Below are 143,272 nucleotides of genomic sequence, written 5' to 3'. Positions count from 1 at the left end.
TGTACTTTTCAGAAGGGCATCACAAATATATACATAGATATGTTTTGTGCTTTTTTATGGGACGGGATTAAATAGAAGCAGATCAAATAAAGAGTGGTCATAAAATCATCCCATCTCTAACGAATAGAATCAATTTAATTCGCATTACAAAAAGAGGAAAATGATATTTTGGTTCATTAGCTTATCAATTTTTTGGTTTTTATCCATTAACTTTTCGAAGTTTGTTATTGGTACAATAACTTTTAATTTTCGGTTATTTTGATTCAACTGCTTACGTGACAGTTTGACATGTCATCGTTTTCTGGTGTCACGTCAACATTTTCCGATATCACGTCAGTATTTTCCAGTGTCACGTCAGCAGTTGGACCAAAATAGCCGAAAACTAAAAATTAGTTTACCAAACTTTGAAAAGTTAATTGACCAAAATCAAGAAATTGACAAGTTAATGGATTAAAAATACTAATTTCCTTAAAAAAAATTTAAATATAACTTAATTCAACCACACGAGTCTTCTATCGATACACCATTCAAACTCAGCCGATCGCTCAAATTTCAGTAATGTAGTGCCAAGACAGAAGGTATTTGAATCGCGATTGATTTTCAAAGCTTAGGGCGTCGACGAACTGTAGGAGAGGATGAATCATGCCACATGCAAGCAAGGGCGGAGGCACCTTATGTACCACCCGGTCTTTAGCCCGGCCCGGGTGGCCAAATTTTTAAATTTTTTTTGTTACATATTTTTTTAAAAATAATTTTTTGTGTTATTTTAGGACCAATATTTTATTAGCTCGAGTAGTCCAATTAAAAAAATTAAATAGCCACATGTAGCCCAATTAAAAAAATTAAGTAGCCCAAATGTTTCAAAATGGGCTTTTTCGTCCTTTTCTTCCTACTAGAATTGATTCAATTTAACTTTCATCTCTATCAATCTCTGTCTTTTAAATAATATTTTCATTTCTATAAGGTAAATTTTTTCTTGTCGTTTATTAATTTCTTCAGCTTTGTGATATTGCTTATTTTAAAAGTGATTACATTGCAATGAGAGGATTTTTTTTAGAATTGCAATTTTTGATTTCATAAAAAAAATTTAATTATTTGTCCGTTCAAGTTTTTATTTATATTAGAATTAGATTATGCGTCGCGTTGATCGTATGTTGCTGAGATGATGTCATATTGAAAACAAATGTGGATTGTGATATATATTAGTAAAATATTTTTAAATCTTACGAGTTCCATAAAAATTATTGAAGATCTTATTAATGAAAAGTTTTTTTAAAAATACAATGAATAAGTATCTTATTCATCGTTTTAATTCTTATGCATTATTTTTTGTTTCTCGTTAAAAGATTCTAATCTTGGTGGATTTCGGATCCTGGCTTTGCCATTGCCTGTAATTTGGACATCTTGGTGAAATATATGTGTGTCATGTATGTATGGATCCAGTACTAGGTGAAACGACCCTAACTCTATAAAAATAAACAAATATGCTGAATTTTTTTTTTTTTTTTACACTTACTAAGTAAAAATATGTACATGCATGCCCATACATATATGCACAGAATAAATAGATTTAAAAATAAATAACTTAAATAAAATGCAACCTTTAATAAATTAAATATCTGAGTCAAACATTTAATAAAATACTAACATAAGCAAAATAAATAAAATGTATGACATGATAAAAATATTTAAAACATGACGTAGACTCAGACAACGGTCACGGGGTTACTGCATGTCCGCTCATAGGTCCTCGCCGTCGGTGGGTACTACGTCCTCCTCTACGTACTCACCTGCACCGTATCAGTGTAGTGAGCCTAGAGGCCCAACATGCTAACATAACAAGGGTTTAAAATAATTTAAATCACTTTAATACTAATACATAACATATACATGAATGAGCATGCTTAAAAATATCATGAACATAACATAAACTTAAATTAAACTTGAATATCATAATAATACATAAACATTGTTGAGCAAAATATTTTCTAACATCGAAAGGTCGTATCCATAGTGTAACCATACATACATTAAATACTGATCAGCGTGGTAAACCAACGTACGTGTCGGTGACGAATCACCTCTTAAATTGGCAGTAAACTGCCCTTCAATAGTTCACATATGGGGACGAATCCCCCTTAAATTGTCACACTACTTCAACTTCCAACATAAAACTATTTTCATTTGCTCAACCTTAAACATTAAATCATGCATAAAAATTATTTCATGAATGCATGTACTTAAATAAAATGTGTGTCCTTCATATATATTTAATTTAATTTCATACTAACATATAAATATTAAAAATAACTTCCATGCATAAAAATAATTAAATATATATTCAGGACACATGCAATTTCTCATGGGTTGTACTAAACTGCTGGCCCATTAACATACTTATGCCCAATAATAATTATTCTAAGCCCAAATAATTAATTAAAGTCCATTAAAACAATCCTGGCCCAATAACACTCTATTCCGGCTCAATGGGCCCAAAAGCCCAAAAACTGGCCCAATAATTTCCATGAGCTCTATAGCCCATAAAAATTAGTGGACAACTTAAATTAATTATTTAAGCCCACTAAGAAAATTAAATATAGCCTATTAATTTAATTAAACTAATTAGCCCAATTAAACACTTAAACTTATTAATTAACTTAAAAATAAAAATACCCGAGCCCAACTAACTTAACCCGGACCCGGACCCGGATCCAACTAACATAACCCATGACCCACTGACTTGACCCGGACCACCAACCCGACCCGGAACTCCACCTGGAACCCTAACCCGATCGCCCCCCTATTCTCGTTTCTGCTGCGGCCGTGAGCAGCAGCCACTCCTTGGCTGCTTCCGGCCGCCCCTGGCCGGAGCGCCGCCGCCCAGACGTAGCCCACGTCTGGGCGGTCTGAACCAGCCCCTAGCCCTGACCCCATGCTAACCCACACGCAGCAGCCGAGCCCCCTTCCATCAAACCCTAGACCTGCGCCCCCAAGCCCGATCCTGCACCAGCACCTACCTGGGCTCGTTTGGCTCGAACCACTCGAGCCACTCAAGTCCAGACCACTCTCACACGACTTAGGGACCCTTGACCAGCAGCTGGACGCACCATGGATGAAGAAAACGTGAGCATGATCAAGCAAAACAACCAAAACCGTGCGTCTTCAACAAAAGAAACGAACCCTTTTCTGAAAACTTTAAAAAAATTCGATGCATACACAATACACACTCTATAATATCTGATAGGTACGAAAATTTGAAAGAAAAACATGTCTTTCACCGATGTTTGAAGAGAAAAAGGCGAAGGTGACGATTCCGGGACGACGGGACGACGAACAACTCGAAGCTTCGAAGAAATCTCGGCTATGGAACCCTTGGAGATTGCTATCTGATGAGGAAGGCTGAAGAACAAGGAGGTGGCGGCTGAGTGCTTTGGGTCGTGGGGTTTGGGGGTAGAATTAGGGTGTTTTTAATTAAAATAAAGTTTTGGAATAATTAAAAATATTAATAAGAAATTTTAAATATGAAATATATAACTTAAAAGCTCTAAATAATAATTGAAATCTGATAACTTTAATAAAATCCCGAAATAATTATTTTAGGGAATTTTAAAGATAAAGTCATTATTTTGGCTTATTTTGAATAAAAACGGACTCCTAAAAATATATAAAATTAAATACTGATAATTTTGAGGAAATAAAACTCAAAATAATATTTTTGGGCTCTTAAAAGGCTCATGAAATAAATTGGATAGAAAGTTGTCATCTCGTCCGTCCACGGTCCCCTCTACGCGGTAAAATAATTAAATTTCCATAAATCATGAAAATCACTAATTATGGGTTAAATGCTTAAAAATAACTTAAAACATGCACAAATAATTTCACATAAATATTTAACCCATAATCTAAAATTTCAAATAAATAAATTTCCTAATTATGCATGCGAATTTACGTATTAAAATATCGGGTGTTACACTAGGTGTACGTAAAATAAAATTTATTTTGGTCCAACTGCTGACGTGATTGTTAATTTGACACATGTCAACATTTTTCGATGTCAAGCTATCATTTTTCAATGTGATCACGCCAGCATTTTTCGATGTTACATCGACACTTGGACCAAAATTGCCAAAATTAAAAGTTAATTAGTATATCAAAGCCAAACTCTTAAAAGTTGATGTATCAAAACCAAAGGCTAAACAAGTTAATTGACTAAAAAAACTATTTTTCCTATATTTTTTCTGAAGATCATATTCATGTCATATAAATACGGAAATTACAAACTCGAATGATAAGAATCTACAAAAATTTGTTGTGGCTTTTAGCAATCATATTTTCAGTAGAAAGGGGGCGCTAACTAGCTAGTGTTCAAACTAGTGCACAATTAGGATGCTGAGAATCATTTCTAAAACGACCTTCAATTTTTTTTTTTTATTTCCTACGACCACTAGAAAAGCATGTGTAATTTTGTCTAAAGGGGGATAGATTAATTCGTACGTACCGTGGCACCAACGATGAAAGCCAAATATCCCATATATCTACAAAAATGGGTGCATGGGTCGACATGCATATATGCATGATAATTAATGTTGCTCTTGACAATTCTTGCTCTAGTAATTGCACAACTTGCGAATAACAAGGATGGAATATATGACATTGTACCAAAGTTAATTTATAATCTGCGGAGGAAATATTTGAATGCATAGTCGCCAATTGTGTCACATCCTGATCCAAGTATGCGAATAAACAAGTCAACAAGTGAGGCATAATAAATATTACTCCATGACGATTGTTCTCACTACATCAACACAAGTTTTCTAAGCGTGTTTATCCCTTCAGTCGCACATATTCTAAGAAATTTTTATGGAGATTACTCATCACGAAACCAGAGGCGGATTCAAGATATAAGGTTTGGGAGGAGCCACATATTAAGTGATGATAATGTGCGGCAGTGTCAGAGCTATCAATTTCCAGCAATGACTGTTAGTTTCGTTTTTTTGACAATGTAGTCTATGTCGTTATTTTCCTAAAACTTTCTGTTTTAGTGTGAGATATATATATAAAAAATAATAATTGAGAAATTTTTGTTTGAGGGCCACAAAGATATGTCATTATTATCGAAATCAAATTTTAACTTAATAAAAATTCTAATTTTTTGTGTCATTTTATATTTTATTTTTAAAATTTAATCAAAATTATATTTTTTAACTAATTTTTTAGACCTTTTTTTAAGTACTAAAAAAGTTAGTTAAAATAAAATTTTAATTAAAGGTAAATTTTAGTTTTATAGAAAATACCACGGTTAACGTCAATACATAAAAACAAAAAAAATAATTCAATTTAATAAAGACATAATAATAGACACTATACTTCAATCATTAAAACTGACTCAATTAAAAAAAAATTGAATATGTGTCAATTAATCCATGAGTCCAAAACAAACATAAAAAATGTATAAAAAATTTGAGGTTTTTACAAGGAGATTCGAGCCTTGTCTCTCATGCTTTGGAGATAGGCCTATGCCATCCCAAACTTGATATATAATACTAATTATTTTTAAAATCTCATGTAGATCCGAAAGATATGGGAGGTTTTTAAACTAATTTTGGAGTTTATAAGTTTGGGAGCTCTCGAAAGATATGCTCTTTATTATTACAGTGTGTAATTGTCACATATCGATTAAATAAAATTCCTGAAAATGCATATACAGACTTATACAATCTTTCTCATTTGAGCTAGCTTTTGGAATGAATTAATTCCAAATTCACAATCTTAACATAGTATCAGAGCTCAGGTGCACCATTATGCATGCGTTGAATTGCTCATAGTTTGCCACCAGTTAATATCTTCATGTACACTTCAGATGTTCATTAGTGCGCGTGAGTGAGTTTGTTAAGATGTCTCACATCGACTGAATAGACATTGCTTCTCGAGATAGCTTTTGATGTTGAGTTAACTTTAAGCCCATCGTCTTGACATTGTATCAGAGCATTTGTCCCATGGTAGGCTGCCAAGTACTTGACGCTTTTATTATATACAGGTTTCACCGTTATGTGTTGGGTCGTCCATATTTGGGCCCTCCGTTAATATTTTCATGCTCCAAATGTTCATTACTTGAGGTAGGATTTTGTCAATGCCCCACATCAATTAGATAAATTTTTTGAAAATTACATTTAAGAACTTAGACAATCCTTCCCTTTAAACTAGCTTGATTAAGGTACAAGTACACGATCTTAATAGGTTATATACAATTGAACATATTAACAGGACGAATTTTATAAATTATATTCTTTCCAGTTAATTTAAATTAGAAGGGCGCCTATGGGATTGACACCTGGCATACGCAAACATATATCTAAATACAAATTGAGGCGTCATTCTTGTCAAGTGTTATCCATCTGAATGAAACATGAGGTAGTTGAAGATTTTCCAGTGGCATTATGCATGCATTTTTTCACTTTATCAAATACACAAACTCACAGAAAGTTGACGCGTACATATATTATATGATGATGGATGAGTGACACTTGATTAAATCAAATCACTCATGAGGTTATTTTGAAGTCATCCAAGTTGAAATTTGGTTTGCTAACGCATTTTTGACAATTGATTGGCCACCTAAAGTTCGGCCTAATTAACTAATAGTTAGCTCTTTTGCTAAATAAATATTAGACCAAGCCCCATTCATGCCTTCTTCAAACTAGCTATTTATATTTTCAACCGATGGTTTATAATTAATCGAATAATAAGATCTCAAGTTTAGATCATGAGATATCAAGTTCAAGATTTTAATTGTAATAAACTCATTTCTCAACTCAAAAAATATATATGATCCACTCCCTTCATTTTTAATTTTAGGGTGACGAGCATTTGTCATAATATACAATTTCAAAATTTTTAATTTTGTGACTTGTTTGATTTATTATATTGATTTTCTAAAATATGTGACAAAACTAAGTTTTCCGATATGTGATGTATAAAATATTATTAACAAAAATTAACTCGTATTTAGAATTACAATTTAGTTAATGATTGATCTAATTTGTTGGACAATCCCGGTGATTTCGATTAGGAATATTCTTTTCATAGATAAACTACCCGTATTATGGTACTTCTATGCAATTTGCCTTTTTAAAATTGACATTAGCCACCTTGGTGATTTAACTACTGTATTTTTTAAAATATTCATAAATTAATTATATTAATGCGATTTTGATTTCTTTTAGTACACTACATAATTGTTTAAATTTAAAAGTCCTTTTCTCTATGGAGTACTAGTCATAGCTAAGTTCATTGATTGTAATTAATATAACAAAATAAAGTCAGTCACTAGCTAGCTAGCTAGACTGGAACAACAAGCGAAAATAAAATAATATAATTGTTATATGTGATAACTATACATTGTGGTAATAATTTCTATATATCAAATTGACTTAATTCAATATGTTCATCTTTAAATTTAGTTCACAGATTGAGTTAATAATATGAGTGTTACCATTAATACCGAACAATTAATTGATGTGATTTATTTTATTTTATTTTATTTTATGTATAAACAAACAAACAAATCCAATCAAATAAAAACGTGACTTTATTCATTATCGTTAAATATTACTGTAAACAAAATAACACCACACTTGTTCCGATCCGGACAGCGTGATTCTTAGCTTCTTGTTCCTTTCCCAATGTTGTCACTCATTGCATCACCCCCATTCACGATAACGTTGTTTAAACAGTCAAAATTTCACAGTATAGTTTTCGCTCATCCATTAAAATGATGATCAATATAATCGTTACATTATAATTTATATAATAGTATGGTATAGATACAAGTGATATTTTAACGAGGACCATATAATATATATACAAAACGTAGAAAATAATAAAATTATATCTTACACTATATTATTATAGATGAAAACTTTTAATTAACTAACTTTCAATTAATTGATGAAATTTGAGATGATATCCTAACTCAATTCCTTAAAAAAATAAAATTATTAGAAAAATTAATCATTTTATATGGTCTCCTTTTTTTAGCCATTAGATGTTATCTTATTTATCAAAATGACATTCGCTATCTTTGTTTATATTTTAAATTTTTTAGATTAGCTAGATAGTTCTCACTTCTTACTCTTAAACTTTTGAAATCTAATTCATCATTTGAGTTCTAAAAATAACATAAAAATTAATTATTAAAATAAAAATATATGTATATGCATGCATCGAGTGTAAGAGACGCTAATATATTATAATAGAACTATTGAAGTACTAGAAATTAGATATTATCATAACGATTCGTATGTAATTTAATGTCTTTCGGATAATGTCATTAAAAAAATAGATAAATCATAACGAGAGAGGCATGGCGAGGGTTGACTCCTCAATTATCCTCCCATAACCAGGGATTAAGAGCTATTTTTTTTTCCCTCTTGAAATAATTGACAATGAGGTTGATATTAAAATTTTTTACAGTACTCCCAATTTTTTTAGCCTTCACAATTGGTCAAACACTGTACCTATAACCTATTTCAGCATATAAATATATAATCAATAGTAACTATCACATGGGGCCCCAGATTATATTTTTAAAAATAATAATTATTATTATTATTGTCTTCTCTCTCTCAACTGGGATTAAAAGTTCTTACAACTCACTTGATATACTAATATAATAAAATTAAATTTTATATTTACATTAAGATAATTATTATCTTAGAAGAAAATATTATATCATCATTAATAAAAATAAGACTATTTAATTTCATATATCAGAAGAACCACAACGAGGAAATAAACTGATCATCATATATAATTATATTATTTTATGCATACATAACAAAGAATGCGGAATAATCAGGAAAAATAAATTAAAATAATTATCTTAAAAAATTTTATGTTTCATTGCTAAACCTTTATTAATGTTTAAACAATTTTAATAATAATTTAATTAGTGAATAATTATTTAAAATTTTGATTGGGTTACTTGCAATATTTTCATAACCGGACAGGTGATCGAACCGGTTTATCTAAAAAAATGGTCCAACCGGTCGAACCGTTTTAACCGGACGGTCGGACCGAAAAACCATTCATATTATAATATAATTAATAATATAGTTTAAATTTTAAAACTTAAAAGATGTATATAAATAGACAAAAAAAAAATATTTATCCTTGTTTGAAAAATAAATAACGATATAAATATATTTAAAATATTAATCATAGTTATATATATTTTTAAAAGTAAATAAATTAATTAAAAAAACTTTAATAATACTAAAATAATATTTTTAGCGATGTAAAAATTACAAATAATAATCTATTATATATATAATGAAATATTAAATTAAAGTTTTAAATTAAAAAAAAAAGCGAAAATCGGTTGAACCGATTCTTTGCCGATTCTTGACCGATTATGAGCGGTTCAACCGTTAAAACGTATTTGCAAAAATTAAACTTAACTTGAATTCATGTTTTAAGTTTTATCACGAATTTTATATTTACATAAAATATTGAATTGCCTAACCTAATCCAATTAAATAATTTAATGAATTCAATTTAATTTTTTAAATATGTATTTTGTAGAATAAAACAAAGTAACATGTACAACTGTATTATTTTGATGTTACCCTTAAATTTACGTCAAAATAAATTAAGGGAGTGTTTGCAATCACTAAAAAAAAAATTGTTAGCTTTTTGCTTAAAAAAATCATTTTTGTGTGTTTCTTAAACCTAGATTGTGTGTTAGCTTATGATTAACTTAATTAAAATCCAAAATCTAGTCATGTGGTGATTTTTATTCTCCAAAAGTGATTCTAATAAGAAGGTCATTGTTAAAATCACTATAATTACTTATTTATCAAACACTACCCAACTTTGATTTTTAGATTTTCAAATATGTTTTCAAACACTACCAACTTTTGATTTTTTTTAAATTTTTATAATTTATGAATTAATCACTTCTAAAAAAAGCACAATCTATTGCAAACACTCCCTAAATGGATGAGATCGTACGTCTTATTAATCATCCTTGGATTATATCAATATAAGGTGGTCTTGGTCAATAAAGTAAAGTAAATTTCTTAATTAATTTATTAAAGTTTTGAACAGCAATTGGTAATGTATAGTAAAACTCTAAGAATCCCGTCAAAAATCCTTATTTAAAAAAAAATTATAAAAAAATTAATTAATTCCCTTTACTCCAGAAAATGAGTAAATGAACTAAACAAACAGAAAGGGGAGAACGTTTTTGAACAGGCGGTATTATATTCCCATGAGCTATAAATAAACGCCATGCCACTAAAACAAATAAATTAAAAATATTTCGGGAAAAACAAAATATAGAAAATTAAAATTGTTATATCAGAGAATGGCAAGCTTGCAACAAGAAGATCAGCTGCAAAGTGGCGGGAGGAACATCAACGGCCGGGTGGTTTCGGTGGCGGAGACGCCGCCCGCCGGCGGCGTGAGCTCCGACCGCAAAGGTTTCGATGGTGAAGAAGAATATCATGCGCATCCGGTACCTTTCTCCTCAGTCCTCTCTCTCTTTCTCTCCACATTTAAGTTTAATATATATATATATAAAGAGCAATTTTCAGTTGCACAACTATTCTTGTCCACCTCATCCCTGACCACTTAAATCCGGTATTGGGTTTTAGTTTTTTTTTTATTTTTCGCATCACTAAAACACGGTAACGAGTTTTAGTTATCGAAAACGAGTTGAAATCATTGGTTGGACATCTGAAAATTTCTATATATATCTTCTTCTCAATTTTAATTTCTACTTTTGCTTTGCTATTTCGTCAAAGAAATTCCAGGAATAATTTTCAGTGCAATCTTAGGGCATCCACAACAATACTAACATTTCTACCAAATATTTGTGGGTCTATCTTGCCACATCATCTATCAAATATCTCACATTTCAAATATCTCACATTCCACAATCAAATATCCTACAAACCAAACATTTGTAGACCTCACTGATATTTTATTACTCTTAATTTATTTTTCATTCAAAAAATAATTACCAACATTATTTTATAACGGCTACACCGTGATGACAATTACAATTAATTTAAAAAGCTAAATTTATTTCCTACTCAGCACAAATGTCCTACCTACAAGGATGGACATTTGTGTTTGGAGGTCTTCTCCAAATGTCCTCCACGGTATATGCCCCTACGCCTTGAAAGAATAACTTACGTGGAGGCCGAATCCAAAATTTATTGGCAATTTTGAGGAGAAATTTGAATAAACAATTGTATCATGAATTAAAAGTGATGGTTTAATTTGTGGGAAAAGGGAAAAAAATAATAATAGTAAATATACATATGAATCTTGAATTGTTTCGGAATCTACGATGCAGAAACCAGGATGGAGAAACTTTTTGTCATATGTCGGCCCAGGTTTTTTGGTTTCTTTAGCTTACCTGGATCCCGGAAACTGTAAGAGTCTCGCCACCTAGCTACAAATGAATTGATCACTCTTTTATTTAATTATAATAATTATTATTTTACTTGTTAACTAAAATAATTTTATACTGTATGTCGTGACAGTGGAAACTGATTTACAAGCTGGAGCAAACCATAGATATGAAGTAATGAGTCAACTGGATCTGTACTCTGGATATATATATATTTTGTACTATTATTGGTATTCAAATAAATACACACATGCACATATATATTCTAAATATATAAAATAAAATAAATACATCGACACATCTTAATTAATGTTTGTATATTATTTATGAATTTGCAGTTACTATGGGTGGTCCTTGTCGGATTGATCTTTGCTCTCATAATTCAATCTCTTGCTGCAAATCTTGGAGTTAGCACAGGTGATCAAATTTCAGGAATTAATTATATATGTATATATCATGACTTGATATTTAATTTAACATTATATATATATATATATATATATATATATATACACATGATTTCGTAAAAAAACAAACAAACAAATAAACGAATAAACAGATTTCCCTTTTTTGAGTTAATAGGATTCAGTCCCCATTCCATAAGTTTTTTTAAGATTCAGTCCCTGTCAAATTTTTTTTTTCTGCACTCCTTAATTCAAAAAAAGTTTCATTTGTTCCAATGTTATACTCAAAATCATAATTTTTGTACCAAATCTAAAACAGTTAGTACTAAAATATCATATCTTAGTACCACATATTTAATATTTTATACCAAATTTTATACATAAAAAAATGTGGGACCAATGAGACAATTGAATCTTAAGTGATTATTGAATGTAGGGACTGAATCCCAAGTTCCCCAATTTTTTTTTTTGAGTTTTAGATTTTATTTTAATCTGTAGGGCAACACCTGTCTGAGTTATGCAAATCGGAGTATCCGCCGCTGGTGAAATATTGTCTATGGTTATTGGCCGAGGTTGCCGTCATAGCCGCAGACATTCCGGAAGGTACTTTTGCATAAGTACTTGTAATGATTAAATTTACATAACTTCTTTCATATATATATATCTTTAATTTTATAAGTTTTATAATAATTGAAAATGTTGAGTGTATGCCCTCCAAAAAAGAAAGTGTTGAGTGTATGTGCATGGTTTTTGGCCTCTTTCCCCGTTTTTAAGTTGTGACATGAAATGGAAATATTTCCAGAGGAAAGTAAGCTATTTACAGAAAAGAAATGAATCCTTGTGACAAATGATATTTGATTTTGGACATGCAGTGATTGGGACGGCTTTTGCTCTCAACATATTGTTTCATATTCCAGTTTGGGCTGGGGTGCTGTGCACCGGCTGCAGCACGCTGCTCTTGATCGGACTCCAAAGATTTGGGGTAAGTTTAGAATTAATCAGAAATTTAGGACAAAGTGAAAATGACAACTAATTATATATATATATAGTACTTGTATTTAATTCATGGTAGGAAGAACATTTCAATATTGAAGTCTAATAAAATAGGGAATTATATTATTGAAAGTCGTGCTCCAAAATTAATTTAACTCGTTTATCTTATATATATATGTACTTATTATTATACATATATAAAAGGGGAAGTGCTATGAGTGCCGGGCCCCATGAATAGGAGCCCGGGCCCCATATAATTATGTGGGGTCCAAGCTGTTTGGACGGTAAATATTGCATCGGATGAAATTCACCCGGTGTCCTGAGCAAATATGTACGTCCTATCATCTGAATGTTTAATTACTGCTAGTTGGCCGGTTAATTTAATTAATTAATCTTTTTTTAAGTTTGGCATTATCTATTGAATTGAATTGATTATCTTATCCAAGGTAGAAGAATTCTTATAATAACTTGAATTTATTAGAAATTAACATTGGAAATTCTAACTATATATATATATATCGAGACTGACAATATATAATTAATTAATATATCATTATGTTATTGAATAAGTTACTTTTACGTTTACATAAGTTTTTTGAACACAAAATTTTCAGTCTCTCTGACTATGTTTATGTATAATTTAATATGAACTTACAAGATATTGTATTTATGTAAGTTTGTTTGTTTTTTTTTTTTTACATATTAAATGCCCACAGTATCAAATATCAGAATGCATGCAATTGAACGGGCTTCATCTCAAAAACCGATGTATGCTGCAAGTGAAATTAAATACTCCCTGCGTTTCAATTATATAGTCCACGTTTCCTTTTTTGCTTGTTTCAAATACATAGTCATATATCATATTTAGTAATTTTTTTGTACACTCATTTATTAATATACCCCTATTAACTACACATTGAAAATTGTGCAATCATTTTTTAATACATTAAATAGGAATAAAATAGGAAGTTTGTATAAAATTTACTTTCCCAATAATTTATTCTTAATCTGTGTGAAATAAAAAGTAAGACTATGTATTTGAGACGGAGGGAGTATAACGATAAGAATAATACGAACCACTTTCGGTATATAAAATAAATATAATGGACGCTTGAGTTGAGTCTGTCTTGTTTTTGTACACCACTTGCAACAAACATATGTAAACAATTTAGATGGCATTAACCGTGCCTTCAAATAACAAGAACATGTTGCAGGAAAACGTCAATTAAAGCTAAGAACAAATAAATAAAAATTCTAAGTTTAAAACAACTTTCTTAAAGGAAAAAAAAAATTATAAATCCTCACAGTCTTAATCAATCCGTCTTAATATAACAATATTTCGTCGTTTTTAACCTTGTTACAGTTAATTGCAATAAATTTCAAACCCACGAGATATCATGAATCGTGTATTCGCTCATCTCTACAAAGGGTTTAGTCAGAAGAATTCAAATCTCGTCGTATAAAATGGATGAATTTGAATGTTGAAACAGGTGAGGAAGCTGGAACTTTTGATAGCGATTTTAGTATTCGTGATGGCTGCGTGCTTTTTCGGGGAGTTGAGCTATGTTAAGCCTCCGGCAGCTGATGTGATGAAAGGAATGTTTGTGCCTAAGCTTAAAGGCCAAGGTGCTACTGCCGATGCTATTGCGCTGCTTGGGGCTCTAGTCATGCCGTACGTACTATATATATATATATATATATATATATATGATGTTTTTTTTTACTAATTAAATTAATCCTTCTTTTCTTTAAAAAATAAATATTAGTCACTTTAATATTGATTTTATTTATTGATACATACGCAGGCATAATCTTTTCCTTCATTCTGCACTTGTCCTCTCCAGAAAGATACCCAATTCAGTCCGGGGCATCAATGTAAGGCCAATTTATATATAGATTATTATATTCTCTCAATAGAAAATAGTTTGATCCTGGAGACAAACTATATATATTCCAATTGTTCAATTCCGTACGTTACTCATACTTGAATATTTAATCGTTTAGGTTGCATTTAGGTCGAAAGATTTGATTTCAATTAATACACGTCTCAAATTTATTGTAATAATTTTGATTCAAAATTAAAATGAAGAATTTTAAATCATTTGTGGTAATTGAGCATATTTTTTCACTTCGATTTCAAATCTACTCTCCTAGCTAGTCATAGATTTCAAATAACTTCTTCCACAAATCCAAATCCTTTTAATATTACCAACATATCATTAAAATATGTGAGGAAAATTGTTTTTTTGATCATGTGTGTTTGTCACTTTGCGATTTCAGTTCTTTATATTTTCAGATTTCACTTTTAGTCCGCTATATTTATTTTTAGACAATTTTAGTCCTTTTTTCGACGTGGCACTAATTCAGTGCTGATGTGAAGCTGACGTGTACAGTGCCACGTAAGCATTTTCGAATAAAAAGGACCAAAATTGCCAAAAATCGAAACATACAGGATTAAAACTGAAATATGAAAATATAGATGACCAAAATCGCAAAGTGACAAACATGCATGACCAAATTTACAGTTTTCCCAAATATGTGACAGAGGTATAAATTTTTATTTTATAGTTTACTCGATCGAGTAATTTTTTTTATTCATCACAACATTTCTTAAATTAGTCAATATATCTGAAAACTTTATTGTTATTTCATTAATTAATAACTAATAAGTCATTACGAACCTAACCTATCGTCCCTATCACATTCATGTTGTGAATAAGGGGAGGTCAGCTTGGAAATTCTTTTCCAAAAAAACAAAAAAAACAAAGAAAATAAAAAACTATACATTTTATTGCATATAATAATTTCTTCAACTAATTGGTAATTTGGTATCATGATGTGATGAAATTAAATCTAATCATCAACTTTTTCTAATGGGGCATATAATTATTATTTTTTGGCTGACGATCAACTAAAACATTACGTGAGTAAAAGTTTCCTTCTATTCTTTTATTTTGAGATAAACTCATCCTAGTTTGACATACATTACCCCAATGATATATTTAAAAATAGAAATTTATCAATATTTGTAGGAATCACCCCAATGATATATTTAAAAATAAAAATTTATCAATATTTATAGGAATCACTGAAAAAATAATAGGACATATATGTATTGATAAACTACAACTCTTTGTGTTAATAACAAAAAAATCAAAAGTCGTTTTTTTAAAAAAAAGTCAACTTTATTCTTTGTGAATCAAATGAAGACACGTGACAATTATATAAAAAAAAAACATTTATTTCTTATGAAGCGCTTCATCAATTGAATGGTTATATAGAAGGAGAATATGTTCCTACTTAAATTGTGTATATACGTATGCATATGAACATATCACCAGGATTAGTGTTGCTTTAAAATAAACATGCATTTTCGTATTTAACAATGGATATATTTCAATGACAGGATGCATGTCGATACTTTTTGATCGAGAGTGGATTTGCGCTCTTTGTAGCGTTTTTGATCAACGTCGCAGTCATTTCTGTATCAGGCGCGGTTTGCTCGGCCGATAATCTATCTGATGATAATACAGATATTTGCCAGGATTTAACACTCAATTCTGCTTCATTCTTGCTCAAGGTCCAGTTTTTTCATTCAAAATTGTTTTTTTTTAAGTAAATGGAAATAAATAATACGGCTTCTTTTTGTGGTAATAACAGAATGTTTTGGGCAAATCAAGTTCAACTGTGTATGCCATTGCATTGCTGGCCTCGGGCCAAAGTTCAACCATTACCGGCACTTATGCGGGACAATTCATCATGCAGGTACGTACATACAAGTAAATCTATTTATTTTTTCCCAAAAAAAAGAAGAATAAATTAAAATTAAGACTGCACCACATGCAAGAATATACTACTATAATTTTCTTCACGTTTTTAGGAAAAAATATAATTCAACTATTTTAATTAGTGGTGTATATGTCTCTCCCTCAATGCTCACGACAAGAAATTCGTAGATTGGTTAGCAATGCGTATAATATACTTACGACTATTGTAAGAATTAAAGATACTTAATATCTCACTTTGATTAATTGATCCATTCAGGGTTTCTTGGATATGAAGATGAAAACATGGCTTAGAAATTTGGTAACGAGGTGCATTGCTATAACTCCCAGTCTAGTTGTTTCAATCGTCGGAGGATCTCACGCATCTGGCCGATTAATCGTCATTGCATCGGTTAATACCCATAATTTAATATTGCACAATTATAAAAGTGTCTTAAATTATATAATCTTCTAATTAAAATTATATTAATATATTTCATGAAAAATATTTCTTATGCAGATGATACTATCTTTCGAACTTCCCTTCGCTCTTATTCCGCTCCTTAAATTCAGTAGCACATCCACCAAGATGGGACCTCACAAGAATTCCATCTACGTAAGTTTATCATACTAGCTACTAGCTGGTATAATTACATGCATGCATGTGTTTCTATTATTTTTTGTGAGATGATTTTCTACAATTTTAATCAACCGAATCATTAATTTCATATAATTAAAATGACAGATTATCGTGATATCATGGATATTGGGGCTGGGAATCATAGGCATCAACATCTACTATCTGATCACAGCATTTGTGGGTTGGATTACCCACAATAGTTTGCCTAGAGTGGGGAATGTGTTCGTTGGAATCTTAGTATTTCCACTCATGGCGATCTACATAATATCGGTGATCTATCTGATGTTCCGAAAAGACAAGGTCGTCACGTTCATCGAGCCGACGAAGTTCGACCCGGTGACCCAAACCCAAATGGAGGGTGGACACTTGAGCGCTAGTGGACGAGTTGAAATGCAGCAAGTTCCATTTAGAGAGGATCTTGCGGATATCCCACTCCCCCAATAAAATTGTCTTTCCGAAGTAATTAATTTACGAGAAGTCCGTGCTTGTGTTTGTAAGAATTTAAAGTTGTAGTGGCCCCATGGACTACCATGTGATTTTGTGTAAGTTCCGAGTCCTTTTGTATTGTGTGCATCAGTCGACATATAAAATAAAACGAAGTTTTAAACTAAGAAACACTTTACGTATCAACTTCTATGACATCGATCCCGCATTTTTATGGTTGTAAACAAATAATAATAATAAAATCAAAATGACACTCGTTATCTTTATTAGTATTTTTAAATTTTTATATTAGATAGTAATCATTTTTAAACTTTTGAAATCTAATGCATCATAATGTGAGTTCTAAAAATAACATGAAAATTAATTAACATAAAATATAAATATATATATATGTATATATATATATATATATATATGCACGCATCACATACAAGCGCCGACATATTATAATAGAATTACTATAAATTTAGATAGTCTCGTAACGATTGGTACGCAATTTAATGCCTTTCTGATATTGTCATTAAAAAAACAGTAGATAACGAGAGAGGCATGGCAAGGATTTAGAACATTTTTTTTTTCCAAAAAATGACAATAAGATGATATTAAAATTTTTAACAATACTCCCAAGTTTTTTAGCCTTCCCAATTGGTCAAACACTAGTTTACCTAGATATAACCTATTTCTTTTCTTTTTTCAAGTACCTATAACCTATTTCAACATATAATCAACGGTAAATTAGCTATCAGTCCCTAAACCCAATCATAAATTAATTCTCAATCTCTTGTCAGAAAAAATATTGTTTAAACTTCCTGGACTCACATAATTTTTTCGGATGAAATTCGGTACAAAACTTTGAAAATATGATACTAATACATGATATTCGAGTATCAACTGTTTCAAATATTGTACAAACGTATGATTTTTGAATACTTAAATATGTAAATAAATATTGATATTAATGAACCATTGCCTTCTTTGGAAGAAAACGGTACAAAATATCAGAAATACAATATTAATATATGGTATTTTAGTATCAAATGTATTAGATCTGGTACAAATATATGATTTTTGAGTAATTAAAAATATTGATATTCATAAATATGGTAAGGTTTTATGCTCAAAATCTTATTTTTTTTTTATACTCGGTCTTGAATAATTAGTCCTTAAATATCATGTATTCGTACCATATTTTCAATGTTTTGTTTCGACTTTCTATGATTTTTGAGTATTCAAACATATATGTTGCAAGTTCATATTAATAAAGGTGTTCAAGTTAATTTTATACTCAAAATCTTATTTTATATACCCGAACTTGAACAATTAGTGCTTGAATATCATGTATTCGTACCACAGTTTCAATGTTTTGTACCGATTTTCATTCGAGAAAAAGATGTGGGCCTAGAGAGTTTAATCAAATTTTTTCTGACAAGAGACTGAACATGTATATATGTTTGTGTTCAGGGACTGAATGCTAATTTACCCTATAATCAATAGTAACTATCACATGGGCCCCATATTATATTTTTAAAAATAATAATTATTATTATTATATTTTCTCTCTCAATCGTGATTAAAAATTCTCACAACTCACGAGATATACTATTTGATATGTACGTACGGTTATTATTAGTTCATATATAACACATTTGTTGAGAATAAAACCAATAGCAATAATAAACAAATCACAATCAAGAACACAATAATTTTACTTGGTTCGGGTTTTGAATTATCCTACATCCAAGGTTCTTGGAATACTCCAATGAAATCTATTATCACCAAGATGTTTACAATCGTCTCAATCCTTTTCGAGACTTCAATCAATACACATACGCTCATATATTACAGAAATTAAGTAAAAGAAGTAACAAGAAAGACCAGCTTTCTTCAATGACTTCTTGAGCTTATATACACCGAGATTTTCAAAATCCGAGAATCTCCAAGTTATCCCGATTTCAGAGTATTCGATTTTCTGGATTTGTCGATGAGAAGAATGCTCTCGAGCAGCTGGATTAATCCCTTTTACTAACTCACCTAACTTCCATTACTTAATATATAACAAAGAATGACTGTGAGCCGTTGGATGAGTTCTAAACTCCAGATATATTCTTAGCCATCCGATTAAGTCAACATATATGAGTCAATCAAATTATTAATCATTTATATTGCATCAATCAAATCATTGAATTTAAATTACTATATTACACTTATAAATAATATTATTCATATTTTATTTATTTTTTAAAAAATAAAATAGTAATTTATCATTTTTATATAAAATTTAATCAATCAAATCAAATAAATTATAATATATCAATCAAATCAAATATTACATTAACTATCATTTTTATTTATTTTATATTATTTTATATTACTTATCTATATATTATTTATCATATCACTTGAACCAAACGGTAGCTAAGATAATTATTATCTTAGAAAGAAAATGTTATATCATTACTAAAAAGAAGACTATTTAATTTAATATAGCAGAAGAACCACAGCGAGGAAATAAACTAATTACGATATATAATTATATTATTGTACGCATACATAACAATAATGCGGAATAATCAGGAAAAATAAATTAAAATAATTATCTTGACACTTTTATGTGCGCCCCCATTGCTAAAACTTTATTGATGTTTTAAAATTTTTAATAATAATTGTATTAGTAAATAATTATTTTATAAATATTCATAAATTTTGATTGGGTTAATTTTTTATAGATAATTAAAATAACTATTTTAACACTGAAAGGTATAATTGTGATTTATCTTAAATTCGTGTAAATATCGTATTGTCTATAGTGTCAATAGTATCAGAGACAATATGCAGCGGAATTAATAAAACACGAATAATTAACAAAAAAATAAATAAAATCAGAGATAATTTTGCACGAGTAAAGTATAATCATGCGACCCGCCTTAGGGCTAAATATCACTGAAAAAGTGTAGATCAATATTAATACTAGTGATTTTGTGAAAAAAAAATTAAATCTTAAATTTCTTAACAAATTAAGAAATCAAAATTACGTCCTAAATAATCATAGTATATAACAAATCAGATGCAACTCCCGTAAGCCTAAATTGAAGAACAACAAAAATCGTTGAACAACACTGTGTACTAAGTATTGTCAACGATGTCTTCAATACCAACGACAACAATTGGACAGTAGCAACGACGGCTACAATCAAGATAGTACTCTAGAGAGAGTTGTTTTCAACTTGTTCCGTGTAATCCAATCAACATATAACTTCTCATAAATTTTTTGTACACACTCTAGAGTTATATCATTACCGACAGCTTCCTGATCACCAAAATTATCAAGAGTAGATGTATTAAAGCGAACTGATTTTTCACTGATGTTGCGGCTTGGTGTTGCAACACCAGAGGCAACACCCAGTGGGTTGACTTGAAAACACCTTTTTGTTTTCAACAATGCAGTCAGGGAGGTATGATCTTCTTCATCATTCTGTTCTTGATCTCTATCAATGTCATCATCACTCGAAGAAACAGTCATACCTTTGTTCACGTGTTGTCGTTGCATGGTGTCCATATCCATTGCATTCTCTGCATTGTACATAATCAAAAATTTTAGTATTAGATTGATTATTAACAATATACCTTGTTCGAGACAGTCCTCGAGTAGGTGACACCGTTAACAGATTTTCAGGAGCAGGAAAATTAGGGTGCTTAATTGTTGTTCAACTTTCTTTTTGTCTTTTTTCTTCTTTAAATAATTTTCAAACTTTTGGATGATCAAGAAAATTGAATCTTCACATAAATCTGACTTATTGAAATCCGACGGTCAGAATGTGGTGTCAGCAACCGGCACATCCATGATAAACCTGCAAAATAAAAATAAACAGAATCTTTCTTAGTAAGAGTCAAGAGTTGGCTCATGATGCCACTTCAAAGGTATAATTGCAGTTTATCTTAAATTTGTGTAGATATCATGTTGTCTACGGTGTTACAACACCAGAGACAATATACTGCAGAATTAATAAAACACGAATAATTAACAAAAATAAATAAGAACAGAGATTATTATGCACGAGTAAAGAATATTCGTGATGATGTCTAAGGACTAAATATCACTAGAAACGTGTAGATCAGTCTTGCAAAGTAATATTAGTGATTTTATGAACAATATGAAATCCTAAATTTCTCAACAAGTTGAAAAATCAAACTTTGCATCCTAAATAATCAGAGTATAAAATAAATCAGATGCAACTCTCCTAAACCTAAATTGAATAACAACAAAAATCATCGAACAACACTATGCATTAAGTACTGTCTCCGATGTCTTCAACACTAACAACAACACGGGGACAACAACAACGACGACTACAAAATTTCTTCAAAATCTTCGAATTTTTCAATGTGATTTTCTTTGAACGCTTTATGAATTCTCCTCTGAAGTTCGCGTCTCGTTTGTGCGGAGAAACTCTTTCTTATAGATGAGAGTCCAAGCATGGAAAGAATTTTCTTGTATAATCCTAAACAAATTAATTAGAAAACAACCATGACTCTTTTAAATATATCTTTATAATATTTAATCATCATAATACACATAAATTCCTTATCAAGATAATATTTAGGCCCCGTTTGGTTTCAAAAGTCAGGCCAAAAAAGCACTTTTTTAAGTACTTTTCATTTAATAAAGTGTTTGGCTGACCAGAAAAGTGATTAAATAAGCACTTTTTTAAGTCAAAATTAGAGCTTTTTTAAAAGCCAAAAATTATAGCTTAAAAAAGTGCTTTTTTTTAAAAAATGTCTACCAAATCCAAACGGGGCCTTAATCTAGGAAAATATCTATCTCAATATTTTTGATAATAACACGTAAATATTTAACAAATATTTAACTTATCATATCAACTCTTTTGTCTAGTAAGTAAAATTCAATATTATAATAAACACGCTTAAGACAATAATTATCAATGAATTAATATTCCTTTCGAACATTTTTATTATTTTGGATTAAAGTACGTTTTTAAAAAATTAAACTTAACTTGAAGTCCTTTCTTAAGTTTTATCATGAATTTTATATTTACATAAAATATTGAGTTAATCCTAACCTAATTCAATTAAATAATTTAATGAATTCAATCAATTTTTTTTAAATATGTATTTTGTAGAATAAAACAAAGTAACACGTACAACCGTATTATTTTGATGTTAAATTTACATCAAAATAAAATAAATGGATGAGTCTTATTAATCATCCTTGGATTATATATATCAATAAGGTACTGGGCTTGGTCAAGAAAGTAAAGTAAACTTTCTTAATTAATTACCTTAGAAAAGTACCTTTTTTATTAAAGTTTTGAACCGTAATTTGTAATGTATAGTAAAACTCTAAAAATCCCGTCAAAAATCCTTTTTTGTAAAAAAAATTCAGAAAATGAACTAAACAAACAAAAAGGGGAGAACGTTTTTGAACAGGCGGTATTATATTCCCATGAGCTATAAATAAACGCCATGCCACTGACACAAATTAAATAAAAAAAAGCTCCAAAGGAAATCGATTAAAAATATTTCGGGGAAAAATATAGAGTATTAAAATTGTGATATCAGAGAATGGCAAGCTTGCAACAAGAAGAGCTGCAAAGTGGCGGGAGGAACATCAACGGCCGGGTGGTTTCTGTGGCGGAGACGCCGCCCGCCGGCGGCGTGAGCTCCGGCAGCAAACATTTTGATGGTGAAAAAGAATACCATGCGCATCCGGTGACTTTCTCCTCTCTCTCTCTCCACATTTAAGATTAATAAATATATATATATCTTCTGCTCAATTTTTCTACGTTTGCTTTGCTCATTTCGTCAAAGAAATTCCAAGAATAATTTTTAGTGCAATCTTACGCTTTCAAAGAATAACTTATGTGGAGGCCGAATCCAAAATTTATTGGAAATCTTGAGTAGAAATCTGAATAAACAATTGAATCATGAATTAAAAGTGATGGTTCGTGGGGAAAAAAATAATGATAGTAAATTTACATATGAATCTTGAATAATATTTATGTTTCGAAAACTATGATGCAGAAACCAGGATGGAGAAACTTTTTGTCATATGTTGGCCCAGGTTTTTTGGTTTCTCTAGCTTACCTCGATCCCGGAAACTGTAAGATCAGTCTCGCCACCTAGCTACAGTACCTACAAATTAATGAATTCACTCTCTTATTTAATTATATTATTTACTTGCTAATTTTTTACTGCATGTCCCGACAGTGGAAACTGATTTACAAGCCGGAGCAAACCATAGATACGAAGTAAGGAGTCAACTGGATCTGTACTCTGAAATATATATATTTTGTACTATTATTGGTATTCAAATAAACGTACACACGCACATATTCTAAATATATAAAATAAATAGATACATGGACACATCTTAATAATTGTTTATATATTATTTATGAATTTGCAGTTACTATGGGTGGTCCTTATTGGATTGATCTTTGCTCTCATAATTCAATCTCTTGCTGCAAATCTTGGAGTTACCACAGGTGATCAAATTTTAGGAATTAATTCTATATATCATAATTACTTGATATTTAATTTAACATTATATATATATATATATATATATATATATATTATACATGATTTCTGACTGTGTAAAAAAAGAAAAATAGTTTCGTGGTTTGATTTTATTTTAATGCGTGCGTAGGGCAACACCTGTCGGAGCTATGCAAATCGGAGTACCCGCCGCTGGTGAGATATTGTCTATGGCTATTGGCTGAGGTTGCCGTCATAGCTGCAGACATTCCCGAAGGTATATACTTACAAATTTGCATAAGTTGTAATGATTAAATTAGTTAAATTATTTCATGCACCTTCAATTTTAGTCTTATAATAATTGAAAATTATGTGCATGGTTTTTGGTCTCTTTCCCCGTTTAAAAGTTGTGACATGAAATGGAATTATATTACAGAAGAAAGTAATCTTTTTACAGAAAAGATGCATGAATTTAGAAATGAATCCTTGTGACGAATGATATTTGATTTTGGACAGTGATTGGGACGGCCTTTGCTCTCAACATATTGTTTCACATCCCACTTTGGGTTGGGGTGCTGTTCACCGGCTGCAGCACGCTCCTCTTGATCGGACTCCAAAGATTTGGGGTAAGTTTAGAATTAATCAGAAATTTAGGACAAAGTGAAAAATGGTATTTAAATGACAACTAATTATATATATATATATATATAAGATAAACGAGTTAAATTAATTTTGGAGCACGACTTTCAATAATATAATTTCCTATTTTATTATAGTGGACTTCAATATTGAAATGTTCTTCCTACCTAGAATTCAATACAAGTACTATATCAAGTACACGAAAAAAAAAAAGAAAAAAAGAAGAATACATATAGGCACACATTCACACACACGTTATTCTTGTATATATATATATATATATATATATAAAGGCATGATCCTGAGCAAATATATATGTGCGTACAAACTATCACTTCGTCATCAGCTAATTTAAATAGTACTTTGTAAGTTGACATTATCTTTTGAATTGATTCTAATACAAGGTAAAAGAGTACTGCTTATAATAAATTGAATCGATTAGATCATATATTAACATTGGAAATTCTAACCGTACATAAAAGATTGACAATATATAATTAATTAACATATCATTATATTAGTGAATATTTTACGGATGAGGATTAACTAGGATATATATATTCATGCATAGAAGATTATTCTGAGTCTCTGACTATATATATGTCTAATTTATTATGAACTGACATGATATTTATATTTATGTAGATAAGTTATTTTACATATTAAATGCCCGTACAGTATCAATATCAGAATGCAATTAAGTGAATGGGCTTCATCGTAGAAACTAGAAACGACGACGTATCCTGCAAATGAAATTAAATATAACAATAAGAATATTATAATAATACGAACCACTTTCGGCATATAAAATAAATACAAACAGATGCAAACAATTTAGATAGCATTGACTGTTCATTCAAATAACAAAAACATGTTGCAGGAGAAAGTCAATTAAAAGCTAAGAACACGGATGGTGTTTAAAAAAGATCCCATTTCTTTCAATAGTGATTTGATCCCCCACTGTCTTAATTAATCAATTCCTAGCCGCTAACTTTTTCTCGTAGTTGATTATGATGAATTTCAAATCCACTGGATATGAATTATATACTTCGCATGCATGTTAGTCAAATTCAAATCTCGTTGTATAAAATGGATGAATTTGAATGTCGAAACAGGTGAGAAAACTGGAACTTTTAATAGCAATTTTAGTATTCGTGATGGCTGCATGTTTTTTCGGGGAGTTGAGCTATGTTAAGCCTCCGGCAGCTGATGTGTTGAAAGGAATGTTTATACCTAAGCTTAAAGGCCAAGGTGCTACTGGCGATGCTATTGCGCTGCTTGGGGCTCTAGTCATGCCGTACGATTAATTTTCTTTACTAAATTAATTCCTTTTTTTCTTAAAAAGTTTTAAAGAAATAATATTTATTTATTTATTATTTATATGTATGCAGGCATAATCTTTTCCTTCATTCTGCCCTCGTCCTCTCCAGAAAGATACCCAATTCAGTCCGGGGCATCAATGTAAGTCCAACTTATAGATTATTATATTCTCTCATGATCAATTGATAATAGTTTGATCCTGGAGACAACTATATATTCCAAAGAGAACAATTCCGATCCGCAACTTAGAGTTTAATTAATCTTTTAGGTTGCATTTGGATAGAAGGATTTGATATTTTTTTAGGTTGAATTTGGATACATAGATTTGATTTAAAATACGTACGTCTCAAATTTATTAATTAATGTATTATTTTGGCTCAAAATTAGAATTGAGAATTTGAAATTGTACTTGTTAATCTACTCTCCAAGCTAGTCATAAATTTTAAATCACTTTTTCCACAAATCCAAATCCTTTTAATTAATACAAACACGGCCTTAAAATATGTGACAGAGGTATAAATTTTTATTTTATAGTTGATCACTCTATCGAGTAATTTTTGTATTCATCATAAAATTTCTTAAATTGGTCTCATCATGTAAATATATTTCTGAAAACTTTATTGTTATTTCATTAATAAATAATGAGTAATTGCGAACCTAACCTATTGTTCTTATCATATTTTGTCAACATACCTATGAAAATAGATAATAGTAGGTGAATAACGGGAGGCCTAGCTAGCTTGGAAATTCTTCTCCAAAAAAAAAAAAACAAAGAAGAAAAAACTGTACATTTTTTTTCGCATATAATAATTTCTTCAACTTGGTATCATGATGTGATGAAATTAAATCTAATCGTCAACTTTTTTTCTAATGGGGCTTATTGTTATTATTTTCTGGCTGACGGTCAATTAAAATATTATGCGAGTAAAAAGTCAAAGTTTCAAGTTCTCTCTCTTACAATCGTTGACTTCTCAACATAACTACTCATTCATTACTTGAGTTGTCTTCTCTTCTTCTTTTGTTTTTACCAATGCCCCTCTCTCTTCTTTTAGTACCGAAGTAACAAAATAGTCAAAATTCAAACTTTATTCTTTGTGAATCAAATGGAGACACGTGACAATGATTTTAAAAAAAAAACACACACACATATATGCACATATAGAAAAATGTTAGATGTACATGAGTGCATGTAATGCTACACTAGTGTGAGCATATACCGAATGTACTTTATATATGCATCCACCATTTATTTCGCATGAAGTGTTACGTACATCAAATGAATGGTTATGAACTTATGATGCAGAAGGAGAATGTTTTTGTAGACAGTGTTGCTATAACTCTTTCCACTTAAATGTTTTATATACACATGTGCACATATATCACCAGGAGTAGTGTTGATTTTAAATAAACATTTTCTTATTTCATGACAATGGATATATTTGAATGTCAGGATGCATGTCGATACTTTTTGATCGAGAGTGGATTTGCGCTCTTTGTAGCGTTTTTGATCAACGTCGCGATCATTTCCGTATCGGGCGCGGTTTGCTCGGCCGATAATCTCTCTGATGATAATACAAATATTTGCCAGGATTTAACGCTCAATTCTGCTTCATTCCTGCTCAAGGTCCAGTTTATTTTCATTTAAATTAAATTGTGGTTTTCAAGTAATTGGAAACAAATAATATGACTTTTTTGTGGTAACAGAATGTTTTGGGCAAATCAAGTTCAACTGTGTATGCAATTGCACTGCTAGCCTCGGGCCAAAGTTCTACCATTACCGGCACTTATGCGGGACAATTCATCATGCAGGTTTTGGGAAAAATATAATATTTCATCTATTAAATTAGTCGAGTATATGTCTCAAAGTCAATGCTAGCACTACAAGAAATTCGTTGATTGGTTAAAATTGCGTATATATATACATACGACTATTGTAAGAATTAAAGATACTTATTTTATTGGATTGATCCATTCAGGGTTTCTTGGATCTGAAGATGAGAAAATGGCTTAGAAATTTGGTGACCAGGTGCATTGCTATAACACCAAGTCTAGTTGTTTCAATCGTCGGAGGATCTCATGCAGCTGGCCGATTAATCATCATTGCATCGGTTAGTACAAATAAATATTTATTGCACAAATTATAAAATTATTTCATTAATTTTATGCAATCTTCTAATAACTCAAATAATATGTCATGGAAAATATGTCTTGTGCAGATGATACTATCTTTCGAACTTCCCTTCGCTCTTATTCCGCTCCTTAAATTCAGTAGCACATCCACCAAGATGGGACCTCACAAGAATTCCATCTACGTAAGTTTATCATACTAGCTGGTATAACATGGATGTCTTTCTAATTTTTTTTTTTTTTTTTGTGAGATCCATACGTTTTTGGTTTCTACGATTTCAATAAATTGAATTATTTTATATAATTAAAATTACAGATTATCGTGATATCATGGATATTGGGACTCGGGATCATAGGCATCAATATCTACTATCTGATCACAGCATTTGTGGGTTGGATTGCCCACAATAGTTTGCCCAAAGTAGGGAATGTGTTCATCGGAATCTTAGTATTTCCACTCATGGCGATCTATATAATATCGGTGATCTATCTGATGTTCCGGAAAGACAAAGTCGTCACGTTCATCGAGCCGGCGAAATTCGACACCGTGACCCAAACCCAAATGGAGGGTGGACACTTGAGCGCAAGTGGAAGAATTGAAATGCAGCAAGTTCCATTTAGAGAGGACCTTGCGGATATCCCACTGCCCCAATAAAATTGTGTTTGCGAAGTAATTTACGAGAAAGTTGATATGTGCTTGTTTTTTGTGAGAATTCAAAGTTGTAGTAGCCCAATATGGACTATTGTGATTTGGTGTAAGTTATTGAGTACTCCTTTTGTAAGTTGTGCATTTACTTTTGATAAAATAAAATAAAGGGAAAAACTCCAAATTTAGTTATGTATATTTGTCATTTTGCGATTTTGGTCCTTTATATATGTTTTCATATTTCAGTTTTAATCTTGCATGTTCCGATTTTTGATAATTTCGGTCCTTTTTTACTCGAAAATGCTTACGTGTCACTGTACACGTCAGCTCCACATCAGCACTGAATTGGTGCCAACGTCTGTGCTACGTCGGAAAAAGGACTAAAATTGCCAAAAAAATAAAGATAGAGGACTAAAACTGAAATTTAAAAATATAAAAGACTGAAATCGCAAAGTGACAAATATACAGGACCAAAAAAATAATTTTCTCTAAAATAAAGTTTTAAATTTAGAAACACTTTTAAAAAATAATACAAACTTTACGGAAAACTCGGTCCTATTACCCCATAGGTGGTGTGGACTTTTGTGATTCACATACTTCCACCTACCCCATGGGACCATGGGATAGGATCGAACCTTCCCAAATTTTACATATCAACTGGTATGGCATCCACTTTTTCTATGTAACAATTATATTACAAATTTACTCGAGATCTCAGTCCAAATTTAGAATAACACATCAACCATGAATTAGCTAACATCGGATTCTTAATAGTCAAATCAATAAATTTCAATGAACTTTGCGTATCTTTCCCTCGCTTTTACTGCTTTCATTTTTCCCCTAAACTAATAAGTTTATGGATCCCCAAGCCATCGACGCTATAATTAAGCCGTCCATTTATTCCTTTTTATTTTTTCTGTTTCTTTTGGACGTGAGATGTGTTTGTTACGACACCTTCTACATGTCCGTTATTTTTATATGGGTGATGCTATGTGTAAATAGAGGATTACACGTTGGATTACACGTTGCACTTGAAATGACATAAATATCTTTAATGTATTTTGGAAAGATTTTTTTCAAATCAAGTAGAGAGATAATTTTGTAATTTCATGTGTAGTGTATAACCCAGTGTGTAAATCAATGTGTACATGTAGCATTTTCCTTTTTATATATATTGGTAAAATTGATATACACAGTAAGTAGCTGGTGCATAGTGTGCAAATTATATTAATCAGGTAAATCATATTTGACAAACTCTATGCCTCACCCGAAAAAATTTTAGTAAGAGAAATCGAACCTTGATGCTCACTTAATTACTCCATCGATCAAAGAAGCCAAAAACGCTGACATCTGACGAGGCTTTTCATGGGTATAACTTATGGTTTAATTGAAATTATGAATTAATAAATGTTAATTTTATTTGACAATTCTTTGGTTGATGGATACATACTGTCTTCTATTCAAAAAGGGAAAAAATCGATGCTGCAGTGAGGGTGCAGCGTGGTACCCCATGGGTGGCATCGACACTTCCTAAAAAGGATATATCAATCGAATGCGATGACATATATATATGAGAAATTTTCATTCGAGATCACGGAAAGTAACATGTTACAGGATAATTATAAAGACACGAGATCCGAAAAATAACTTATATATATTTTGCATGTTGTACATTGCTAAATGGCTGTGAAATCTGTACCATGTTGACCCTTTCAACTATACATGCAAATTTTCTCATCGCCTAAAGCACCTGAGAATGAAAAACCAAACAAAATTTATATGATGTTCACAATTTATACATAGTAAATATTAATAAACCTTTTATTATAAATACCTTCTCCCCCAACGTCGCTTCCGATGATGCTTGCCATTATCTTCACTAGCTATCGATACTGTCTCTACTATAACTCCAAGTGGATTACCAGTTTCTTCTTCAAACAGCACTAGCTGGTTATCTGTAGGTTTGAGGAAGGATCTTGGTATATGATACCTGAAATCATATATATACATGTGCGTATAATCATGAATCAGCAAAAAGAACATGTTGTGGTACTTGAAACATATTTTCCCAACTTGTGACTAATACATGATATTGGCGTACCGTATCTGTGAAGGCGAGCCGTCGGGAGTGCGAAAGGATATCCAGTACCTGCCTATACTTTGGCCGTTCACCCATGTTTCACCTTTCCCCATCGAGCCAAGATTTACCACCACCGGATCCGTGCCAGCGGGTGCGTCGAATTTTGACTTAAAAACCAAGAAACCATGCATCTTGTTTAGTTCAATGAAGTTGCAAATTAAATTAAAGAATTTACACGATCGACTAAATCTTACCTTATACCATGTAAGTGGCTGAGGCGTGGGACAGAAATCGACCCATTTCGCGCTGCTTGCATCTTCCCCCAAGTAAAACTGTAACCTTTCTCCGACTAATCCAATCTAGTCAATATTATTGCATGAAACTGATTTTCAGCATTTTTTTATATGGCAAAATCTTCTGCATATTATGCAATAAAATAATTTTTACCTGATATCCCCACGAATAGTTGGTTATATTTTGCACTTCTTCATTTATTTGAATGCTCACATTTTGCAAGCCAGCTGCTCTACGCTCCATATACGCCCCCGAATCCTATCGTTATACAAGTTAATAAATATATCAAATACACCCTAAAGAATTAATATGCTTCATAATATTATCAGAGATATTGTAAGAGTACGTAGCATAGTACCGGTAGCCCAACCATAACGCTGAGCAATGAAATGTTGTTCTCTCCACAGGTTAAAGGGACACTGACCCCTAATGTAAAACCTGGATTTCTAAAAAATCCATGTGCAGAACCTGGAAAAATATATATTTTTTACATATATAATATTTCAATTTTTCTAAACATATGAACTATTATATATATCAGCATGACTATAAGTACTTGAACAGTATACCAACAAATTCTCCATTGACGAATGCTCGTAGAACATGTCCACGGGACGTAACACTGAGCATGGATGTTGTGTTTGTCGATACCGAATAACTGATCATGCAGCAAAGATGTTACAAAAACAATCAACAATATATTTGCTCAGATGTATTCCGCCATATCGCGATTTCATGGCTGGGAAAAGCACGCAACTTTACCTGGCTGTGTACCACAGATAATCCGATGCATCTCGTGTCGTCTCTGTTTGCTCCAACAATGTATTCGAAAATAACTTGATTCCATCATATACGGGAATGACTTCTTTGGATTGTTGCCATTGCTCTGATGAGTCCAACTTCACTGCTAGCCGCGCCAATCTTGTGCTAGGCTTGGTGCTTACCTGTGACATATAAAAAACTATAGGTTCACGCGAGCCAAGTCAAGTTCGAGTGACAAAAATTGAAAAACAGAGCCCAATTCGAGTTGCTCGCGAGCTATATATAATCATCAATAGATATATAGAAGATTAGATATGGAGTAAATAAGTACATATATACCTTTGCTGTATTAAATGCTACGGTCTTGCAATCTGGTAAGATGCTGATTGATTTAGGAGGCAAATTGTATGATACATTTAGGAACTGGACCTCTGCTTCTTTTGAAGCATCTTTATTTACAAGAAATGCTGCACATTCTCCAGAATCTTGATGGTATACATAAGCCTGTTTTCAAATGAAACAAACAAATAAATTATATTTATAATTCTTTTTTTAAAAAAAAATTTACCATCTAAGATTTAACAAATTTATCCTTACTTCTTGTAGCTCACCACCTAAAGTGAAATTAGATTGTGATCCATAAAGCAATGTGTGTGAGCACAACTTCACTGCAGCATGTAACTCTTTCAGATGACCCCATTTTGGCTGCCTAATGAGACCTAAAAATGATTTTTACACATAGAGTTCAACATTTTCTTGTCATTAATTGTTTCAATACATGGTGAAGTAAAATTTTAACAAATATTCGCATAACATACCATACTCGTCCAATGGAGCTTGATCATAATAACTGGTTATAATGAATCCAGCCGCCGTCCTCCCAAAATTCGTTCCGCCATGATACTGAAAAATGTACACAAAAACATCCATCAGCGAAGCATAAAAAGTATTCAATGCTTAAATTTAAATTACATATATATACCATATAATAGTTTATGAAGCTCCCATTCTTTTTTATGATGAACAGAGCGGTATGATACGCGATGTCCTCTGCTGATCTTATTTTCGTTATGTTCCCGTATACGTCGTAGCTTTCCGCATGCAAAAAAGAAGAATAAATTTCAAACACGAGCGGCAGCGACCTTAAAAAAGGTCGATGGACGGGTTATATCTTACAAATGTGTCCAGTTTTCTGTCCAAAGAGCCGGTTTGCTTGGTGAATTAGGTCCTACAAACGTTTCCCCACATCTCATCCCATTGCATGCATTAATCTGCAATTTTTGTTATAATATATAAAATGTATATGTTAATGTTAGTGGCCAATACGTAATATTGGGCCAACTGGCCCAATAATCAGTTAAAGCGCATTAGTCTTTTACCACTGGGTCAGGAGCATCATCCTGTTTGCACATAACCCATGGCACACCAGTATTGAGGCCCACAGCCATTTCTGCGGCCCATCGAACATATGGAGGCCCATTTTCACGAAAAGCTCTCTCAACATTTTGGTACTCATTCTCGATCTGTTTTATAATAATCTTTTGAATTAATTCTACAAATTTTTATTTAAAAAATAGACATCCAATATATTAAATTAAAAAATCTCCACTAAAATTAATTAAAAGTAAATAAATTAATGATGGTGAAGAAAAAAAGTTGCACCTGAGATAATATGATTGGACCACCCTGTGAAGCAAATAAATTTTCGGACTTTAATAAGGTCACTATTTTTGTTGTAAAGCTTTCCATGTGACGCTGCGAGATTGGATCATTGGACGAGAATTACGAAGCATAAGAATTTATTTGATATATATATATAACTCGATATTTTCTTGAATTCGCCTAAGAAATGTACAATGAAATAAATAATTAAAAATACCTCGAAGGCTTCGTTATGGGATCTATACACAATTTGAGGTACCTCATCATGTAGCCAAAATGGTAGGCCTCTGCAAAAAGAAAACTGTTCTTAGACAAGCACTTGTGTTACGTTTCATTTTTTTTTTTTACTCTTGAGATATTTCAATAATTTACAAATCACACTGGCTAGATCAACTTCGTGCGATATAATCATCCGAAAAAATGTTGCTAGAGGAAATCTCATGATCATTGATAAAACGTTCTTCTACAAAACCAATTCAGACCTGATTGTATACTTGAATTTAATCAAGTTGTATAATACAATTTGGTTCTATAATCCTAATTAGGGACTGTTAAGAATATAGTTACCCATAAGACCATTCGCTCTCGATGAAAGGTCCAATCCGAAGGCAAACATAGAGACCTTGAGCTTGTACTTCCTTTATAAATCTCACTATATCGCGTCTTCCACTGAAATCATACTGAAAACCCAACATAAAAAGTGATTTATGAAAATATAATTTTTTATTTTCATATTATTTATTAATTAATTAGCATATATGTGTAATGTAGTTGGTATGGTATACCTCTCGTTGTCGGGGCTCGTGGAGGTTCCAAAAAACGTAAGTATCAATTGCATCGAGTCCTCCTTCTTTGGCCTTCGAAATTAGAGCTGGCCACATCTATACGTACATTTGAAATATTAGTAAATGACTGTTCGATTGAGGAAAAATCTATGGGGAAAATATTCTACGTTTTTGGACTCACGGTACGGTTAGCGGCAAAAATTTGTATTTTTTATATATATAAAGAAATTATTATGTACAAAATATATAAAATTTTATTTTATGTGCAATTTTGAGGAATGTGTACTTTATACCTAAAAATTTAAACAATACACTAATTGTGCGCATTGAAATTACTCCACAAAGTAAATCATTGTCTTTGTCGAAATTTTTGAAGCCAAACTCCATAAACGAATAAATGTATTTAATTTGATCGAATATACAATTTAATAAAACGTGACAACTAATGTGTACACGCTCGTAATACATCTATAATCTTCTGTAACATAGAATTCAACGATGTTCTCGATTAGAATTTCGAGTTATCCTTCTCTGATGCATTTCTCTAGCTTGGTAAGAGTTAAGATTATATTCTTAATTTTTCACTTGGAAAAACACAATATCACATAGTATATTATATTCGAGTATTTATTAGCTCCGATCCTATTAATGATGATTTTAAAATCTAATAGTTGCCTCATGATATTTTTTATTATTCACATAGTTAGCTAAGGCTCGCGAGCATGGACCTCATGAACGCACGACGGACTGATACTCATGAGCTCTATATATGTAAAAATAAACATTAATATTATGGAAATCGCTTCATGTGAACATTGTTGAAGTGACGTTTTATCTATTAAATGCATATTTTCATCACATGAGTCAAAAAGCAGACGTCCTCAATGATGCTCACATAGATGTCATAAGATCAAACCTTTATATAAAATGTAAAAATGAGTCTTGGTATAAGACAAATCAAATGTTAATTCTAAGACACCATGAACAAGAAAACACAAACTGAAAACTAATAATGTGCAGAGAAAAATATATATATACATACATCAGGTGTACTTCTTGGATAATGAATGGAGCCAGAAAACAAAAGCTTCCTCTCCCCATTAATAATCAAAGACCTCCCATTATACGTCACTCCACAGCCGCCACCGCCGCCGATCACCGCCGCGAACAACCCAATCCACCACCACCTGAGATCCATTTTTACCTTTCTTTTTTCCAAAAAAAAAAAAAACCCCACCTCTGAAAAATGCTCAGAAATTAAGATTATTTATCCATATATATATATATAAACCCCTTCCTTTTTACTTGCTCCCCAGTATTCATATCCGGAATTTAAATTAAATGCAATCTTTCTTTTTTTAAAAAAAGGCGTCGATATACTTCCTTTTCCATGCAATCACCGAATCAAAACTTTCTTGAAACACAGATTACGCAGCGATGCATGTGAGTTTTTGTGTGCAAATGAGAAAGAAAAAACTTAGAAGCAAAGAAGTAAATAACTTTAACGACAAGAGAATTTTGTCATCAAAGAAAATTTGGTTCGAGATTTTGTGGAATGCAATTAATTAATGCGTCGACATTTGTTTCATATAGTGACGAAATTATGCTGTTTTCATTTATATTGTCATTTTATGTAATTTTGTTATAGATGTTGAGCTACGCAACAAATTTTGCCAACTTAAATTATTGATTTCGAACAAGAAAACGTTGTGTACCTGCATGATTTACTTACCGTTTGGTATAAATTAATTCACACTAATTGTGTGCATAAAAATATATTTTAGTGTTTTAAGATATATTATGATTAATTAAGTGGGTATAGAAGTTTTTTAAAATTAGTTCGATAGTTTCAAGGGGTTATTTTTAATAAATATATTAATATTATTCCCATTGTTGTTTAATATATGGTATTTTTATCTGGGGTATTAAATGGATTGGTGGTTTCCAAGGTCTTACGTAATATAATAATAATAATAATATCAGAATATTGTGTAAAAAATATATTTATGAATGGAAATTGTGACACAAGCAATTTGCTGGAAACTAAATTGATTTTGTGGTTTTGTTTTAAAACGATGCCTTACAGTTTACTAAATTTTGTGCAACATACAAATAAATTATTAGTGTATGATTAATTAATAAATGCATGTTAATTTAGCTGTAAAAACGCATAGGTAACGTTATTGCCAAAAGATATTAATGGAAATTGTTATTTATTTAGACGTCCAATATAAGTTTCTTTGCTACGTACGCATTAAAATCTAGTGCTTTTAAGAACACGGAACGTTCATATGATTTCAATACTTAGGCTCCGTTTGGAATTGTTTTAAAAAAAAGTCAATGTTTTATAGGTAAAAAAAATTTAAAATTTGTGTTTGAATAAAATTTTTATATTGTGTAAACACTAAGTGCGTTATTGTTACGAAAAAATTGTTAGTTTAGTTATCTAAGTTTTCATGTTTTTTATTTTGATTTTTAATTAATTTGTTAGAGTTGTGTTTTAGTTATGTAATTTTAGTTTTTTTTCCAGTTTTGTCCGAAATCTAATACGATGTCAGAAAATATTAACGGACATAAGAAAATGATGACGTGATATCAGAAAATTGATAAAAATTAATAAAATTAAAAAACTAAAATATTACTTCAATAAATTAAAAGACCGATTACTGAGAACATATATGAAAACTGATCAAAGGATTAAATATGTTGTTTAATGTAAGTGATTGATAATTTCCTTGGGCTAGCTCCAACTCCAAAATTACAAATAGGAACAAAATCTAGTCGCCTTCAAAAATTATTTTCACACAAATCGCTATAATAATTGTCATTATTAGTTTGTTTGAGCACTAGATTATACATTAAAACGACGAGTGCGGATATAAAAGATTTTGCATTTCTTCCCCCGAAAAAAGTATGAACAATCTACTTTTGCATAGAAACTAAAAGCTAGAGAACTCTTTTTCAAACAAATTTAGACTAGAAGCTGAAGCAGAAACCTAAAATCCAAACACCTACGTATTATCTTTACCGAAAGTGATTTTTCCGAAAAAACATAACACTTTTAAGACAAGACACGATTATCCACCTATCGAATCTTTAAGGGTTTTTTAAACTGAAATTTGAAAATATCAATAAAGTATTTTTATTTATTTTTATTTTGAAACCTATCGATAAAGTATTTTAAACTATGAAACATAGTCTTTCAATTATCAAATATAAAAATTAAGGGTGGGGGGAAAAGTTATTTGCCAACAATTTTGTAAGTCATCACTACCTGCGAAAAATTAATGCTAATGATTATAAATCTAATCGACTAATTTATAATGAATAAAAATAAACTGCTTCAAGATACATGAATATATATATATATATATATATGCATGTGCTTAATCGCAATTTGTCCGATCGTATATATATGCTTAATTCCCATTTCCACATAATTATTTTAATAAGATAATAAAAAATTAAGAGGGCTAGCTACTACATTCCAATTTAATTTTTCCCCAATCACTACAAAAATTCTTTGGTTTTAACCACGCCCAAAACCGTGGCTAAAACCGTGGTTAAAAAATTTAACCACGGTTTTAGCCACGGTTTTTGAAACCGTGGCTAAATCCACCGTGGTTAAATTAACTGTTTAACCACAGTTTTGATTAAACCGCGGTTAAATTAGCCACGGTTTTCAAAAAAAATCGTGGTTAAACTATCCACGATTTTGTGAAAAACAGTGTCTAAATTGACCATGGTTTGAGAAAATCCGTGGTTAAATTAACCACAGTTTTGATTAAACCGTGGTTAAATTAGCCACGGTTTTTTAAAAATCCGTGGTTAAACTACCCACGGTTTTATAAATACCGTGGTTAAACTAACCTGACATCGTCACAATTGAGACGATTGACAAGGACATCGCAACGAAGATTGATCATGAGGAAGTAAATAGCTGAAGCAGTCACGGGCATGACTACAGATGCGAAGAGCTTCTTTCCAACTCAGATCTACAACGAACAAATCTGCTAGTTTGTTTAAATGAATACACCGATAATATAATGAAGAATTTAAACAACTCTAAAATTTGAAAATATTAATTTAAATATTCTGGCAATTTGAAATTATACTCAAACAAATTCTTAAAAAAATTAGATATTTTCAATCGACTTCAATATAATAGCTACAACCAATAATAAATCAAATAAACATCAAATATACAATGTGAATATAATTATGTTATTGGCTTATTTAGCTAACTTTGTCACAAATCCATCACAAATACTAACATTGGACCTCACTGAGAACACAAAAAAAACAAATAGAATTATCTTCATTATATTTCTCTCACTTCAGACACCATAGACAACAAATTACGGGCCAATCAATGACAGTACAACTGAATTAAACTTAAGATTCAATAAAGGAAATAAAACACATAATCAAAAACCTGGTAATATGAAAAGGAAGTCTCGCAGATCTCCTGAAACCAAAATAAAGGAATACAACTTAAGATCGAACTTGAAGTTCTAACCAAAAAAGTCTACAATCTTGCAAACATAAATTGTCTTTACTTACATATTGTATAATTGCATTTCATCCTAGACATGCAATATAAAATCTGTATATTCCATACATAACCCAAATCCAACACAAAGTGAAAGGATATATATATTATAAATTTAATGTTGAAGCATAATACCTTTCTGCCCATAATAGGAGATAGAATCATAAGCCGAACAGGCAATTCCCCTGATCATCGTGTCCCAAATCATCGGCTAGCTGAGGTTGAAATAAAATATAGAATATCCCAAAATCATTTACTCATAAACATAGAGCACACACCATCGAAAACATACATACCGTAAATAGTCCAAAATACCTTGGAAATCCTCGTAAGAGCGTTTTACCCTTCGAAAAAGGGTGTCACGATACAATTTTACCCTACAGATGATGCACATGAAATTCAAAATATGAAAACAAATTTGACATACTCAACATTACACAACTGATAAAAAGGACATACAATTCTACCGAGAACGTGAACATAAAAAGTTTTCCTCGTATCCATCCTTCAACAAAAAGGATGTCAAATTAAACAAAGTTAGTATTAACCTTAATATGTTATTCACTATTAACCTTAATCTGTTAGACAACCACAAGTTGCTATGAAATGCACCAGAAAAGATAGAGCAATATTCATTGAGCAGAACATTTCAGAAACAAAATCAATACCTAGAAATCAGAAGCACATGTATTTGTATTTAATGACATATCATCCATATATCTAACTTCAAATAGACAAACATTTTAGTGGAAAATGAAGTAAAACAATCTGCTTGCACATACACCTTCTTTTGCATAACTAAATAATTTCACATTTTATCAGAGAGATCATACACAAAATAAATCCCATTTCATATTTTTGGAATTCTTCGAGTAAATAATAAAAAAGCACTAAACATTTAAATTGTCTCAATAAGCTCTTTTTGTTTTAGAAAGAAGCACAAACAACCAAACTCGAGCTACAGTTTAGTAAAGACTGAATCTATATTTTCGAACTCCTTACTTGCATCACAGGAAAATGCCAGATGCAAACATGACTATTTTATATTTCTAACTTGTCATCATATTATAATATAAAATAAATATAAAATAAAAAGGTGGAAATTTCATTTTAGATTTTAATCCTTCGGGACCAGTTGCAAATTATAGCCAACTCAATGAACTGCATGACATCTTTTAAAAGCGAGGACGAATTATTTTCTTAATGTAAAATTTCACCCAATATGCAGATAAGATCTGCCAATGAGACATAGCTACCAAAATTTAATGCTACTACTAGAACAACCAAAGAAATTATAGTCTTCCGAAATATGAAATTAAATATGCAGAACTTTTATATACTAACTAACACATTCAAAAACCGAAATATTCCATAATTACATTCAATAACGGTTAAAATCTAATGTATATATTCTGAAAATTCAAAAACAAATCCCGAAAAATATGAAATTCGAATTAACCAAACAAATATCCATATATCAAGTATATAAACTCGAATTAACCAAAAATCCCCAAACTTAAAACCCTAACTTTCGAATATACCTCAAATATACCTCAAATATACGAAATAGATCAGCCAAATAACTAAATAACGTTGGTCCTCGGTAGTGTCGGCGACGGCAGATGACTGAGAAACGAGCGGCGACCGGAATTTGGGTTTGAAAAAAAGCGCTTGAAAGCTTGCAAAACGGGTAGTGGGAAATAGCCCTTAAAGAGAGGATTCCGAAACTACTCTCAAATTTCAGTTTCGATCACCGACGGCGGAGTAATCGGTGGTGAAAGACAACGTGAATAGTGAATAGGAAAGTTAGAGGAGAGAAGAAGAAGTAACGTGGTCAGATGTGGAATGGCGCGCGATGAAGGATTGGGAATATGTAATATTTGTTTTAAATTTGACACTTAATTTATCCATGATTTTTTAATAAATTAGGAAAGTATTCAAATTTTGTTAAAAATTCTTTTTTTCCAACCTATAATTGTTTGTCTTTCTTAAAAAAATTTTTAATAAAAAAATATTTTTTATTTAATTTATTGTGCAGTTCTAGGAGGTGTCAAAATTTCACGCGACCTAAGTTGACAAAAAAAATATCGGATTAGATTGAGTTTTTGGGTTCGGGTCAGATCGAGTTGGATCCGAAATTTTACCCGAAAAAATTAATCATGTAATAATTATTTTTAATAAAAAAAGATTTTTTATTTTTTTAACAAAATATTTAAATAAACTTAATAATAATCAATATATTTTGATTTAAATACATGATAACAACATCTCACTTATATATAATTTATAAATGTGAAAGTTTAATTGTAAAAAATTAAAAATATACTTACTAAACACAATAAAAAAATATTTTTAAAAAATCAAAGTTTTACAAAATAATTATTACATGATGTAAATCTAATCCAATATTTTTCGATCAACTCAAATTGGTTCAATTTTGACAGCTTAAACTGAATAAATAATAAAATAAAAAATAATATTTACATTAAAAGTTTTTTTGAGCTAGCTAAAAAACAATACTAGGTTGAGAATAAAAAGAATTGTGCACGTTCGATCCAATAGCAGTAATTATTTAATGATCAAATAACAGTAATTATTATTAAATAATTGACTTATGTACTTCTACACGTAATAAATTATAATACACAAATTTTAATTTTAGTATTCAAAAAAACAATATTCAACAAATTCTCACTTTTCTATCAAACCAAATTCAACAAATTCTCACTTTTCTAATTTTGATCAAGATTTATGAATGTTATAAAAAAAACTTTGATAATGGTGTAAACGATGTATTTTTTTAAAAAAAGAAATTTATCATAATTAAATAGTAATTATGATAAAAATAAAATAAACATTTCTAATAGTCAGTAGAAAAATATGAGTTAAAAAAACATGTATTAATTGAAAATTTATTTTAGAATATTTAAAAAATAACTATTTTATCGATTTAGTAATTTTTTGTGTTATAAACAACCGTGGCTAAATTTAACCACGGTTTTTCAATAACCGTGGCTAAATAGCAACGATTTATGCAAAACCGAGGCTGATGAACCACGGTTTAAAAAAACCGTGGCTATATTTAACCACGGTTTTTTCAAAACCGTGGCTGATTAACCATGGTTTAAAAAAACCGTGGCTAGATTTCACCACGGTCTAAAAAACCGTGGCTAAGATAATCACGGTTTTGAAAAATCCGTGGCTATATGTAGCAACGGTTTAAATAAACCGTTGTTCATCAGCCACGGTTTTAAAAAAATCGTGGCTAAATTGTAACCACGGTTTTTAAAAACCGTGGCTTAACCACGGTTTAAAAAACCGTCCTTAAATAACCACGGTTTTAAATAAACCGTCGCAAATTTAGCCACGGTTTTTAAAAACCGTGGTTAAACAGCCACAGTTTTTGAAAACCTTGGTTAAACAGCCACGGTTTTTTCAATAACCGTGGCTAAATAGCCACGGTTTTTTAAACCGTGGCAAAAATAACCACGGTTTTGGAAAAACCGTCGCAAATTTAGCCACGGTTTTTAAAAATCGTGGTTAAACAGCCACGGTTTTTTAATACCCATGGATTTTCAAAAAAAAACCGTGGTTAAATAGCCCATTTTCTTGTAGTAAATGAATTCGTTGTCGCTTTTAGCAATATTATTTTGAGGTAGAATTCAACCTATTTTAAGAATATTGTTTTTATAAAATAGCAGATATTAATTAATGATCAAGTTGGCGCCAAAAGATACTAAGAATCATTTGTCAAACTTTTAAAGACCCTGAGATTAATTATCATAATCTATGAGAAACGTCGTTATGCAATGAAACATATATGTTAGTGACTTTAATGTCTTGATTATTAATTTCATGTGATCGATGAACTCTTAAGAAGAAAGAGACATTCGATATCAGTATTTGTATTGCATCGTTATTATGTTTCATTAACATGGATGTAGAGACATTCGGACGCTCGAATAGATTTTTTTGACCCACCAAAATTATCGGTCAGGCCCATTTGACAGCTGTATAAATGCAAGGTAGCGTTATTGCAAAATGATATTGGAAAATTGTTAATTTATTTAGACCAATATAAGGGAGTGTTTGTAATAGATTGTGTTTTTGTAGAATTGATTAATTTATAGATTATAAAAAAGTTAAGAAAAATCAAAAGTTGGTAGTGTTTGGAAACAAATGTGAAAATCTAAAAATTAAAGTTGGGTAGTGTTTGATAAATAAGTGATTAGAGTGGTTTTAACAATGACCTTTTTATTAGAATCACTTTTGAAGAATCATAATCACCACATGACTAGCTTTTGGATTTCAATTAAGTTAAGCATAAGCTAACACATAATCTAGGTTTAAGAAACACACAAAAATGATTTTTTTTAAGCCAAAAGCTAGCAATCACTTTTTTTTAGTGATTGCAAACACTCCCTAAGTTTCTTTGAATTCTGGTGTTTTTTAAGTACAGAACTTTCATGTGATTCAAATACTTAATTATGTAAACACCAGGTGATTTATTGTTATGAAAAATAGTGAATTCAGTTTTTTGAGCTTTGATATTTTAATTTGGTAAAATTGTGTTTTAGTCATGTAACTTTAGTTTTTGTTTGTTTTTAGTCTTATTTCTTCGAAAATCTAATGAGACGTCGAAAGATATTAATGTGATACTAGAAAATGTTGATGTGGTGTCTGACATCACGTCAGCGCTCCAATAGAATATGACATAACTAAAAAAAATGAAGTTACATGCATGACTAAAATTTAACTAATTGAAAAACCAAATTTTTTTTTTAAAAAAAACATGACAATTTAGAAAACTAAATAGCTAGGGAGTAACACTCTTGTAAGACGGTCTCACAAATGAGACGGGTCAATCCTACCCATATTTATAATAATTAGTAATACTTTTGGCATAAAATATAATACTTTTTAATAGATAACACATATAAGAGACCCGTCTCAAGAAAATGACCCTTGAGACCGTCTCATATGAGTTTTTGTCATAGCTAGGTTGTTTCCTCAATATTATTGGTTAGTTGATTGATAATTTCTCTTGGCTCCAACTCCAAGATTACACGTGACATTTGGGAACAAAATCTAGTCTCCTTCACAAATTTATTTTACACAAAATTGCCTTACATTTTTCAATAGTTATTATTATTATTATAATTAATTTGTTTGACCTCTGGATTATCTATTATCTATTATATCTATTATATATATAAAAGTGTCACTTTAGTTGTGAATTTACATTTTTATCCTCATTACAATTCATTTAATGATTAATTTTTTGTTATTTCCAAGACTTTTTGAGGTTTTTTATGTCATTCTATAGATTTATTCAATGCATATTTAATTTGTCACTATTTATTTATTCTAGGTAAAATTAATTGTTAATATTTAATTCATATCCTAAAATTAAAGTTTAGTTGTTAATTTACATTTTTATCATCATTTTAATCTATCTATTATCTATTATCTATTATCTATCTATTATATCTATAAAAGTGTCACTTTAGTTGTGAATTTACATTTTTATCCTCATTACAATTCATTTAATGATTAATTTTTTGTTATTTCAAAAACTTTTTGAGGTTTTTTATGTCATTCTATAGATTTATTCAATGCATATTTAATTTGTCACTATTTATTTATTCTAGGTAAAATTGATTGTTAATATTTAATTCATGTCCTAAAATTAAAGTTTAGTTGTTAATTTACATTTTTATCATCATTTTAATTCATTTAATAGTTAATTTTTTTGTCATTTCCAAAATTTTTTGAGGTTTTTTAGGTCAATCTATAAATTTATTCAATGCGTATTTAATTTGCATGTCACTATTTATTTATTCTAATTCATGTCCTAAAAACTATGTCCTAAAATTAAAGTTTTATTAATTGAAAGCTATATTAAATTTTTTTTTATCTACATCAAAGAAATTTATTTATTTTGTAAAATTATTTTCAACATTTATCTTCAACGCTATGCTTTTAGTCTTCATTATTCTAACATAATATTTTGATTATTTAACTTTTAAACAAATAACAAATTAAATCAAATCATTAATTTTAATCATCTGATTCAAAACAAGTAGAATCATATCATAATCATAAATCGATATTGTATTCTACTTATATAGGAAACGTATCTCATACTTTATTCAATCAATTCGTTTATTTTTTTGGAATTTGGTAATTTAACTAAAATTTCTTGTATTCCTTTTTTTAGGAAGAATAACTATAAAATTAACAATGATGCCTAACTAAGTAATATCTTAAAAAACTTTAAGGACCAAAAATATTTCAGTGATAAACTAAAAGTGTAATCAACAACATTTATACTTTTTATCGAATCGAAGGTAAAAGTAGCACTTTATTTATGAATTTAATAATTAGTTTTGTCATTTTTAAGGTTTTTGAAGTTTTTTTATTCATTGTATAGTTTTGTTCAATGAGTATTTAATTTGTATATATCTATGTATTTATTGTAGATAAAATTAATTGCTAATATTTAATTCATGTTCGAAAAGAAAATTTTATCAATTTAAAGCAATATTTTTAATTTGTCTATAAATCTAAAAAATTTATTAATTTTTTTACCTTAATTTCAAGTTTTATCTTCATTGCTATGTTTTTAGTCTTTAAATTTTTAACATAATTTAGTATTAAACTTTTAGAAAAACAAAAAATTTCAATCGAGTTATTAACTTTTATCGACTTGTTAAAAATAAATAAAATCATATCATAAATCGAGATTTTATTTCACTTGTATTAGAAATGTATTACCCTCTTTTATTCAATCAATTAGTTTATTTTTTGCATTTGGTAAGCTAACAAAAATATTTGGAATTCGATCCATTTTTTTAAGAAGGGGGACTACAAAAATAATGGTGATAACTAATTATGTAATCCTTTAAAAAAAATTTGGGATTAAAAATATTTTAGTGTTGAACTAAAAGTGTAATCAACACTGATATTTTTTTGTCCAAATTAAAAAATATATAATTATAACCAACTTTCTTGTTGATGTTTGAACTACATTATAATATAATATTTATTTATATAAAAGTGGTTATTTAGTTATGAATTTACAGTTTTGTATTTATTTTATTTCATTTAATGACTAACTTTTTGTCATTTTCAAGGTTATTTTATGTCATTTTGTAGCTTTTTAAATGAGTATTTAATTTAAGTGTAACACCCGGAATTTTAATACGTAAATTCGCATGCATAATTAGGAGAAATTAATTTTTAAAATAAGGGTTAAATGAATTTATGTGTTATTATGTGATTTATATGCATGATTTAATTTATTTTTTTAAGCATTTAACCCATAATTAGTGATTTTTATGATTTTTAGTATTTTAAATATTTGATCGCGTAGACGGGACCGTGGACGGACGAGATGACAACTTTCCACCCAAATGATTTTATGAGCCTTTTTAGAGCCCTAAAATATTATTTTGAGTTTTATTATCTCAAAATTTTTAGTATTTGATTTTATATAATTTTAGGAGTCCTTTTTATCCAAAATTAGCCAAGATAATGACTTTTAATCACTTTTAAAAATTCCCTTAATTTTAATTTCGGGATTTATGCTTTTACATCAGATTATTATTATTATTAGGACTTTTAAATAAAGTTTTGTTGGTATATTATCTTTATGTTGATTTTTATTATTTATTTAAATCATTATCTATTCTATTTAAACCAAAACAAATCAATTTCTACCCTACACAAATCCTTATCAGCCGACAACTCCCTTAGCTGCCTCCAACCTTTCTCCATCATCTTCTTCACGCCCCACAGATTTCAGCCTCCATAGCCGATTTATTCAAGAAAAAATTCGAGTTCTTCGTAGGTCCGTCGTCCCGGAGTCGTTCACGCGGTCTAGCTTCGTTTTAAAAATCAAAGGCATGTCTATTCTTTCGTTTGAACACCATATAAGCTATTAATCATGAATGATTGTTTTATTTCGGATTTTAATCAGGAGCTTTTTGATTTATGCAAGAAGGTATTTTTTTAATGCATGTTTGTTGATTGTTTCATGTCATGGTTCACGTTTCTGTTGCATGGTTCGGTCCAGAGGTTGTGGCTCGGTCAAGGGGGTGTCCTAGGGTGCCTAGGGTCGAGCTGGGTCCAGTGGTTCGAGCCATGCATGGCCAGGAGGGGAGCTGGTTCAGAACAGGTCCTAGGGTGCGCAGGTTGAGCGATGTTGGGAGATTGGGTCGTTCTCGGTCCATAAGGCGTGTTTTAGACTGATTCCAGTTGGGTTAGAACCACAAGACATAGGGGAAGGTAACCCAAGTTGTGCTCCGGCCATTGGTGGCCGGAGCTGGGCGGCCGAACGGTCGGAAGTCCGGCATCGCGCGCAGGACTCGAGCAGATTAAGGGATAGATGGTTTTGCTTCGTTCTCCTTCGTTAGGGATCGGTTTGGGCTGGTTTTTAGCTTGTTGGAAACGTCTTGAAGAGGGCTAGGGGTAGGTGGTGGTGCTCCGGCCAGGGGACGGCCGGAGCACGGCGGCAGCAGCCCCGGAAAGCTGCTGCTCGCACGGTCGAAGGAAAGGAGAGGAGGGGGGAATCGGGTTTGGGGTTAAGAGGTGGTTCCAACTTGGTTAGAACCCCAAGACCTTGAGGAAGGTTTTGTCAGCGGGGCTCCGGCTGGTAGTAGTCGGAGCTGGGCGGCTAAAGCCCTTAAAGGGCTGAGATGCTGCTGCACGCGCAGGCCGTGAGGAGAAGGAAGGGGGGGAGGGCTCGGGTTGGTTTCGGGCTGGGTGGTCCGGGTCGGGTCTGGGGTGTCATGGGTCAGGTCAGTAGGGTCCGGGTCCGGGTCCGGGTTAGGTGGGCCGGGCTCGGGTATTTTAATTTTTAATTAATTAAGAGTTTAATTGGTTTTTGGGCTTTAATAATTAGTTAGAAAATTATCTGGGCCTCCAAATAATTTTATTTGGACATTAAATAATTTATTTAAGTTAGCCCAATGATTTTTATGGGCTTGGGAGCCCATGAGAATTTTCGGGCCAGTCAGTGCATTTTTGGGTCAGTCTAGAGTTTTATTGGGTTTAATTAGGTTAATGGGCTTACATATTTTATTTAGGCCCGGTTAAGTTTAATTAAGTTATTTGGGCTAAAATATGATTTTTGGGCTTAGCTTAAGTTAAAAGGCTTAAATGTTTTTATTTAGGCCCATTTATGAATAATGACATTTAATTAAGAATTTATTTCTATTGGGCTTTTATTTAAGTTTAATGGGCTTAGAGTGAGTGACCAGCAGTCTGGACCAACCCATGAAAAATAACTAAGTCCGAAATATATATTTAATTATTTTTATGCATGAAGTTTATTTTAAGTATAAGTATATTTATTATGAAAATTAATTAAATATATATTACGGACATATTTTAAGTGCATGCATACATGAAATATTTTATGATGTGTTTATGATTAAGATTTGAGCATGAAAAATATTTTATGGAAATTGAAGTGATGTGACAGCATAGAAGTGGTTTTACCACTGACACAGAGGTAGTTCTACTACCGGCATAAAAGTGGTTTTACCACTGGCACAGAGGTAGTTTACTACCAGCATAGAGGTGGATTTATCCACCGCCACGTACGATGGTTCTTTAGACTGATCAGTCGGCACAGTTATTAGTCACATTCATGGATATGACCATACACAGTTTTTATGTTTATGACATGCTCAATTATGTTATGTATGATGAAGAAAGTTATGTTATGTATAAGATTTATGATTCAGCATTTATGTTATGAAAAATGTTTTCATGCATGCTCATATACATGTATATGTATTAGTATTTACGTGATGCATTATTTTAACCCTTGTTATAAAGGATTAGACATGTTGAGCCTCTAGGCTCACTACGCTTATATGGTGCAGGTGAGTATGATGTAGCTCCTACCGGTGGCGAGGACGTATGAGCGAGCATGGCAGTGGCCCCGTGACCGTCGCAGTTATTTAGTCTATTATGATGAAATTCTGAAACATGTTTTATTTTATTATTGTTCCGCATATGAGATTTTTCAGCAGCATTGTTTATCATTTTAAATTGATGCAAGAAACATTTTAAGGATTTATTTATTTATTTAATATTTTTCAGGTTATTTAAGAAATATATGTTATTTTTATATACATATATGTATGGGCGTATATGTATAGTATTATTTAAAAAAAAAAAAGTTTTTCCGCATTTTATTAGTATTAGGCGTTTCATTAAGTCTATTTATTTATTTATGTGAATTAATTATTAATATTTAATTCATGTTCTAAAGTTAAAGTTTTATTAATTGAAAGCTATTTTAATCTAAAAAATATATATTAATTTTAAAACTTACTTTCAACCTTTATCACCATCGCTATGTTTTAGTCTTCTAAACTTTTTAACATAATATTTCGGTCATTATAGTTTTGCAAAAAAAAATGAATAGAATCATTAATTTAGTCATCTGGTTCAAGACAAGTAAATCAGATCATAAATAATTGAGACTATATTTCACATATAAATGAAAGATATTCTCATATTTTATCCAATCAATTTGTTTTAATTCGTTTATTTTTTTTTTGAATTTAGTAATCTAACTAAAATTTTGGTATTCTAGATTGTAGGACTAATATTATAAAACTAATGGTGATGACTATGTAATTTAACTATGATAGTTCACTGAAAAAAAAATATTACAAGATTTGAAGAAATAAAAAAAGTTTACCTTGATTATTGCATATTATATGTATATGATTTTTCATAAAAAGGTAAAAAAAAGAGACATTTACATATTAATATTTTTGATTTTAAAATAAGATTATGACAAAATTATGAAACAATTATATTTATCATTAATTAAATAAATAATTGTACGACTAAATTAATTTTTTGGCATAAATTTGTTAATACTTTAACATAAGAGTTTATGTTAGAAAAATTTATTTTGTATTGTATTTTTGTTAGGACATTAATTATTTTATATGCTAAATATTATTCAATGTATATTAAATTTGATTTTCAAAGCTAACGAAACAAAGTTATTCAATACGCTAGAAAATATACACAAACTTGTGAATGTATTATGCATGAGCAAAAAACTTGAAAATCAAAGCAAGTCATATAGACATCATGTTTTATCAGACGTAAAAAATATATATGATTTATATACACTTTATTCATAGAAGATCAAATTTTATTTTCAACTAAAACTTTTAAATTAAAAAATTATTATTATTTTTCACTAACTTCTTAAATTTTAGGTTTTGGTCACTAAGTTTTCAAAATTTGTTTTTTGTATACTAAATTTTATTTTAATCTATTTATACCTAATTGTTGTGGTGACACGGGAAAATGCTTTATTTTGCATCGAAAAATACTGACATGGGCATTATAATAATGATGCAACTTAAAAAAAATTTGACTTATTAGATGTCACGTCAACAATTGGATTAAAAATAGTCAAAATTAAAAGTTAGTGTATTAAAACTTAAATTTGACAAATCAATTGACTAAAAAGTAAAATGTGATGTGTTAATGGAACTAAAAAAATTATTTTCTTTCAAATAAATTATTGTTTTAACTTTAAAATAAATTACTGTTTTAACTTACAAATCAATAGAAGTAAAATTATTATTTAACAGATATTACTTTTGTTGAAGTGCAATAACTATTCATACTGAGAAGAACAATCGAAACATGATGTTTGAGATACAACATAGTTTAAAATATTGGATTAGTATTGTTACCAATGACTATAATTATTGAAAATGCAATAAGCATTCGGTCATACAATATGTATCAAAGTGAAGGTCATGACTTCGATTCACATTGATTGCAAGCATAATTATTGGGAAGGAGATTATTGGTTACAATAATTATCTCTTTGCTATGTAAAACAATCAAAATGTAGTGTTTGAACTGTTACACATATTAAAATATTTGAATTGCACAATTATATATCAACTATATATAGCTTTTAATAAAATGCAAACGCTCAGTCTTACGGTTTATAAAAAATCAATGTATTTTTTTACATTTCTCGACAAATATATAACATATGTTATTGTTTTAAAGTCATTAATTAAAAAAATAAATTAAATCCAAGGTGTAAAACATAAAAGCATCGATTAGATACCACAAATCGATCGTAAAGAGAAAAAATTAAAGACATAATGTTCTCACTTCAATAACTAATTAGAAATCAAATCATTATAACCAAAGTTTGAAATTGATAATAAAATATATAACACTTAATTAAAAAAGCTAAGCAAACAATTAATAAAGTTATTATAATATGTCACGTGCGTTGCACGTGCAATTTTTTAGTATCCATTAAAACGACGAGTGCGGATGTAACACCCGGTATTTTTAATTACATAAATCCGCCTGCATAATTAGGATAATTAATTATTTAAATTTTATGATTTATGGGTTAAATAATTATGTGAATTATTTATGCATGATTTAATTCATTTTTAAGCATTTAACCCATAATTAGTAATTTTTATGATTTTTAGTATTTTTATTATTTGATCGCGTAGACGGAACCGTGGACGGACGAGATGAAGACTTTCCACCCAAATTATTTTATGAGCCTTTTTAGAGCCTTAAAATATTATTTTGAGTTTTATTATCTCAAAATTTTAAGTATTTAATTTTATTTAATTTTAGGGGTCATTTTTATCCAAAATTAGTCAAAATACTGACTTTTTAGTATTTTTAAAATTCCCCTAAATTAATATTTCGAGATTTATTTTATGTTATCTTAATTTTTTTAGTTTAATTAGGGGTTTAAGTTGTATATTAATTATTTAAAACCTTTTTATATTTAATTATTTAACCTATATTTTAATTAACACCAAAAATAAAACCTATTCTACCTAAAACCCTATTCTAGCCGATCACTCCAAGCTCCCAGCCGTCACCCCACTGTTCATCATCTTCTCCAATCGGTTTTCAGCCCTAAAACTCCATAGGAGGTCGGTTTTCGAAGGTTCCAAGCAAGCCAAGGCATCCCGTCGTCGTCCCGTCGTCCCGAAGCCCGTCGTACACGCTTTTAGCTCTATAAATCGGTATTAAGGCATGTTTCTATTCACTTTTTAATCCTATATCAGTGTATGTATGTGTGTGGGTGTGTAGTACCGAGACTCATCTTTTTGACAGCATGTTTCTTTCAAAATTTGTTCTCTCAAGCACTCGGTTTTGGTTTGTGATTGCATGCTCACGTTTTTCATGTCCATGGCTAGGTGGGCTGCTGGTCCATGGTTAGAAAGGTTCTTTGGGGTCCCTAGGGTCGAGTGGCAGGGTCAGACACGGGTTGGAACGGGCTAGGACCGGTCTGGTTCGAGATGAACCATGACTGCCCGTTTTCTGCTCCGCAGGCTAGGGTTCGTGGAAGAGGTTTCGGTGTAGGCTAAGGGGACAGCATGGGGTTCGGGCCAGGGTATGGTTCGAACCGGCAGGACCCTGGGGAGGTCCTGCCGGCGGGGCTCCGGCCACGGTGGCCGGAGCTGGGCTGCAGCAGGCCGTGAAGGCCTGCTGCTCGTGCGGCCGAGACAAGGAGGGAAAGGTAAGGTAGGGTTTCGGGTTCTAGGGTTTGACTTGGATCCGGTCGGGTCAGGTGGTCCGGGTCGGGTCTAAAATAAGATGGGTTAAGTTAAGTGGGTCCGGGTCCGGGTTATTTTAATTGGGCTCGGGTATTTTTATTTTTAAGTCTTTAAGTTAATTAGGAATTAAATGGACTAATTAAATTTCCAAAAAAATTTAATTAGTACCATTTAATTTATTTGGGTTCCATTAAATTTTTTTGGGTTATTTTAGTTATTTTTGGGCTTTTAATAATTTTTATTTAAGTTTTTAAGTTGGCCAGAAATTTTTATGGGCTTGGGAGCCCATGAAAGTTATTGGGCCTATTATTGGGCTTTTGGGCCCATTGGGCCAGAGACAGTGTTATTGGGCCTAATTTAGTCTTAATGGGCTTTGGTTGATTTATGGGCCAAGTCTTAAGTTAATGGGCTTGCATGTCTAGGGCCAGCAGCTGTATCAAACCATGAGAAATTTGCGTGTGTCCCGAGTTTATATTTAATTATTTTTATGCATGAAAAGTTATTTGAATATTTATATGATATTAAAAAAATAAATTAAATATAAATGAAGGACACACAATTTATTTAAGTACATGCATTCATGAAATCAATTTTTATGCTATGATTGAATTTCTATGGTTGAGCAAATAAAATATTTCAGGTGGAAATTGAAGTAGTGTGGCCATTTATGTATGGGCAGTTTCTGGCATTTATGTATGGGCAGTTTTCTGCCATTTATGTATGGGTGGTTCGCCACCAGCCTCGTACGATGGTTTCTTAGACTGATCAGTCGCACTATGGGTCACACTTACGGATAGGACCATTCGATGTTAAGAAAATAAATGCTCAACCACTCTAGTATGTATGATATTATGTATGTTATGTATGTTTATTTATGTAAGTTATGTTATGTAATTTTTTTAAGCATGCTCATTTATGTATATGTATGTATTAGTATTAAATTGATTTAAATTATTTTTAAACCCTTGTTAGTATGCATGTTGGGCCTCTAGGCTCACTACACTGTTATGGTGCAGGTGAGTATGTAGAGGAGCAGGTTACTCCTACCGGTGGTGAGGATGTATGAGCAGCGCTGCAGTAGCCCCGTGACCGTGACAGCTTCTGAGTCACCGTGCATGTTGTCATGATACATTTTAATTATTTTATTTATGCAGTATATTTTTAATTATTGTTTTGACTCAGATGGTTATTTAAAAGAATGCATTTTTCTTAAGTATTTAATTATTTATTTATTTAGTCGTGTATTTATTTTAATTATTTTATTCTGTGCATATATGTATGGGCATATATGTACACATATTTGTTTAGTAGTATAAAAAAAAAAAAAAAAAAAATTCCGCATATTTATTTATTAGAGAGTTAGGGTCGTTTCAGTTGGTATCAGAGCACGGTCCTTGGAGGGGTCACTACTGCTATGCTAGCTCAGAAATCCACGCTACCGGTCTGTAAGTTTTAATGTTTATAGTATGATTTAATTTCTAGAATTTAAAGTTAGCCTTAATTTTAAACACTTAGTTATGCATGGCGATTTACGTAAATAAATATGTGGTGGTGCAGAATGCCTCCCAGACAAGTGAACCGACGTGGGAGACCTCCACATCCACCTCCACCTCCACCGCCACCTCAGCAGCACCCCATGACAGCACTGGAGCAGGCCAGTGCCACGATGATGGCGGGTATTACTGCTCTGTTGGAGCAGCAGGCTGCCCGTCCCAGACTGTCCCATGAGGAGGACGTCGCAGAGAGGTTCCAGAAGAAGGGGCCTAAGGAGTTTTTGGGGACCACCGATCCTTTGGTGGCTGAGGGATGGATTCGCTCTCTTGAGTCCATCTTCGACTATATGGGGATCACAGACATCGACAGGGTGAGCTGTGCGACGTACATGATGCGAGGCGATGCAGCCCTTTGGTGGGAGGGTGCAGTTAGAGGGGTCCATCTACCTACACTGACGTGGGCTGAGTTCAGGCGTATCTTCTACGCCAAGTATTTCACTGAGGATGTGCGCAGTCGCATGATCCGGGAGTTCATGAGTCTCCGTCAGGGGGACAGATCTGTTGTGGAGTACGTGAGCCAGTTTGAGAGGGGCTGTCACTTTGTGCCCATGATTGCTGATAGTCCGCAGGAGAAGCTGCGACAGTTTGTGGAGGGCCTGAAGGCTGAGATCAGGCATGACGTGCGTATGACAGACGTCTTTACATATGATTCTGCAGTCAGCAGGGCCTTGCGTTCCGAGGAGGGACGGAGAGAGATACATAGAGAGCAGCAGGGTAAGAGGCAGTTTATGCAGACAGGGTATCAGCGACCATCTTCGCAGCCACCTGCGAAGAAGCAGTCTACAGGGCCATCTAAGGGCCCAAATCAGCAGAGGCCTCAGGGGAAGCCACAACAGCAGACTAGGGGCGGGGCCCCTACTCCAGAGAGATATCCAGTATGTCCGAAGTGCCAGAAGATGCATTCCGGGCAGTGTCTATTAGGAGCAGGAGCCTGCTATCGCTGCAAGGAGCCAGGGCATCAGATTGCCAACTGCCCGCAGAGGCAGAACGTCAGTGGGCGAGTGTATGTGATGCAGGCAGAGGAGGCAGACCCAGATACCTCCTTGATCACCGGGAGAATTCTAGTTGGAGGCAACTCCACGTTTGCGATGCTAGATTCAGGAGCCACGCATTCGTTTATCTCCCGGGATTTTATCAGATGGATAGGCATTTCACCAGAGGTTGTAGACAGTGGTTACGATGTTACCATGCCATCCGGACAGATTATCACTACCACTAGTGTCATCAGGGACCTGGAATTGGAGTTGCAGGGACACTCCATTCGAGCAGATCTAGTGGTTCTTCCATTGACTGGGTTTGACTTGATTCTGGGTATGGACTGGCTATCAGTTAATGGAGCTTCGATTGATTTCCGACGTAGGACAGTGTCAGTGAAGCCAGCAGGAGGTGAGATGTTTACTTTCTTTGCATCTCAGTCTAGCAGTATTCCTCAGATGATATCACTTGTTCGTGCGAGGAAACTGTTGCGCCATGGATGTCAGGGTTTTCTTGCTAGTGTGGTCACTACCTCAGATGTTTCTAGCAGATCTTTATCAGATATAGAGGTGGTACGTGACTATCCAGATGTTTTTCCTGATGATGTTGCAGGAGTTCCACCAGTGAGAGAGGTGGAGTTCAGTATTGAGTTGTTGCCGGATACTGTGCCTATCTCTAAGGCACCGTATCGACTTGCTCCTACAGAGATGAGAGAGTTGAAGGAGCAGATTCAGGAGCTGTTGGAGAAGGGTTTTGTTCGTCCTAGCTTTTCTCCATGGGGAGCTCCAGTGTTGTTCGTGAAGAAGAAGGACGGCAGCATGAGATTGTGCATCGACTACCGGGAACTCAACAGAGTCACAGTGAAGAACAAGTATCCACTACCGAGGATAGAGGATTTATTCGATCAGTTGCAGGGAGCTTCGGTATTCTCCAAGATCGATCTGCGATCTGGTTACCATCAGCTGAGAGTCAGGGATTCAGACGTGTCTAAGACTGCCTTTAGGACACGATATGGGCATTACGAGTTCTTAGTGATGCCCTTTGGGTTGACCAATGCTCCAGCAGTTTTTATGGATCTCATGCATCGTGTCTTCCAGCCGTATCTAGATCAGTTTGTCATTGTATTCATTGATGACATATTGATCTACTCGAGGAGCATTGAGGAGCATACACAGCATTTGCATACAGCCTTGCAGACTTTGAGAGAGCATCGACTGTTTGCAAAGTTCAGTAAGTGTGAGTTTTGGTTGGAGCAAGTGGCGTTTCTAGGCCACATTATTTCTAGGGATGAGATTGCAGTGGATCAGTCCAAGGTGCAGGCAGTGAAGGATTGGGGGATTCCAAAGAATGCTTCGGAGATTCGTAGCTTCTTGGGTTTGGCAGGATACTATAGAAAGTTCATCAAGGGTTTTTCTTCTATTGCAGTACCCTTGACTTCCTTAACCAAGAAGAACGCGAAGTATAGTTGGAGTCCAGATTGTCAGAGGAGCTTTGATCAGCTGAAGGATGCACTTACTTCAGCACCTGTGTTAGCTATGACAGTGCCACATGAGGAGTTAGTGGTGTACACCGACGCGTCCAAGCTTGGTTTGGGCGCAGTACTTATGCAGAGTGGCAGAGTTATCGCATATGCATCGCGACAGTTGAAGATTCATGAGCAGAACTATCCGACGCATGATTTGGAGCTTGCAGCAGTGGTATTTGCGTTGAAAATCTGGAGACACTATCTTTACGGCGAGAAGTGCAAGATTTTCACCGACCACAAGAGCCTCAAGTACTTCTTCACCCAGAAGGAGTTGAACATGAGGCAGCGCAGATGGCTTGAGCTTGTTAAGGACTATGACTGTGACATTAGCTACCATTCGGGTAAGGCTAATGTAGTGGCAGATGCTTTGAGTCGGAAGTCGTCAGTGGTATCATGTTTGACTGTACAGTTACCACTACAGACCGAGATTCAGAGATTTGGTTTGGAGTGCTATCCGAGTGGCCATGCACCGAGCTTGTCAGTGTTGACGGTGCAGCCAGTTCTGCGAGATCGGATTAGAGAGGGACAGTCCACTGATGAGGAGCTACAGCGATGGAGACAGAGAGATGAGGCCAGAGGTAATCTCTTGTATACAGTGGAGGATGGCATCGTTCAGTACCGTGGGAGGATGTGGGTACCGAACGTTGATCAGTTGAGAGCCGAGATTCTAGCAGAGGCTCATGCATCTCCGTACTCCATTCACCCCGGAAGTACGAAGATGTACCGAGACTTGCAGTTATTGTATTGGTGGCCTGGGATGAAGAGTGACATCGGGAGAGTGGTGTCAGAGTGCTTGACTTGTCAGCAAGTCAAAGCAGAGCATCAGCGTCCAGCAGGACTTCTTAGACCTCTCCCTATTCCGGAATGGAAGTGGGAGAATATTACGATGGACTTTGTGGTTGGCTTACCGAGGAGTACCAGAGGGTGTACAGCGATTTGGGTGATTGTGGATAGACTCACCAAGTCAGCTCATTTCTTGCCGGTAAGAACTACTTACACTTTGACACAGTATGCAGAGCTTTACATCAGAGAGATTGTTAGACTGCATGGCATACCAGTGTCTATCGTGTCAGACAGAGATCCAAGGTTCACCTCAGCGTTTTGGAAGAGTCTGCACACAGCTTTGGGGACTAGACTTTTGTTCAGTACAGCATTTCATCCCCAGACAGATGGTCAGTCCGAGAGAGTGATCCAGGTTCTCGAGGATCTTTTGAGAGCTTGTGTCATCGATTTTCGAGGATCTTGGGAGACTAGACTGCCATTAGTGGAGTTTACCTATAACAACAGCTTTCAGTCGTCTATAGGTATGGCTCCTTATGCAGCACTTTATGGGAGGAGATGCAGATCTCCTGTGCATTGAGATGAGGTTGGTGAGAGGATTTTGTTGGGTCCAGAGATTGTGCAGCAGACAGCTGACATCGTGACGCAGATCCGAGCGAGGATGAGGACTGCGCAGAGTCGGCAGAAGAGTTATGCAGATGACAGACGACGCGATTTGGAGTTTGCTGTAGGTGATCACGTATTCTTGAAGGTGTCACCTATGAAGGGAGTAGCGCGTTTTGGACGGAGAGGCAAGCTTAATCCGAGATATATAGGGCCATTCGAGATCTTGGAGCGAGTTGGCACGTTGGCCTATCGTTTAGCTCTACCTCCAGGGCTAGCGGCAGTGCACAACGTTTTCCATGTATCCATGCTTCGGAGATATGTCTCCAACCCGTCGCATGTGTTGGATTTCGAGCCCTTACAGTTGCCACCAGATCTTGTTTACGAGGAGAGACCAGTGCGGATTTTGGCTAGAGAGGAGCGGAGGCTTAGGACGCGGGTCATACCGATGGTCAGAGTCCAGTGGCTGAATCACTCGGAGGAGGAAGCTACTTGGGAGACCGAGGAGGATATGAGGACTCGCTACCCGAGTTGTTCGGGTAAGTACTTTAATTTCGAGGACGAAATTCAATTTAAGAGGGGGAGAATTGTAAACACCGGTATTTTTAATTACATAAATCCGCCTGCATAATTAGGATAATTAATTATTTAAATTTTATGATTTATGGGTTAAATAATTATGTGAATTATTTATGCATGATTTAATTCATTTTTAAGCATTTAACCCATAATTAGTAATTTTTATGATTTTTAGTATTTTTATTATTTGATCGCGTAGACGGGACCGTGGACGGACGAGATGACGACTTTCCACCCAAATTATTTTATGAGCCTTTTTAGAGCCTTAAAATATTATTTTGAGTTTTATTATCTCAAAATTTTAAGTACTTAATTTTATTTAATTTTAGGGGTCATTTTTATCCAAAATTAGTCAAAATACTGACTTTTTAGTATTTTTAAAATTCCCCTAAATTAATATTTCGAGATTTATTTTATGTTATCTTAATTTTTTTAGTTTAATTAGGGGTTTAAGTTGTATATTAATTATTTAAAACCTTTTTATATTTAATTATTTAACCTATATTTTAATTAACACCAAAAATAAAACCTATTCTACCTAAAACCCTATTCTAGCCGATCACTCCAAGCTCCCAGCCGTCACCCCACTGTTCATCATCTTCTCCAATCGGTTTTCAGCCCTAAAACTCCATAGGAGGTCGGTTTTCGAAGGTTCCAAGCAAGCCAAGGCATCCCGTCGTCGTCCCGTCGTCCCGAAGCCCGTCGTACACGCTTTTAGCTCTATAAATCGGTATTAAGGCATGTTTCTATTCACTTTTTAATCCTATATCAGTGTATGTATGTGTGTGGGTGTGTAGTACCGAGACTCATCTTTTTGACAGCATGTTTCTTTCAAAATTTGTTCTCTCAAGCACTCGGTTTTGGTTTGTGATTGCATGCTCACGTTTTTCATGTCCATGGCTAGGTGGGCTGCTGGTCCATGGTTAGAAAGGTTCTTTGGGGTCCCTAGGGTCGAGTGGCAGGGTCAGACACGGGTTGGAACGGGCTAGGACCGGTCTGGTTCGAGATGAACCATGACTGCCCGTTTTCTGCTGCGCAGGCTAGGGTTCGTGGAAGAGGTTTCGGTGTAGGCTAAGGGGACAGCATGGGGTTCGGGCCAGGGTATGGTTCGAACCGGCAGGACCCTGGGGAGGTCCTGCCGGCGGGGCTCCGGCCACGGTGGCCGGAGCTGGGCTGCAGCAGGCCGTGAAGGCCTGCTGCTCGTGCGGCCGAGACAAGGAGGGAAAGGTAAGGTAGGGTTTCGGGTTCTAGGGTTTGACTTGGATCCGGGTCGGGTCAGGTGGTCCGGGTCGGGTCTAAAATAAGATGGGTTAAGTTAAGTGGGTCCGGGTCCGGGTTATTTTAATTGGGCTCGGGTATTTTTATTTTTAAGTCTTTAAGTTAATTAGGAATTAAATGGACTAATTAAATTTCCAAAAAAATTTAATTAGTACCATTTAATTTATTTGGGTTCCATTAAATTTTTTTGGGTTATTTTAGTTATTTTTGGGCTTTTAATAATTTTTATTTAAGTTTTTAAGTTGGCCAGAAATTTTTATGGGCTTGGGAGCCCATGAAAGTTATTGGGCCTATTATTGGGCTTTTGGGCCCATTGGGCCAGGGACAGTGTTATTGGGCCTAATTTAGTCTTAATGGGCTTTGGTTGATTTATGGGCCAAGTCTTAAGTTAATGGGCTTGCATGTCTAGGGCCAGCAGCTGTATCAAACCATGAGAAATTTGCGTGTGTCCCGAGTTTATATTTAATTATTTTTATGCATGAAAAGTTATTTGAATATTTATATGATATTAAAAAAATAAATTAAATATAAATGAAGGACACACAATTTATTTAAGTACATGCATTCATGAAATCAATTTTTATGCTATGATTGAATTTCTATGGTTGAGCAAATAAAATATTTCAGGTGGAAATTGAAGTAGTGTGGCCATTTATGTATGGGCAGTTTCTGGCATTTATGTATGGGCAGTTTTCTGCCATTTATGTATGGGTGGTTCGCCACCAGCCTCGTACGATGGTTTCTTAGACTGATCAGTCGCACTATGGGTCACACTTACGGATAGGACCATTCGATGTTAAGAAAATAAATGCTCAACCACTCTAGTATGTATGATATTATGTATGTTATGTATGTTTATTTATGTAAGTTATGTTATGTAATTTTTTTAAGCATGCTCATTTATGTATATGTATGTATTAGTATTAAATTGATTTAAATTATTTTTAAACCCTTGTTAGTATGCATGTTGGGCCTCTAGGCTCACTACACTGTTATGGTGCAGGTGAGTATGTAGAGGAGCAGGTTACTCCTACCGGTGGTGAGGATGTATGAGCAGCGCTGCAGTAGCCCCGTGACCGTGACAGCTTCTGAGTCACCGTGCATGTTGTCATGATACATTTTAATTATTTTATTTATGCAGTATATTTTTAATTATTGTTTTGACTCAGATGGTTATTTAAAAGAATGCATTTTTCTTAAGTATTTAATTATTTATTTATTTAGTCGTGTATTTATTTTAATTATTTTATTCTGTGCATATATGTATGGGCATATATGTACACATATTTGTTTAGTAGTATAAAAAAAAAAAAAAAAAATTCCGCATATTTATTTATTAGAGAGTTAGGGTCGTTTCAGTTGGTATCAGAGCACGGTCCTTGGAGGGGTCACTACTGCTATGCTAGCTCAGAAATCCACGCTACCGGTCTGTAAGTTTTAATGTTTATAGTATGATTTAATTTCTAGAATTTAAAGTTAGCCTTAATTTTAAACACTTAGTTATGCATGGCGATTTACGTAAATAAATATGTGGTGGTGCAGAATGCCTCCCAGACAAGTGAACCGACGTGGGAGACCTCCACATCCACCTCCACCTCCACCGCCACCTCAGCAGCACCCCATGACAGCACTGGAGCAGGCCAGTGCCACGATGATGGCGGGTATTACTGCTCTGTTGGAGCAGCAGGCTGCCCGTCCCAGACTGTCCCATGAGGAGGACGTCGCAGAGAGGTTCCAGAAGAAGGGGCCTAAGGAGTTTTTGGGGACCACCGATCCTTTGGTGGCTGAGGGATGGATTCGCTCTCTTGAGTCCATCTTCGACTATATGGGGATCACAGACATCGACAGGGTGAGCTGTGCGACGTACATGATGCGAGGCGATGCAGCCCTTTGGTGGGAGGGTGCAGTTAGAGGGGTCCATCTACCTACACTGACGTGGGCTGAGTTCAGGCGTATCTTCTACGCCAAGTATTTCACTGAGGATGTGCGCAGTCGCATGATCCGGGAGTTCATGAGTCTCCGTCAGGGGGACAGATCTGTTGTGGAGTACGTGAGCCAGTTTGAGAGGGGCTGTCACTTTGTGCCCATGATTGCTGATAGTCCGCAGGAGAAGCTGCGACAGTTTGTGGAGGGCCTGAAGGCTGAGATCAGGCATGACGTGCGTATGACAGACGTCTTTACATATGATTCTGCAGTCAGCAGGGCCTTGCGTTCCGAGGAGGGACGGAGAGAGATACATAGAGAGCAGCAGGGTAAGAGGCAGTTTATGCAGACAGGGTATCAGCGACCATCTTCGCAGCCACCTGCGAAGAAGCAGTCTACAGGGCCATCTAAGGGCCCAAATCAGCAGAGGCCTCAGGGGAAGCCACAACAGCAGACTAGGGGCGGGGCCCCTACTCCAGGGAGATATCCAGTATGTCCGAAGTGCCAGAAGATGCATTCCGGGCAGTGTCTATTGGGAGCAGGAGCCTGCTATCGCTGCAAGGAGCCAGGGCATCAGATTGCCAACTGCCCGCAGAGGCAGAACGTCAGTGGGCGAGTGTATGTGATGCAGGCAGAGGAGGCAGACCCAGATACCTCCTTGATCACCGGGAGAATTCTAGTTGGAGGCAACTCCACGTTTGCGATGCTAGATTCAGGAGCCACACATTCGTTTATCTCCCGGGATTTTATCAGATGGATAGGCATTTCACCAGAGGTTGTAGACAGTGGTTACGATGTTACCATGCCATCCGGACAGATTATCACTACCACTAGTGTCATCAGGGACCTGGAATTGGAGTTGCAGGGACACTCCATTCGAGCAGATCTAGTGGTTCTTCCATTGACTGGGTTTGACTTGATTCTGGGTATGGACTGGCTATCAGTTAATGGAGCTTCGATTGATTTCCGACGTAGGACAGTGTCAGTGAAGCCAGCAGGAGGTGAGATGTTTACTTTCTTTGCATCTCAGTCTAGCAGTATTCCTCAGATGATATCACTTGTTCGTGCGAGGAAACTGTTGCGCCATGGATGTCAGGGTTTTCTTGCTAGTGTGGTCACTACCTCAGATGTTTCTAGCAGATCTTTATCAGATATAGAGGTGGTACGTGACTATCCAGATGTTTTTCCTGATGATGTTGCAGGAGTTCCACCAGTGAGAGAGGTGGAGTTCAGTATTGAGTTGTTGCCGGATACTGTGCCTATCTCTAAGGCACCGTATCGACTTGCTCCTACAGAGATGAGAGAGTTGAAGGAGCAGATTCAGGAGCTGTTGGAGAAGGGTTTTGTTCGTCCTAGCTTTTCTCCATGGGGAGCTCCAGTGTTGTTCGTGAAGAAGAAGGACGGCAGCATGAGATTGTGCATCGACTACCGGGAACTCAACAGAGTCACAGTGAAGAACAAGTATCCACTACCGAGGATAGAGGATTTATTCGATCAGTTGCAGGGAGCTTCGGTATTCTCCAAGATCGATCTGCGATCTGGTTACCATCAGCTGAGAGTCAGGGATTCAGACGTGTCTAAGACTGCCTTTAGGACACGATATGGGCATTACGAGTTCTTAGTGATGCCCTTTGGGTTGACCAATGCTCCAGAAGTTTTTATGGATCTCATGCATCGTGTCTTCCAGCCGTATCTAGATCAGTTTGTCATTGTATTCATTGATGACATATTGATCTACTCGAGGAGCATTGAGGAGCATACACAGCATTTGCATACAGCCTTGCAGACTTTGAGAGAGCATCGACTGTTTGCAAAGTTCAGTAAGTGTGAGTTTTGGTTGGAGCAAGTGGCGTTTCTAGGCCACATTATTTCTAGGGATGAGATTGCAGTGGATCAGTCCAAGGTGCAGGCAGTGAAGGATTGGGGGATTCCAAAGAATGCTTCGGAGATTCGTAGCTTCTTGGGTTTGGCAGGATACTATAGAAAGTTCATCAAGGGTTTTTCTTCTATTGCAGTACCCTTGACTTCCTTAACCAAGAAGAACGCGAAGTATAGTTGGAGTCCAGATTGTCAGAGGAGCTTTGATCAGCTGAAGGATGCACTTACTTCAGCACCTGTGTTAGCTATGACAGTGCCACATGAGGAGTTAGTGGTGTACACCGACGCGTCCAAGCTTGGTTTGGGCGCAGTACTTATGCAGAGTGGCAGAGTTATCGCATATGCATCGCGACAGTTGAAGATTCATGAGCAGAACTATCCGACGCATGATTTGGAGCTTGCAGCAGTGGTATTTGCGTTGAAAATCTGGAGACACTATCTTTACGGCGAGAAGTGCAAGATTTTCACCGACCACAAGAGCCTCAAGTACTTCTTCACCCAGAAGGAGTTGAACATGAGGCAGCGCAGATGGCTTGAGCTTGTTAAGGACTATGACTGTGACATTAGCTACCATTCGGGTAAGGCTAATGTAGTGGCAGATGCTTTGAGTCGGAAGTCGTCAGTGGTATCATGTTTGACTGTACAGTTACCACTACAGACCGAGATTCAGAGATTTGGTTTGGAGTGCTATCCGAGTGGCCATGCACCGAGCTTGTCAGTGTTGACGGTGCAGCCAGTTCTGCGAGATCGGATTAGAGAGGGACAGTCCACTGATGAGGAGCTACAGCGATGGAGACAGAGAGATGAGGCCAGAGGTAATCTCTTGTATACAGTGGAGGATGGCATCGTTCAGTACCGTGGGAGGATGTGGGTACCGAACGTTGATCAGTTGAGAGCCGAGATTCTAGCAGAGGCTCATGCATCTCCGTACTCCATTCACCCCGGAAGTACGAAGATGTACCGAGACTTGCAGTTATTGTATTGGTGGCCTGGGATGAAGAGTGACATCGGGAGAGTGGTGTCAGAGTGCTTGACTTGTCAGCAAGTCAAAGCAGAGCATCAGCGTCCAGCAGGACTTCTTAGACCTCTCCCTATTCCGGAATGGAAGTGGGAGAATATTACGATGGACTTTGTGGTTGGCTTACCGAGGAGTACCAGAGGGTGTACAGCGATTTGGGTGATTGTGGATAGACTCACCAAGTCAGCTCATTTCTTGCCGGTAAGAACTACTTACACTTTGACACAGTATGCAGAGCTTTACATCAGAGAGATTGTTAGACTGCATGGCATACCAGTGTCTATCGTGTCAGACAGAGATCCAAGGTTCACCTCAGCGTTTTGGAAGAGTCTGCACACAGCTTTGGGGACTAGACTTTTGTTCAGTACAGCATTTCATCCCCAGACAGATGGTCAGTCCGAGAGAGTGATCCAGGTTCTCGAGGATCTTTTGAGAGCTTGTGTCATCGATTTTCGAGGATCTTGGGAGACTAGACTGCCATTAGTGGAGTTTACCTATAACAACAGCTTTCAGTCGTCTATAGGTATGGCTCCTTATGCAGCACTTTATGGGAGGAGATGCAGATCTCCTGTGCATTGAGATGAGGTTGGTGAGAGGATTTTGTTGGGTCCAGAGATTGTGCAGCAGACAGCTGACATCGTGACGCAGATCCGAGCGAGGATGAGGACTGCGCAGAGTCGGCAGAAGAGTTATGCAGATGACAGACGACGCGATTTGGAGTTTGCTGTAGGTGATCACATATTCTTGAAGGTGTCACCTATGAAGGGAGTAGCGCGTTTTGGACGGAGAGGCAAGCTTAATCCGAGATATATAGGGCCATTCGAGATCTTGGAGCGAGTTGGCACGTTGGCCTATCGTTTAGCTCTACCTCCAGGGCTAGCGGCAGTGCACAACGTTTTCCATGTATCCATGCTTCGGAGATATGTCTCCAACCCGTCGCATGTGTTGGATTTCGAGCCCTTACAGTTGCCACCAGATCTTGTTTACGAGGAGAGACCAGTGCGGATTTTGGCTAGAGAGGAGCGGAGGCTTAGGACGCGGGTCATACCGATGGTCAGAGTCCAGTGGCTGAATCACTCGGAGGAGGAAGCTACTTGGGAGACCGAGGAGGATATGAGGACTCGCTACCCGGAGTTGTTCGGGTAAGTACTTTAATTTCGAGGACGAAATTCAATTTAAGAGGGGGAGAATTGTAACACCCGGTATTTTTAATTACATAAATCCGCCTGCATAATTAGGATAATTAATTATTTAAATTTTATGATTTATGGGTTAAATAATTATGTGAATTATTTATGCATGATTTAATTCATTTTTAAGCATTTAACCCATAATTAGTAATTTTTATGATTTTTAGTATTTTTATTATTTGATCGCGTAGACGGGACCGTGGACGGACGAGATGACGACTTTCCACCCAAATTATTTTATGAGCCTTTTTAGAGCCTTAAAATATTATTTTGAGTTTTATTATCTCAAAATTTTAAGTACTTAATTTTATTTAATTTTAGGGGTCATTTTTATCCAAAATTAGTCAAAATACTGACTTTTTAGTATTTTTAAAATTCCCCTAAATTAATATTTCGAGATTTATTTTATGTTATCTTAATTTTTTTAGTTTAATTAGGGGTTTAAGTTGTATATTAATTATTTAAAACCTTTTTATATTTAATTATTTAACCTATATTTTAATTAACACCAAAAATAAAACCTATTCTACCTAAAACCCTATTCTAGCCGATCACTCCAAGCTCCCAGCCGTCACCCCACTGTTCATCATCTTCTCCAATCGGTTTTCAGCCCTAAAACTCCATAGGAGGTCGGTTTTCGAAGGTTCCAAGCAAGCCAAGGCATCCCGTCGTCGTCCCGTCGTCCCGAAGCCCGTCGTACACGCTTTTAGCTCTATAAATCGGTATTAAGGCATGTTTCTATTCACTTTTTAATCCTATATCAGTGTATGTATGTGTGTGGGTGTGTAGTACCGAGACTCATCTTTTTGACAGCATGTTTCTTTCAAAATTTGTTCTCTCAAGCACTCGGTTTTGGTTTGTGATTGCATGCTCACGTTTTTCATGTCCATGGCTAGGTGGGCTGCTGGTCCATGGTTAGAAAGGTTCTTTGGGGTCCCTAGGGTCGAGTGGCAGGGTCAGACACGGGTTGGAACGGGCTAGGACCGGTCTGGTTCGAGATGAACCATGACTGCCCGTTTTCTGCTGCGCAGGCTAGGGTTCGTGGAAGAGGTTTCGGTGTAGGCTAAGGGGACAGCATGGGGTTCGGGCCAGGGTATGGTTCGAACCGGCAGGACCCTGGGGAGGTCCTGCCGGCGGGGCTCCGGCCACGGTGGCCGGAGCTGGGCTGCAGCAGGCCGTGAAGGCCTGCTGCTCGTGCGGCCGAGACAAGGAGGGAAAGGTAAGGTAGGGTTTCGGGTTCTAGGGTTTGACTTGGATCCGGGTCGGGTCAGGTGGTCCGGGTCGGGTCTAAAATAAGATGGGTTAAGTTAAGTGGGTCCGGGTCCGGGTTATTTTAATTGGGCTCGGGTATTTTTATTTTTAAGTCTTTAAGTTAATTAGGAATTAAATGGACTAATTAAATTCCCAAAAAAATTTAATTAGTACCATTTAATTTATTTGGGTTCCATTAAATTTTTTTGGGTTATTTTAGTTATTTTTGGGCTTTTAATAATTTTTATTTAAGTTTTTAAGTTGGCCAAAAATTTTTATGGGCTTGGGAGCCCATGAAAGTTATTGGGCCTATTATTGGGCTTTTGGGCCCATTGGGCCAGGGACAGTGTTATTGGGCCTAATTTAGTCTTAATGGGCTTTGGTTGATTTATGGGCCAAGTCTTAAGTTAATGGGCTTGCATGTCTAGGGCCAGCAGCTGTATCAAACCATGAGAAATTTGCGTGTGTCCCGAGTTTATATTTAATTATTTTTATGCATGAAAAGTTATTTGAATATTTATATGATATTAAAAAAATAAATTAAATATAAATGAAGGACACACAATTTATTTAAAGTACATGCATTCATGAAATCAATTTTTATGCTATGATTGAATTTCTATGGTTGAGCAAATAAAATATTTCAGGTGGAAATTGAAGTAGTGTGGCCATTTATGTATGGGCAGTTTCTGCCATTTATGTATGCGCAGTTTTTTGCCATTTATGTATGGGTGGTTCGCCACCAGCCTCGTACGATGGTTTCTTAGACTGATCAGTCGCACTATGGGTCACACTTACGGATAGGACCATTCGATGTTAAGAAAATAAATGCTCAACCACTCTAGTATGTATGATATTATGTATGTTATGTATGTTTATTTATGTAAGTTATGTTATGTAATTTTTTTAAGCATGCTCATTCATGTATATGTATGTATTAGTATTAAATTGATTTAAATTATTTTTAAACCCTTGTTAGTATGCATGTTGGGCCTCTAGGCTCACTACACTGTTATGGTGCAGGTGAGTACGTAGAGGAGCAGGTTACTCCTACCGGTGGTGAGGATGTATGAGCAGCGCTGCAGTAGCCCCGTGACCGTGACAGCTTCTGAGTCACCGTGCATGTTGTCATGATACATTTTAATTATTTTATTTATGCAGTATATTTTTAATTATTGTTTTGACTCAGATGGTTATTTAAAAGAATGCATTTTTCTTAAGTATTTAATTATTTATTTATTTAGTCGTGTATTTATTTTGATTATTTTATTCTGTGCATATATGTATGGGCATATATGTACATATATTTGTTTAGTAGTATAAAAAAAAAAAAAAAAAAATTTTCCGCATATTTATTTATTAGAGAGTTAGGGTCGTTTCAGCGGAGGTAAAAGAATTTTCAATTCTATTTTCCTGAAAAAAGTACAAACAAAACTATTTTTGCATAGAAACTAAAAAAGAACTCCTTGTTCAAAATTTTCAAACTACAAGCTGAAGTAGAAACCTAAAATTCAAACACGTATTATTTTTACCGAAAATGATTCTATTTCCAAAAAAACATAACACTTTTAAGAACACAGACGCACTAATCCACCTTTAGATTTGGATCGGGTTGCACTTTGATGAAATAATTTCAAATCTATGGATTTCAAATGTACGTACTCGAGTTTTTATTATTGTTTAGAAAAGTAAGAACTGAATTTCAGACCTACTCATTACACTTTTATATCTTATATTTTATGTTAATTAAGATGAATTTAATTCAAGTTCATAAAGGTGTTATTGAACTTCATTATACTTTATATAATTAATATATAAATAAATAATGTATGAATTTGATATTTGATATATTCTTTCATTATTACGAAATAATGAAATTCTTCCCATTAAGCACGAGGATTTTTTTAATGATTTTAGAAAAGAAAAAAATAAATAAATAAATTGTTTTAAAACTATGAAACATAGTCTTTTAATGATCAATCTAAAAATTAAGAAAGAAGAAATATTTTCCAAAAAATATTTAAGTCATGACTGCCAGCGAAAAATTAATGCTAATAATAGTACGTAATTAATTAGTAAATATCAAATAAAAATAAACTGCTTCATAGATACATAAACACGACAGCGACAGATAAATGCAGAGGAAAATACAAGGATAACGTTTCGAGGTTAAATATTCCACTCTTTTTCTCAATTTGTCTGATTAGATTCCTCATATACTTAATTCCCATTTCCGCATAATTATTTTCCGACAAATGCAAATGCATATCCGTGAGCAAATATACGAGCATGAACAATTAAATATGCCGAAATAATATAATGATCTGGGGTTGGATCAACACTAATATCATTATTATTATGCATGTTATAGCAAGGGCTTCTCCAAGATTATGTTTTTGGTTTGAATTGTTATGCAAGCATCATTATATTGTCGTACGTAGGACAAATAAAAACAAAATTTCTTGGTAGTTTTGGCTGCATATTTCCAATTTCGGGCTATAATAAATTTGGCTTATGAATTTAATGTTTTGGATTTGGTATTTTTCTGCATTTGGTTAATCTTGTGGTTTTATGAATTTTCCTGCATTTTAGTTAGTTTATTGAATGTAACGGGTCGGGGGTATTTCTACAAGGAACCATTCAGGTTCTGTTTTTAAGTACTAATATGTTTAATATTGTGTCGATAATAGTCAAATTTTTTATAGACAAGTTGATGCATGTTTTGTGTCTTTTTGTGCAACAATAATACTCTAAATGAATGGGAAATGAATGAAGGTTTTGTTTTTGGACATTTTTAATCGGGTGCTGTGGAATCTAGAGGAGTGATTTTAACAACTTTGTGAACTGCAGGAGGCTGAAAACTTTGCTTGCAAGGAGGATTTCTACGTGCCATTAATGTCGAGTTCATCTCCTGTGAAACGAACATTTCGAAAAGCTTTATCTTTGTCTCGAAAGGACAAGTAAGCTCATCAGTTAGTGTGTCCAAATATGATGCATTCCATGCTAATGAAGTATGGTCTAGTGCTAATATTGTTGAAAGTTTGGTATCTCCAGGGTGTCAAATGGAACTACAGAAGCGGATGATCCAGATATCTCGAGGGTTGCTCAACTGGTCGACCAGCTGCACGCCAACGTGACTTCGGCGCATGAAAAAGAACTTACCACGGCTCGTTTGCTGGGTATTGCGAAAACAAGAAAAGAAGCCCGAGCTTTTATCATTTCACATGACCAAACAATGCCTTTGTTTGTATCCATTCTTCGAAATGGAACTCTGCCAGCAAAAATAAATGTTGCTGCAACTTTAAGCATTCTGTGTAAATCAAAGGATTTTCGAGTGAAAGTGCTTCTAGGTGGATGCATACCACCTCTACTCTCGCTTTTGAAATCAAATGTGACTGAGTCTCGGAAGGCTGCTGCTGAAGCCATATACGCCGTGTCGTCCGGTGGAATTTCAGATGATCAAGTAGGCATGAAAATATTCGTTACCGAAGGAGTGGTGCAAACTTTATGGGATCAGCTCAATGCCAAAAATAATGATAAAACAGTAGAAGGATTTGTCTCTGGGGCGTTAAGGAATCTGTGTGGCGATAAAGATGGATATTGGCAGGCAGCTCTTGATGCCAGTGGAGTGGATGTTATTGTGGGACTTCTCTCTTCGGAAAATCCCACTTCACAATCCAATATTGCTTCTCTTTTAGCACGCTTGATGTTGACTTTTCCAGATAGTGTCACAAAAATAGCTGATTCAGGTGCGATCAAATCCTTGCTCGGGCTCTTAAGTGATAAGAAGGATGTCTCTGTGAGAGCCAGCGCTGCCGAGGCATTAGAAGCTCTTTCTTTAAAATCAAAAAAAGGCAAGGAAGCTATTGTTGATGAGCAGGGCATGCCGTTGCTTATTGGGGCTGTGGTTGCTCCTTCCAAAGAAGGGATTCAAGGAGAGGTAGCAGAGGCTCTTCAACGGCATTCAATGCAAACTTTAGCAAATATATGTGGTGGGATGTTTAAATTAATTCTTCATCTTGGAGAGCTTTCTCAGTCCCCGAGGTTAGCTGCTCCAGTTGCTGATATAATTGGAGCTCTTGCTCATTGTCTGATGGTTTTCAATCATAATGTTGATGTAGAACCATTAGAATCAACAAAGATTGAGAGCATATTAATTAAGCTTTTGAAACCGAGAGATAATAAGCTAGTTCAGGAGCGTCTTCTCGAGGCCATGGCCAGACTCTATGGTAATGCATATCTATCAGCTTCTATCAATCAATCAGAAGCTAAAAAGGTGCTTGTTGTGCTCATAACCACGACCTCTGGTGATGCTCATGAGTATTTGATCTTTTCATTGATACGGTTATGTACTGAGGGGGTAGGCTTATGGGAAGCATTGGGAAAGAGAGAAGGGATTCAGTTGCTTATCTCGTCACTGGGGTTATCTGGTGAAAAACACCAAGAATATGCAGTTAAGATGCTTTCAATTTTGACCGAACAAGTTGATGACAGCAAGTGGGCACTCACTTCAGCTGGTGGAGTTCCTCCACTCGTACGATTACTAGAAGTTGGATCTGAGAAGTCTAGATATGATGCAGCACATATTTTATGGAATTTGTGTCATTACAGTGAAGATATTAGAGTCATTCTTGAAAGTGCGGGAGCTGTTCCGGCATTTATATGGCTTCTTAAAAATGGTGGACAAGAGGAACAAGAAATTTCTGCTGACACTCTAATAAAGCTTATCAAAAATGGTGATCCATCTTCCATCAATCAATTCCTTGTTTTGCTCTTGGGGAATTCTCCAAGCTCTAAGACACACGTCATCAAAGTTTTGGGTCATGTTCTTTCTGTGGCATCACTTGGTGATCTTGTGAATCCAGGTGCCACTGCTTATAAAGGTTTGAAGGCACTTGTCCAGCTTTTCTATTCATCAAACGAGGGGACTCGAGAGCATGCTGCATTGGTGTTGGCTGATTTCTTCACCAATCGGCGAGATATATGTGATGGTCTCATGACAGATGAAGCTGTATATCCTTGTATGAAATTATTAGCCAGCAATAATCGAGGCATTGCGATTAAGTCACCTCAGGCATTGAAATCTGTATCCCATCGAATCAAGTCCAAGAAAATGAGTAAGGCATCTTACATCTCAGAAGGTGACGTCAAGCCCTTGATCAGGAAAGCCAAAACATTACAAATAGATTCCGCAGAAATGGCAATGGCTGCATTGGCTAATGAATTGTCGGATCCCCGTATGGCTGCAGAAGCATTGGCAGAAGATATTGTTTCTGCCATAACACGAGTTTTGGGAGAAGGGTCTTTGGAAGGTAAGCAAAGCGCCTCTCGTGCTCTTCACCAATTACTGAAGCATTTTCTGGTAGGCGATGTGCTGACTGGTAGCTCTCAGTGTCGATTTATTGTTCTTGAGGTGATTGATTCCTTGAATGCCACAGATGTTGATAGCACAGAATTTCTTGATACTTTAGAAGTTGTTTCACTATTGTTACGGACAAAACTTGGTCACTCCACCTATTCACCATGGTCTGGTCTTGCCGAAGTTTCATCAAGTTTAGACCCTCTGTTGCACAGCCTATGCGAAGGACCTACCTCAGTACAAGATAAAGCTATTGAAATTTTGTCTAGACTTTCTACAGACCAACCAGCTGCTTTAGGGGATGTCTTGGTCTCAAATTCAAAGTCGATTGGTATGTTGGCTAATAGAATAATGAATTCCAGAAGCCAAGAAGTGAGAGTTGGGGGAACAACACTGCTAATTTGTGCAGCCAAAGAACATAAAATCCAATCAATACATGCACTTGAGGCATCTGGGTACTTGAAACCTCTTATTTACACATTAGTGGATATGATGAAGCAAAACTCTAGTTGCTCTTCTGTTGAAATAGAAGTTAGAACCCCTAGAGCTTATAGAGATAGATCCGATTTTCGGGTTGGAGATGATTTCGATGTGCCTGATCCTGCAACAGTCTTGGGAGGTACTGTTGCCTTGTGGTTGTTATCAATAATTTCTTCATTTAATTCAAAGAGTAAGATCACAATGACGGAAGCTGGATCACTGGAAATTCTTTCTGACAAGCTTGCAAGACATACTAAACGTGGTCAGGTAGTGTTCAAAACCAGTTTATCTCTATTCCACATTATACATCTTTTTTATTCTTCTATTTTTCTCTTTAGTTATCTTCCTATAAATTTTCTTTCTAAAATGATACATTTTTGTCAGGCAGTTTTTGAGGATACAGAGGGTATATGGATCAGTGCCCTTCTAGCGGCTATATTGCTCAAGGATACTGATGTTGTCTCCTCTTCTACGGCCATGAGTTTTATACCATCACTATCTGTCCTCTTCAGTTCAGATGAAATGATTGATAGATTCTTTGCCGCGCAGGCATTTGCTAGCCTTGTTGGCCATGAAAATAATGAAATAAATCTAGCGATAGCAAATTCAGGTACAGTTTCTGGCATGATGTCACTGATAGGACACATTGAATCAGATATGCCGAATGTTATGGACTTGTCTGAAGAATTTTCCTTGGTAAAAAATCCGGACCAGATGGTTCTTGAAAGCTTATTCCGCATCGATGAAATTAGAGTAGGTCCTATTTCTCAAAATACCATTCCTCTACTTGTTGATCTATTGAGACCAATTGCAAATAGGCCAGGAGCCCCACCCTTCTCGGTTCGCCTTTTGACTCAAATTGCACATGGAAATGATACCAATAAATTATTCATTGCTGAAGCTGGTGCGCTGGATGCTCTGACCAAGTATCTATCTTTGAGCCCTCAAGACTTAACCGAGGCAACAATATCCGAATTACTAAGAATATTGTTCAGTGATCCTGATATTGTTCAATATGAATCGGCTCTCGGTTGCATGAATCAACTTATAGCTGTTCTTCATCTGGGATCAAAAAGCGCAAGATTGAGTGCCGCTAGAGCCATAAACGAACTCTTTGACTCGAAAAAAATAAGAGATTCTGAGGCATCAATCCAGGCGATTCAGCCGTTGGCAGATATGCTGGATACGCCTTTCGAGTATGAACAACAGATTGCTTTAAGTGCTTTAATTAAGTTGACTTCGGATAATTATGCAAAGGCAGCTATGCTAGCAGAAGTTGAAGGCAATCTTCTTTTCTGCCTCCATAAAATCATCTCGTCTGTCGCTAATTTGAAACTAAAGAGTGATGCAGCAAAATTGTGCTATATTCTTTTCGGGGATTCAAGAATTCGAGAGTCGCCATTCACGTCAGAATGCATAGGACCCCTCATATTGTTGATGCAGTCTGATGAAGAAAAAGCCGTGGAATCTAGTGTGCAGGCTTTGGGGAGATTATTGGAAGATGAAAACCAGGTGGATATTACATCTTCTCATGATCTTGTCGGGAAGCTTGTTTGTCTGGTTTCCGGATCAAATCATCTGCTTATTGAAGCAAGCATATCCACACTTATTAAACTGGGGAAAGACAGAACTCCAAGGAAATTGGAAATGGTAAATCTTGGAATTATAGACAATTGTCTCAACTTACTCCCGACTGCTCCAAACTCATTGTGTGCCGCTATTGCAGAGCTCTTCCGAATCTTGACAAATAGTAGTGCTATTTCAAAAAGCCTAGCTGCTGCAAGAATTGTAGAGCCTTTCTTTATGCTTCTGTTCAAGACAGATTTTGAGCTTCAGGGACAGCACAGTGTTCTACAAGTTCTTGTCAACATTTTGGAGAAGCCAGAGAGTCTTTCAAGGTGTAAACTCACTCCTAACCAAGTCATCGAACCTTTAATTTCAGTTCTGGAGTCCCCATCACAGGCGATCCAGCAGCTGGGTGCCGAGTTATTATCTCACCTTCTTGATCAAGAACATTTTCAGCAAGATATGCTTACAAAAAATGCAGTTCTTCCTCTTGTTCATCTTGTGGGGATTGGGATTCTGAATTTACAGCAGACTGCAATAAAGGCATTGGAAAATATCTCCTTGAGTTGGCCAAAGGAAGTTTCTGATGCTGGTGGTATATTTGAGCTCTCCAAGGTCATTGTTCAGGAAGACCCTTTACCTTCTGATGATCTGTTGGAATCTGCTGCTTTAGTACTCTCAAATCTTCTGCGTTTTGATGCTGACTACTACTTAAGAGTTCCGGTAGGAGTACTTGTAAAGATGTTATATTCAGGTCTTGAGAGCACAGTTGCGGTCGCCATAAATGCACTGATAGTTCAAGAAAAGGCTGATTCTTTAAGTGCTGAACTGATGGCTGAGGCTGGCGCAATAGATGCTTTGCTAGATCTGGTAAGGTCTCACCACTGTGAAGAAGTATCGGGTACTCTACTAGAGGATCTACTTAGCAATACTCGGGTAAGGGAAATGAAGGCTTGTAAGTATGCAATCGCCCCTCTTTCCCAGTATTTGCTCGACCCACAAACCATATCTGAAAATGGTAGACTTCTTGCTGCTCTTGCTCTTGGTAATCTCTCCCAACACGAAGGGTTGGCTAGGGCTAGTGATTCTGCCTCTGCTTGCCGATCTCTGGTGTTCCTCCTGGAAGATCAGCCCAAGAAAGATATGCAAATCGTGGCAGTTTGTGCATTGCAAAACTTTGTCATGCACAGCAGAACGAATAGGAGATCAGTAGCTGAGGCAGGTGGTGTATTGAGGATTCAAGAACTGCTGCTTTCCTCGGATTCAGAGGTTGTAGATCAGGCAGCACTGCTTCTTAGATATTTATTTTCGAATCATACCCTTCAAGAATATGCATCAAATGAACTGATCAAATCTTTGACAGGTAACTCATCGTTCTTACTCCCATGCAATTTACTTTACTTTTGCTAGCTTGTCAGTAGATAAGACACATCCATCCTTAAATTATTTGATCTTTGAACTTAGGATCATGCTTCAGGAGTTTCTAATCAATCCGTTTTCAATGTGCAGCTGTTTTAGAGAAAGAAGAGTCAGGTAGATCCACTGGCAAAGAAGAAATTTTGAAGACAATACATGTAATCCTTTCCAATTTTCACAAGCTGCACGTTTCTGAAGCAACAACACTATGTATACCCCATTTGTTAACTGAACTAAAGTCTGGTACTGAGGCTGCTCAAGATTCTGCATTGACAACCTTGTGCTTGCTGAAACATACGTGGTCAACAATACCAATAGACATGTCGAAATCTCAAGCTATGGTTGCAGCTGAAGCCATTCCTTTCATACAAATCTATATGAAGACTTGCCCACCGAATTTTCTTGATAGAATCGAAAGCTTACTAAACTCTTTACCAGGTTGTTTGACCGTTGCCATAAAGCGTGCAGACAATTTGAAGCAAGTGACAGGAGGCACTAACGCGTTTTGTCGATTGAGCGTAGGCCATGGCCCTGCTAGGTACACTAAGGTATCATCAAATGATCATTTATGTTGTCAAACATACAAATAAATCGATCTTGAATATGTGTTTTGTGCAAATTATCAGGTTGTGAGCCACAACACATCTCCAGAATGGAAAGAAATGTTCACTTGGGCATTTGATGTACCACCCAAAGGCCAAAAGTTAAATATTGTTTGCAGAAGCAAGAATACTTTTGGGAAGGTAAATTGCTTTTCTATTTAATTTTAAACTCGGAACAGCAAAAGATGGGTGGACAAAGGATTTTGTTTGATTACATATCCAGAGCAAAAGGGTCTTTTTGGTTTGCTTTAACCGTTTTTTTTTTGGTCCCTTAATTTTCAGACTACTCTAGGTAGAGCTACAGTCCCAATAGATAAAGTGGTGAATGAAGGATCTTACAGCGATCTCCTCAACCTTAGCCAAGATACAAACAAAGATGGCACGTCTCGGACCCTTGAACTAGTGATGACATGGTCTAACAGCACGTCGAACGAAAATGTGTGAAACAGGGCAAGATTACATTTACGATGATTTAATTTTGGCACCAATCAAAGAAAATATGTTTCTATCACGATGTGAATATCTGATAGAAAGATCCAGTTCATAGGTAATGAAGCTAGTTGTAAATTGCATTGTGTAAAGCGACAAGAAGTTTTTTTTCTTAAGAAAATCATAGATGGTGGAAACATAGAAGAGAAGGTTTCCCACGCTAAAGGTCTTGTTCATTTTTATTCATTTTGGGGACTGTTGCAGTAAAGTCCAGGGGATAGAAACATAATTAGATAAATCCTCCTCTGGTTTGAGGAAACTGGGATGGAAAATGCGATTCTTGCTCTGTATCTTGTAACAAACCATTGTGAAAGTTTAAGTGCACAAAGGCTTGAAAGTTCGGATATGTTTGGCCTCAGTTCTAGTATTTCTGAAAACAGGGAAATACATTTTGGAAGAAAAAAGAAAATAAAATAAAACGAAAACATGGTTTCATTCTGGGATGTTTGAAAGCGTTTCTAAACCATCGTTCTGGGACTGCACATATCGTTCTCCAATTCTTATCATATTCCTCAGGAATCGAATCGGACAAAAAGCAAATTTGTTAAACGTAAGGCGAGAATCGAAGACACGCGGTTACTTCAAAACATAACATGTCGAGTCTCTTCTACAAAGCATTATCTAATGGACTTTCCAGCTGCTAATTTATGGCACAGGGCTGTATTTGATACGAGTAGGAGCCACTATTTTGCAGCAGCAACAAGCGAAACCCTGGCTCGGGTAAAAGCAGCAATTAGTGATCCAAGCTGCAGCTTATCACTGCATGCTAAACTCAGCCTATATCTGCATCCCAGAAATAATAATTAGAGAAAGAGCAACTTCACTAAAAATAATGGTAAAACTATACGCTGGCCTAATAGGGATGCAATTAATTTTAACTGATTACGTAAAATGTGAGCACGGAATCTTGAGGGAAGACTTTATTTTTCAATGTACCCCAAAGTGAAATCAAGTTAGAGTAAAGAAGAAAAAGGGCACATACTCGATATCGGCCATTTCCTTTATAAGAAGAATACGAACATCAGCCGGCATCTTGATTTTGAAAACAAACCTAATGTCAAGCAACAAGGGTTGAGCAAAATAAATTTTTCAGAGGTGAACAACCAAAAACACGAGTACATACATGGTTACTTCTCTGACAATATCTACCAAAGCCAATCCTTTTCTTGTCTTGATTTCAGAAATTTCTGTATATTGTTATAGTGACATTAAGCAAAAAATACAGATATATGTATATAATTCAAAGTTCTAGATGGATACTTTTGTAACTGGTGCCAAACGTCTCATTCAGAAGCCAATAGGAAATCTGCTCGATGTCTTTAGGCAAAGGATTTCCAGTGCACAAGTATACAGCTTCTTCAGTAATCTGCTGAGACGCCATGTGTGTTGACTGCAGAAAACAAGCAGTTATAATGAAATAAGGTTTCACATAAGAGCCAAAAAATGGGGGGAAAAGGCATTTCCTCGAGCCGAGGCAATGATGTATTTTGCATTTCCCAAGATTTGAAGACATCTGACAGGGACAGGCATCACCAGTCATCGAGAAAGGACATTATAAACAATAAGAGCTAGGAAACAAAGGAGGCATATCTAAGGCCATTTTGAGCACATAAAATGCCCAGCTGAAGTATTAAGTGCGAAAATGGGTAGGTGAGATCAAGGCCACGGTATGTATGAAGTATACCATTGACCTTATGAGACCATTTTTGTAGAGATAAAGTTGTAATTATTTGCAGAAAAGTATATTATGACAGCAAGCAAAATATTAACCTGTAAAATATTCAAGGCTTTTCTCATGTCACCATTACTAAGCCTTACAAGAGCCTTCAAACCATTTTCAGGTACGTCTAGCCTGAATCAATCATATTATATTGGGTCAAGTTTATATTAATGACACTGAAGCTGGAAAAAAACAAAGTTTCAATAATACTAGTTATATGGTTAAATTATAAGATAACTGAAACAAGATACAGATTTCAACAATTACGGTCAAACATTGCTGTTAAACATACATTTCAGCTTTAATAACATGTTTAAGCCTCTCACTGATGTTCACAGCATCGAGAGGAGCAAAACGAAACCGGGTACACCTTGATTGTACGGCTGGAATAACCTTGTTGACATTGTTACAAATCAAAGCAAATCTAGTGCTTTTTGTGTATTTCTCAATGACTGCAAAGCAAATACAAAGGAGCACAAATTTTCAGACTTTAAAAAAAAGATTTGATTAAAAGACAAAAACAATTAACAATTCTTGCCACGACGGAGAGCAAATTGTGCATCCTTGGTCATGGCATCCGCCTCATCCAATAGAACTAACTTTACTGCAGATTTTGCCCTGCAAAATAAAAACTGCTCAGACAAAATCCACAAAATAAAGTCCGCTCACACATAACTTGTCAGGAATCCAGAATTTGGATATATGTTACTCTACCATGTAAAATTACTGAAATAAGTGCAGAATCTTTCTAAAATCCTTCAATAGGTCTATCATACATCCACGCCAAACAAACAAAAATTGCACAAACACAATTCATAATCTACCCAAAAGAGATACTCTGAGTGCTTGCAAAGTCCTGAATCTGCTGTCGGACCACATCAATACCACGATCATCTGATGCGTTGAGCTCAAGAACCATATTTTGCATCTGATTCCCATACAGCTTCCTAGCCAATGCCAATATAGTGGATGTTTTCCCCGTTCCTGGTGGTCCATAAAGCAGCAAATGGGGTAATTTGTTCCCACTAGCTAATCTGTCGACTGCAACACAAAACCCATTACACAATTCACATGTGCTCCTGGAAACCCATACATATACGGGTGCGGTGCATTCACCGATAACAATTGTAGGAGAAACACATCCACTCTGGAATAATGCATTCATTATATCAAATAGCGTCAAGACACTAAATTCACGTATTAGCATCTTGAAATTCCAACCAAGTGCACCAGTCAGCATAAAACACAAAATTAGCAGATAGTAAACGCACACCAACTGTTCGAAGCAAAGCAGCAAAGAAATCAAAGATAAGATACATCCGGGAGTTGTAATAAAAGAGCGATTTACTGGTCTCAACGATGTCACGATGCGCTGCGACCTCGTCCAGAGACTGAGGACGGTACTTCTCGACCCAGGGGGTGGGCTTGGATTCTGGTGGAGATACGACGACGTTCTTGCCCTTGTTGCCTTTCAGAGTGTGGTTGTTGTCTTCGTCGTCGATGTCCATGACTGTAATCGCGTCCGCCATTTTTGCAGAATGATACGACGCCGTTTAGCAGCGACCCTTTCTCAGACCTCAATTTCTTGTGTTTTTCTTTTTCCACCGAATGGGGACTGAATCCCTACTGTAGAACTTGCTACTTTTTTTTTTACAAATTTTAAGCGCCCGGAGTGCAGAGAAACATTGAATCACAGTGCGGTTTTTGCTGAAATTGGACGAAACTCAAGAGAAACAATGCCAGCGGCTGAGTCGCTGGGATGTTACTTTGGCGCCAACTTTGCCCTTATTTTATGTCTGGATTTAAAAACGTTTCCTTAAAAATAAAAAATAAAAAAGGGGCCAAAAAAAAAAAATCTTGTTTCCATGAGTAGGTAGTTGTGTACGGATAAACTGAACCCATTTTTTTAAAAATAAAAACAGTAATATTTATTTTTCCTAGATAACTCACAAGTTTTTTTGCTATTTTATTTAGTTCCAAAGAAGGTGAGACAGACCTATTCATCCCGTTCATGCATGTAATAAAAAATAATCTTCAACCATTGATTTAAAAAAACGAATGGGCTTCAAAAGCCATCCGTTTCCCAACAATTTTTACCACTGTTGATGTATGCAAAACCTACGTGCATAAATGGGTAATGATATTTCGAAATGAAGTCACGTTCAAATGGAAATTTTGTGATTTGGTCAGGACACGGTGTAGCAAGTAAAAAAAATGGTGACTAACTTCTACATAATATTTCATGTTACTTATGAATTTACGACGGATTTCAAATTCATAGTATTATTTGAAATTCATTATATTTTACATAACTAGTATGTAATAAATAAAACCTCAATTTAAAATTTGATCAATTATTTTATTACTAACAATAAAATTATAACCGAAATTAATGAATTTAAAATTTTCCAATCCATGCGTTAGATTTTAAATGATAAGAAGAATAATGGATGAATGCTTCCCAGGTGCTTTTGATCCAATGACGGTCGAAATTTTGAGCATTCGTAAAGCTTTTAGTTGGCTTAAAGATCTTTCTTTTTTGAATATCGTTGTGGAATCGGATGCTCAAATGGTGATTGAGGCTTTAAATACTGAGATTCCGGATGCTTCCGGTTCAGGGTTAATTGTGGAAGACTGTAGATTCCTAGATTTGGAATTGCACTATTGTAATTATGTTTTTGCTCGTAGATCAGTGAACCAAGCGTCTCATGAGCTAGTTCGAGCAGCTGGTTATTTGTCTGGTCGGGAAGGTCGAATTACTCCTTCGCCTTCCTTTATTTATGTTGTGGTTGGTTATGATCTTTAGTTATATTACTACTTTTACTTCAAAAAAAAAACGGATGCATGCAAAACCCAATGAAATTGTTTTTGCGAAAGATTGATTTTTGGAGTGATGAATTGAATGCAAACACGTCCATCCAAACACATTTCATGCACAAATAGTACAAACAATAAATATATCACCTCCTGCAAAATACAAGAATTTGTAATAAAGAGAATTTGGCTCCATATTTATCGTGGTTCTAAGGATCAAACTCCAAACTCAAAAAAAAAAAACTGTCACAGGTAAATAATCTAACCTTCTGTTGATATCCCAAGACTATACACATCAAATCAAAATATGAAGAGATATAAAACTCAATAAAGGATTTATTTTATTTTATATATATATATATACTTTTTAAATATGTCTATATTTTATTTTAATTTTGAATATTAAATACATGATTTTGGTGGGAAGGATCCAAAATAATTTTGGCGGGCCCACACCACGATAAAAAAGGAAGAAAAAAACAGCAAGGAAAATAATTTGAAAACCGAAGACCATTTCACATTTGGAGGGACTTGAAAAGCCGAAAGAAATTTAGTCCGAGAGCGGCCAACTCAGCCGGCATGTCTTCCTCCGCCGTCGGCCGCCCCCGCTCCTCGATCTCCCCCTTCCGCTTTCGGAAAACACATCCTCCACCGATCGCCTCCTCCAAGCACTTCTCCCGTCCTACCACCTCTTCCTCCTCGACCAACACTATCTCCGAACAACCAGCTCATCAAGCGCCCCCGATTAAAGCTAAAGAAAATGTTACGGTAACCGTGCGATTTCGTCCCCTCAGGTAAAATTGCTGCCTCGTATTTTGTTGATTAAATCTCTCGATTTCGATTTCATTAACGGGCAGGGCCCACCGAAGTCCTTGGTATTTATTTTATATGTAGCTGGTGAAGTTTGAGGATTCCAACTATTGGACTTGTTTCATTTCATGTTTTTGTGTTGATTGAAGTGCTCGAGAGATTAGTAAAGGCGACGAAGTAGCTTGGTTTGCTGATGGAGACTATACCGTGTCCAACGAGTTCAATTCTGATATCGCCCTTGGCTTCGGTTAGCATCAAACGCCTATTCACTTTTCGCGTATTATAGTATATGGACATGCTTTTAAGATATGTTTAATGTTAAATATACGACTAAACAGCGAGTCATCAGTCATCACCATATTGTTGAAATTATCATTTTACATTTAAGCAATATTGGAAGAGCTTTATGTTATAGGATATTGGAATTGATTGAGAAGAGGGAGGGAGGGAGGCGTGGATGTTATGTTTTGAGATATGAATATTAATGGATATTAGATTAATAGATTCTGAATGTTTAGTTGTAGAATTTTGTTGTGTATGCAACTCAGTTGCTTATGCTTCTGTTTTGAAGTTTATTTTTCTTCCTTCTTTTTTTTTTTGACCCTGAACAATTAACATAATTTTTGTTTTCAGACAGAGTGTTTGGACCTGCAACAACAACTCGCCATGTCTACGATGTTGCTGCTCAGCACGTTGTAAGTGGTGCTATGAATGGAATAAATGGTAATTACTGTACATATCACATATGCATCATTCTCTTACACTAGGTTGACTGCATTTTTTAGAACTATTCAACTTAGATAACATCATGGTTCTTATATCCTTAAGGAAGAACTATTACCTTACCCCATCCTTGTTGTTTCTCTAACTGTGATATTTCTGTGATATTTCACTTAATCAATGGATGTCTCAAATGTTGTCATCTATCCAAGCGATTCGTGCTAATAAACTAATATTTAGTTGCATATGGTCTTCCTTGCCCTGCAAACACATCTAAATTTATCATGGTTTCTGACAGCATTTTATCTCTTTGTAGGCACAGTATTTGCATATGGTGTTACCAGCAGCGGGAAGACGCATACGATGCATGTAATAGTTATTTTCACTCCCTCTTTATAGTATTTATCTTCCTCCGGGCATGGAATTTTATAGAGAATTTGAATTCAACCAAGACACTGGGCATTTGAATAATCTGGTTTTACAAGAATTCAAACACATGATTTTTTCTTAAAATACCGTGATATTCTTGGGAGTGCTTGGCCTCATGGATAGCTAGTCTTAATTTTATTCCCAAATGCTAACATCACTGATGCTTGTTCTTTTCGCAAAAAAAAAAAAAAAAATTATTCAGGGGGAGCAGAAATCACCAGGAGTCATTCCACTGGCTGTTAAGGATGTCTTTGGATTTATACAAGAGGTAATTCCAGTCATTTCTACACGTGACAGAGCAAGAAATGTTAATTGCCTTATGTACATTAAAAGATTTATTTTCTCGACAAATTTTGAGTAATTGTAAATGTGCTTTATCAGACACCTGGACGGGAGTTTCTCCTTCGAGTTTCATATTTAGAAATCTACAATGAGGTCAGTTTAATCATCTAGCATGCTTTGTTATCTCTGGCTTTTTGTTTGATAAAATATATAAACATATCACAAACCACTAATTCTGAAATGATGTGAAAAGGCAGAACCTGACAGGAAAATTTGCTTGATGCACACCATTTATCGACTTTGTCTGGTGGAAATTGCATTATAATTTGATTTAGGTAAAAAAAGAATAACACGTAGTGGGCCCTTTCGCTGGCTTTGTTCTTTGTCTGTCATGAGAATTTGCTGGATGAATTAAGTTTTACATTTTAGATTGACCTTCATGATTTTGTTGACTTGAGTTTGACTGACTTATCTGAAGCTTATTAGTGCGAAGGACTTGGAGCATAATTGTGAACTCTCTATAATAAGAAAGATCCATGTCCGTCCTTTTAACCGTTGTCTTATTATGTAATTTGCAATGAAGTTGTTCGCTTCTCTGCTCGTAGTTGTTTTAGCAACTTGTGATAAAATTAAAGGCTTTAGATACTATATTTCTATTGAGTTTTCTACTGCCTTCGTGAAATATATTTTCTAAATCTCATGTAAGAGTTCATGGTTGGGATGTTCAGGTGATCAACGACTTGTTGGATCCTACTGGACAAAATCTTAGAATACGAGAAGATTCTCAGGTACAGATGTTTCATGTTAGAAAGTGGTTTATGCGTCATGTTTTTTAATCTTATCGCATTTGATTTATTCGAATTATTCATGCACCTTAATGTAATATTTTCTATCTATTTTTTGTCATGTTTATTAAATGAAGATTATTCGCGAAAAAGTATATTACAGGGCTCATAAGATTAAGATATTTCTAAAGGTATTCATTTTCGGCATTTCCAGAAAAGGTATCTTCTTGAAATATATTCAGGAAATGAATTGTGGAATGTAATACATGCTTAGTTTTATTTTCTAAGGAGTAAGGAGACATTTTCTGCTGTAGTTGTTTTGTCATGTTAGAATATATTCGATTAGTTAGCTCTTTAAACATTTATCTAAAAATTTGATATTTAAAAAAAAAATTGATGCGTAATAAATTGTGTTAGAATATAATTTACTAAAATAACATTAATTTTGGGAGCTATGAAAAGTCGAACATAAAACATTAATTGCGTAGGGGAATGTGAATGTGTTTTCAAATGTTTTTTTAAAACTTATGAAATGATATGGGCATGTTTTGTTCGTGTTTAAGGAAAATGAAAACAGTTCCTGGAAACATAAACAATTAAACATGTTTTTCAAGTTGCCCCATGATATTTTGTTCCAAGATTTATTTGATACCTTTAGATCTTTTGTTTATAGGATATTCATTAGCAACAGAATAGATGAGTTATGACCTGCATGTGATATTACAGCAGATCATGTGTGATTCGATTTAAAAATTTTACTGACCAAGTGTTGAACAAAAGTTGCCTGTTCTTTGAATCACAAAATTTGATGTTTTATATTTATATGGCAATGGGGTTGCATTTAGCTTCTCTCTTTTTACCGAGGAAGATTCATAGAGCATTATTGTTTTGTTAAATTTTATTGCTATAATTTAATCTGTATGTTAATTAAATATGAAATTGTAACTTGACAGGGTACGTATGTTGAGGGAATAAAAGAAGAAGTTGTTCTGTCACCTGCCCACGCTCTTTCTCTTATAGCATCTGGCGAAGGTATGTATGCTTGTATTGTTGTATGTCCCTTATTTAATTTTTTTTATATTGCTTATTCTCTTCCCCCAGGCATAAATATGAGACCCCATCTCGTATATTTTATTCTTTGATAGCAATGCAGTGTTTTCCGCTGATGAAACTTTTAACTGCTGATATGAACTTTTACTGATCTTTAACGTGGACAATTGTCTCGTGATGTTTTTATGTATGATTACGGGCACTCTTAACTTGTAATTTATTGTTTATGCAGAGCATAGACATGTGGGTTCTAATAACTTCAATTTACTCAGCAGTCGAAGCCACACAATATTTACTTTGGTATTACATCTCTTGTTTTTATTCTTAAGTTCTGGATACATTGTGTGATGTGATATCCATGCCATACTTCTCGTTTTTAATGTTTAAAAGAATCTCATATTGATGGATGTATCTAGATTTCTTATCAAGTGTCAATGAGTTGTAGAAGTACAGGAATTAGTTTCTGACAAAAGGGTTAGTGTCAGCTAAAGGTTGTCGGGTGTAGGTTCAAAACTTTTGGATGTGTGGTCTGACCCATGTTAACTGGCCCTTTTTCAGCAATAATGGGTGGAAAATCATTCTTTAGTGTCAAAGTACAAAGAGTATATTCCTTGATCATTAAGCGGATTAAACCCAAAGATTGGTGTTTCAACAGTCTCAAGTCTCAACCTTCTCTTTGAGAGTCGGACTGCGAAATGTTCTGAAATCATCGAACCAGGCTTCAAATCTGAAGTCTGGATCTTAACCAGTTGCTTTCGTATGTTGGGGTGGCTTTAATTCTATAATTCTTTTTATGTTTGGTAGGGGCCACTTGCATTGGTAAGACTCTTGGGCTAACACTGTAACACATGTCTGAACTGCTCCCCAAATTCGCGATTGAGATTTCCTTCCTCTAATATTTTTTCATTTAAAAGAAGGCTTCACACAGCTAGACCTTTAGTTTCCGTTTCTTTTTTGGTCTCAAATTTTGGTAAATCATGAATAATGGTACAATTCAATAAGCAGATCCATGCTTACAAGTTGGAAGGAAAAAAAACCTCGCCTATATATTTATATTGAACACTTGAGGGGCTTCTTATCATGATAATTTTTTTCCTAATACCTAATAACAGACAGAATTGCCGTGTCTTAATTAATAAATCACGTCTTTTAAATCTATGAAAAAGTTAGGTGTCGTATTTGCATAATGGATCATGGAAGCATGGTTTGATCAACTCAATTACATGTTATGTTAATCTTCTCCAATGATTTGCTTAAAAGTTTTGTTACTACTACACAGATATAGCTGATTCCACCATGATTGAATTATACTCCTGAGTATTACAATCAGATATGCTTGTTCATACTACTTTGGGTTCTCCACCTCCTTGCCTAATAGTCCAGGAAAAAATACCTGATTTTTTATTCTCCGTTGTCGCGATTCCAAAATTGCTTTAAAGGTTTATTGCCAGATAAACTGTTAACTTTTTTCATAACTATCATAATGATGAATGTCTTTATTTTGAGTACTCATCGGACCGCTTATCCCTTGTTGTAATGTTTGCAGACTATAGAAAGCAGTTTACGCGGGGAAAATCAAGAAGAGGTGGCGTTATCACAGTTGGTAAGTTTTGCATAAGTCTTCATTCCATTTTTATTATGGGATTTTCCGATTTGTTGTTACTATCAGCTCTAACTCTCTTTCTGAATTCTCACTATATTATAAACTAATTTAATGTCAATATATGTATGCTTCCAAGTTCCAAGCTGCATTGCATTCAACTGTAATGTTTAGTGGTCTGACCACTCTATTTAATGACCTGATGTTTGGGTACTGATTAAACTGAACTCTTTTATAGCATTTAATTGACTTGGCAGGGTCTGAAAGTTCCAAAACAGAGACCACAGGACTGAGGAGGAAAGAGGGTTCATATATAAATAAAAGCTTACTTACACTTGGCACTGTAAGATACATGCTCATGTCTTTCTTTCCTATCTTTCATCTGGATGGTAAATTTCCTAGTGCGTGTTTTAAAACTCATTGTCATACCCTAGTCTATGCCCGTTTCTTTCCCTTGTTTAGACATTCAATTTGGAGGAGTAATTTTGATTTTGCATGCACTAAAAAGTAGTTGCAACTTGCAAGTCATTAAAATGTCACATGGTTACAGTGTAGTAGATTCTGGTAAGTTAATTTTATATAGAAAACTTTCTTTGTAGAAATGAAGCACTACATATGCACACCATACAAGTAGGAAAATTTAGTTTGGGATAGAGGAAGTTAGTTAGTTAATTCTTTGTAGAGTTTGTCTATAAAATTGGGTACTGGATTGGTAGTCGCCCTCTTACCATTCCCCATGGTTAATGCAAGTTTATATGTTTTTTCTAATATTCTCTCATTTGATTCAGGTGATATCTAAGCTAACCGATGGTAAGTCCACTCATATACCATATCGAGATTCAAAGCTGACACGACTATTGCAGTCATCTCTTAGTGGACACGGTCGAGTATCTGTAAGTTTTAGTCGCTCATGCAAATATGTCTTTGTGGACTTGCTATTCAACACTTTTTATCTGTGGGACTTTATTTTTTTATGCTGCTTGCAGATAATATGATTCTTCTTTGATTTTCTGTAGCTCATTTGCACACTGACACCAGCCTCTAGCAATTCAGAAGAAACTTACAACACTCTTAAGTTTGCTCAACGTAGCAAGCATGTGGAAATCAAAGCCTCTCAAAATAAGGTCAGATCTAATCTAATTCTTCACCATTCATGTATAAAAGATGAAAATTTGAAACTTGTCTGAGCTCTCATAAATCTTCTTTCGTTTTTTCTGTTTAGATTTTGGACGAGAAGTCTCTCATCAAAAAGTATCAGAGAGAAATTTCCAGTTTAAAACAAGAGCTTCAGAATTTAAAGAGTGGCATGATGGAGAAACAAAATTTGATGGTACCAAGCCAAGAAGATCTAGTCAATTTGAAAATCCAGGTTTGATCTTTAGATATGATCTAAATTCTCAGGTGCTTGCTCATTTTAGGAAACTGTTTTTTGTTGGTCCAATTGTTCTAGTTCACTTGGGTGGGGATGTTATAGTATCTTAAATTCACTTGGGCAATGGCTGCTAAACCATGAACTGACTAGCTTGTTGAGGCACAAAGGAGGATTTATATACAACTAAGACAAAAGGAGATATCCTTAATATCATTACTCAGTCCATGTATAAGTAACCAAAGCATCAGTGTAGGTTCGTATGTTTTCTAATTCAATTGTGGCAGGAAAGTAATGTTCCTTGTTATTGATATCATTAGCATGTATTTTGGCAGTGTATACTTCAGTGTCATATTGCGATAGAATTTGAATGTGTTACTCCCTTATCTTTCCTATTATTGTGATTTAATGGTGGGATTGAGAATTGAAGACATCCGTGATTTTGGATTGGCTGGAAAATTATGTTTTTCAAGCTGACCGTTACGTGTACTTCATCAGTAAAATGATGAGGCCTTGTTGGTGTACGTTTAAAAAAATGTTTGCTCGTTTTTCAAAATAAGAATACATTACTAGAGTAAATAACATTAAAAATCTATTTGACAAAAACTTGGCTACTAGAGTAAATAACGTATAGCCAAAGAACATAGTGTTCTATTCTGATATACCTGTTTATTTTACAGTTTGAGGCAGGGCAGGTGAAGTTGCAATCAAGATTGGAGGAGGAAGAGCAAGCAAAAGCAGCTTTAATGGGAAGAATTCAGAGACTAACCAAGTTAATTTTGGTTTCTACAAAAAACGCTGTCCAACCTAATATCCATGAAAATCCCAGCCACAGGCGAAGGCACTCATTTGGGGAAGATGAGGTATTAGCATAATATCTTTATAGGTATCCGTGAGATAACAGGTTTATCTGGCGTTGATAATGTGTAGCTGTCCAACCTAATATGACTCAAAGGTGTATGCTAACTGATTGCTTTTGTTAATGTGTAGCTGGCCTACTTGCCAGATAGAAAACGAGATTACACGATTGATGATGATGCTGGAAGTATTGGATCTGACTTTTATTCAGATGGAAGAACTGATGTCCCAAATCTTGATGAGTTAGTAAGAGATTACAGAAGCAACCAGAGGAGAGGAATGCTTAGCTGGTTTAAATTAAAAGTATTATTTCAAGTTGCTTCTTTCAAACTTGGAATTGATTTGCATTCTATATGTTTAGCCAATGATAATTGAATGAACATTGCTGTTGGGAGTGGGAGCACAAATTAATTTATAAGAGCCATTGCATAGGGAATCAGATTGATGTTTTCTAGCACGAATCAATTTGTTAAAATCAATCGTGTATGCATTTATTGAAGGTGGCCTATTTGTTTGCATCTGAACATCCTAGGGACAGTGAGCTGCCATTCATATGATGCGGAGATTTTGATATTTATATTTTGTGTTGCTTCATTCTTGTTTTTGCTAAAATGAATATCTACTAATTATGTGAGAGTTTTCACTTATTTAGTTATTTGACATGTATTTAGCTTCATAGTCAAAAACTCAAAACTGAAAATCATCAGGCCCATTATGTATGTACTTTCTTCTGCTGTCTTTTCTGCATTTATTAACTATTGATTTGGTTCTTCACTGTAGTTTGATATGAATGCTATTGGCTCTCACTACTCTTTATTAAATTTTGCCAAAAGCCCTCCATGCTCATTACCAGAATGATAAACACCTTGTGTTGCAAGATGCAGAAATTTAGATATTTATCGGTATACTTGTAACTTTTGTATGGACACATTATGTGAAATCATCAATTACACTTCTTTAAATGTTTTGGTGATCTTGAGATATGTCATATAGCATGATCTGAACTCGATCGTCATTTCCTTTTTGTTCCCAATTAAATCCTTTTTTAACTGCATCAATACAGAAGCCAGAGCATATGTCATCATCTAGTGTGGAGAATGAGAGCTCTGTTTGTGATTCACCCACTTCCTTGTCAAAAACATCACAAAACAGAGTAAAGTTTAGTGATATGAAAGATTTACAGAGGAAATCAAGCAGTAGAAAAAGAGAGGATGCTTCTCCAGCTAATCCTTTTCCTGAAAGAACTCAAGCCGGTGAATTATTCAGTGCAGATGGTGGTCGACGTCTCCCACCGGTGAGGAACAGTTTGGGCTGCTTAGTGCATATTTTATTTTTGGCCTTCTACCCTTGTTTGTTGGTATTAGTGCTATTTATATTGTGTCTGAAAACAGTAGAATCGTATATTTGTTTAATTTTTTAATTTTTTTTTATTGATTGCATTGGTTCTCTAGTCGTAAAACTCTATCTTCTTTATTATCAGTATCTATTACGACTTAGTGGAATTTCTCTTGGGTGAAGAACTTGAACAAATAAAGCAACACCTTTGTTTGAGGTCCTGAGAAGTGTAATTATGTTCTTAAATCACATATCATGCTACACAATCTGGAATATACTTGTCTATCTGCAGGCAGCGTCCGAAACATGAACCTCCTAAAATCATGTTTCACACCCTGAAGCCTATCATCCATATTTGTAAACTGCAAATGCATGTTGGGAACCATTATCCTAGCTTATAATATTGTTTTCCACGTTGTCTTGAATGGTTTTTCTAAAACTTGAATGCTACATGTTTCTAGACTGGAAGCACTATCACGGATCAAATGGATCTATACCGAGAGCAAATAAAAATGTTATCTGGGGAGGTGGCTTTGTCTATGAGTTCTCTGAAAAGATTATCAGGACAAGCATCTAAGAATCCTGAAGACTTGCAACTTAAGGTTTGTGATTGGATTTTGCAATGATTATATCTCGACCTATGACTGTCTTAGAGAAGGTAGTTCGTTATCGTATATCCTCCCGAATACTTGTTTCCACATGATCTATCTCAGAATAAAAAAATTATTACATTACAAAGGATTTGATATGTTTGCGCGAACGTGAGCCTTTAAAAGGTGCCGTCCTTTAGGTGATCCACCTTGATTCAGTGTGCTCTGCTTGATGATTAGTACAAATTTGTTTATGAAAAAACTGTTCGAAGTTAAGCCTGGGTTGAATAGATTATAGAATAACCCTGAATCATGTTTATTCTTATTCTTTATTTTCTCTAGGAAAAAGTGCAAAAGCTAAAAAATGAAATAAGAGAGAAGAAGCTTCAGATGCGTGTTTTAGAACAACGCATGATTGGATCAGCGGACATATCCCCATATAGTTCGAGCAGTGTTGAAATGTCTCAGGCGTTGTCCAGACTTGCTACACAACTAAATGAAAAGACCTTTGAACTCGAGGTGTGCTGCCCATTCAATGTGTTTTTTTTTTTAAAATCTGTATTTAGTAGGTACAAGTGGAAAAATTTTGAACTGAATAGGGACTCAATTTTCGTGTTGCTGTTAATAAAAGATTAAATCAGCAGACAACAGGGTCCTCCAAGAGCAACTACAGGGGAAGGTAAATGTTCTTGTCAAAACTTTTTCGTTCTTATACTACTGTATGTTGTGCTAAAGAATCTGTTTTGTTTGTAGATTTTGGAGAATGCTGAGATGCAAGAAACCATCTCTCTGCTAAGGCAGCAGCTTGATTCAATGCAATCAAATAAAGCCACTAGAAGTGCAGATTGTACAACTTGGATGAGCTGCTCCGACGAATACTTGGAGATGATAAATGGAAGAGCTGAGATTAATTCTTGCGGAGAAACATCTCTCGGTGAAAATACTCCAACTAGTGTTATCAGCGTAAGTAGAACTTTCAACCATGAGGATGCTAATGAGTGCAATGGTAGCACCATTTCAAAGACTCGGCTTCTTGCGCAGGTACTTATCCTCCTGTACCAACGCATTTGATGCTTAAATTTAGCCAATCGTCTCCGATTTTTGCATTATGACTCCTCTTGATAATCAGATCGTTGTCACATCTTTATTGCTTAGGCTGCTGAGATAGAGTCATTGAAGCAAGACAAGATAAAGCTCATTGAAGAGAAGGATGGACTAGAAATTGAATGTAATAAGCAAGCTGAGGAAACTTCTTATGCTAAGGAACTTGCTGCAGCTGCAGCAGTTGAACTCCGTAACTTAGCAGAAGAGGTGACAAATCTTTCCTATCAAAATGCAAAACTTTCCGCCGATCTTGCAGTGGCTAAAGAAGTCCGTTGTAAAGCAAAGTGCTGTCAAAAGTCTGCTCTAACTGATATGAGGCAAAATAGAATAATTGGTGGTCGATCTGATACATGCGTGAGAAAACCGGAGGATAGATTATCTGTGGAGGAGTTTGAGCTGGAGTTGAATGCAAGATACCAGCGAGAAGCTTCTTTGGTTGCTGCATTATCCGAGAGAGATAAAATAGAAGCAGATTTGCGTAAAACCCTTGATGATGCAAAGAAGCATGAAGTGAAGTTGGAAAACGAGCTTGCACATATGTGGGTTATGGTTGCAAAGATGCGCAAATCTCCTGCTAGTTATAAGGATAATTCGACCATAGGACTTGTCACATCTGGTATCTCGGAGATAAAAGTTATGAACGGATTCCCATCTTCGGGGGGCCACCCTTTAACAAAGTTTGACGAGAATGAGGAAAGTATCGAAGAAATAAGCTCGGTGGAGGACCTGGAAGTACGCCATTAGCTGAAAAAAGGCTGTGAAAAATTGTCGAGTTTCAAGGTTGAGATCCAAGGTATGTTCTTGTAGTTGCATTAGCGCAATCTTTAAAATATCCTGCAACCCTAAGTGTAATGCCTAGCTAGTTTGAATAATATACTCCGTGGTATATAACTTGCAGGTCGCAAATTATGTTTCAAGCAAATATCGACATTCATACTGATTTGTGACCTCCAAGACTTGGAAATGATTTGCAGTCCCATCAACTAGATTTCTCTGACTACAGAATTGGCCATTCAATCGATGTATTCCTTCTATTTGTGTCCTAATAACTAACCAGTTATCCACTTGCAGAGACCCTCGAGGCTATAATGTATGCGTAGGAGTTTAACCTTTAACATCACGACGAAGCTCCCATATGACCACTTTCACAACCTTTTGTATTTATAATTATGTAATTTGTTTAAACTATAAGCAATGTAATTGCCGCTAAATTTTGGCACTTGAACTGCATTAATTTGCGACTCTTTACTACGCCCTGTATAGGACTAGCTACTTGTATCATCTCTGTTCTGAAACATACCAATATAGTTATTACGTGCAAATAATGACTCGGAATTTCTTTATATTACTGTGAATACATTTACCCTGTTTCATTGTCCTCACCCGACTTAGCCATGGGAAGTGATATCCTTAAAGTAATGTCATGCAAGTGTTGATATTTATTAATACACGTGGGATCAAAACTTTTTTTAATAGATCCCACACATAAAAGATAAATGTCAACCTTAAAAGTAATACCAAAAGGTCAGAGTGAAATTTCCTCTTAACCATGGGGCCGGCCGATTGGATACGATCAGAAAAGGTTGACCGAGATGTCGTCCCCAGGAACTACACAAGCTCGATCGATTTATGTTATTGATTTATGATGATGAATATATGCTATAATTGAATTTATTTTTTTATTTTTATATGAATAATATTATTTTAATAACTTAATATGTCATTTTATTTTATATTAAAAATTATAATAAACCGATATTTAATGATTTGCTGATCACTAAAATCAAGAACTAATTCCGATGAATGAAGAAACTGCTAGGTTAATCCTTATCAATGATATTTGCGAAATGTTATAGAAATGTGTTTGATAAATTTTCACTTGTAACTCTATGATATATTTAATTCCTGAGTATGTTGTTTGATGAACAACATATTTAGATAAATGTTTGTGAAAAATAAAATAAATTTCAATCCAGTCTCAATTCAGACCTAATTCTGAGTCCTGATCCGACTTTAGATTGGGTTATACACCCAATCCAGAAATTCCAAAATCAGTTCCATCGGATTCACTATCGAATGAAACTGGAATCGGTTTAGGAAGTGTTTGCAATCACTAAAAAAAGTGATTGTTAGCTTTTGGTTTTAAAAAATCATTTTTACGTGTTTCTTAAACTTAGATTATGTGTTAGCTTATGCTTAACTTAATTGAAATTCAAAAGCTAGTCATGTGGTGATTATGATTCTACAAAAATGATTCTAATAAGAAGGTCATTGTAAAAATCATTCTAATCACTTATTTATCAAACACTACCAAACTTTGATTTTTAGATTTTCACATTTTTTTCAAACACTACCAACTTTTGATTTTTTTTAATTTTTTTATAATCTATAAATTAATCAATTCTACAAAATCACAATCTATTGCAAACACTCCCTTATTCTAGTCCGATTCAATCCGGTAACATGTGACAGGTTCAAGCCATTACTAATTGCACACTGCCATCCGGTCCAGAATATGTTGACATTTCTACACATATATATGAACACCACAAAGTTACACATACAAGAAAGCATCTCATCTTTTATTTTCTGCTTTCTCCCCGGAACCAAAAGTTGCAGCGCAAGTATCTTCCAAGGTACCGTAACTGCCAGCGTAAGGCAGATACAAACCTCCATCATAACGACGATCCATGCTGCTAAATAAACAAAATATACTGGTGAGAACCCCCGAGCCTAGCCGAAAGCAAATAAAAACAATTTAAATCGGTCAGGACTTCTGTAGCCTGTTACAGTTCGCTGATGCCCATCCAATTCGCTGTCTCTCGTTATCATAGACCACGAGCTTATCTTGAAGAGAAATATCTGCAAAAATCAAGCAGATCGCAAAAAAGAAAATCACGTGCTGACGGATTTACAATGAGGCATGGACTAAATGATATTTTCAGTTTTCAATACAAACCTCCAATAACATTTAGACTTCCTAATCCAACCTTGCCTCCATTCAAGATGCCTAAGCACGCGTTGCCATGCTTCTGAATCAAATGCATCAACTGTTCAAGGTTTTCGGTTTTCTATATGCTCGACTTAACTTAGAAAGTACAGTTCTTTGCTTACAGTGACAATAAGATAAGATTCGGGCTGCAATTGAAATTGAACGTTTTTTGCCTCTGTAAAGATCAATGTTAAAGGCTTGAAGTAACTAGCAGCATCTCGAATGGATTTGAAGGGTTTTGTGCCTTTCCAGCAGATGGGAAGGCTTTTATCCTCGACTGCATCCTTAAGTTGCTTTCCATTCAAGTCACCCTTTATCTGCAGATAAAGAATGGTAATTATATGGAAACTACAAATACAGATATTACACAAAAAATTTGAACCCACCAGTGAAACGAGGGCATTGTAAGCTTGAGAGCTAAAGTACGTATAGGTACTTCCACTGTCAAACACTGTTTGGAGGCCTTTGATAGGGGAAGCTTGGCCGCCGAATTGGAGGTCTGCCAGTCCCAATGAGTAGTATTTTCTGAATAACAAGTAGATATGTTAAATTTCTGATTTGGCTTTAAACTCGTTTTGAATGACGAAATGAAACTCACGATTGGCTTAATACCGGCGCCCATACAATGCCTGAAGCAGGGAGAAAGTCGTCTCCAAAGAAAAGAAATCCTCCACCTTGTGCACTTAAACAGTGACCTATAACGTTTTTTATTAGACCCATGTCGCGCAGCTGGGAGAGAATGCTTGACTTCCCAATGCCAAGGCCAAGGACTCCATCGGTATAAGGTAGATGGGCTGAATCTGGAACCTCTTGATTGTACCCACAGCTAGATATTAGATTGCAAGGAAGAAATTACAACTTGTTGGCTGAAAAAATAATGTATGCTTTACTTTTTACATCAAACTAAGAATCTATGATATTAGTTGGAGGAAACACCAGAGACCTACAATTTACTTCAGGTGTACCCGAAAACAAAGGAACTTAAATTTAAGGCACTTTTAGTGGCGTACCCAAATGCTAGATGAGGTGCTATTGTGCTGCTGTTGGTAAATTTAAGGGGAAAGGAGTCTTTGATCAGCACGCCTAAAGACGAACCATGGTCAGCATAATCAATCTCATAATCACACTGCTCCTGTGGTGATGGACAATCCTGGTTCCCAGGCCCTTGAAGGGAAACACACACGGGATCCAGACATGTTATAAGGTTTCGGTTGGGTTTGTAAAGAGGATGAGGGGCCTGGAGAAACACATCATGAAGCAAAAACAATCACTGGATACTACTGAGCATTATTTTAGTACAGCTACTGTTCATCGACCCACAAAACCAGCTCAAAAGAAAGAAAAAGTTTACCGGTGTGCATTTAGCGCAAGGTGCATCACATTGGAGCCATGTGAGGTCACTGCCGGTATCTATATCCAGAAAGTAAGGTCTTGAAGGTTGGCCTATATTGATAGTCACATGATAGTACCTATAACAAAAAATGAAATATGACAAACCGTCAAACTAAAATAAATATTAGATCATGCACCAGCACTACAGAAAATCAATCTAAAAGATTCAACTTAAGGGGAAAAACAAGTTTTTAGTCAATGCCCTGCTGATATCGGAGTAAATAAACTGAGCTAGTGTTTTGGAGAGCTTCTAGAAAGCACTTCTCTGCTTTTCCTTCACAAAATTTCACGTAATTTCAAAATTCTCTGCTTTTCCTTCACAAAATTTCACGTAATTTCAAAATTTTATGAAGAAAAAGCTGAAAAGTGCTTCCTAGAAGCTCTCCCAAACCTACCTGAGCAAGGAGAAATACAAGATAGCTGGTAATGAAACTATGAGAATATATTATTTGAAACTAAATTTCGCCCAAGAAAATTCTATATTAGCCAATATACCCCAACCAGATTGGAAGGAAGTGGCTGATAAAGTAAAATCCAGTCAATAATTGGCCCCAAATGCAAAAAAGATCATAACAATCTTTTGACACGCAGTCAACAGTTCAACCAAATAGATGAACCAAGCTTCACTCACAAAATTTTTATTGAGACAGAAATCGATCGAGACAAAAGCTATTTTCTTTCATGCTGCAAGCCTTAATCCGACAAACAACAAATCCAACTAACATACAAAGAGTCAAACCCATGTACATCAGATAGATGACTACCAAGAAAACAATTCCCAAGAAATCACAAACAAATGGTCCCTATGTGTCATCTGCAACCGTGCATTGAACACAAATGAAACAATCCCAGCACAAAAAATGGATAGATAAATTGCCGATCACTGACACTAAGCATTCTCGATTCCCAAAAACACACACAATCACACATACAAACTAGAAAAGGAGATTAAAAAACAGTGCCACACCCTAAAGGGTAAACATTTCCGGTGACGGGGAAAATCACAGAAGACCCAGAGCCTTTGCCTGATTTTGGTCCATTCTTGCCCACGGTCTGAGGCTGATCAGCAGCTGCTGCAATCCAAGCCAAAAGGTACAACACCAATCCTTTGAGGTACACCCTTCCACACATATTCATTGATAGCTAAGGGAGCTCGATTGCTACAAAGTATCCTGCTGATAAATTACAATCTTTGGGCTGTCTGAATTTCGAAGAACAACAACGAAGTCTAGGGGTAGTTTGAATATTGAAGTGTACTCTCTTGAATATGAACATCCATATGGCAGACAGACGGACGCGGTTCCGATGCTAGTAACGCGTTATGTATATATATATACATACACACCGGCCGATTTCGAAAAAAATATGAAACATTTGGGTTGAAAATTTGGGTATATATCGGTATATCAAAATATCGAAATTATATAAAAAAATTAAAAATATATAATATTTATTTATAACAAATAAATTTATAAATTTATTAAAATATAAGGGTTTTTTTCGATATACAACGGTGTATATCGATATCGTATCGAAATTTCGGTATGATCAATATGTTATTTATATGTAATGAAAATTTCGGTATACCGAGAGTTTCTGTATGATATCGTCGATATAATATTTTTTATACCGTAATTTTCGGTATGATATACCACCCCTAGTAGTGTCACATTCCATGTGTATACATAAAATATATATTAAAAAATTGTTTACTTATGAATTATGACATATTGAAAGATTTTTATATGTGACGGTCTCACATCAATTTTTGTGTTTTTAAATATCTACTGGTAATATCTTTTTTAACTCCGATTATTATATAAAATTTGAGTTGAACACGGTAAGATGTAAATATATAAAATATTGTCTTCCACGCTAAATAATGCTATAATCAATAGATGTGTAACTCATATAAATAATAGAAATTAATTTATCATTCAAAGGTCTAACACATAACTCAACATTATTTATACATGGATATTGAGTCCTTGTCATATCTGAAAATTGGTTAAATATTGCTATCTATTTTAAATAAATATAAAATACAGTTATAAATTGCTTAGACTGAAAATTTGGTTGAAACGTATGTAAATTAAACAATTAATTTACACAATAGTTTTAATTTACAATTTACTAAACATATTTACGTAGCACTGAAATTTAAATGTCAATAAAATTTTTAAAAAATATTTCAATAAATAAGTTTTTTTTACTGCCAATGTCCTAGAATGCCCTAGATTAGTTTATTCCAGAGAATCCATCTCAATGTTTTCATTTGTTACCAAAAAAAAAATTACATTTAACGAACATTTAATTTTCCAAAAAATCATCAACACAAATTTAAAGTAGAATTCAATTTACATTAACGATATTATCTAGCCGTGAATGTAATGATTTATGATTTGTCACATTAACATTATAATATTAATTATACATATATATTAATATATAACTATGGAATATGTGATTTGAGTAATATCCTAACCGCATCCTCTGATTACCCATTCAAAGTGTCTCGAATCAAGTTATTCAGAGAATTTCTGATCAATTAGGGTCATCTGAAATAATTGATGAATTTTCAATCCAACTACAGCCCACAAAAGAGAGTGGCCTTTCCAATTGACGGCCCATTTTGGTTCAAATAAATAGCCCAACCCATTCCATTCTGAGAACGGAGAACCAACACATCGAATAGAACCGCGATTTCCAATTTCAGCATCGCCTGAAGAGATATAATCGTGGAATTCACTTCAATTTGTCGATCGGTACGCTTCTTGTGTTTCTCATTCTTTTTTGATTTTGTTTCCTCTTAGATTTCTTCTGAGAAATCGTGTGCTTGGAACCCGAGCGTCGTGCTCCGCGTGCCCGCCGTATCCGATTTGGCACGGACCCTCCGCTGCGTATCGATTATTCAAGGATTCGATCTGTGTAGTGAGAAGATCTGTTGATGTTGTTGTGCGTTCGTAGTATTGCAGCAACACTGTTTTCATTAGACAGATTTGGGTAGCTGCCCTTTTTTTCCATGTTTTTCGAGTTTAGAATTTCTAAATGTGGGTGGGCTGTTTAAAGTTTATACGTACGAGCGTCGTGATCTGATGTTTTTGTAGTAGATGATAAGCAGCGATTTTGTTTTACTAAATATTTATTATTTAAGTTACTTCTAGACCAAGAAAAAATAGTTCTTTTGAATCTTGTTTGATGTCGAGGTTTTTTTCCTAGTCTTAGGAGATTGATTTATTTTCCTGAAAAAATGTGGGCTGCAGTATTAGTTTCTGAATTTGAAGGATTGAGTTCTAATATTTCGCCAATTTAAGTCTTCATTTATGCGTGTGTTCTTGATCCATCACTGGGAAAAAAAATACTTTAAACATTTCTCAAAACGTTGCTTAGTTATTTCTCATTTTAGGATCCCCTTTTCGTCATGAGCTGATGTATTAAATTGCAGAGCTTGCCTGATTTCCGGAGATGTATGATAATCTTGGGCCACAGACTGGGGTGCCTAGACCACCTAACACGCAGCCAAATCCTTTTGGGAATACGTTCTACGGTGCAAGTTCTGGATTCATTAGAGGTGGATTGGGTGCTTATGGAGAGAAAATTTTAGGATCTAGTTCCGAATACGTGCAAAGCAATGTAAGTAGCATATGTGATTCTGACCATTTATTTTTTTTAGCTTTTATGATTGGATATGCTGGTTGTTGTTGTACGAAGAAGATTGGATATTACCGTGTACAATTCCCCATTATATAACTTTTTCCTTCTTTTTGGCTTTCGATTATTGTTGTAAACAGATTAGCAGGTATTTTTCCGACCCTCAATACTATTTCCAAGTCAATGATCATTATGTGAAGAATAAATTGAAGGTTGTTCTTTTCCCATTTCTGCACAGGGTGAGACATCTATATCTTTCAAAATACTTGTAAAGGCTTATTTATGCTTTCTTGTCGCTCATGTTTTTCCTTAGAAAATATTTTTCACTCATATTTTGGTGTTCTTTAGGGCCATTGGACAAGAATTACAGAGCCTGTTGGTGGAAGGCTCTCCTATAAACCTCCAATCTATGATATCAATGCCCCAGACTTATATATTCCGTTGATGGCATTTGGAACCTATGTTGTTCTTGCTGGTTTATCATTAGGTCTTCATGGAAAGTAAGTTCATCCTTTCTTTCTATATATATGTTGTATCCATTTAATTTTCTTTTTCCATGGCTCATCATAGTTATCAAATTTTCATGACCATTTTTGAAATGTAATTTTTTTTAGAGTGCAATCCACTGTTGCCACACCCCTCCCCCCATTTCCGTGTCTTTGCCTGGTGATATGTTCGGTATCTTATTTTTCTTCTACAAGTCGAAGTGAACGAGTGTACTTTCCATCCCTTTGCATCTGTTTTAGCCCACCACCCATCGTTAGAATTTCACTTCACTACCTAATAACTGTACCTGTCATGCCAGGTTTAGCCCCGAAGCTGTAAACTGGCTTTTTGCCAAGGGAGTTGTAGGCTGGACTTTTCAAGTAGCCCTTCTGAAAATGACACTCTTCTCATTGGGTAGTGGTGAGGCACCACTACTCGATATGGTGGCGTATGCTGGGTATACTTTTACTGGACTATCTCTAGCTATCTTGGGAAAAATATTTTGGAGATATGCATACTACTTCATGTTGCCATGGACGTGTTTGTGCATGGGAATTTTCTTGGTGAAGACTATGAAGAGGGTTCTTTTTGCTGAAGTGAGGACTTACGATTCAAGCAGGCATCATTATCTTCTGCTCTTCATTGCCTTGGCACAATTTCCACTGCTCATTTGGCTTGGAAACATTAGTCTTAATTGGCTTTTTTGAACTTTCTAGTATTGTCTTTCATGTTTGCAGCAGGGAAACACGCTCTGTTAATATGGATGGCAGTTTTACGATGCAATTTCATTAGTTCGTGTCACGATCTCGTCTTCATCCATTGAATTTGTTTGGAACATTTGTTTTTATTTCTTATTATATAGAATCATTAGATGATCATACGACTCATCACACAAAGTCCGCTTGGCCAAAACCCAAAAGACAAACAGTGTCTAGAGAGAGATCCGACTGCTGAAACTTGCCTATGTATATTTGAAATAAAATAATTTTTTTATTTTTAGTTGGAGCATCACTTTAGTGGTTTGAATGATTTTAATAGACATTCACATAAAATAATAAAGAATTAAATATGCAACGACATAGGCAATGGGGAAAAAAAATGAGACCGTTTGATTGACAGGATATCTTTTGGATTGGTAACTAAGCTTATGTTTGAATTGATTTTTGAACATGGACTAGGATATGGATTGATAAAAGTTAGACTAGCTCATGAAAAACCCATCAACACAATCTACCTTTGATTATATTTGCCCACATGGATTACAAAAGTAATTTACAAAACTATTCATTCACTATAAATAATGAAAATCACATGGGTGGAAAGAAATTGGTCCACTTGATTAATAATTGAGAGAGAAAATGGTATTTTGGTCAATCTAAATTATTTGTACTAACTTATCCCACTTTTAAAAATCATATCAAACATAAAAAAAAAAACTATCAAATACATACTTATCTTCTTTTATCAATCAACATTCGTTATCTCATCTATGTATCAAACGGTAGGCTCGAATTTGAACTTCATCTCTTGCTCGAGGGATATATTAAACTTAATTTGTTTGATAAACTTAGAGCCCGGATTTCATAGATTTTTTTTTTTAAAAAAAGTGTTTTTTAAGCTCTAATTTTGAGCTTTTGAAAAAACTATAAATTTGACTTAAAAAAGTGCATGACCATCCAAACACATTATAAACTAAAAAAGAAAAAAAAATATTTTTTGATCTAACTTTTGATATCAAACATGACCTTAAATTTATTAAATAAATCAATAATTAGTTTGAACTCGTATACTTCACAATTTTAATTAATAAATATTATGATAGGAAATATTTATAATGCAATAATATTTAGTCTTAAAGTATTGATTAAAATATTATCGATCTGATAAAATAAGATGTGTGTATCAATGTTTTTTAAAATGATTTGTGAGTTATCCTACAAGATAATTCTTTCTTTATTTGTTTTTTACCAAACGTTTTTAAAGAACTTAAGCTTGTAGCCAAACAAACTTGAAATAAAAAAACAGGTAAGGATTAAGGCCTGAGGTGACGTGGGAAGAAATTCTCCAGCGTTGCGGATTTGATTCTCGTGTGGAGCATATTTCTTGTTGAAATATTGTGGGGATATGCTCTGGAGATTGGGTCATGTGCTCCCTCTTTCATGTTCTTGTCGCTCGTGCACATCCCTCGATTTATCCTTCGCATGAGCCAGTGGACATCTGACTCATGTGAAATGGGGTCCCCTTCGGGGTCAATCCTTTTAAAAAAAAAAAAAATGAACATTTGGAGTGATAGATATCATGTTACGGGTTCCATGACACGAAATATGCATAGTTATTAACGAAAAATGACGAAGTCATAATTTCATTTGAGATTATTTGGTCTAATAGAAAGCGACAAAAATAATTGTCATTTTATGATTTTGAAAATTCCCTCGTGTTTAATATTAGGTTAACCATCAATTTATTGGGTTAGAAATTGGGAAATCTTTGATTGCCAACTTTGATGCAAAGACAATGAAATTCAACCACCAAAATAACACGTTTCATTTAAGGCGTCCAATTTATTATATTTGAATTTGTAAAAAAATCAACAACCAGTTTCAGTGGCCCACCAAAGTTTCCCTCAAATCAAGTCGGTCTCAGCTAATTCGTCTCTAATTTATTTATTTATTTACCTGCCTATTTGAGGTTTTGGTTTTAGATCATCGATTAATTTGTCTCTAATTTCGTCGAAAAAAATACTCTTTATTTTATTAAAAATTTAATATTACTTCTAAAAATTTACATTTGATTAATAACTATTTCACCTAATAAATAGCTTCTCATGTATAATTTAATTTTATTTAAGGTTTTAAAAAAATATTGAATTTATAAGGTAACAGTTTCTAGGTGGATTGCAAATCAAGAAAGCCCTCATCTTTGTATGGACGACCAAGATTCACTGCCCTTATACTTCGACGGTCGGATTTAGAAGTTACCTTTCTTGCTAAATTTAGTCCGTTCTAGCTTGCCGCCTTTTTCAGCTCGCATCACTAAAAAAGTAAACAATTTCATGGATCAACGATTGTACTCTCTGCAAGGACGCTAGTACGTTAGCTCGCAGCTGAGGCCTGAGCATTTTCCAGATCTCTCTCTCTTTCACAGTGCAATTGTGTGGGAATCGATCCAGGTACGCTACTGCACAGCAATTTGCTTCCAATGATTTTGTTTTCCCATGGGGTGTGGTGGGTCTAAGGCTGAGGATTCGCCGCTTGTAGTTCGCTGCCGTGAGCGGCGGGAACTCATACGTGCCGCCGTGAACTACCGCTACGCCCTCGCCGCGGCTCATGTTTCTTACTTCCGGTCGCTGAAAGATGTCGGGGATGCGCTCCGGAAGTTCGTGGAAGAAGAGCTTGTTAACTCGGCTCTTTCTTCCTCTGTTTCTTCGCCGCCATTGATTTTGCCGGAAAATTCGAAGATAAAAGATGACAATGTTGATGAATTGGGTTTGCGTGATAATGAGGATGAGGTTGAGTCGCACTTGAATCTATCGGATTCTTCTTCTGATGATGATGATGATGGAGATTCCGAAGGTCACAATCATAATTTTACTCATGATCATCATCGTCGGTCGCTTGATTCTGATGAGAGCCATCAGCTTAATGAACATCGGGTGCATGAGCAGAAAGGGAACGATTTTGATTATGAAGTAAGTTTACATGACGAGGCTGAATCATCATCTCATTATCCGCCTGGTGTTTTCAATGGGTATAGACAGAGCTTTGGCGATGGAGTGATTAATGATCCTTATGTGGATCCATTTTCTTATTCATACCCGCCGCGTTCGTTTGGGGAACCTTATATTGATCGTTGGTACCAACCGGGAGGGCAGCCGCTGGGGCGGCCGTTGCATTACGCGAGCAATTCAAATGTGTATTACATGAACAAGTCAGCGCCTGAAATGAGAACAGTGATTCAGGACCCACCAAATGAACCGACTTACAGTCACTCGGAGTCATATTGGAATTCTCCAGCAGGTTATGGGAACTCAGGTTATGGTGGTAATTATGGATATTTTAATTGGGGTTCACCTGCAACAACGATTAATAATAGTGTAGAAGTAAGAAAAGAAAAAGAGGCGCCGCCTCCACCTTCACCTAAAGCCTCAGGTTGGGATTTGTTGAACCCCTTTGATGTGTCAGATAATGGTTACCTCAGTTATTATTCGAGTGGGAGATATGGGCATGGGTCAAATACTAGCAGCCCAGATTCAAATGAGCTGAGGGAGAGGGAGGGGATTCCTGATTTGGAGGAAGACACGGAGAATGAGGTGTCTAAAGATTTTCTCAAGGGAAAGAGAATGAAAGCCGAACTGGAAAAGAGATCTAGAACGCGTGTCCCTCATTCTGAGGCAGTATCGATGAGGAAAAAAAGTAGTTCAAACTCAGCACAGACACGTGAAAGTGGGGGTAGTTCAAGGCCAGTTCCATTGCATAAAAGTGAGAATTATTCAAGATCAGTGACTTCATGGAGTAGTGATGAAAGCGAGAAATTATCGATGCCATCTACACGTAGTGGGCAAAATGAAAAGCAATATCCCAAAGAAATCTTAAAACCATCAATGTCGCCATCACCACCATATCAGAAGGGAACTTCCTGGACTGGTCAATCTCAGAGTTTTGGAATTAGTTTGTCGGATGAGAAGAGTAGTCCTGAAACTTATGTGTCAAAGATTGTGGATGAGAACTCCATGAAAAGGAAAGGGGAGTCTTTTGAGCTGAAGGATGCATCAGACCAGGATGCTGATTCTTCCAAGTTATGTGGTGTAACTCCATTGCCACCTCGTGGCAATCGGGATCTGCTGGAGGTCGTTGCTGAAATCAGAGATGATTTCGAGATTGCATCTGGTTTTGGAAAAGAGGTAGCCATGATGCTTGAGGTTGGGAAGCTACCGCATCAGCCAAGTTTTTTTAAAGGTGCTGTTCTTTATATATCTCTCGTCCACTACTTATGATTCTCTCAGTTCACTAATTATGATTCATGGTTTAATTTTCTATGTGGTATAGTTTGTTTATGTGGTGGTCTTTATTTACTCTTATTATTTAATCAGTCGATTTATTTAATTCCCCGTTTAATGGTTCCCAGAATCGTGTTATATTGTTCCTTCTTGATATGCATAACCATCCATCGTTTTGACCTGCTAGATTGCTCAACCACGAAAGTGCCCAATGTGGTATTGAGAAACACAATGATCTTGGAATTCTGTGGAAACTTAATTGTCTAAACTTTTATTTCAGTAATTCTGTCCCGGATTATCGGTCATATTACTCCGTCCATGTCATCAAGGGATGCTTCATCGATTCAATCTGTAAAATTAGCTTCTGGAACAACAACGTTGGCAAAGTCTTACTTTGAAGATGTTGGCAAGGATGTAGATACGAAGGATTGCAACCTCTCTTCCACGCTGGACAAGCTGCTTGTTTGGGAGAAAAAGTTATACAAAGAAGTAAAGGTAAAGTTGGTTTAGCTGTGTTCTTTTCTGATTCTTGGTACTATCCTATTCTGTGTTTTTTCATTACGATGTTGTTTGTTCAAGCTTGCCAACGCTTGTACTCTGGTTTTGTGGGGTTCTTAACTCTTAAGTCAAATTGATTTTTTCGATTCCCATTTGTGCATCAACAAGATGTACTTTTGTTTATGACATTTGCCAAATATTAAAAGCTGAGAAAAACTTTAGCATGGGTTGGTAGGTATATGTTCAAGTACTTGATAAATGTCTCTGGAAAGAAGCCCGTGCTTTTGTATACAGAACTTGTTGTCTAACAAAAAACTTTTTTCTATGCTCATTGTGATTCAGAATCTCAGATTTACATCATTACAATTCAATTCTTAAAGGTTAGCTAGCGTCAAGTGTGTTAGTATCTGTTGGCTTTTGTCCCTGCATTTAATAACTCACAAATTTAAGCTGAATTCAAAAGCTTCATGTTTTAAATCCCATAATAAGTTCTTTGAATGCTCTACCCTGCATCAATATTTTTTATTTATTATATCACAATTCAGTCTTATTAAGTGGTACATGATTAGGAGGAAGAAAGAATTCGTGTCCAGTATGAAAAGAAGTGCAAGAGGCTTAAAATTTTAGATGAGGGAGGAGCTGAGGCTACTGAGCTTGATGCTGCTCAAGCTTCTATCAGAAGATTACGAACAAAGCTTGATGTTAGCATTAAAACAATTGATGGTATTTCGAGCAGGATACACAAGTTGAGGGATGAAGAATTACAACCCCAGGTTGCTGCATTAATTCACGGGTATGAAATGCTCAATGCCTGGTAGTTTTTTTATGGATTTTCATTTAATTTTCCATTAAGCATACCTGTGATCATCCCCATTTTCTCAGAATCTGTAGTTCTAAAATGTTCTTGTCCCCTCATTGGTCGAGAGAATGCCCTTACTATTCTATGATATGGATTCATCAATAAAAAACGAGTGAATTTTTTAAATAGGTATTTGGTTGTAGTTTTATGTTATGAAATGGAACCCGAAAATGATTCTTATATCTTCTCGTTACTTAGTTACTTAAAAATGTATTTTGCCTGGACTTTTTACGTCCTCAAACTTCTCAAGAAATACCTTCAGTTATTTCGTTTCTTAAGGTTTCATGTCAAATGTATAGCCCTGTTTTATTCACACAATGGTGTCATGCCCTATAGGTTGATCAGAATGTGGAAGGCAATGCTCAAGTTCCATCAAAAACAGTTTCAAGCCATCATGGAAAGTAAAATGCGAAAGCTTAAAGCTAACGCTGGTCTCCAAACTGATTTGAGCTCTAGAGCCACCATTGTGCTCGAAAGGGAGCTTAGTTTGTGGTGTGACCACTTTAGTAATTGGATTGGCTTTCAAAAATCTTATGTTAAATCATTGAACGGGTGGCTTCTGCATTGCCTTCAGTATGAACCAGAGGAGACTCCTGATGGACCTGTTCCCTACTCCCCGGGTCAGCTTGGAGCTCCTCCCATTTTCATAATTTGTAATGATTGGCATCAAGCAGTGGACGCTATTTCTGAGGTGAAGGTGGCAAGTGCCATGAATACCTTTGCAACGATATTAAGACAGCTAGGAGAAAAACAAGATGAGGAGGGGCGACAGAGGCTGAAAGCTGAATATCTTTCGAAAGACTATGAGAAACATCTCAGAACACGTCGTTTTGATGTGGGAAAACTTGAGTGGGAACAAGATGCAATGTCAGACAAAACTGGGTTGTCGTTAGTTCCATCAGATAATGGAGTGTCGCCATTGGACGATCTAAAAGTGGACTTGGATTCCATGAGGCACAGATTGGCAGAAGAAAGAATAAAAAACAAGGATGCTGTGAAATTTGTTCATGATGCAGATTCTACTAGTTTACAAAGTGGCCTAGTTCCGATTTTTCAGGCCTTTGAGAGCTTCACTTCGGAAGCTTTGAAACTGCACGAACATGTTAGGTTACAGCATCACGGGCAAGGTTAGCGATGGTCTTTACTAAATAATCAGATTGTGAAGGAAATCAAGAGTTTCTGCAGCCGAGGAGCAGGTAAAATCATGCAGTTGTTGCAATGGCTAAGATGTAAGAATTTTGAAGCTTAAAATGAGGAAATATAAGTTAGTCCGGGATGTGAAAAGCCCATTAAACTCAACAGATATACTTTTGCACATATATTCATTTATTCGTTCATATAAGATGTAATTTTGTTTATTTTTAGGGAATATAGGAAGTTGATTTTGATTCAACAAGTATATGGAACCAAAACTTGTGCATCATGAGGTTTACAATGAAGTAGTTCTTGCTGCCTTGATGTGTTTTCTGGATCATTTTTTCTCTATATTTTCTTACTTCAAAAAAAAAAAAGAAGAAGAAGAAGTAATAGTTAAAGCTATAACTCTGTCAAAAAAAAATAGTTAAAGCTATAAAGACGCGACATTATTGTTCCTCGATGAATCACCTTTTGTTTCGGTATGCTTATCATCCTGTGATCGTCCAAATTTCTAATTTTTAGAGTAATTTAATGGGCTTTTCAAATTGTTAGGAATTACAAGTTTTGTTGCTGACTTTGAGTTTTTTGGTGGAATTCTACTGCACTCGATTCCTTCATTTTCATGGCGTATTGGCATATTTGAAGTTGACAGAGCTTAAAAATCCAACAATAATTATCCTTCTTTTTGTTATAAGTTTAGAACCTACAATATTGAGCGTAATTATAATTAGTTGAATGCAATGTTTTAAAAAGCTCGCTTAAGCGACGCTTAATTTCGCTTAAGCTTTAACACGCTTAAGCTCGATTAAGCGACCGCTTTTTAGAACGAAAGATTTCATTTATTTTTTAAAATGAAAATATTTTTATAAATATGTATATTTATAGTTTAAAACTTGAATTATCTATTAAATCATATATTTATGGTTGATATAACATTTTATTTAATGTTTGTCTTAAAATAATTAAAATTATAATAAAAATTGAAAACGCTTTTTCATGCTTAAGCTCGTTCTAAGCTCGCTTAAGCTTGAAAAACTTGAAATTTGACCTCCACGCTTCGATGCGCTTCACGCTTTTTAGAACCTTGGTTGAATGACGTAATTTTCATCAAATGCGTCGAAAGTCGACTAATAAATGAGAACAAGTCAATATTCTGTAAGCTATACCTCGAAAATAACCACTTGCTCTATTTACTACGAATTACATGTAAAGAAACGAATAAATAAATCAATACCCTAACGTATACCCTTCTCTTCTCATACAATCTCAAAGCAAGCTAATGCTTTGTCTACCGTGTCCGTGCCTCATTCAAGAAATGGGATGAACTTGCCTCATTTGAACCTCTAACTTTACCCAAGTGAACAGCTTAATTATGAGTATCAATCGGGTTATCATGTAAAAATCTCTCGGCGATGGCAGCATGAGTGGCTGCGCCAATGGGAAGGGCGTCTTCGTCGATCATGAAATGTGGGGAGTGGGCCGTGTGAACGGAGCCTAAGGTTTTGTTATTGATTCCAATGAAGTAGAAGGTCGCAGGGATCACCTCAGAGTAGAACGCAAAGTCTTCCGATCCCATCATCGGTTCGACAACCTCGAAGTTTGTGGGACCCACTAAATCGACCACGACTTTCTCCAAGTGTCGATATGCTCGGTCGTGGTTCACCATGGGCGGGTAAATTGTGTCCCCATTTTTGAAGAAGTCCACGGTGGCCGAGCATTTGTAAACTCGAACTTGGGATACAATCACCTGTTAAAAGAGTTTCAAATTTGCAGAGTTAAAACTTCTTGGTACGTTCATCATGGTGTAGTATAGTCTTGGGCTATGTTTTGTTTAAATGGTAAAATAAAAAATGAGTAGCTAAGTAACCTGTTCTATCCTTTGGAGAAGGTGCTCAAAACTTGCTTTGGAAAAAGCCCTTAAGGTGCCACCGAATTCAACTCTATTTGGCATTACATGAAGATCATCTCCACTTTTGAAGTAAGTTACCGAGACGACCTGGAAAAAAAAAAAGCACTCATTCGCGTTAGATACTGTTCTTTATGGAAGAACTGATTCTCTTCTGGCGGTGCAAGCAGTCACCAATCCAGTAGAGGATGTTGGTTATACTGGTGATATTGCAATGAGTATCCGATCTTCTTTGGACTATCATTCTGGCCTTAAGCTTATTCATGTTTTACGATCGACAAATATTGTTGCGCATAAAATTGCAATTTTTACTCTTTCTTCCCCTTCCCATTTTATTTGGGAACCTGGGATCTTTCCTTCTTGGCTAGTCAATCTTGTATTGAATGATAATCTTTCTTAATAAGATTTCTAGTTTTGTCAAAAAAAAAAAAAAAGTTCGTTAGGCACAAACCTGAGAGTCCAATGGGCTCGACTCTCGTGATACAATGCTCTGTATACTATTCACCGCAGCTGAAGCAGCTAAGATTGGGTCAACCGAGCTATATACATTCCAGGCTAAGCCGGGTTCAACAGTAACAACAGCCTTGAAGAAGCCACAACCCGCGAGTAAAGGACCGGTTCTTGACCCAATCACTCCTGTCGGGAGTAAATGCGATACATGCACTGCAAATATGGCCTCAACATCTTCAATAGCACCCGCTTGGATCATTCTTTTCGCCCCATTCCCCGCTTCCTCTGCTGGCTGAAAGATCAGTATCACAGTCCCCTGTTACAAGAAACTTTACATGTTAGTTTGATATTTAGGATCAAACATTGCATCGTATGTAGTTTCTAGTTCATTAGCACGTCAAATTACTGCTACGGCCTGTTATTTCCCCTCTCGTTTTCAACATGGATGACGACCTTTCTTCGGTTAAAATCAAGGCGCACGTGGTAGGGCGTGTGAGAGGGAAACTTGGAGACAGGGTCAAATTCACCATTAGTGAGAGATTTCTCAGCCAAGAAAAGGAAAGATTGATGCATGCATCAAAATCAAGTTGTATCAGTGGTGGCTCCTACGAAGCTCATAATTCAAGCCATGGGGTCCCAGAAATAATATAAACCAACTGAAAAATAAAATCACTTATAATTGGACCAACAACCTCAAAGAAACCAGTAACCCTTATCCTTATCAAATTTTAACCAGTCAAGGATCCCCACACGTTTTACGAAAGCCTATCAAAATTTAGGCTCCGTTTGACAACAATTTCAAAAACGTTTTCAGAAAATTGTTTTTAAATTTTTTTTATAAAATATTTTCAAAATTGTTTTTAGAATAAATATGCGTTTGAACAATTATTTTATAAAAATGTTTTTATAGTTTTTTAAAATGGTTGTCCAAACGGACCCTTACCGGTTGTCCAAAAGTGGTTGTCCAAATAAGGTATTTCACCAATCATGCAATATGATAATTCTTACCATCCATTCTAAATTTCTAATAGACATTCATTTAATTTTACTAGGTTTTAAAACATCTTTATCTTATTATTATTTTTTTCAGGAAAAAAACGTGTTAGCTAGAAATGGAAGTGTGTAGGACGGACATTATTTGTTTCACCTGACCTAATAATCGGTGACAACAGTGTAACTCAAGCTTTTAATGCGCGAGTATACTAATTAACTCTGAACCTCTATCATTATATTGGTCCCCAAACAAAAGCATATGAAAACAAGGAAAACAATGTTGATCGATCGATTAATGTCCATGAGGAAGTGATTCCGAACCTTTAGGTGTTTTTCTCGTGCCTTTAAGATCTTAGCCCCGCCAAGCAGCATAGCGACATGAGCGTCGTGCCCACAAGCATGCATCTTCCCTGTATTTCTACTTTTGTGCTCCCATTCAACAGCTTCCTGTGAACACATTCAAGAAAATTAAATGGAATACAAACCAATTTTTTATAATCTAAATTTTCCCATACGGTGGAAAAATGGGTGGATTTTTAAATGGAATACATCCTCACATATTATAACCATGATATTTGAACGAGTCCTCGAGTACTATGGACAAAGATATACGGCTTTTAGAAACTACCACCACCACTAGTACTGTTGCATACGCATGCGCTTGGAAAAGATTTGGTGTGTTTTGACTAGCAAAAGCTAATAATGCTTCCGTGTCAATTAAATCGGTCACACATTTTTTTTTAAAAATCCCAAATATATTGACTTGTCTAATATTTCCTTATTATTATGTCTTAAAAAAACATACAATTATTTTTTGAGTGCATTAAATAAGAAAAAAATAAAAATTTAAATATAATTTATTTTTCTCAGTGATTTTTGGAGAAATATGGAGGGAGTAATTTTTAAAAACTAATTAACGAATAATTTAATATTTAATTGTCGAGATTAGGGCCACAAATATATTCCAAAAAGCTAAGACATGTAGTTAAGTACGATGTCTCACACCAACTTCGCAAACCGAAAGTGGAAAAATTTCATTCTATCACATGGGTTTTACCCTATATAGGTGAAAATACATGATTTGATCAAATTATGCGGACTCCACATGATTGATGTGAGACTCCCATAATTTGAACTAATGAAAAAGTTTCATCTATCCCATGTGCATTAGCCCATGGGTACGATCGAAGTAACCACGAAAGAGAAGGTTTAAGGCAGCATATGGGCTAAAGATTGAAGCAAAATTCTACTTTAACAACCTGAATCCGAAGCACATGTCAGAGAAAAAAAAAAGCGTTTTTTTTAAGCTGGGGATTTGGTGACAGATCAAATATAAAGCATATTAGTGAATAATTAATATAAAAAACTGCAATTTTGATTCTATATGTTTTTATTTTGTAATTTCGATCTTCTATTTTTTTATATTTCAGTTTTAGTCCTGTTTGTTTTGATTTTTGGCAATTTTAGTCATTTTTCTTCGAAAATGCTTACGTGATATCATACACGTAAATTTCACTTTAGTACTGTATTGATGTCACACCAGCGTCACATCAAAAAATCAAAAAAGGACTAAAATTGGAAGAAAAAAAAATAAAAATAACGAATTAAAACTAAAATTGAAAAATAAAGAAGAGCGAAATTGCAACATAACGTACATACAAAACGATAAAAACAATTTTCCCTAATTAATAATTGATTAATAAAGTAATAATCAATAAATATAGAAGAAGGAAATGGTGAAACCTGAATAGGCAACGCATCCATATCTGCCCGGAGACCCACGAAAGGAGGTTTTCCGGTACCAAGCACGGCCCGGATTCCGGTCTTAGCCAACGGAAACCGGTAGCTAATATCAAGCTCGTCCAGCTCGCGGCGGATGACCCGACCCGTTTCGTGCTCCTCGAAAGCCAGCTCCGGATTCTCATGAATCTCCCTCCGAACCGATTTGATCCATCCCACGTTCTCGGGTTCCCACGCAATCCTCAGGATTTCATCGGAATCGAAATCGGGGAAGGAAGAACTCTGCTCCGAATTAGAAGTGGTGGATTTGTTGTTGGATTTATCGGAACAAGGCTTGTTCGAATTCGTGAGTGTGGATTTGAAGTAGGAGAAATCAGCTGGATGGTGATGAGGTGGATTCGTGCAGGTTCGCGTGATCATGAAATTCAAGAGGATAAGAAAAATGGGGAGGAAGATGAAGGTAGAGTTCTTGTGAAGAATCTTCATCGGAGTCATATTATATTATCTGTATGTCTAATATATTTGTTTTCGAATAATGTTTTTGATAGAGGTTTTGCGAAGCTATTTTAATGGAGGAAAGAATATGGAGAAAGGGTCAATAATGAAGGGGTCGTATTTTTACAGTGAAAAAACAACACGTGGTTTCAAAAAATGAAAGAAGACTGTTGAATTCAAATTCGTCACGTGTAGGAATATGTTCATAAATTGACTGCAGGGTGGTGGTGGTGGCAGTTACACCATTTAAAGTTTTTTTTTTTTTTAAGGAAAGTGAAGTTTAATAGTCCTTATGACGTGGACGTAAAAATTCGAATTATACTTTTAACTGTATGTGGCAGTTAAAAAAAGTCTATTAACAATAAATTGATTAAATGAATTTATTTATTTATTATATAAATTGATTAGATGTTTCTTAATTGAACTTTAAACGTCTTTTGAAATATATATCAAATTGTTCTTAGTTTCGGACAAATAGGCTCTACTTGGCATGATTTTAGATCTTTTTGAAAGAAAAGTTGGCTTTATAATCAGTGACTTTCGTTTAGTGCTTTCGTATTAATAAATGTTATTTTGGTACTGGTGGGTCTTTATGAAAATAATTTACTGGGATATATATTCCTTTATGCGGTGTTATTTAATTTGTACTTATATAATATTTATTTAAGTTTTTAATTATTTCGTGTTTTCGGAATATTTATTCCTCTAATAATTGTATCGAGTGTTGATTTTATACTGGGTAAAATCTTGCCACGTGACGCATCACATTGATTCAATTTTAATGTAAGATTTAATGTACGAAGGGCTATTGCATCTTGTGCACTGTCAATCGATGTAAAAGATGGTTAATATATATGTATATATTGAGTTTTGATCACATGGACAACTATTATGGGTAATTATGTGAGCAACAGCTGACGTGGCACTTTGGACATCCAATGAGTGATTGTCACGTAATCTGTTGCTCACGTAGTTGCTTATGGTGATTGCCCATGTGATCAAAACTCTATTTAAATATATATATATATATATAATATATATATATAAGCGTTTGATTGATCATCAAGAGTTTTTTTATTCTATTTCCAAACATTTTTATTGGGAGAGATTATCACACAGAGTCTATCTAATGTGGTTATCTAACTAACATGATTTACATGATATCGACTCCGTCCGGACAAAAAAAAAAAACAGCGACTGCGGGTTCAACAAGGGAGGTACAGTGCTACCCGGGCGGCACAAAATTTTGTCGAAATTTTTTAAATGTAAATTTTGAATAATTTTGGAATAATTTGATATTAATCCGGATAACTAAATTCAAAAAATTAAAGCATTGGAGGGCTTCAAATTCTAGCCCAAATAGATTGATAATCTTGACTCCGCCATTGGGGTTCAATCTTCATTAAATATAGTACAACTATTCATTTGAATCTTAGGCATCAATCAGCCACTTAGGTATTGTTTGGAGAGTTTCTAGGAATCACTTTTCAATTTTTCGTTAACAGAATTTTGAAATTTTGTGAACGAAAAGTTGAAAAATTATTTTTAAAAAATCTTTCAAACACTATTTTAAAAGCTATGAATACACACACACACACTTTTGTGCAAAATTTTTAATTAAATTTAAAAATGCAATTTTTATTGGATTTCTGTAAAAACGTATGACGTTTTACGATAGTTTTCCACGCTAGTAAATTCAGGATGTTCCGACAACTAATTGCATATGATTTTTCAGACACGATTAAGAAATACAAATTCAAAGTTTTAACGTAAGGTAGCCGACATATGGTATTAAATATTTCACATGAATCACAATTTAGTTTAAAATTATAGTTGGATTAATAATTGAACCGTTAAAAAAAGAATAAAATAAAAATATTTGAAAACACAACTTGGGAGACTGTCATTCTCATGGAAACGGGAAGAGAATCCATTTACTTGTCAAATTTGTCATTCTGATTTCTGAGAAATATGGGCGATCGACGTCGTTTCGTTCCAGTGACCTATCCCTTTCAGACAATTTTTCAAAGAATTCCTAATTCAATATTGCCATTAAAATACATCACCATCATTTTCATCCTAGACGGCAAGTAAATGGGGCTAAACCTAAATTGCAAGTCAAATTTTACTTTGTTACTCGAAATATATATATTACTTTAAATAACTTGCTGATGTAAAAAAGATCACACAATTAATTAAGATTAAGACTTGCTAGCACATGACCACAACGTTAAAGATCGAAATAAACAAAATTTGCACAAATAAGAAAGTGCAATTTTTTGGGAGAAAATAGTTTTTACGTTCTATTGACTTTACTATTATTTTTTTTTATTTATTAATTTTTCAAAGTTTGGTTTTGGTATACTGAATTTTAATTTTCGACTACTTTGGTCCAATTGATGATATGACACTGAAAAATACTGACATGATATTTGAAAATGATGATGTAACACAAAAAAATGTTGACATGTCGAGTTACTGCGTAAACAATTTGATAAACATAGTCAAAATTAAAAGTTAGAATAATAAAACTTTGAAAAGTTAATGTAAAAGTTAGAATACCAAAACTTTGAAAAGTTAATTAATCAAATCCAAATTTGACAAATTAACTGACCGGAAAATCATTTCCCATTTTTTTTGACATATTTGAATTCAATCTTAATCAATTATATTTGTTTATTTGCATCAATACATTGGTGAAAAAAATGACTAAAATCGCATGCATAAAGGACAATTTTTCTTTTTATTTTTTAAAATTTGCATCACGTATATAAAATATTATAAAGTTGTATAAAGGCTAGGTTCTCTGAATTGGCGGAGTGGACATTGAGATCACGCGCGTCATGTATATTTCCTCTAAATTTATTAACAAATATCGAAGCATGCTGGTTGATAACTCATAACTCAATCGTACTACAAAAATCTTTTCAAATTGGAGAGAAAATATCAAGTTCATAGTCCAATATATCAATACTTTCCCCAACTCTTAAAAAAAAATAGGAAAAATTGTTTGTTAATTTTGTATATTTGTCATTTTGCGATTTCAATCATCTATATTTTCAGATTTCAGTTTTATTTTTTTTATTTTTTTTGTGGCGGGGTTAGGCGGGGACCCTTACCTGTTTATTAGATTAATAAAATAGAAATATATGAGAGGGGGAATAGACCAAAATCTCCCAAAAATTACAAGAATTAATCAGTAATTTGAAAGCAACAAATCAAAAGGCTAATAAAATAAGCTATTAAGATATCCGAATATAATGCAGACCAGAACGATCCAATCTGCAAATCCCTTTTAGCTGTCCATGAATCTCATCCGAACCCAACAAAACCCAGCCATTAATCAAACCCAGATTAGCTAACTCATCTGCAGCCGCATTAGTTTCTTTGTAGAAATAATTTTTCCACACTAAGGAAGAATGAAGGATGTCCTGAATTTGCGTCAAAATAGAAGATCCCAACTAGAAGTGTCTGCATCAATAATGGCTAAAGCTGTCATCGAATCAACTTTGAAAAGTAATGAAAAAAAATTAAACAACTGACAGATCTGCAACCCCTTAAGGATAGCACATAGCTCTGCCCTCGTATTAGTTTCGATGCCAATAAAATCATGGAAAGCCAATAAAACCTTCAGTTTTATTTCGCCTTCTTTGTTTTTTTTGTTTTTGTTTTTTGCAATTTTAGAATTTTTTCAATGTGGCGTTGATGTGTCATCAATGCAGTTTTGACGTGGATTTGACGTGCATAGTGTCACGTAAGCATTTTTCGAACAAAAATGACTTAAATCACAAAAAAATGAGAACATGCATGATTAAAACTGAAATATAAACAAAATCACAAAATAACAAACATACAATATCAAAATTGCAATAATAGAAAAAGTTAAAATATGCCTACAACATATGTGGGCGAAGTGTTCACGTAACCTCAATCAATTAAGTCGAGGGAATTTAATGAGTTTTTGGGTCAACGGACGGCAACTTAAAGCTCCTAAATTTTACATCGAATATAACTTTTATAAATTGATCTCACGGATTTATTTTGATGTGAAATTTTATTTCATTCGATTTATAAAAAAAATTAAAAATATTATATATAAAAAATATTAATTTTAATTATAAGTATGAATCAAATCGACTTATTTTATGGATAAAGGTCCGCGAGTCATACAAGACTAACTCATGTTTACTGAATTATTATCTCGAGTGCGCAGGAGAGTGGGCGAGGGCGGGCGAACCCAAGCTAATGGAAGAAAAAAAATGTTTTTTTTCATTTTGTACCTATGATAAATTGATAATTCATTAGAAAAAAAAGGTAAATTGAATTACGCACACCATTTTGTCGTCATTGGAAATTTAATTAATCTCTCTTTTTTAATGTGTGTCTTCGTATGTTAATACGTGTAAATTACATATATATACACCTCCGATCGACATTATTCGTTTTCATATGTACTCTAAAATCCTCATGATACGACTAATAAGTTAAATTGATTCCCTGTACTTTTAAATCGGTAATTAAATCCTTATTTCAATCTTTTTATGTAGTTATAATAAAAATGGTATTACTCTCTAAAATCGGAATATATCACAATTCACAGGTGGTCTAGCTGCAATTTAATTAGCCATGTTCACAATGTTGTGTGTTCACCCAAGAAATCATGAAATTTAATTTGTGTATAATATTTGGATATTTCATGACATTTTTAAAAATATTTTACACAACATGGATATAATTATATTATAAACTTATTGTCAATTTCGATGTTGGGCAACAGGATACTATACGGACACGTAAATGTACTTTCATAAATTTTTTTTGTACTTATATGAAAAAGCATTTATGTCCACAACTTATTTTATTTTTATTTAATGCTTATCAGCTTATGCACATGGAGTGCTTTTGTCTCTATCCGCTGTGGTAAATAACCTTAAATAAGCAATATCTGCTACTCTAGAGCACTTTGTTTTCTCCTTTTTTGTGCACTTCATTGGGTACTTTAGCCTAGGAAAACATAGAAAGAAAATAAAAAGGGAATCGATTCTTATTTTGTTAAATATAGGTTTTCTTCAGACTCTATCGTGAATTTATATTCGTGAGATAAATTAATTTGATCTATGAATGAAGTAAAATATAATATTCATGATAAAAAAATATTATAATCGAATCAGATAAAAAATTAGTGTAACAAAATTGACTTGTAAAACATTCTAATAAGAGTTTGTGTCATTGTAAATCATTTTCAAGAGTTGGGCGAGGGATCTAGACTTGCACCAGATGCTTCGGTTTTAGGTCATTTGATGCATTCATTAAGACCACAATTATTAATTAAGAGTTGATATTTAATTATACTCCATTTTGTGCTATCTAAATTCGATTTATTATGTAAAATACAGTGCAAAATTAATTATAAATAGAGCGCAAATAACAAAAAAACGAGTATAAATATATATCAAATCTCCAATTAATTTCTTATTAGCACTTAAACCCTAATAATAGGGTATATAAACATGTAACTTGACCATATATTTAGAATTAGGGCTGTGATATCGAATCAAAATACCGAATTTTCAGAATATCGTACCGAAATTTTTTTGATATATATTTGTTTTTTTGGTATATAGCATTTTTTATGGTATCTATACGGTATTAGTATGGATTTTTTCCATACCAAAATTTCGAAATTTCGATATCGATATCGGTATCGATATGAATTTTTTTTATACCAATATTTTTGATACGGTATACCCAAAACCCACCCCTATCTAGAATACTTTAATTAACTTTGATTTTTTTTTTTTTTTGGTTTCTGAAATTTAGTTATTTTGCTATCAATCAATTGTACAAATTAAAGTCAGTCATTAGTTACAAAACGACTCAAAAAGAGAGGGTTATATCGTCCTTCTACACGTGACATTGCCATGAAGACAAAGCCAAAGTAACAGGAGTGTGTCATTGACGGATCACAACAATAAGCTCTTATTCGCTTTCGAGTTTCGCTCTCGAGTGATGTTTTAGTTGGTGAAATAGGTGAACACTTGGTCAGTTATCAGGCTTTCGATTGGTTTACCTGACTAGCTAGCGTAGTTTGCAAGCTATTGCGTTAGTCTGAATGTTTATCCAATGCGCATCAAAAAGCGGTTGAGGACTCCCACGTTAAAAAACATTAAGCTCTGATTCTGTCAATTTTTTCTTTGAAATTTTAAGAAATATATAAAATTAAATTTTTTCCTTAAAATGGTAAAGAGATTGTATAATATAAATAGTGGTCTGATATAGTTGTTAGCAAAATTAAAGGATTTTTTGTTTTTGTTTTTCTCAAGGCACGATAAACATATATATGAAATTTTTTTTTAAAAAAAAACAAAAGAGAAGAAAGAAAACTCAAATTCGACAAAATGAAATAATTTCAAATGCTGATAATTAAATGAAAGGACTGGCAATGAAGTCAATTGCCTTTTAAACATTCAAGTATAATTTTAATGTTTTCGTACGATGAATATATATAGCATATTATTTTAAAATATCGTAGGTCAAAGCAGCATCTGAGATTCTAAATAATTTATTTTTTACAACGAGACGGAAGAGAAGATTACAACCTATATTATATTAATAATAAAAAAATATAACTTATTTCAATGGAAAATACAAATAAAAAATATAAGTGCTGATTAAATTAGAACAAAATTATCATAAAATGCATAGTATTTAATTTGTGACGCACGCAGATGCAAGTTTGTAACGTTCTTTGAAAACTTAAACTATATTTTGTGACGCACGCAGATGTAAGTTTGTAACCATCACAGCTATACACCAATCTTTGAAAACTTAAAACTATATTTTAAGTTACATCATTATTTACGGATTTTTTTTTACACCGATCATACTGTTTGTTAATTAAAATAGCAAGATTATTTTATAACAGATTATACAGAAAATTAAATTAAACATGTGTAAATTGTAATATCCTTGATGCGTAAACAATTAAAAAACAGCTAAGTAATGTCAGAAATCAAGCTACTAATCGATTTCAATAATCAATATAATGTTGCTGCACGACTCTAGATATTTTAATATTGGCAATGAAACACGTTCCATTATTCTTATTATTGCTTTAAAAAATAATATATATATTATGTGAATAGAGAGGGAGTCCTCGTGGAATGAAATTGGGACATTAATCTTTATAAAATTTATATGTATTTTTACAAATAATTCGGCCTCGTTAAAAATATTTTTCTTTATATATATATATATATATATATATATGTGTGTGTGTGTGTGTGTGTATATTTTCAAGTAAACTGTAAATATCATAATCCATATATTCGTTCAATAATATGCAAAACAGTAGAGAAAATTAAAAACAAAAGTATACAAAAGAAACCTAGAAAATGATAAAGAGTAGAGAGATATGTTAGCCGGCCAATTAATATATCAGAAAAATTAATCAAGTTTGACCAAAAATAATAAAATTACAAAAAAATTAAAAATAAAAAAAACATGATTTTTTTAGCCCATCGCAATTCGCAATTTCAGGACCATCTTGATGCTCGTAAAGTAAGATACATACGAAGACAATTATTCAATAACGTATTTCTATCATTGTATACATGCAAGATACAGATAAATTGTCATTTAATTTAAAGTAATAAAAAAATTCCACAATTTATTTCCCAACAATTGCTCGTTTTGCAAACCATGTCCTTTACCTTTACCACTAAGAAATGATCACACAGCAATCTTATATTTCTACAAAATTGTCGCATCGACTATATATGATACATTCTGTACGTAGTATTACTTTCCTTATAATATGATCAACTATTAGTCATTTAATTATCAACACATATGTCAATTTTTATTAAAATATGAGGGACTTACATAATTACTGGAATAGAAAAAGAAATATTACCGATATAACATAGTCTAATTAACTGATTGTAATCCTCACCATGTATGATTTGGATAGAGCTGAGTGTTATTAATTTTCAATTGCGATTATGTCATGACATTTAATTGACAAAATGATTTTAAAAGATTAGAAAATTTTATTAAAGATGAATTTAACTAAAGGAAAACAGTAATTTTGGTCTTGTATGTTTGTCATTTTGTGATTTTGATTCTCTATGTTTTAATATTTCAGTTTTAGTCCTGCATGTTTCGATTTTTGGCAATTTTAGTCTTTTTTATTCGAAAATGCTTACGTGGCACTATACACGTCAAATCCACATCAGCGCCACATCTAAAAAAGACTAAAATTGCCAAAAAAATAAAGATTATGAACTAAAACTGAAATCTAAAAATATAAAAAACCGAAATCGCAAAATAACAAATATATATGACAAAAAAATAATTTTTCATTTAACTAATTATTATTCAGAGAAGCATGAAGATGCCGCCACGTGGAAATCCCCAGCACATACACAGTCCACGTACGATGAACCCTAATCCCTTTGCCGAAGGAAGCTGTACTTGTTCACTAAAAGGCAAAAGACACAAAGAAACCGTACTTATCGGCCACAAATTTAAACTAAAAGTTGGCTTGTTTTGAGACAGTCTATCTTAAATCAGAAGTCGAGTCAATTAGATTCATATAAGTTTATTGTGAGGTGTAAAACTACTTGTACACTCTGTATTTTTCAAAAATAAAATACATAAGTAAAAGTTAAGGAGTCCGACTCCTTAATTTTAAAAATATAAAAACCAAAACTAAATGAAAGAGATGGCACTAAAGAGCCAAACTTATTTTCAAAATAATAAGTTTATTGTGAGATCGTTTCACAAATTTATATTTTTGTGATGATTCGATTTATATCTATTGAGAAAAGTAACATATATGGCATAAAAAAATATTTTCATGAATTAGATCGGATTATGGTCGTCGATTCTTGTTAAGAAAATATATATATATATGGAAATTAGTCAAGTTACCTCAATCCTATATATATAGGGCAATTAGTCCAGTTACCTCAATCCCGTGTTTCGTATTTTTTTTACCAATATATATAGAATTTTATTTGATAAAAAAATGGTGATATACTTAAATTTGCATGCATACACACAAAATACAAATAAAATTTTTTTTTTAAAACATAGCTGGGTGTTTTAAGTAAGATGATTTTCCTTTTTGGATGATTTGTCTTGTAAGACTTGATATTAAGCAGTAATATGATGTTTTGTTCAAAAAAAAAATGTCCCTCCATTTTTTTGGTTAAATATATCACCATTTTTTTATATCAAAAATATATATAATTTTATTTGATATAAAAAATGGTGATATATATATATATATATATTGGTAAAAGATTAAAAAAAAATACGAAACGCGGGATTTAGGTAACTTGACTAATTGCCCAGTCCCCACCAAGAAACAGATCCCCGAGTTGGGAGGGCAAAGAATTTCCCAATTGAAAACCCTAGATAAATACAGACGAGTCGATAGAGAAGGCCAAGGTCAAGAGAAATGGAAAAACAAAGAGAAAGCAACGACGAAGGTGAGAATAGCATAGTTTGGAATGAGAAAGAGAGGAAATTCGAGACACGAGACAGAGAAGCATACATCGAGTACCAGTTGAGAGGCGGCGGCGGCGGCAAAGTGTTGGACTTGCTTCACACTTACGTTCCGCCGAGCAAGAGGGGCTTGGGTCTGGCCGCTCACCTCTGCGTCGCCGCCTTCTCTCACGCGGAGGCGCAGTCTTTATCCGTCGTACCCACTTGCTCCTATGTCTCTGTAAGCTTATTTCTTCATCCCTCGCTCGCCCCAACTCTAGGGATTGCATCTGAAACTAGTTGAATGTGCGCAGGATACATTTCTTCCGCGGAACCCATCTTGGAATTCCATGGTGTACAAGGAAGATGTGAAGTCTAGCATGTGAGGCTCAGGCGGCTGCTCTTTGTTGCGAACAGTGTTGTTTTAACTGATGAATTTGCCCAAATCCATGAATAAAATTATCTTCTTAACTTTCTTTCTTTTCCATTAATTTTTTATTCTTTGATTCCTTCTGCTTTTACCGCATTTACATTCTTGAAAACTTACAGGTCAAGTGAACTAAATTTACTAACACAAAAATTAAGTGGACTCTACCTTTAGCCGGATTTTTTTTTTTTTTGGCAAATACAAGATTACAAGTAATTAATTACAACAGGACTTGAGCATCGACCCGAGACTTGCTTATCTCGGGCAAAAAAACTACTTAAATCTACCTAAATAAATTAGGAAAACTACCCGCAATCAGTGAGAATCGAACCTGAGACCAACTGGTCGGACTGTTTTGAGTGGTCATGTAACACTAAAAAGAGCATGTAAATAGAGATACATGGATCACAGCCATTCACACACAACAATATGTACATATTATATATTTATATTGAAATTTATGTGGCAAATTGCAAGACGGCAATAGAAGCTACGCAGAAGTTCCGCATGTTTCATGACAAAAGAACAACCACCAGGATATAATTCATATGTATTACAAAATAGATTATAGCTCTATTTACAGATCTACATACAATAACAGCAACCGCGATCTTATCCGAATACAGGAGGTTTCCACTGCAGAGCTCCAATCAACCAGGTACAAAATAATCCATCTTGTCCACAGGCAGATTCAATACCGATGTCCCAACCTACCATATGCAGGTCAAAGATAAACTTGAATACAAACTCTAAGCAAAATTCTGTACGTACAACCGATACATTGTTTGAGATGATCTAAGGTTTCTCTCACTGGTCCACACTGAGTACAAATATATTGAACAGACCCGACTTTGATCATGTTCGAATATATCAAATCCTAAGTCGAGCTTAAATTATTTTGTTTGATAGTGATGGAGCTTCTTAAACAAACTAATGAGCTCAAGCAATATTCTGAGCATCTGCTCAATATCGCTCGATCACAAAAACCTTCTTCGAATAAGAACTTCAACTCAGCCCAGAATAATTCAATTTTCAAGTTTCATGTTTCGAACCAGCTAAAACATATTCGAACCTGAGCTCAAATTATGAATTATGCACCTTAATTTGATTCATTAGCACCTTATAGTGTAAATCAGCCATTGGGTCTAAAACCTCTCAAACACGTGTATGGCGATCAATCTAAAAAAAGCTTAGGAGTCTAGCATATTTAGATGATCCAGGGTTCCTCACTGATCCATCCAACATGAAAATAACCTAAATACGAAATAAAGTGTAGTCGAGACATCAACGGAGGAAAGAAATACGTACTTCATCAAATGGCACGAAGACGAAAGCAGTCAAACCCCTTCTATGTGAAATAGCTGGAACATCAGGATTATGGGTTTCATCTTCTTCCCACCCTTCAACTACTCCAAGAATCTCCTCATCCGGCCCGCTGGCCTCTGCATCATTCACACCACTGGTTACGAGCGAGAGCAGATCCATTCTATTGTTAGCACCTACCGTGGTGCCCCTCAACCTAGATGACATTACACAAAGTTAGGGAAACATCAAATCTTACGAAGAGACAGAATCTTAATATTCATATTCACTCATAAAACGAGAAAATATTCACAAATGAAATATCTTTTTTTATTGTTCCGATATGGTGAACTCTCAAAAGTACCTCAAGCGGATTCTTAGCACAGTTGGTCGCAAGCCAGGATATAAAAGAGCAGCCTCAACCTGAAAATGATTATGTCATTCAGAATAATATGCATTACGAAAGTGAAACAGCTTCAAACAGCGAATTGAAAAATCTAACCTTGTCTTCGGTAAGAGTGTACTGCCCACTAAAAACACAATCAGCTTTTGTGGCCCGAAAATTCATGCATTTCACCACATCTTTTACTTTTTGTGATGAGTTCTATCAACAATGGCAAGAAGAGAAAAGGTATCGGAATCAAATGCCAAGAGACAATTCTGAAACTGAACTACATCGAAACACCGGTGAACAATTCTGACCTTATAGAGAAACCTTCCAGAAGGATAAAATCTCAAGTACCGAAAATAGCACACCTGGAATGAAAAACACAACAGGTTGGCTATATAATTATCTTCCGTCCAGGGAGATAAATAGGAAGCAAGCCAATAGGCTTTGTTCAATTTCTTGGATGATAACACACAAAAGAAAATATTTTCTTCTCCTCTATAATCCTTTTTTCAATTGTTTTGTTGATAAAAGAAAATCAAAACTTTAGAAAAAGCAGAATGCTTCCAAAGATTAAAATATTAACATTAATGACATCTTAAATATGAATCATCTCTCAAGCTGTCAAGAAAAATTTCCTGGAGGTTTCAATAATACGGAAAGAATACATGATGGAGTATTCATAGTCATCAATAATGACGGAAGGAATATAATCTAATGAATTCCATGTAGCTTTTAGCTAACATACTCTATTCTCTCATTGAAGAACACACTATTGATCGGGAATCTCAATGCACGTTTTTATCAAACTCAGACCAATATTATATCGGGAATATCACAACTGAAAATAAATAAACCGTACAATATGAACCGGATTACTGATCTTCCACTCCGCAACTCCAGCACGGATATAGGTATTCCGACTGACATAAAGACCTACAAATTAACATTTAGATATATAATTCTAGTGGTACAGTTCCAAAAATATAAATTAAAAAAATTAACATTTAGATATATAATTCTAGTGGTACAGTTCCAAAAATATAAATTAAAAAAAAAAAAAAAATTTTTTTGAAATGTCTGAATGCTAGCAGCAGAACCATACAACCAAACATTTTCGCTGCTAAATAACATTGTAAGTTTATTATTTATCGTCTTCAAGGTACCAAGATAAAAAAAAAAATTGTAGAACAAATTCTGACATGATATCCGACCCCAAAATGTTCATGAAAATAACATATGGATTTACCAGGAACAGAGGAAAGCAAATCAAGTCACCGGAGTCTTGAGGTATATGTTTAAAAGAATACGCTGGTAAAATAGGATACACTTAAAAACTCTTACCATCAGTTCGAAGTCTTGGCCTTAAGAGCCACATCTTCTTCCATGAACCATCATAAATAGAATGAAGAATCTTATAATTTTCTGTGAGTCCATTGACCTAACCACATAACCAAAGAACTCAGAATGAAAACCAGCACATGTAATTATAACAAAAAGATTAACAGGAATAACTGTGTCCACCTGCCAAGCTTTTAGACATGCCATGCGCCAGAACACAGGGATACGTATTGTACATCTCCATTTTCGACAAACACAAGCTGCCATCCCTAGGGTATATGGAGTCATTTTTGAAAAGATCTGCAATTAATACACGTTATTTATGACCTCCAAGGATATGCAAGCTAAAGCAATACCCTAATAGATGATATGATTGACATATGACCATGGGAATTAATTGACACTATTTTTCTTTGAAGAAAAGCTTCGCAGTTTTGGAAAATAATTATAGAAACGAACATGATTTACAGAAATTATTATTCAAAGACCCGTACAGATTTTTGCAATGAAACAATATGATTGGTCATCTCAACAGCAATCCACAAGTCCAAACCTATTGTATGTCTTCTTTTTTGTCATGTGGTCTAACTGGTTAAGTAATAACCGGAAACTGAGGTTTAGAATGACACTAAATGACAAGACTTTCAGTATGAATCAAGCTTTAGTTCTACTTACTGAAGATATTAACAACCTTAATTGGAATTGATTAAGACTTCATTGATAGAAATTAGGTTGAGAAAAGGAGAAAAATCGCATTCTTGTCCCAGTAAATCATTCAGTTTATGGTTGTTCCGGAAAGAAATCATAGACCTAAAGGTGATCGACATCACAACGTGTTATCCAGGCATTCCTTATTTTGTGAAGCTCAGTTCTAGTCTTGAAAACTCGCCTTCATAATAGTATTGGATATAATCAAAATGGTGGCCTGATAATCACTTCTCAAATGGTGGTCCACCTCCGAACACTCCTACCAATCATCTCCTTTTTTCCCCCATTTTTGTTATCATGGAAGTACATATAAAACATGAACACAGCAACAAAAATATGGCATTATCACTGTAATCAAGTTTGAAACATATCCTTACTTTGCAGACGAGTCATACCTCCAAGAGCAACTCATCAGGCAAGCACCTGTGTATAAGTGCTGGATCAACATATGGTTTGCTGCTGACGCTCCCAACAGGAGCAACAGGTCTGACATTAATCCCATAAAGATCTGGCAATCACAGAAATGCATACAACAACATTCTAACTCAGTAAATTAACGTATAAAAAGTCCTGCATATACACGTAGAGGAGCCACTGAAATTGGTTCGATAAAGTTAAATTCAAAATAAGTGACTGGGAATAAGATTAGTCATAATTACCAAGCCATGGCCTTTGCGTTACGAAGAATCGAGCAGCCCTCAACTGAGAAGCTGATTCAAGCTTGGCCGCAAGGTTTGCCGCGGTATCTAGTAAAAACAAACAGCTTCTTCATAATTTTCTAACAAAAAATGCTTAACCACCAAACACGATCAACAAAACAACAACACAGTAACCAAAGATCACAAGAGATCAATCAAATAAACACCCGAGATAAAAGTAATGCAAGCTGGAAAACAATCCAAAATTACAGATTAATTTACATTGAAAAGAAAAAACTTTATTAATTAACTCCAAATTCCAAGTTGAACCCCATTGAATTAAGACCACAAAATAGAGAATCCGGCGTCTCCCAGATAAAACCTAGATTCCCAGATAACAAAAAGACCAAAACAATAATAATCTCTCTGTAGCAAGAATTTGGCAAGAAGATTGAAATCCTTATACCTGAAGTCATCAGTTTGTGCTGCGATTGTGTTCCTCCTCAGCCAATACAGCTGGAAATTGGTATTTCTTAGTTTGGATGGACATGGAGGAAAAAGAAAATTCAATGATAGCTCTGTGAATCTACTACAACCGTGCCAAACACGCGGTGAATTAACCGGTCGAACCGACTTTAGATTTGACACAGTTTTACCTTAATTTTTATATTTAATTAATACGTTGGCAAACTTTAAAAATAAATTATTATGAATTTTTTATTAACAAATTTGTGAAAAAAAATAATCTATAATCACTTATTTTAGAGATTGCTAATTCTAGATTACATCTCATTTTTCATCAATCTCATTTACATAATTTAGTTTCCATTCTTATTCTTTTACCAATTTTATCACTGTTAAATTAATTTCATCAATTATTTTTATAAATAATTTGTTATATTAAAATCTTCATTAAATAGTACAAAATGAGAAATTATTTTACAAAGTTGTTTCTTAAAACCTTTTTTTTAATGTGCGTGAAAACACATACAAACTTAAATGTTTGAGATGTAGGGACTATGAAGTACTAAAAAACAATCCATAGATGACAAGTTATGACTCAATTTGACTTTCTCTCGAACTCAAGATCAATTACTCAATCCATTTGCTCTCATATTATTTAGTTATTTAATTGAACATTTTATCAAAACCCATAAATTCCTAAAAACCCATAAGAGGCCCAAGATCATTAAACTCTCCGACTATCTATAAATATCTCAAGTTCTCTCATTTTTAAGATACGCTCTCTATAGTTACATGTTTTAATTCTCTAGAATTTTTATTGGCCAAATACTGACTTGAGCGTCAGAGTGTCTTCGCCAGACAACCCCGACGCTATTCACTTTGCTTTGTGATGCAGATAACAACCCACAAAATTCATTGTTCGAATATATATATATATATATATATATATATATATATATATATATATATATACACACACTAGACATGATAAATAAAATCAAACAAGTTCAGTGACATGATCTTTTTACAGACTTCCCACCAAACAAATTCATTAGATAATAATTCGAAAAATAAATACTTGTAAAGAGCCGAAAAGAATTAATTAAGTATAATCGAGAAACCCAGTCACCAAAGGTGTCTTGTCTATGCTACCCCATCGGGGTAGTGCTCAAATGAGATCTAACGGTCATTATTTTTATCAAACCCAGTCACCAAAGGTGTCTTGTCTATGCTACCCCATCGGGGTAGTGCTCAAATGAGATCTAACGGTCATTATTTTTATCATTTGATATGATATTATTTTAAATAAAATTATCTCAAATGAAAAAATATATGGGCTCTTGGATCAAGCATATGGGCAATGCACATGTGCTAGCATAAACAAAGCCAAATGATGATTGCAAAAGAAAGGGAAAAAATTGAAGGAATGATTTGACCAGCTTTGGACCTTAGGAAAAGACTAGCTAGATTGGGGTAGGTTAGATCCTACCCCATGGGTATTATTCCATGGAGTAGGTGACAATCACTGGTTGGTTCAAATCATGTGGGTTCCACTGAATTATATGGGGTCCACATGATTTGAACAAATAAAATACATACACATGTCTCTCTTGAGGTAATACTAATGGGGTAGGTTGAAATTTTCCTTAGATTGGGGTTTGGGCTACTTTACAATTTTTTTTTTTTTTTAAAAAGGAAAGTAAATAACAGAGCTTTGGGATTGAGCTACTTTGTTATTTATTATTCTAAATTAAATTATATTTAAATTCAAGCCAAAACTTCAACAGGCAGAATGGATTCATTGGGATTGTGGTTATTATTATTATTATTATTATTATTATTATTATTATTCTTCGGATTGAGCTACTTTGTTATTTATTATTTTAAATTAAATTATATTTAAATTCAAGCCAAAACTTCAAGAGGCAAAATGGATTCACTGGGATTGTGGGTTATTATTATTATTATTATTATTATTATTATTATTATTATTATTATTATTATTTATGTTAATTCGTTGTTTGGTACATTTTTTTATTAAACCAATTTAATAATTTTTTGAAATGATTAGACTGCATTAAACTATATTTCAATCATAGTCCATACAAATCAATGAAAGGCCCAACATAAAAATTGAAGTTTGATTATGTAGAATAACATGTCGTAATATGTACGGCTAGAGGTGAGTTTTCGGTATATCGTATCAAAAATATCGATATGAAAAAAATTCATATCGATATCTAAATTTAAATTTCGAAATTTTGATATAGAAAAAATTCATATTGATACCGTATAAATACTGAAAAAAAATTCTGTATACTAAAAAAATATCTGTATATCGAAAAAATTTCGGTACGATATGCCGAAAACTCGATATTTTGGGTTCGGTATGTTAGCCCTATATACCTACTATCATAAAACTTGCAACAAATGGGATTTCGGTGCCTATCTAGCTATTTCAAAATGATTTCTTTAACAGATTTCTACAAAATCATGGAAGTGATGAAATTTTAGTAAAAGAAGAAAAATGAAGATGTCAAATGGTTGGAGATCGAATTCTCTTTTGCATAAAATGTTCTCGGTTATATTGTAACACCCGGTATTTTTAAATACGTAAATTCGCATGCATAATTAGGATATTTAATTATTTAAATTTATGATTTATGGGTTAAATAATTATGTGAACTATTGGTGCATGATTTAATTTATTTTTAAGCATTTAACCCATAATTAGTGATTTGTATGATTTTTAGTATTTTAATTATTTGATCGCGTAGACGGGACCATGGACGGACGAGATGACGACTTTCCACCCAAATTATTTTATGAGCCTTTTTAGAGCCTTAAAATATTATTTTGAGTTTTATTATCTCAAAATTTTAAGTATTTAATTTTATATAATTTTAGGAGTCCATTTTTATTCAAATTAGCCAAAATATTGACTTTTTAGTATTTTTAAAATTCCTTTAATTCAATATTTCGGGATTTTCATATGTTTAACTTAATATTTCAGATTTCAACTTTTAATTAGAGTTTTTTTAAATTTTAAATTTTATATTTAAACCTTTTTAATTATCTTAAAACCTATTTTAAATCAAAACCTAAACCTAATCTACCCCAAACCCCTTTAGCCGATCCCTCAACCCCTCCATCAGCCGCCACCCTCATAAATCTTCATCTTCTCCACCGAGCAAGCTCCAAGAACACCATAGCCTCGGTTTTTGAAGGTTCAAGTCGGTTGTCATCGCCCCGTCGTCCCGGACTCGTCGCCTTCTCGTTTTCTCTACTACTTCGGTGAAAGGCATGAATTCTTGAGATGTGCATCGTAAATTTTAAAGATTTTCAGAAAAATTTCCTTTGGCCATGTAGAGACCGAATTGGCCGTGTGGTTTCTTGTTGGTGTGCACGTTTTTTTTTCTGCTCATGGTGGTGTCTACTGGTGGCCGAGGGTCTGGAAGGGGGTGAGGGTGTGGCCTGGCTCGAATGGCTCGAGTGGCTCGAGCCAAACAAGCCAGGAAACCAACCAGAGTCGATCGGCCTCCAAGAGGCGCAGGTCTAGGGTTCGAAGGGAAGGCCCTTCGGGCTTCTAGTATAGGCTGCATGGGGGCTGGGGTTCGGACAGGTTAGGTCCGCCCGGACGTGGGCTACGTCCGGGCGGCGGCGCTCCGGCCAGGGGCGGCCGGAGCCGGCCGGCAGCAGCCATGGAATGGCTGCTGCTCACGGCCGCGGCCTTGGTGAGGTAAGGGGGTTCGGGTTCTAGGGTTTAGGGTACCGGGTCGGGTCGTGGGGGCTCGGGTCGGGTCAGTAAGTTAGTGGGTCGGGTTAAGTGGGTCCGGGTCCGGGTTTGGTGGGCCGGGCTCGAGTCTTTTTATTTTTAAAATATTTTATGAATTAATGGGTTTTTGAGTCAATTAAATTAAAATAAAATTATTTGGACTCCCAAATAATTTTATTTGAAATTTTAAAATTTTAATTAAGTTAGTCCATTAATTTTATGGACTTTTGAGCCCATAAAAGTTATTGGGCCAGTCTTTGGGCTTTTGGGCCCAATGGGCCAGTTTAAGTGTTATTGGGCTTAGTGTAATTTTAATGGGCTTAATTAATTTAATTGGGCTTAGATTAATTAATTGGGCTTAAAGTTTAAGATATTGGGCTTAAGTATGTTAATGGGCCAGATTTAAGTTATTGGGCTTAGTGTAATTTTAATGGGCTTAATTAATTTAATTGGGCTTAGATTAATTAATTGGGCTTAAAGTTTAAGATATTGGGCTTAAGTATGTTAATGGGCCAGATTTAAGTTAATGAGCTTGAGTGTAAGGCCAGCAGTCCAGGACCATCCATGAGAAAAATTGCATGTGTCCTGATTATATATTTAATTATTTTTATGCATTTAAGTTATTTTAATATTTATATGTTAGTAAGAAAATTAAATTAAATATATATGAAGGACACACAATTTATTTAAGTACATGCATTCATGAAATCAATTTTTATGCTATGATTGAAGTTCTATGGTTGAGCAGATAAAATATTTTAGGTGGAAATTGAAGTAGTGTGGCCATTTATGTATGGGCAGTTTCTGCCATTTATGTATGGGTGGTTCGCCACCAGCCTCGTACGATGGTTTCTTAGACTGATCAGTCGCACTATAAGTATGGGTCACACTTACGGATAGGACCATTCGATGTTAAGAAAATAAGTGCTCAACAACTCAAATATGTATAATATTATGTATGTTATGTATTATGTTATTTATGTTTATTTAAGTAAGTTATGTTATGTAATTTTAAGCATGCTCATTCATGTATATGTATGTATTAGGATTAAATTGATTTAAATTATTTTTAAACCCTTGTTAGTATGCATGTTGGGCCTCTAGGCTCACTACACTGTTATGGTGCAGGTGAGTACGTAGAGGAGCAGGTTACTCCTACCGGTGGTGAGGACGTATGAGCAGTGCTGCAGTAGCCCCGTGACCGTGACAGCTTCTGAGTCACCATATATGTTATGTTATGATACATTTTAATATTTTCATGGGTTGAGGTGATTGAATATTTTATTAAATATTTTAGTGCATGCACACTTTTTATTTATTTTATTTATGCAGTACATTTTGAATTATAGAGGTTGACTCAAATAATTATTTATTTCAAAGATGCATTTTTCTTAAGTATTTAATTATTTATTTATTTAGTCGTGTATTTATTTTAATTATTTTATTCTGTGCATATATGTATGGGCATATATGTACATATAATTATTTAGTAGTATAAAAAAAAAAAAAAATTCCGCATATTTATTATAGAGTTAGGGTCGTTTCAGTTGGTATCAGAGCACGGTCCTTGGAGGGGCACTACTGCTATGCTAGCTCAGAAATTCACGCTACCGGTCTGTAAGTTTTAATGTTTATAGTATGATTTAATTTCTAGAATTTAAAGTTAGCCTTAATTTTAAACACTTAGTTATGCATGGCGATTTACGTAAATAAATATGTGGTGGTGCAGAATGCCTCCCAGACAAGTGAACCGACGTGGGAGACCTCCACATCCACCTCCACCACCACCTCAGCAGCACCCCATGACAGCACTGGAGCAGGCCAGTGCCACGATGATGGCGGGTATTACTGCTCTGTTGGAGCAGCAGGCTGCCCGTCCCAGACTGTCCCATGAGGAGGACGTCGCAGAGAGGTTCCAGAAGAAGGGGCCTAAGGAGTTTTTGGGGACCACCGATCCTTTGGTGGCTGAGGGATGGATTCGCTCTCTTGAGTCCATCTTCGACTATATGGGGATCACAGACATCGACATGGTGAGCTGTGCGACGTACATGATGCGAGGCGATGCAGCCCTTTGGTGGGAGGGTGCAGTTAGAGGGGTCCATTTACCTACACTGACGTGGGCTGAGTTCAGGCGTATCTTCTACGCCAAGTATTTCACTGAGGATGTGCGCAGTCGCATGATCCGGGAGTTCATGAGTCTCCGTCAGGGGGACAGGTCTGTTGTGGAGTACGTGAGCTAGTTTGAGAGGGGCTGTCACTTTGTGCCCATGATTGCTGATAGTCCGCAGGAGAAGCTGCGACAGTTTGTGGAGGGCCTGAAGGCTGAGATCAGGCATGACGTGCGTATGGCAGACGTCTTTACATATGAGTCTGCAGTCAGCAGGGCCTTGCGTTCCAAGGAGGGACGGAGAGAGATACATAGAGAGCAGCAGGGTAAGAGGCAGTTTATGCAGACAGGGTATCAGCGACCATCTTCGCAGCCACCTGCGAAGAAGCAGTCTACAGGGCCATCTAAGGGCCCGAATCAGCAGAGGCCTCAGGGGAAGCCACAGCAGCAGACTAGGGGCGGGGCCCCTACTCCAGGGAGATATCCAGTATGTCCGAAGTGTCAGAAGATGCATTCCGGGCAGTGTCTTATGGGAGCAGGAGTCTGCTATCGTTGCAAAGAGCCGGGACATCAGATTGCCAACTGCCCACAGAGGCAGAACGTCAGTGGGCGAGTATATGTGATGCAGGCAGAGGAGGCTGACCCAGATACCTCCTTGATCACCGGTATACCTAACCCCTAGACCTTTTTTTCAATTCTTTGCTTTTGTTTATTGCGATTATATTTGAATGTCTGTTACTTGAGTTTAACTATCAGCATGCTAGAATAAGAATTTTGTTTCTTTGTGATTAGAATTAAGGGTTGTAGTGTTTTAACCTTGGGAGCGTAGTGGTATGAATTGTTGGGAATCTTCTGCGTGCAGGGAGAATTCTAGTTGGAGGCAACTCCACGTTTGCGTTGCTAGATTCAGGAGCCACGCATTCGTTTATCTCCCGAGATTTTATCAGACGGATAGGCATTACACCGGAGGTTGTCGACTGTGGTTACGATGTTACCATGCCATCCGGACAGATTATCACTACCACTAGTGTCATCAGGGACCTGGAATTGGAGTTGCAGGGACACTCCATTCGAGCAGATCTAGTGGTTCTTCCATTGACTGGGTTTGACTTGATTTTGGGTATGGACTGGCTATCAGTTAATGGAGCTTCGATTGATTTCCGACGTAGGACAGTGTCAGTGAAGCCAGCAGGAGGTGAGATGTTTACTTTCTTTGAATCTCAGTCTAGCAGTATTCCTCAGATGATATCACTTGTTCGTGCGAGGAAACTGTTGTGCCATGGATGTCAGGGTTTTCTTGCTAGTGTGGTCACTACCTCAGATGTTTCTAGCAGATCTTTATCAGATATAGAGGTGGTACGTGATTATCCAGATGTTTTTCCTGACGATGTTGCAGGAGTTCCACCAGTGAGAGAGGTGGAGTTCAGTATTGAGTTGTTGCCGGATACTGTGCCTATCTCTAAGGCACCGTATCGACTTGCTCCTACAGAGATGAGAGAGTTGAAGGAGCAGATTCAGGAGCTGTTGGAGAAGGGCTTTGTTCGTCCTAGCTTTTCTCCATGGGGAGCTCCAGTGTTGTTTGTGAAGAAGAAGGACGGCAGCATGAGATTGTGCATCGACTACCGAGAGCTCAACAGAGTCACAGTGAAGAATAAGTATCCACTACCGAGGATAGAGGATTTATTCGATCAGTTGCAGGGAGCTTCGGTATTCTCCAAGATCGATTTGCGATCTGGTTACCATCAGCTGAGAGTCAGGGATTCAGACGTGTCTAAGACTGCCTTTAGGACACGATATGGGCATTACGAGTTCTTAGTGATGCCCTTTGGGTTGACCAATGCTCCAGCAGTTTTTATGGATCTCATGCATCGTGTCTTCCAGCCGTATCTAGATCAGTTTGTCATTGTATTCATTGACGACATATTGATCTACTCGAGGAGCATTGAGGAGCATATACAACATTTGCATACAGCCTTGCAGACTTTGAGGGAGCATCGACTGTTTGCAAAGTTCAGTAAGTGTGAGTTTTGGTTGGAGCAGGTGGCGTTTCTAGGCCACATTATTTCTAGGGATGGGATTGCAGTGGATCAGTCCAAGGTACAGGCAGTGAGGGATTGGGGGATTCCAAAGAATGCTTCGGAGATTCGTAGCTTCTTGGGTTTAGCAGGATACTATAGGAAGTTCATCAAGGATTTTTCCTCTATTGCAGTACCCTTGACTTCCTTAACCAAGAAGAACGCGAAGTATAGTTGGAGTCCAGATTGTCAGAGGAGCTTTGATCAGCTGAAGGATGCACTTACTTCAGCACCTGTGTTAGCTATGACAGTGCCACATGAGGAGTTAGTGGTGTACACCGACGCGTCCAAGCTTGGTTTGGGCGCAGTACTTATGCAGAGTGGCAGAGTTATCGCATATGCGTCGCGACAGTTGAAGATTCATGAGCAGAACTATCCGACGCATGATTTGGAGTTTGCAGCAGTGGTATTTGCGTTGAAAATCTGGAGGCACTATCTTTACGGCGAGAAGTGCAAGATTTTCACCGACCACAAGAGCCTCAAGTACTTCTTCACCCAGAAGGAGTTGAACATGAGGCAGCGCAGATGGCTTGAGCTTGTTAAGGACTATGACTGTGACATTAGCTACCATCCGGGTAAGGCTAATGTAGTGGCAGATGCTTTGAGTCGGAAGTCGTCAGTGGTATCATGTTTGACTGTACAGTTACCACTACAGACCGAGATTCAGAGATTTGGTTTGGAGTGCTATCCGAGTGGCCATGCACCGAGCTTGTCAGTGTTGACGGTGCAGCCAGTTCTGCGAGATCGGATTAGAGAGGGACAGTCCACTGATGAGGAGCTACAGCGATGGAGACAGAGAGATGAGGCCAGAGGTAATCTCTTGTATACAGTGGAGGATGGCATCGTTCAGTACCGTGGGAGGATGTGGGTACCGAACGTTGATCAGTTGAGAGCCGAGATTCTAGCAGAGGCTCATGCATCTCCGTACTCCATTCACCCCGAAAGTACGAAGATGTACCGAGACTTGCAGTTATTGTATTGGTGGCCTGGGATGAAGAGTGACATCGGGAGAGTGGTGTCAGAGTGCTTGACTTGTCAGCAAGTCAAAGCAGAGCATCAGCGTCCAGCAGGACTTCTTAGACCTCTCCCTATTCCGGAATGGAAGTGGGAGAATATTACGATGGACTTTGTGGTTGGCTTACCGAGGAGTACCAGAGGGTGTACAGCGATTTGGGTGATTGTGGATAGACTCACCAAGTCAGCTCATTTCTTGCCGGTAAGAACTACTTACACTTTGACACAGTATGCAGAGCTTTACGTCAGAGAGATTGTTAGACTGCATGGCATACCAGTGTCTATCGTGTCAGACAGAGATCCGAGGTTCACCTCAGCGTTTTGGAAGAGTCTGCACACAGCTTTGGGGACTAGACTTTTGTTCAGTACAGCATTTCATCCCCAGACAGATGGGCAGTCCGAGAGAGTGATCCAGGTTCTCGAGGATCTTTTGAGAGCTTGTGTCATCGATTTTCGAGGATCTTGGGAGACTAGACTGCCATTAGTGGAGTTTACCTATAACAACAGCTTTCAGTCGTCTATAGGTATGGCTCCTTATGCAGCACTTTATGGGAGGAGATGCAGATCTCCTGTGCATTGGGATGAGGTTGGTGAGAGGATTTTGTTGGGTCCAGAGATTGTGCAGCAGACAGCTGACATCGTGACGCAGATTCGAGATAGGATGAGGACTGCGCAGAGTCGGCAGAAGAGTTATGCAGATGCCAGACGACGCGATTTGGAGTTCGCAGTCGGTGATCACGTATTTCTGAAGGTGTCACCTATGAAGGGAGTAGCGCGTTTTGGACGGAGAGGCAAGCTTAATCCGAGATATATAGGGCCATTCGAGATCTTGGAGAGAGTTGGCACGTTGGCCTACCGTTTAGCTCTACCACCGGGGCTAGCGGCAGTGCACAACGTTTTCCATGTATCCATGCTTCGGAGATATGTCTCCAACCCATCGCATGTGTTGGATTTCGAGCCCTTACAGTTGCCACCGGATCTAGTGTATGAGGAGAGACCAGTACGGATCTTGGCTAGGGAGGAGCGGAGGCTTAGGACGCGGGTCATACCGATGGTCAGAGTCCAGTGGCTGAATCACTCAGAGGAGGAAGCTACTTGGGAGACCGAGGCAGACATGAGGACTCGCTACCCGGAGTTGTTTGGGTAAGTACTTTAATTTCGAGGACGAAATTCAATTTAAGGGGGGGAGAATTGTAACACCCGGTATTTTTAAATACGTAAATTCGCATGCATAATTAGGATATTTAATTATTTAAATTTATGATTTATGGGTTAAATAATTATGTGAACTATTGGTGCATGATTTAATTTATTTTTAAGCATTTAACCCATAATTAGTGATTTGTATGATTTTTAGTATTTTAATTATTTGATCGCGTAGACGGGACCATGGACGGACGAGATGACGACTTTCCATCCAAATTATTTTATGAGCCTTTTTAGAGCCTTAAAATATTATTTTGAGTTTTATTATCTCAAAATTTTAAGTATTTAATTTTATATAATTTTAGGAGTCCATTTTTATTCAAAATTAGCCAAAATATTGACTTTTTAGTATTTTTAAAATTCCTTTAATTCAATATTTCGGGATTTTCATATGTTTAACTTAATATTTCAGATTTCAACTTTTAATTAGAGTTTTTTTAAATTTTATATTTTATATTTAAACCTTTTTAATTATCTTAAAACCTATTTTAAATCAAAACCTAAACCTAATCTACCCCAAACCCCTTTAGCCGATCCCTCAACCCCTCCATCAGCCGCCACCCTCATAAATCTTCATCTTCTCCACCGAGCAAGCTCCAAGAACACCATAGCCTCGGTTTTTGAAGGTTCAAGTCGGTTGTCATCGCCCCGTCGTCCCGGACTCGTCGCCTTCTCGTTTTCTCTACTACTTCGGTGAAAGGCATGAATTCTTTTCTAATTTTTGTACAATATCAGATATTATAGTGTGTGTATGAGATGTGCATCGTAAATTTTAAAGATTTTCAGAAAAATTTCCTTTGGCCATGTAGAGACCGAATTGGCCGTGTGGTTTCTTGTTGGTGTGCACGTTTTTTTTTCTGCTCATGGTGGTGTCTACTGGTGGCCGAGGGTCTGGAAGGGGGTGAGGGTGTGGCCTGGCTCGAATGGCTCGAGTGGCTCGAGCCAAACAAGCCAGGAAACCAACCAGAGTCGATCGGCCTCCAAGAGGCGCAGGTCTAGGGTTCGAAGGGAAGGCCCTTCGGGCTTCTAGTATAGGCTGCATGGGGGCTGGGGTTCGGACAGGTTAGGTCCGCCCGAACGTGGGCTACGTCCGGGCGGCGGCGCTCCGGCCAGGGGCGGCCGGAGCCGGCCGGCAGCAGCCATGGAATGGCTGCTGCTCACGGCCGCGGCCTTGGTGAGGTAAGGGGGTTCGGGTTCTAGGGTTTAGGGTACCGGGTCGGGTCGTGGGGGCTCGGGTCGGGTCAATAAGTTAGTGGGTCGGGTTAAGTGGGTCCGGGTCCGGGTTTGGTGGGCCGAGCTCGAGTCTTTTTATTTTTAAAATATTTTATGAATTAATGGGTTTTTGAGTCAATTAAATTAAAATAAAATTATTTGGACTCCCAAATAATTTTATTTGAAATTTTAAAATTTTAATTAAGTTAGTCCATTAATTTTATGGACTTTTGAGCCCATAAAAGTTATTGGGCCAGTCTTTGGGCTTTTGGGCCCAATGGGCCAGTTTAAGTGTTATTGGGCTTAGTGTAATTTTAATGGGCTTAATTAATTTAATTGGGCTTAGATTAATTAATTGGGCTTAAAGTTTAAGATATTGGGCTTAAGTATGTTAATGGGCCAGATTTAAGTTATTGGGCTTAGTGTAATTTTAATGGGCTTAATTAATTTAATTGGGCTTAGATTAATTAATTGGGCTTAAAGTTTAAGATATTGGGCTTAAGTATGTTAATGGGCCAGATTTAAGTTAATGGGCTTGAGTGTAAGGCCAGCAGTCCAGGACCATCCATGAGAAAAATTGCATGTGTCCTGATTATATATTTAATTATTTTTATGCATTTAAGTTATTTTAATATTTATATGTTAGTAAGAAAATTAAATTAAATATATATGAAGGACACACAATTTATTTAAGTACATGCATTCATGAAATCAATTTTTATGCTATGATTGAAGTTCTATGGTTGAGCAGATAAAATATTTTAGGTGGAAATTGAAGTAGTGTGGCCATTTATGTATGGGCAGTTTCTGCCATTTATGTATGGGTGGTTCGCCACCAGCCTCGTACGATGGTTTCTTAGACTGATCAGTCGCACTATAAGTATGGGTCACACTTACGGATAGGACCATTCGATGTTAAGAAAATAAGTGCTCAACAACTCAAATATGTATAATATTATGTATGTTATGTAATATGTTATTTATGTTTATTTAAGTAAGTTATGTTATGTAATTTTAAGCATGCTCATTCATGTATATGTATGTATTAGGATTAAATTGATTTAAATTATTTTTAAACCCTTGTTAGTATGCATGTTGGGCCTCTAGGCTCACTACACTGTTATGGTGCAGGTGAGTACGTAGAGGAGCAGGTTACTCCTACCGGTGGTGAGGACGTATGAGCAGTGCTGCAGTAGCCCCGTGACCGTGACAGCTTCTGAGTCACCATATATGTTATGTTATGATACATTTTAATATTTTCATGGGTTGAGGTGATTGAATATTTTATTAAATATTTTAGTGCATGCACACTTTTTATTTATTTTATTTATGCAGTACATTTTGAATTATAGAGGTTGACTCAAATAATTATTTATTTCAAAGATGCATTTTTCTTAAGTATTTAATTATTTATTTATTTAGTCGTGTATTTATTTTAATTATTTTATTCTGTGCATATATGTATGGGCATATATGTACATATAATTATTTAGTAGTATAAAAAAAAAAAAAAATTTCTCATATTTATTATAGAGTTAGGGTCGTTTCATATATATTCTCGCGATTTTGAACAAAATTCTCACACTCCAATTTGAATTGTTTATATGTATGTCGGATTGACCCGTAATACTCAAGATCTCGAGATTCGGACCACAATGTGTAGATCAATGCAGTCTTTTCATGTTTTTTTTTTCGACTAGGTTTTGCTTTAAACGATTGCAGAGATGTAAAAATAAATAAATAAAAATATCAAGGAGTGTTTTTGGCAAACAAAAAAAAAAAAAAGAATTAAAAGAAACCATTACCTATTCCTACTCTTAAAAATCAAACCAATTACACAACAATATTTTCAACATAAATTATAAATCTTTATTTATCATATCTTTATCATTCCAATTTACAAATCATCACTCAATAATCAATTAATCATGTCATTCGAACGAAACGTAGTAGAAAAACGGATTGGCCCCTTAAATCTGAGACACGTTCAATAAATTAATTAATTGAAATAATATTGCAAACCCTAAAATTTTATTCAAGAATTTGATTGAAGTAATGCAAAACTCTATAATCATATATACATATATTTCATACAAAGTTAGATACTTGCCATGTATGTATGCATATATAGGTTTGTATGAGATTGATGTGACGCTGACTCCGGAGCAAAAAATAATAGTAATTGGGAATGTAATATGAACATTGGTCCAATATTTTTTTGCAGTTCTTGGAATAAAATGGAAAGGTCTGAATTTCACCGAATTTGCAACCACAGACAAGTTTGCAGTAATCCCATATTCAAAAAGAGATGTATGGAGAATCAAAGCATGTGGGGGCGCAAAAGGAGTGGAGAAATTAACAGATTGATATATATTGAAACCCTTTGTAACATTGCCCCCACCTCTGTGGTCTTTTTTCAAATCTTTTTTAGTATTATGATTGTTATTATTATGTACTTTTAAGCAATGTTGCCCAAGTAACGTGACAAAACAATGTGCCTAATAAAGACTTCTTTGACTTCAAATTGCAAAAGTGGCTCGCTAGCTAGCTAGCTCCTTATTTACTAGTGAATTAATTGAAATCAAATTAAAGAATCGATGGTGACCTTTGGTATGCACCCCATACTCTCTTGATCCCTTTTGGTGGATGAGAAATTAAATGAATTAAGGTCACGCTCTTCATGTCCTCTATAAATTCCATCTAAATAATTATGACAATGATAATAAAAATTGAATTAGTGTTAGAAGTTGGGTTAATTGAGGTTTGACGAGAAAATTAATTGCAAATTGTTGGGAATTTTTTGCTTTAAATTAAAAGGAATAAATTAATTGCAGACAAAGGCCCGATCAAACCTAGAAGAAGAATAGAATTTATGATGGAGCAACCGAGATTTTTTTGAGTTTGGAGAAAACTGTTATAATTGAGTCTCGAACTTGAGATATCGTCCCAAATTTAAGACCTTAGTGGCA

The 143,272-nt window shown here is 34.9% G+C and overlaps 12 protein-coding genes across 19 annotated transcripts; 7 read left to right on the top strand and 5 right to left on the bottom strand.

Annotated features, from left to right (window-relative positions):
- The first annotated feature begins 10,338 nt into the window (after positions 1-10,338).
- Positions 10,339-17,759, top strand: LOC140865360 (metal transporter Nramp7.2-like). The gene is made up of 13 exons (XM_073269974.1): positions 10,339-10,516; positions 11,363-11,441; positions 11,553-11,593; positions 11,758-11,836; positions 12,322-12,426; positions 12,696-12,805; positions 14,307-14,488; positions 14,622-14,691; positions 16,223-16,396; positions 16,477-16,581; positions 16,861-16,992; positions 17,101-17,196; positions 17,326-17,759. Exons 1-13 carry the CDS (start codon positions 10,367-10,369, stop codon positions 17,662-17,664), a joined length of 1,662 nt encoding a protein of 553 aa, XP_073126075.1. The 5' UTR covers positions 10,339-10,366; the 3' UTR covers positions 17,665-17,759.
- A 5,412-nt stretch (positions 17,760-23,171) lies between these two features.
- On the top strand, positions 23,172-29,066 carry LOC140865361 (metal transporter Nramp7.2-like). Its single transcript, XM_073269975.1, has 13 exons — positions 23,172-23,391; positions 23,704-23,782; positions 23,890-23,930; positions 24,089-24,167; positions 24,332-24,436; positions 24,676-24,785; positions 25,914-26,095; positions 26,190-26,259; positions 27,569-27,742; positions 27,823-27,927; positions 28,095-28,226; positions 28,335-28,430; positions 28,562-29,066. Exons 1-13 carry the CDS (start codon positions 23,245-23,247, stop codon positions 28,898-28,900), a joined length of 1,659 nt encoding a protein of 552 aa, XP_073126076.1. The 5' UTR covers positions 23,172-23,244; the 3' UTR covers positions 28,901-29,066.
- A 1,404-nt stretch (positions 29,067-30,470) lies between these two features.
- LOC140866657 (beta-galactosidase 6-like) lies at positions 30,471-40,864 on the bottom strand. Of its 5 annotated transcripts, none has more exons than XM_073271690.1 (25): positions 40,568-40,864; positions 39,486-39,531; positions 39,342-39,403; positions 39,162-39,241; positions 38,910-38,942; positions 38,345-38,469; positions 35,517-35,682; positions 34,475-34,570; positions 34,257-34,369; positions 33,907-33,976; positions 33,690-33,782; positions 33,407-33,550; positions 33,204-33,298; positions 33,010-33,118; positions 32,846-32,930; positions 32,625-32,746; positions 32,367-32,531; positions 32,028-32,209; positions 31,835-31,923; positions 31,624-31,733; positions 31,419-31,523; positions 31,226-31,330; positions 30,993-31,138; positions 30,726-30,881; positions 30,471-30,641 (listed from the first exon to the last, which is right to left on the bottom strand). In XM_073271690.1, exons 6-25 carry the CDS (start codon positions 38,431-38,433, stop codon positions 30,626-30,628), a joined length of 2,256 nt encoding a protein of 751 aa, XP_073127791.1. In that variant the 5' UTR covers positions 38,434-38,469; positions 38,910-38,942; positions 39,162-39,241; positions 39,342-39,403; positions 39,486-39,531; positions 40,568-40,864; the 3' UTR covers positions 30,471-30,625. The 5 variants fall into 5 exon arrangements, with proteins under 5 accessions (XP_073127791.1, XP_073127790.1, XP_073127788.1 ...); XM_073271689.1 differs by having other exon boundaries at positions 40,579-40,864; XM_073271687.1 differs by lacking the exon at positions 39,486-39,531.
- Positions 40,865-69,308: 28,444 nt separating this feature from the next.
- Positions 69,309-77,190, top strand: LOC140865000 (protein CELLULOSE SYNTHASE INTERACTIVE 3). 2 transcript variants are annotated; one of them, XM_073269473.1, is made up of 7 exons: positions 69,309-69,348; positions 70,031-70,140; positions 70,235-73,286; positions 73,404-75,948; positions 76,095-76,549; positions 76,628-76,744; positions 76,886-77,190. In XM_073269473.1, the coding sequence occupies exons 2-7, from the start codon at positions 70,076-70,078 to the stop codon at positions 77,045-77,047; spliced, it is 6,396 nt and encodes a 2,131-aa protein (XP_073125574.1). In that variant the 5' UTR covers positions 69,309-69,348; positions 70,031-70,075; the 3' UTR covers positions 77,048-77,190. The 2 variants fall into 2 exon arrangements, with proteins under 2 accessions (XP_073125574.1, XP_073125575.1); XM_073269474.1 differs by lacking the exon at positions 69,309-69,348 and adding an exon at positions 69,433-69,509.
- Positions 77,191-77,435: 245 nt separating this feature from the next.
- Positions 77,436-80,584, bottom strand: LOC140865800 (replication factor C subunit 3). Its single transcript, XM_073270574.1, has 9 exons — positions 80,161-80,584; positions 79,637-79,853; positions 79,351-79,430; positions 79,105-79,264; positions 78,863-78,944; positions 78,353-78,482; positions 78,216-78,279; positions 78,075-78,143; positions 77,436-77,875 (listed from the first exon to the last, which is right to left on the bottom strand). Exons 1-9 carry the CDS (start codon positions 80,339-80,341, stop codon positions 77,776-77,778), a joined length of 1,083 nt encoding a protein of 360 aa, XP_073126675.1. The 5' UTR covers positions 80,342-80,584; the 3' UTR covers positions 77,436-77,775.
- A 1,551-nt stretch (positions 80,585-82,135) lies between these two features.
- LOC140865281 (kinesin-like protein KIN-7C, mitochondrial) lies at positions 82,136-93,885 on the top strand. The gene is made up of 23 exons (XM_073269875.1): positions 82,136-82,420; positions 82,586-82,683; positions 83,070-83,159; positions 83,473-83,525; positions 83,788-83,853; positions 83,967-84,020; positions 84,596-84,655; positions 85,606-85,684; positions 85,935-86,002; positions 87,249-87,305; positions 87,541-87,645; positions 88,091-88,195; positions 88,319-88,426; positions 88,525-88,671; positions 89,352-89,534; positions 89,662-89,832; positions 90,593-90,823; positions 91,326-91,466; positions 91,797-91,973; positions 92,086-92,133; positions 92,208-92,495; positions 92,610-93,351; positions 93,457-93,885. Exons 1-22 carry the CDS (start codon positions 82,206-82,208, stop codon positions 93,300-93,302), a joined length of 3,237 nt encoding a protein of 1,078 aa, XP_073125976.1. The 5' UTR covers positions 82,136-82,205; the 3' UTR covers positions 93,303-93,351; positions 93,457-93,885.
- A 1,001-nt stretch (positions 93,886-94,886) lies between these two features.
- LOC140865282 (aspartic proteinase Asp1-like) lies at positions 94,887-98,260 on the bottom strand. 2 transcript variants are annotated; one of them, XM_073269877.1, is made up of 9 exons: positions 97,910-98,260; positions 96,902-97,019; positions 96,561-96,787; positions 96,149-96,376; positions 95,937-96,075; positions 95,673-95,867; positions 95,518-95,587; positions 95,333-95,420; positions 94,887-95,251 (listed from the first exon to the last, which is right to left on the bottom strand). In XM_073269877.1, exons 1-9 carry the CDS (start codon positions 98,077-98,079, stop codon positions 95,134-95,136), a joined length of 1,353 nt encoding a protein of 450 aa, XP_073125978.1. In that variant the 5' UTR covers positions 98,080-98,260; the 3' UTR covers positions 94,887-95,133. The 2 variants fall into 2 exon arrangements, with proteins under 2 accessions (XP_073125978.1, XP_073125977.1); XM_073269876.1 differs by having other exon boundaries at positions 94,892-95,251; positions 95,518-95,590; positions 97,910-98,258.
- A 1,333-nt stretch (positions 98,261-99,593) lies between these two features.
- LOC140865245 (uncharacterized) lies at positions 99,594-101,898 on the top strand. Of its 2 annotated transcripts, none has more exons than XM_073269811.1 (5): positions 99,594-99,707; positions 100,388-100,575; positions 100,734-100,832; positions 100,942-101,093; positions 101,399-101,898. In XM_073269811.1, the coding sequence occupies exons 2-5, from the start codon at positions 100,408-100,410 to the stop codon at positions 101,784-101,786; spliced, it is 807 nt and encodes a 268-aa protein (XP_073125912.1). In that variant the 5' UTR covers positions 99,594-99,707; positions 100,388-100,407; the 3' UTR covers positions 101,787-101,898. The 2 variants fall into 2 exon arrangements, with proteins under 2 accessions (XP_073125912.1, XP_073125913.1); XM_073269812.1 differs by lacking the exon at positions 99,594-99,707 and adding an exon at positions 99,715-99,945.
- A 2,187-nt stretch (positions 101,899-104,085) lies between these two features.
- LOC140864508 (uncharacterized) lies at positions 104,086-108,876 on the top strand. The gene is made up of 4 exons (XM_073268739.1): positions 104,086-106,034; positions 106,356-106,570; positions 107,143-107,366; positions 107,769-108,876. Exons 1-4 carry the CDS (start codon positions 104,294-104,296, stop codon positions 108,562-108,564), a joined length of 2,976 nt encoding a protein of 991 aa, XP_073124840.1. The 5' UTR covers positions 104,086-104,293; the 3' UTR covers positions 108,565-108,876.
- A 772-nt stretch (positions 108,877-109,648) lies between these two features.
- Positions 109,649-114,288, bottom strand: LOC140862718 (IAA-amino acid hydrolase ILR1-like 6). The gene is made up of 5 exons (XM_073265753.1): positions 113,662-114,288; positions 112,240-112,365; positions 110,927-111,241; positions 110,437-110,565; positions 109,649-110,316 (listed from the first exon to the last, which is right to left on the bottom strand). The coding sequence occupies exons 1-5, from the start codon at positions 114,151-114,153 to the stop codon at positions 109,936-109,938; spliced, it is 1,443 nt and encodes a 480-aa protein (XP_073121854.1). The 5' UTR covers positions 114,154-114,288; the 3' UTR covers positions 109,649-109,935.
- Positions 114,289-123,494: 9,206 nt separating this feature from the next.
- Positions 123,495-124,121, top strand: LOC140860068 (acetyltransferase At1g77540-like). The gene is made up of 2 exons (XM_073262836.1): positions 123,495-123,886; positions 123,960-124,121. Exons 1-2 carry the CDS (start codon positions 123,620-123,622, stop codon positions 124,029-124,031), a joined length of 339 nt encoding a protein of 112 aa, XP_073118937.1. The 5' UTR covers positions 123,495-123,619; the 3' UTR covers positions 124,032-124,121.
- A 357-nt stretch (positions 124,122-124,478) lies between these two features.
- On the bottom strand, positions 124,479-129,065 carry LOC140860067 (F-box protein 7). The gene is made up of 11 exons (XM_073262835.1): positions 128,916-129,065; positions 128,471-128,557; positions 128,207-128,319; positions 127,287-127,403; positions 127,107-127,203; positions 126,625-126,698; positions 126,077-126,130; positions 125,877-125,978; positions 125,739-125,797; positions 125,381-125,591; positions 124,479-124,782 (listed from the first exon to the last, which is right to left on the bottom strand). Exons 1-11 carry the CDS (start codon positions 128,923-128,925, stop codon positions 124,723-124,725), a joined length of 984 nt encoding a protein of 327 aa, XP_073118936.1. The 5' UTR covers positions 128,926-129,065; the 3' UTR covers positions 124,479-124,722.
- Positions 129,066-143,272: the final 14,207 nt, after the last annotated feature.

The sequence above is a fragment of the Henckelia pumila genome, chromosome 4, assembly GCF_033568475.1.
Source record: "Henckelia pumila isolate YLH828 chromosome 4, ASM3356847v2, whole genome shotgun sequence".
In the NCBI taxonomy this organism is placed as follows: Eukaryota; Viridiplantae; Streptophyta; class Magnoliopsida; order Lamiales; family Gesneriaceae; genus Henckelia; species Henckelia pumila.
The sequence above is the reverse complement of the archived record's forward strand: the minus strand, read 5'-3'. Positions and strand labels throughout refer to the sequence as shown.

Bases quoted from the DNA above. Each gene is read 5' to 3' on its own strand.
- LOC140860067 (XM_073262835.1), bottom strand. The intron at 125,979-126,076 runs GTCAGAATTGTT...CATTGTTGATAG, and splicing joins CTGGAAGGTTTCTCTATAAG to AACTCATCACAAAAAGTAAA. The intron at 125,592-125,738 runs GTACTTTTGAGA...AATGTCATCTAG, and splicing joins GTGCTAAGAATCCGCTTGAG to GTTGAGGGGCACCACGGTAG.
- LOC140864508 (XM_073268739.1), top strand. From the start codon at position 104,294: ATGGGGTGTGGTGGGTCTAAGGCTGAGGATTCGCCGCTTGTAGTTCGC. The intron at 106,035-106,355 runs GTGCTGTTCTTT...CTTTTATTTCAG, and splicing joins TCAGCCAAGTTTTTTTAAAG to TAATTCTGTCCCGGATTATC. The intron at 107,367-107,768 runs GTATGAAATGCT...CATGCCCTATAG, and splicing joins GTTGCTGCATTAATTCACGG to GTTGATCAGAATGTGGAAGG.
- LOC140865800 (XM_073270574.1), bottom strand. From the start codon at position 80,341: ATGGCGGACGCGATTACAGTCATGGACATCGACGACGAAGACAACAAC. The intron at 79,431-79,636 runs GTAGATTATGAA...TTTATTTTGCAG, and splicing joins ACTCAGAGTATCTCTTTTGG to GGCAAAATCTGCAGTAAAGT. The intron at 78,483-78,862 runs GTTAATATTTTG...TGTTTTCTGCAG, and splicing joins AAGCCTTGAATATTTTACAG to TCAACACACATGGCGTCTCA.
- LOC140860068 (XM_073262836.1), top strand. From the start codon at position 123,620: ATGGAAAAACAAAGAGAAAGCAACGACGAAGGTGAGAATAGCATAGTT. The intron at 123,887-123,959 runs GTAAGCTTATTT...GAATGTGCGCAG, and splicing joins CCACTTGCTCCTATGTCTCT to GATACATTTCTTCCGCGGAA.
- LOC140865000 (XM_073269473.1), top strand. From the start codon at position 70,076: ATGTCGAGTTCATCTCCTGTGAAACGAACATTTCGAAAAGCTTTATCT. The intron at 75,949-76,094 runs GTAACTCATCGT...TTCAATGTGCAG, and splicing joins ACTGATCAAATCTTTGACAG to CTGTTTTAGAGAAAGAAGAG. The intron at 76,550-76,627 runs GTATCATCAAAT...GCAAATTATCAG, and splicing joins GCCCTGCTAGGTACACTAAG to GTTGTGAGCCACAACACATC.
- LOC140865245 (XM_073269811.1), top strand. From the start codon at position 100,408: ATGTATGATAATCTTGGGCCACAGACTGGGGTGCCTAGACCACCTAAC. The intron at 100,833-100,941 runs GTGAGACATCTA...GGTGTTCTTTAG, and splicing joins TTTTCCCATTTCTGCACAGG to GGCCATTGGACAAGAATTAC. The intron at 101,094-101,398 runs GTAAGTTCATCC...CTGTCATGCCAG, and splicing joins TCATTAGGTCTTCATGGAAA to GTTTAGCCCCGAAGCTGTAA.
- LOC140866657 (XM_073271690.1), bottom strand. From the start codon at position 38,433: ATGCCCGTGACTGCTTCAGCTATTTACTTCCTCATGATCAATCTTCGT. The intron at 32,532-32,624 runs GTAAGGATAAAT...ATTTGAAAACAG, and splicing joins TAGGTGGTGAGCTACAAGAA to GCTTATGTATACCATCAAGA. The intron at 31,524-31,623 runs GTACTATGCTAC...GTATAACGATAG, and splicing joins GCGTTATGGTTGGGCTACCG to GATTCGGGGGCGTATATGGA.
- LOC140865282 (XM_073269876.1), bottom strand. From the start codon at position 98,079: ATGAATATGTGTGGAAGGGTGTACCTCAAAGGATTGGTGTTGTACCTT. The intron at 95,868-95,936 runs GTGGGTTCAAAT...CTTTATCTGCAG, and splicing joins ACAATGCCCTCGTTTCACTG to ATAAAGGGTGACTTGAATGG. The intron at 95,591-95,672 runs GTAAGCAAAGAA...CATTTGATTCAG, and splicing joins AATCTTATCTTATTGTCACT to AAGCATGGCAACGCGTGCTT.
- LOC140865281 (XM_073269875.1), top strand. From the start codon at position 82,206: ATGTCTTCCTCCGCCGTCGGCCGCCCCCGCTCCTCGATCTCCCCCTTC. The intron at 83,160-83,472 runs GTAATTACTGTA...ATCTCTTTGTAG, and splicing joins TGCTATGAATGGAATAAATG to GCACAGTATTTGCATATGGT. The intron at 84,656-85,605 runs GTACAGATGTTT...GTAACTTGACAG, and splicing joins GAATACGAGAAGATTCTCAG to GGTACGTATGTTGAGGGAAT.
- LOC140865361 (XM_073269975.1), top strand. From the start codon at position 23,245: ATGGCAAGCTTGCAACAAGAAGAGCTGCAAAGTGGCGGGAGGAACATC. The intron at 24,437-24,675 runs GTATATACTTAC...GATTTTGGACAG, and splicing joins AGCTGCAGACATTCCCGAAG to TGATTGGGACGGCCTTTGCT. The intron at 26,260-27,568 runs GTAAGTCCAACT...TTTGAATGTCAG, and splicing joins ATTCAGTCCGGGGCATCAAT to GATGCATGTCGATACTTTTT.
- LOC140862718 (XM_073265753.1), bottom strand. From the start codon at position 114,153: ATGACTCCGATGAAGATTCTTCACAAGAACTCTACCTTCATCTTCCTC. The intron at 110,566-110,926 runs GTTTGTGCCTAA...TTTTTTTTCCAG, and splicing joins CGAGCCCATTGGACTCTCAG to GTCGTCTCGGTAACTTACTT. The intron at 110,317-110,436 runs GTTACTTAGCTA...CTCTTTTAACAG, and splicing joins TTCTCCAAAGGATAGAACAG to GTGATTGTATCCCAAGTTCG.
- LOC140865360 (XM_073269974.1), top strand. From the start codon at position 10,367: ATGGCAAGCTTGCAACAAGAAGATCAGCTGCAAAGTGGCGGGAGGAAC. The intron at 11,837-12,321 runs GTGATCAAATTT...TTTAATCTGTAG, and splicing joins AAATCTTGGAGTTAGCACAG to GGCAACACCTGTCTGAGTTA. The intron at 16,397-16,476 runs GTCCAGTTTTTT...TGGTAATAACAG, and splicing joins CTGCTTCATTCTTGCTCAAG to AATGTTTTGGGCAAATCAAG.